Source organism: Arachis ipaensis, chromosome B4 (assembly GCF_059453495.1).
Source record: "Arachis ipaensis isolate K30076 ecotype BB chromosome B4, ASM5945349v1, whole genome shotgun sequence".
Lineage (NCBI taxonomy): Eukaryota > Viridiplantae > Streptophyta > Magnoliopsida > Fabales > Fabaceae > Arachis > Arachis ipaensis.
The window spans coordinates 3,372,059-3,491,552 of record NC_142439.1 but is presented as its reverse complement, the minus strand read 5'-3'; the positions used below and the strand labels follow the sequence as shown (position 1 = coordinate 3,491,552).

Sequence of the window (119,494 nt, the reverse complement as noted above, 5' to 3'; positions counted from 1 at the left end):
ATGACATACCTTGGGGGGAGAGCTGTCCTCTCCCCTTATATACTGTGCAGGGCGGGCCTATGGATGACCTAGCCCACTGGCCAAGGAGCTTCTATGAGCTGTCCTAGTCCACGTGGGAGGAACAGGTCGTTCCAGACTTCGGGTCGGGGACTCGGGGGGCGGCCCCAAAGATACCGACCCGACTGGTGACCTGGGTCGTACGGAGTGTAAACCGGGCGTGCCCCGGGTCAGGTGTTGGAAACCGACCCGTCGGACTCTTCCTTTCGTGAGGGATGGCTTGGGCCTAGGTTAGGGGTGGTGCCCCAACCCGACGATTAGTTGGGCTGGACTCTGGTCTGTAACAGTGCCCCCAACGCGCCAGCCTTGAGGTTTGGGGCTCGTGGCTAGACGCATTTGTCCTACTCACCGAGATGGGATGTGCTCTTCTTATCGGGAGCTCGTTGATAGCGTTTCATGTTTCTCACGCGTGGTCATCTCGTCTCTGACGCTGCCTCCTTGGCATCTGTTCTGGGCATTAAATGCCCATCATTTCGTGATTTGAAATTTGTGTGAAATGACAGGTATGCCCCTGCCTTTTGGCGCTTCTTCCTTGACGGTTACACTCTTCGCCCCCTTTTTTATTTTCACAACCTCCTCATTTCCCCATTCTTCTTTTTTCCCTCTTCTGTTTCCTTAAACTGCTGCTGTTTCTACTCTCTTCTTTTGCTGCTGATTCGATTCCGTTCGCGCTTCCAGATTTCTTTCTTTCTTTCGGATTCCTTCCTCAACTTCTGCATTTTTCTGGTACGTTGTTTATGGTTTTCATTGCTTTTTGGTTTTCTTTTGGTATTCCTTTTGTGCTTTTTCCGTGCGTTTTTCCCTATGCATGCCTGGGTTTTTATTTGCTTTTGCTGCTTCTTCTTTTAGAGGGGGCGCCACTGGGTTTTTCTTAGGTTTTGCTTGAGTTCTGGGTTAGTGTAGGGGTACCTAGGGGTGGTTTAGGGAGTTGTAGTTTGTTTATACTGCTTTTAGGGTTCTCGACCTCCCGTTCTAACTAAGTGGTGCCCCCGCTGTAGGTATGGCTGACCGCCCTGTGCTCCCGAACATGGCTCAGCAGCCGCAAGCCGATTTTGTCGATCACTACGCCTGGGTTACTTCCGATGTGAAGGACGCCCCTTCTAAGGTCACCCGTGAGAGCCTCCAGGATCTTCGCCAGGCCGGGCTATTGTGCGGAGGAGGACCCGAGGAGGCATTGTACCAGGTTTACGTTCCTGCTGATCGGGAGCGTGTTTGTCAAAAGAACTTGGCCTCCCCTCGAGTTGTTGATTGGTTGTGGGTTTATAAACCCATGTTCAAAACCTTGGGAGTTCGCCTTCCCTTCTCTTCCTTCGTCATGGGTTTGCTAAATCGGTGCGATGTTGCTCCGTCACAGCTGCACCCGAATAGCTGGGCTACTATTCGCTATTTTGAAATGGTTTGCGAATATCTGAAGATCTCGGTATCTACAACCTTGCGAGGTGGATCTATCGTAGTCTTCTTCGTGCTGCTGCTATCACTAAGAAGGTGGAGCATGTCTTGGGAAATATTCATTCTATGGAAGGGAAGCTTCGAAACTCCCAGAAGGATTTAACTGATTCGAGGTCCCGGGAGGAGTCTCTGAAGAAGAAGTTATCTGAGCAGGAGGAGAAAGCCAAGGAAGATGCCAAGGAAATCAATAGGTTCGTGGAGCGGGACATCACCTTGATGAAGGATTTGAACACTTCCCGTGGTGAGACCGCTGCTGTCGAGAAAAAGATCAAAGACTTGGAGGAAAAGCTGAAACTGGCGGAGAGCTCGGCAACGACTGCCCGTCAGGAAGCAGCCTCTCTGAAGAAGAAAAATAAGGAGATTGCTAAGGGGCCCGGGAGGCCGTGAAGCTGACTGAGGAGGGGATTAAGCTTCAGGTTGCTGTGCTATCTCCCGACCTCGACCTTTCTCAAGTGGGCACTATCAAGAATGTTGAGGATGGGAAGATTGTTAACATCCTCAAGCCTTGAGATGGATTCTTCTTCTTTTCAGCTTTTATACTCCTTGCCTCTATTCTTGTAATTTTGCTTTTTGCTTTTGGGCCTTTTAAGGCGCCTTTGGTTGTAATGAATATTTTGATACTTCGTTTTAATTGAGCCGTTTTATGATAATTGTTCGCTTGCTCGGGCCGTCGTAGCTTTTGCCTACTTTATTGATTTTGCTTATCCAGGCCGTCGTGGCCTTTTAATTAAGTCGTTTTATGATAATTGTTTGCTTGCTCGGGCCGTCGTGGCTTTTGCCTACTTTATTGATTTTGCTTATCCGGGCCGTCGTAGCCTTTTGGTTTATCGCTTTTATGGTATTTACCGTTTTAATCATTTGTTGCTTTTTTACCTTTGGGTCCCTTTGGTTCCCAGGGTGATCAGTCCCGGATTTTCGTTAGATCGACCGCTCGTAGTTTTTGTCGTTTCGTCGTATTTGGCGAAAATCTTGCAAAAGACAGAGTTGTTATATATGTATATGTAGAACTTAAAATAAAGGGGTAATGTGATACATAATTAAAGAAAATGGAAACGAAGGAAAATGGAAAAAATTAAAGTGGATGTGAAGGGGTCTTCAGCCCGTCAGGTCGCTTTTTCCTATGAGTAAAATCTTTTTAGGTTTGCCATGTTCCATGTCCTCGGCACCTCGCTTCCATCTAGCTTTTCTAGCTTATATGCACTCTTTCCGAGGACTTCTCTGACCCTGTAAGGTCTTTCCCAATTTGCGTCCAACTTGCCTTCTCCTAGGGTTGGCGGCCCTATGTCGTTACGTCGTAAGACTAGGTCGCCTTCCCCGAGGCTTCTCCTTAGCACTTTGCCGTTGTATCTTAGGGCTATCCTTTGCTTGATTGCTGTCTCTATCAGGTGTGCCATTTGTCTTGTTTCGTCAACTAGGTCTTTCTCGATTGCCTCGTTTCTTTCCCCCAAGAAGTAATCTTGGACTCGGCTCCCCTATTTCGACTGGGATGACCGCGTCGACCCCGTATGTGAGTCGGAATGGGGTTTCGCCGGTAGATGACTGGAGAGAGGTTCTGTAAGACCATAAGACTGAGGCTAGCTCGTCTGCCCATGAGCCCTTCTTCCCTTCGAGTCGCTTCTTTAGCCCTTTTAGGATAACTTTGTTGGCTGCTTCTACCTGTCCGTTGCTTTGAGGGTGCTCAACTGAGAAGAACATTTGCTTGATCCCTAGTCCTGAGAGGAATTCTTTAAATTTTTTGTCAGTGAATTGTGCCCCATTATCTGATATGACAAGACTCCGGGATTCCGAACCTGGTGACCACTTGCCTCCACATGAATTTTTGACAGTGGCTGAGGATATGCTGGCTAGTGATTATGCCTCTACCCATTTGGTGTAGTAGTCTATAGCTACTATCAAGTATTTCACTTGTCCTAGCCTGAGTGGGAATGGCCCCAAGATGTCGACTCCCCATTGGGCGAAAGGTCGGGGTGCCATCATCAAGCTAAGTTCCTCATGTGGAGCTTTGTGGAAGTTGGCATTTTCTTGGCATTTGTTGCATTTCCTGACGAACCCCTGAGCGTCCGACATCATCGTGGGCCAGTAATACCCTGCTCGGATGATCTTCCTTGCCGGCGACCTTCCTCCAATATGGTGACCACAACACCCCTCATGGACTTCGCTTAGGACGTAGTCCGTCTGGTCGGGGCGTAGGCATTTGAGCAAGGGTTGGTGGAGCCCTCGCTTGTACAACTGCCCTTGTATGATCACATATTTGGGGGCTTCCCTCCTGGTGGCTTGTGCTTCCTTCTCGTCTTGGGGTATTTCACCGTGTTCCAAGTATCAGAAGATATGGTCTATCCATCAGGTGGGGCTTGGGGTCTGGGTTGCACATAAGATGATTGCTGGTTCAGTTGCCAGTCCTTGGATTAGAGACCTGTTCCCTGTCCCAGGCTTGGTGCTCGCTAGCTTGGAGAGGAGGTCTGCTCGGGCGTTCCTTTCCCTAGGAACATGCTGGATTATGACTTCCTCGAAGTTTTTGCACAACTCTTTTACCTTTTCTAGGTATTTTTGTAGTAGTGTGTCTCTAGCCTGGTAGCTGCCGTTTATCTGGGATGTGACGATCTGGGAGTCACTACTAACTTCTACCCTAGATGCTCCAACTTCTTTAGCTAGGATTATCCCTCCTATCAGTGCTTCGTATTCTGCCTGGTTGTTGAAGACGGGAAAATCAAACTTGATCGACTACTCATAAGCTACCCCTGTCGAGTTCTCGAGAATGATCCCGGCCCCTCCGGACGTTTGGTTGGATGCTTCATCAACTTGGGGCTTCCACCGTGTGTTCGGTATGTCGGGTGCCTCTCCTGTGACCTCCATCAGGAAATTTACCATTGCTTGGGCTTTGATTGCTTGCCTGGACTCGTATTGCAAATCATATTGGGACAGCTCTACTGCCCATGCCATCATCCTCCCTGCGAGGTTGGGTTTCTGGAGAGCTTGTCGAATGGCCTGGTTGGTTCTTAGGATGATCTCATGCCCTTGGAAGTATTGTTTGAGTCTTCTTGATGAGGTTAGCAGGGCATAAGCCAGCTTTTCCAGCTTGGTGTACTTCAACTCCGCCCCTTGGAGTCCTTTGCTGATGATGTATATTGGGTGCTGGGTCTTATCTTCTTCTCGGACAAGAACCGCCGCCATGGCCTGTGTGGTCACTGCTAGGTATAGGTACAGAGGTTCTCCTTCTCTTGGTTTGCTGAGCACGGGTGATTCTGAAAGTATCTTTTTGAAATGGCTGAATGCTTCTTCGCATGCCGGGATCCACTCGAAGGCGATTCCTTTCTTCATTAGGTCGAAGAATGGGAGGGCCTTTTCCACCGAAGCTTCGAGGAACCGGGATAGAACTGTAAGCTTCCCGGTGAGTCGCTGCACATCTTTGACACACTCTGGGCTTGTCATTTTGAGGATGGCTTCACATTTGTTTGGGTTAGCTTCTACCCCCCTTGTGTTATCATGAAACCTAGGAACTTTTAGGCCTCCATAGCAAACGCGCACTTGAGTGGATTGAGCCTCATTTTGAATTTCCTTAGCGCTTCGAAGACAGCTTGGAGGTCGTCTATAAGGCTACTTGGCTCTGCTGTTTTTACCAAGATGTCATCGACGTAAACCTCTACTGTCTTGCCGATGAGGTCATGGAAGACTCTGCTCATTAGTCTTTGGTAGGTGGCCCCCGCGTTCTTCAATCCAAATGGCATTACCTTGTAACAATAAGTGCCTCCTGGTGTTATGAACGCCGTCTTATCCTCATCAGGCCGGTGCATCGGGATCTGATTATAGCCGGAGTACGCGTCCATGAAACTGAGAAAATGATATCCTGCCGCCGAGTCTACCAAGGTGTCGATGTTGGGGAGGGGGAAAGAGTCTTTAGGACATGCTTTGTTTAGGTCGGAATAGTCAACACACATTCTCCATCTTCCACTAGCTTTTTTGACCAGGACGACGTTGGATAGCCATGTCGAGTATTTGAGCTCTTTGATGAACTCGGCTTCAAGTAGCTCGGCTGTTTGTTTGGCGACCTCATGGGCCCTTTCTTGGGACATTTTCCTTCGTCGCTGTGCTACTAGCTTTGTGTCTGGTTTGACGGCTAGTCGGTGGGACATGACCTCGGGATCCAAGCCCGGCATGTCTGATGGCGTCCACGCAAAGAGGTCGCCGTTTGCCCTTACGACCTCCATGAGGGGGCCTTTGAGTTCATGGGGCAGATTTTTGTTTACGAAGGTAAACTGTTCTGCTGACTTCCCTATTTGGAACTTCTCCATGTCCCCCTCTGGTTTTGGTCTCGGCTTGTCTTCTATCCTTACATCCAGGTCTGCCAAAAACACGCCGGCTACCTTTTTAGACTCTTTTCTTAGGGAGAGACTGGCATTGTTGCAGGCAATCGCCGCTTCCAAGTCTCCCCTAATGGAGCCAACAGCTCCTTTGTCCGTCACGAACTTCATTGTTAGGAATTTAGTACATATCACAGCTGAAAATTCGTTGATAGTCTTTCTTCCTAGAATGATGTTGTAGGCCGTGGAGTCTCTGAGGACTACGAAGTCTGCCATAACTGACCTCCTAGTGTCACTGGCTCCGAGGCAGATTGGGAGAGAGATCGTCCCGTCGGGTTTTATATAGTTGTCGCCTAACCCCATGACCCCGTGTTGATGGCTCTTGAGGTCGGATTCCCTGAGTCCCATGGCGTCAAACACGTTCCTGAATAGGATGTTGGAGTCAACTCCAGTATCGACAAGGATTCGCCTGACTAACCCGGTCCCGACCATTGCCGTGATCACCATGGGGGTTTTCGGGGAGATTGTGAAACCACTGATCTTCTGGGCCGAAGGATATCACGGGAGGTCTTCCTCTTGAGGCGATGGGGTCTCCTGTCGAGATTGAAAGGATCCGGGTATCCTTTTTTACTGCCGACTTGGATTTGGGGGGGGGGGATATCACATCCGATCACAACGTTAACCATAAAAGTTGGGGTTGTCGGTGTTCCCTGTGGGCCTTGTCTAGCCTTGACGGTTCGGCTACGGTCTTCTTCTGAGCACTCACGTTCCCGTCTCCTTGGTTCTCGAATAAGTCGGGAGAACTCACTCAATTTTCCTTCCCGGATGGCCTACTCTAGAGCATCTTTGAGGTCAAAATAGTCTTGTGTCTTGTGACCAAAGCCCTTGTGATAATCGTAGTAGAGGCTTTTGTTACCCCCCATTTTCTCTTTTAGAGGTCTGGGTCTGGATAGGATTCTCTTGTCCACAATTTGCTGGTAGACTTCCACTATGGGCGCCGTGAGTGGCGTGTAGTTGGTGAATCTTCCTACCGATGGGGGTTGCTTGGCTAGGATGCCATCCCTGGGAGTTTTTCTGTATCTGTCGACCTGGGGGGCCTGCCGAGCTGGGGGGTTAGCGAGCTGCCGTTTATTAGCTGCTACAACCTGACTAACTTTCTCATCATTGATGTATTCCTTGGCCACTCTTTGAATTTTCTGCATGGTCCATACAGGCTTAGTTGTGAAGGTGCTTCCTAAAGTCCTCATTTAGCAGGCCGTTTGTTAGGCAAAGACTGGTGACCGAGTCCGTAAGGCCGTCGATCTTTAAGCATTCATCGTTGAATCTGTCCAGGAACTTCTTGGTCGGCTCTCCAGGTTTCTGGGTAACCCCTAATAGGTTAATCGGGTGCTTTGCTTTGGCTATGCGTGTCGTGAACCAAGCTAGAAAGCTTTGGGAGATGTCCGCGAAGGCTGCGATGGACCCCTGTGGGAGTGCGTTGAACCATCGGATCGCTGAGCCGGCCAGCGTCATAGGGAATGCTCGGCATCTGACCGCGTTGCCTACTCCTTCCAGATTCATTCTTGCTTCGAAAGCCGTGAGGTGCTCCTGGGGATCCTTGGTCCCGTCATACCTCATGTCCATTGGCTTGTCGAAATTCTTCGGAAGCCGGACCTTGAGGATCGAGGGGTGGAAGGGGGTGGCTCCCATGATGATGGGTTCCTACTGTCTCTTGGCCTTCCTTCTTTGGGACTCCCCGTGGCTCTCGGACCTGTCCTGGTGAGGTCAAGAGGTCGCCTGAGCACGTGTCTCATCGCGCTTTGTTGGGCTCCTTTCTCGGCTCTCATGTCTTCAGGACGTGGAGCGGGTGCGAGATCGGCTGGCGTCGCCGCGGGAGTGGCTGACGTCTCCGGGGGATCGGCTCCTCGGTGCTAGCTCCCGTTCAAGGTTTTGTACTCTGTGTCTGAGTTCCTGCATGATCTTGGCGCTATCGGCTCCCGTCCCCCCGAAGGGACGCCTTTTGGGGGTTTTGGTGTAGATCTGTTGGTTAGGCTGAACGGAGGACCGCGGGTGTTCGGTCGCACGAGCCGTCAAACTCGCCCTACTCAGGCGGGCCCCTCCTCCTTCGCGAAGCTCTTCTGACGTGGGAAGTCGCTCCATGTCTACTCCAGGGTCCCCACAGATGACGCCAATATTCGTTACCGTGGGATCTCGAGTGCTCGGTGGATCGGGTGGTGATGAAAAGGTTAGAGAGGGAAACCCCGGGTTGATCTGGAACGGGCGTTTGAGGTGTGCTCAGTAGGTTGATGGTGCCGGAGGAGAGGAGGACGAGGGGGTGGCTTCCTACAAGGGCACTCCGACGGTCAAGTTAGTGTCCGTACAAGGGGATAGCCAAATTAGGTAAGATGTGACGTACCTTGGGGAGAGAGCTGTCCTCTCCCCTTATATACTGTGCAGGGCGGGCCCATGGATAACCTAGCCCACTGGCCAAGGAGCTTCTATGAGCTGTCCTAGTCCACGTGGGAGGAACAGGTCGTTCCAGACTTTGGATCGGGGACTCGGGGGTGGCCCCAAGGATACCGACCCGACTGGTGACCTGGGTCGTACGGAGTGTAAGCCGAGCGTGCCCCCGGTTGGGTGTTGGAAACCGACCCGTCGGTGGGGTTGGACTCTGGTCCGTAACAATACTAATTTGGCATAAGGACAATCACGTAACACAGGAAGGACGTCCTCTATGAGGTAGTTGCAGTGTGGGCAGCTAGTAGAGGCAGATAAATGTCTTCTTCTACTGATTGACATTTGTTAAAATAGCATCATTGACGACTAACCAAAGGAAGGAGCGAATTCGCTCCGAACCGCTCCACTTCCAAAACAGTTTGAAGACTCGATCTGGCGTGCTTTGATCCTCCCGAAGCGAGTTGTTCGCTGATTTAAGGTTGAAGCCTTCTTTCTTTCTTTTTTTTTTTCTCTTCTTCCATCTACTGGAAAGTTTTGTTTAGTTTTTATTTTTTTAAGTATTATTGAAAGACTCTCCTTGTAAAGGTGTGACCAAAGTTTCTTAAAGCCCTAAAGATTAAAGAAACAAAGGCCTTCTTTTATTTGTTTGCCCACACTCCTATCTCTATAAGTGTATGTGTTTGTCAATGACAATGATAATGAAATAATGATCAATTGCCCTAATACCAAAAAAAATTATCAATTTCCTTCATTTTTCCTGATGTCATTTCTCTGATTTACTCCAACAATTAGTTACTAATCTTGTTCCTTGATTTTTTTGTGTGATAATATGAAATGAAACCAAAGCCATGATATTAAGATTCAATTAATTTGTTTGGCAGAATTTCAATTATTATTAATTAAGTTAAAGCTGAGTTGGGGTTGACCAAATACAAATGAACAATGAAAAAAAATAAAATGTTCATTAATTTAATTTGGGTTTGGGAAAAGAAGCACTAAAAAAAATGATGCGCATGTGAGTGGTTGACAGCACTTTCTCCTTTTTTTTCTTCCCTTTTTCCGTTCGTTTCTTCTTCCTATTCCTAATCTAAGTTGGAGATGGAGGTTATAAAGTTTATGTACTCACTAAGGCAGAGGATGTCATTGTACCTGATGGCTCTAACCTTCAAAGGAGTCGTCGCGGTGGAGCAACGCCAGCGGTGGTGGTCGGGTTATGTTTTATCCAAATTTTTATTTAATTTTTGAAAAATATACATGAGAATTAGGTTAGATTAAGTGATTAACTTTTTTGTCCAATCCTTAAATATCACATATCACAAAAATGTAAAAAGTGATGATTTTTATCTTATACTACAGGTCAGTAAAAGTCAACAGAAAGTTTAACTTTGTTAATATTTAAATATACCTTTAATTAGAGAAAAATTAAACATTAAATCTTTAAAAAATTAAGTTAAATTATGTGTGTTTAAAGACCACTTTAAATATTAATCTCTAAAAATATTAAGAGATCACATATATATATATATACATACATATTTTTCAAAAGATATATACGATTCATATAATACTGAGTTAAAGGTGTAAAGTATAATTTTTTTCTTTAAATATAATTTTTATTCATTGCTCTTCTTGTTAAACAAAACGGTTTTTTCAAATTATTTTTAATGCCTTTTATAATTATATAATGTATTTAAAATATTTTTTATTTTAATAAATAATAATATGTACTATTTTAAAATTCATTCCATATATATTAAAAATAAGACTGGCAGGACCTTTAATTATGGTGAACCTTCTTAATTTCGTCATTGAGCTTATTTCCGTAATGTTTGTGGGTCATGTCAGCGAGTTGGCTCTTTCTGGCATTTCCATGGCCACCTCCTTTTCTTCTGTCACTGGCATTGGTTTAGTGGTCAGTTCCTTTTATATCTCTTAACACTCTTTTTATGGTTTCACTAATCGGATTTTTCTCCTCTTCTTTTCTTTTATAATTTGAATTTATTAAAAAATATCAAATAAATATAATCCGAACTGAACCATCCCAATATTTTGTTCGGTGTTAGTTATGAAAATATTTCAACACCAAACCCGATTACTCCCCTCCATGGCATGGAAACTAGAAGCGATTACTAATTCATTGCCAACTGTTTCTATTGAATCGACTAACCTTGTGTTCAACGCCTTGTTGGTTTCATATGATGACAGATGGGAATGGCAAGTACCTTGGATACCTTTTGTGGCCAATCATATGGACTAGGACAGCATGGCATGTTAGGCGTACACGTTCAGAAAGCCATGCTTGTTCTTATCATCTTATGCGTACCATCTCTATTATTTGGGCAAACACAAAATCCATATTGATTTTATTTAGCCAAGATCACAAAATCTCCACAGAAGTAGGAAGATATGCTCAGTTAATCATTCCATACCTTTTTGCCTCTAGTGTTCTTCAGTGTCAGACTAGATTTCTTCAGACACAGAACATTGGAGTTTCAATGATGCTCAGCTCTGGAGTAGCTACTGCACTGCATGCTGCTTTGTGTTGAGCGTTAGTGTTAAAATATGACTTAGGGAGTAGAGGAGCTGCCATATCAAATTGTGTATCGTATTGGGTGAATGTGTTGATACTTGCGTTATATATTAAGTTTTCTCCAAAATGTTCACAAACTTGGACGGGTTTTCAGTGGAGGCATTCCATGACATTCCTTCTTTTTTGAAACTTGATATTCCTTCTGCTGTTATGGTTTGGTAAGTTTCTACTAACTGTTGCTTTTCTCACCGTTATACTGTTCGAGATCCTCTACTAATGAGTTTTTGTTTGGTTCCCATTGTGCTGAGCAGCTTGGAACTGTGGTCGTTTGAATTGATGGTACTCCTATCTGGTCGTCTTCCAAATCCAAAGTTGCAAACATCAATATTTTCTATTTGGTTAGTTCCACATTTGATGTAGTTCTCACAATTCTTAGCTACCAGCACTTTACATGTTATTGTGGATATTATTATTTGCACCTATATTAATTAATGTTGGAAATTACAGTGTGAATACATCATTAACTATTTGGATGATCCCGTTTGGATTAAGTGGAGCTATAAGGTAACTTAATTACTGCTACGTGCTTATGAATATTTAGAATTCTGTGACAACAAATGTTGAGATCAAAGTAACAATTGTAATTGCACAATTGTTTGTTTGTGTTACAGTACTCGTGTATCTAACGAACTTGGAGCTGGTAATCCTTGGTCTGCACGTTTAGCAGTGCTTGTAGTGGTAGTAGCAGCCATTATTGAGGGTATCCTGGTTGCAACACTGATGATAATTATACGCAATGTTTGGGGCCATGTTTACAGTAACAACGTACAAGTGGTTCGACAAGTTCACCTTTGGCATCAGCCACCAGAAGTGGTTTGTCCTCTCTTACTATTAAGAACCTGATTTCTTTTCTTTTTCTTTTCTGCTCTTTTATTTTTTTCTTTTGGTTGTTCACCAAAAAAAAAATATAATACAATGTAAGATCAAATACAAAAGAAATTACTTTAGATTTTTTTTTAGTTAGACATTTATTCATTTCAACTTCAGAAATAAATATAATGTTGAATTCGATTCATATTTGGACAACAAAAATAGAGAAAGGAATTTTTCACTGTGCCCTTATAGAGTTATAGCATTAATTGAAAAAACTTAAAGAAAAAAAGTGAACGGAAAGAAGAACGAGAAAGAAAGTGAACATTCATAAAAATTTGTCGCCTTGTGTTTGAGAATGGAATTCCAATGGCTGAGAGAGCATTATATCAGGGGAGTTTTTTTTTGCCTTCGAAGACCTTTAAATTTCTTTCTCTCCAGATCACCCAAAAATTGTTAGCTGCTATGGCTAAGTCGTTCTTCCTCTAAACCCGTTTTCGGGCATATGTCTAATCACAAGCCACACATATGCATTCGTAATAGTTAAGCTGCCATCGTATTGTTATTCAACTCTTTAGTTTTGTATTGTTCTAAAAACTTAAAAATGATTATTGCCCTGTTTAATCTACAATAGAATCACTACTACTAACTACTATTAATGCTGGCATCCCATGCATGCTCATTCTAAAATTGTCATGCCCATGCATAACTTACATTAGGATCATCTTAACTAAGTACTATTGAATGCAGCTTCCCATGTAGAGACATTCCATAAAATTGAAACATTTTGCTACAAATCAAATTAGAATTTTTTTTAAAAAAACACATAACTTTCATGTTATTTATGCTTTGGTTAGCTAAAATAAAGTTCAACAAAGAAATAAAACAAACATATGAAGCAAATAAATAGAAAAAAATACAGAAAAATTAGGGATTGAATGGAAGTTGTAGTTAGATTTAGAGATATATTTATATTAACAGGGACTGAATGTGTCTATAGTTGAAATAGATACCATATTATGGGTCATTGGTGACAAACATAAACGGTGAAGATAAGTACATAGAGTTTATTTTAGAATTTTATGAAGTTATGTGATTTAAGGTTGCCAACAAAGGCTTTAAATAACATTAAAAAAGGAAAACAAATAGAACTTGGAGGCTGGATAATGTTGTAAAGATGAGGACAAATGGCAAAAACCATGTGTGGTCCTTGAGAACATAAACAAGTATACACAAATAGAATAGGTGGAGCAATAGAACAAAACTCAGCTTCATCAGCCAGTATGAACAGGAAAAATATCATGGATGATTAGGAAATTGTAGAGGGATTCATAGTCCAAGGATCTGAGTACGGCACTGATCAGAAGACCTCTACAAGACACGACATTAAAATAGGGATATAGAGACACAAAATTGTGTTTGACAGATGAGACATAGACAAAGATATTGTGTATTCATTATGACACGAAAGACATAGAAATAATAATAAGAGATACAACCTATTTTTTATTTATTTTATTATTCTTATTAATTTTTTATAATTATATTTTTCGTTTTAAAATTTTTTAATAAAAAATAAAATAAATTGAACTTTTATAATTTGTTCTCTCTCACATCTCAAACAACAAATGAAGTTTCGCAGCAATTATTCATGTTATTGTATAAGACGGTAGTTTCAAGTGTTGAAAATGAAATTGTGGTACCTTGAATCTTAGTTATAAATAAAAGAGAATTAATATAAGCTTTTAACACTGAGGATAGTTATAGAATGTTAATGCATGAGGACTACATTCAAAAGTACTTATTAGTGGTGATTCTAATTTAAGTTATTCATTTGAATAATCTTTATTCTTCCTTTAAAACATTGTAGAACAAAATTTCAAACAACAAAAAGAAGAAGGAAGGTATCTAAGGTTTGTAGCAATATATGAGTTTCGAAGATGGTATATTTTTCAGCTATTGAGATAGGATTTGTTTGGGTGAGCTTAAAAAAAAAAAGCATTATATCACTTGAAAACTCATTTCCATCCAATCAGGTATGTTATATGTCCGTTGAAAAATAATTAACGATCATCTCATCACATTCCAAGATTGATACACTTGCATTTGCCAATTATATATTACGTACTCAATACACCTGAAATAAGCAACATATATTTTGACTCATAACTTGCTAAAATGCTTCTTTAAACTCAAGACTCTACCCTGACTACTCTCTACTGACAAAGAAAACTTCAACAGCTACTTATTCATGCGAAATAGATTATGAAACTACTCATAAAGATCCTAATTCATGCTTAACAACACCAATTATATTTCTTAAAAATACTTGGCAGAAATAACAAAAAATAGATGTTAAGTAGAGGAGGATAATTATGCGTTAATGATGATAAGTAAAAAGTTGGCCGTTTCAAAAATGATGGAGTAACCATTTTTTGTAACGGTAGGCTATTTGTTGAGTTATTCAAAGTGAAAGAAAATACTGAATTATTTGTTTTTGAAGGCTGGAATGAGTTGTTCTAAAATTTTGTTAATCAACAAGATTTGACTCTCGGCAAAAAATTAGAATTGAGAAAAAAACAGAATAAATATGTTTAGTGGTTTACCAAAAAAAAAAGTATTGTGTGATATTAAAAAAAACAATGTATTTAGTGTTTTGGTTTACACCCAAATAGATATTTTAGTATAAAAGTAATGTAAGTTATATTTATTAGTACCGAATATAATATGACAATGTTAATCTTTTGATGATTTCTCACGGTATTTTCCACTCCAATAGGTCAAAAACTAATACGTCGCAGTACTGATCTATATTTAAGGGTTTGTTACTGGCCAATGGATTGCTACATACACAAAGTGGGATTCGAACTCCTGATACTTGTTTAAGTGGGCTCTAAAATAATAAAATTGTAGTATTGTATTTTAGAATGATGTAGTGCCTTCAATGTTGGAAATGAATAAGCTGGAAAGTTATAAAAAGGGATTTGTGAATGTTTTAGATTTATTTAAAATGCAAGAATGAAAGTATAATAACGTAAAAGTTTTTAGTTAAATAAATGAGTAGTTTTTTGTAGTTTAGGGGAAAAGATCGATACATAAGGATTTACGTTTTAGGTTTTAGGCTTTAGGTTTTAGGATTTACGATTTATGATATACGATTTAGGCGGTGAATATTAGTTGTAGGGGGTTTAGTAATTAGTTGTGTTAGGGTTATTGATTAGGGTTTAAATTTGAGGGTTTATGATTTATTAGTTAGGTTTTATAATTTATGGTGAGGGTTTAGTGTTTAAGGTGTATGGTTTAGGATTTAGGGTAGAAGGTTGGTGATTATAAAAAGGTTTAGTGTTTAGAGTTAAGGTTTGTGCCTAAAAATTTACGATTTACGATTTATAGTTTAAAATTTATGGTTTAGTGATTTAGATTTAAAGTTTAGAGTGAATGTAATTATTTTTGAAATAATCTAAAATGAATCAAATTATTGTAAATATAAAATTTTTTAATTTAAAATTTAAATAGATATAAGTCAAATGAATGATATATTTTAATTTGATAACAACAAACTTACTCATGTTAAAAAACTTTTAATGGGAATATTTTAAATAACTTTAGTGATTTTTTTTATTTTTTAATTTAAATATTTTATTTTTCGATAAACACATGCAATGAAATAAGAAATTCAAACCTAAAAAATTGTTGTGCGAGCGATATTTATATCTTGTCTATTTTTGAAATATGTAGAAGTTGAATGAAAATTTGGATCCAAATATTTTAGAATTAATTTGGTGTGATTTCACCCAGTTTCGGATCGGGTAAGAATTTAAAAAATAGAATAAGTTATTATTTAGGGTCGGATCCGGATCAAAGCGAATTCAGTTTCATCCGACCCATGTGCATCGTAGGAGAACTTTAAATTAATTCTAATATTATGTTATATTAATTATAAGCTTATTATTCTGTTTTTAATCATATTTGTTGAATTAGGAAATAAATCAAAGAAGAATAAAATTAGAATTTATGAAAAAATTCAAGTTCAAATGTGGATATCAATTTCTCGATATACAAGTATGTTTTTTTTTTCTTTATAAATAAGTGCATTATAATTTTTGACATAAAATTTATTACGATTCAAACTTCACTTGATTCAGATTCGGTAGTGTGATTTCACCGGGTCTAAAATTGGATAAGAATTTCAAAAATAAATCTAGTCATTATTTAGAGTCGAGTTGGATCAAGACGAATCCTGTAACAACCGCCCCTTCTAGAAACAAAATTAAATTTAAAGTTTGAAAATCAGTTAGGAGATAAGTTTAGAATTTTGAAATTTTGGATAGGAACCTGGTAACCACCCTCAGTTTGAAATTTAAAATATCCCAACCACCCCATTCCCAAATGTATATAAATAGGGGAGCACCCATAGATAGAAAATCACTTCTCTCAAACACTTATCCTCTCCCTTCTCTCTCTACAAAGAAATAACATTCTGTGGGCAAACACAAGAGGCAAGCTCAATGAAGCGTTAGAAAAGAAGGTAGGGAATTATGCCTTTCTTACTTATGTCGGCATGTAGTATGTTTTATTTTATTTTCTTCCATCCATGCATGGCTATCACCTTTCATGTATTTTATGACGTGAATTATTCTTTGCATCTACATTGAGCATGATTATCTATTTTGTCAATTATACCCTCTTGAAATCCATTAATATGTATCCCATATCTTTTCTATGTGCATTTACATGACCCTTTAATCACTATTCCTTTTATGTTAAGAGTACATGTCCCTTTATAACATTTTATTAAATTATTTAACATTCCCTAATTTTACTATGTGCCTTTAATGACCTTTGATACCGTTACCTTATTATTATTCCTTTTATGTTAAGAGTACATGCCCCTTTATAACATTTTATTAAATTATTTAACATTCCCTAATTTTACTATGTGTCCTTACGTGACCTTTGATACCATTACCTTATTATTATTCCTTTTATGTTGAGAGTACATGCCCCTTTATAACGTTTTATTAAATTATTTAACATTCCCTAATTTTACTATGTGCCCTTATATGACCTTTGATATCGTTACCTTATTATTATTCCTTTTATGTTGAGAGTACATGCCCCTTTATAACATTTTATTAAATTAGTTAACATTCCCTAATTTTACTATGTGCCCTTACATGACCTTTGCTACCGTTACATTATTATTATTCCTTTAATATCGAGAGTACATGCTCCTTTTTATATCTTGTTCAAGGAATCCTATTTTATTATATGCAACTAAATGACCTCTTATATCATTATTGCTCCTTTATTTTAAAGATCAAGGGTACATACTTTTTAATATCTAATCCAAGTATTTCAAACATTCACTTTCTTACTATATGCACTTAGATTATACTTTTCACATTATATCATTAATATCCTCTTAGGGTCAAAAGTATATGTTTTCTTATAATTGTTTTATTCAGCTAATTAATATCCTATTTTTTTATAATGTACATCTATTTTATACCCCTCTAGGGACGAGAGTACCTACTTTCGTATAAAATCTTATTCAAACATGCTTATTTTATCATGATATATGCCTCTCCTCTCGCATGGTTCATTCTTGTATATGCCTAAATAACCGTACTTGTTAAAGAACTGAGGGAATGATCCTTCGGTAAGGGAAGGTGACCCCCAAAGACAAGATAATCGAGATGATCCTTCGGTAAGGGAAGGTGATCGAAAAACGTTTGGGATAAGAACCTTCGGTAAGGGAAGGGGACTATCCCATCAATTTTATATAATAAGATATCTTTTTATATGACTTAATTCTTGTGTATGTCTAAATAACCTTGATTGTAAATTAAACTGAGGGAATGATCCTTCGGTAAGGGAAGGTGACCCCCAAAGACATGATATCGATATGATCCTTCGGTAAGGGAAGGTGATCGCCAAAACGTTTGGGATAAGAACCTTCGGTAAGGGAAGGGGACTCCCACTTATACCGGTTTGAGCTCAATACCCTCCATATAAGTTATAAATTAAGAAAGAAAGAAGGCACGAATGAAAGCTTGAGTTCTATATTTTCCTTAGATTTAATTATGATTATGTTGATGTTATCCTTCTATTTTCCTATATGTTTCCCCTTTCTTTTACACACATGTTTTACAAAAAAAAAAGATGCATATTACATGCCATGTTATACGCTTGTTTTTAAAATCCCGCACGTGGGCTGGAGATGGATATGGAGGTGTTACATAGCACTCCTACTGAGACGTTAGGTTCTCACTCCCTTTCTTTTCCCATACTATCTCCAGAGGAACATGGCACAGCGGATAGAGACGACGCAGTGCCTCCTCGAGGGTAACTTCTGAGTATGACCCCTCGAAGCACGCGTGGGTAGTTGCGACCACTACTACCGTGCTTCAAACTATCTACTTAGGTCGAGAACTCGTGGAAGAAGAACCCCAGCTGCCCGTCATAACCTTCCTAGATAGGGACGCTTCAACATCTAGGAAGCGGTCATCCAAGGTGGTACACCTTGAGTCCGACCCCGAGACCGAAGAAGAGAAATCTGACAACCCTGGCCAGAAGGAAGACACCATGGAGGAGGACCCAGAGGAGAAGTTGAACCATTGTGGAAGCCCAAAGGTGGAATACGTGCCCTACTCCCCCATTTCGGCACCCCGTCGAGTTTTGGTTCATCCCACACAACGGAACCGGGTCTTCACTGCGCGAAAGGGTGTTGGAGGGAGACCCCTGGTACCTCGATTCATAAATAACTGAAGAGTCCTGATCAAGGATGGGATAGGATGCAAGTATGGGAGCCTCTTCGACGAGATTAGTTTAGGACGTATTAGTTTCCTTTCTTGTTTTAGTTTACTATAAGTATTTCATACTCACGGTTAAGATGCTATTTCATTTTTATTAAAATTCCAACGTTTTAGTGCTACCCATTTTCCGCTCTACGCGCATTTACTCCTTCCTTGCGTAACGATTTAGTCATTTCTTTGCTTAATCAAGTGTGGCACCTTATTTTAAAGACCCCCACGATAGTATAAAACTTAGGGTGTTACATTATTGGTATCAGAGCAAAGTCGATCCTAGGAGATATGACTAATGAAGCCTCTTCCTATGGTTATCCATAAAAAGGAAATGTCCAGCAGTTCCCCCACCCTCTGCCGATGCACCCCAACGTCAAGGACGAGTCTTTGCCCTCAGCAGGTCTGTCAGAGGGTGTGCATCCTCATTTCAGGTAGATCATACCTTGCTAACCTAGTGTGCCTCCTTTTAGTAGGATTAGACATCATCCTAGGAATGGACTGGCTCAACGAAAACCGAGTCTTGTTAGATTGTTTTGAGAGAAAAGTCATCTTCCCTTCTCAATCCATACGAGACACACGAGACCTTCCAAGATCCTCCGAAGACACCAGTACGAGGCAAGAATATGCCTTGCTAAATTCGGTAAAAGAAGACTCCCATCAGGAGTTCTGTGAGATACCAGTAGTACACGACTTTTCAGATGTCTTTCCCGAAGATATACCCTCGTTTCCCCCAACCCGAGAGGTTGAGTTCTCCATAGAATTGATACCTGGGACAGGGCCAATCTCCAGAGCCCCTTACCGAATGGCTCCAGTGGAGCTCACTGAACTGAAGAACCAACTAAGAGGAGCTGCTGCAAAAAGGATGCATCAGACCAAGCGTCTCTCCCTGGGGAGCTCCAGTATTGTTTGTGAAGAAAAAGGACGGCAGCATGCGTCTCTGCGTGGACTATAGGTAACTCAACAAAATCACGGTGAAGAACAAGTATCCCCTCCCAAGAATAGATGACTTAATGGACCAACTACAAGGTGCAACAGTGTTCTCAAAAACCGACCTGAGATCAGAGTATCATCAAATAAGGGTAAGAGAGGAAGACATTCCAAAGACAGCATTTTGAACGAGATACGGACACTACGAGTTCACAGTAATGTCTTTTGGGTTGACCAATGCCCCCGCCATCTTTATGGACTACATGAATAGAATTTTTTGACCTTACCTCGACAGTTTCGTGATGGTATTCATAGATGATATTTTGATTTTCTCCAAGACAGAAGAAGAACACAGGGAGCACTTGCGTGTAATACTGGGAACCCTTCGAGAGAAAAAGTTGTACGCAAAACTATCCAAGTGTAAGTTTTGGATGAAGGAGGTACAATTTCTTGGACACATGGTTTCCAGCGACGGAATATCAGTGGATCCCAGTAAGATAGACTCGGTACTAAACTGGGAAAGGCCGACGTCAGTCACAGAAATAAGGAGTTTTTTTAGGATTGGCGGGCTACTATAGAAGGTTCATAAGAGGGTTTTCTCAACTAGCCCTGCCGTTAACCCGTTTAACCAGGAAGGATACCCCGTTTGCTTGGACGCCAGACTGCGAAAGAAGCTTCCAAGAGTTAAAGTGTCGCTTGACATCCGCCCCAGTACTAGCCTTACCTAACCCCGACATGGCCTTCGAAGTTTACTGCGACGCCTCAGGACAAGGATTGGGTTGCGTACTAATGCAATACAAAAAGGTAGTGGCGTATGCGTCAAGACAACTGAAGACCCACGAAGCCAACTATCCAACTCACGACCTCGAACTAGCCGCGATAGTATTTGCGCTGAAGACATGGAGGCATCATTTGTACGGAGTTAGGGTTTCAAGTATTCTCCGATCATAAGAGCTTAAAGTACCTGTTCGACCAGAAGGAACTCAACATGCGACAAAGGAGGTGGATGGAGTTTCTTAAAGATTATGACTTTGTTCTAAATTACCACCCAGGAAAGGCTAACTTGGTGGCTGACGCTCTGAGTCGGAAGGTACTCAAGGCATCATGGCTGATGATAAAAGAGGCAGAGTTGATAAGGAATTTCAGAGACATGAACTTACAAGTCACCCTCGCTCCAAAAGGCATACGTCTGAACCACCTAACAGTGGCAAGTCAATTCAAAGAACAAATAACTAAGGCATAGAGTTTCGACCCCAACTTTCAAGAAACCCTGCGCCTTGTCAAAGAAGGAAGATTGAAGGGCTTCACCGAAGGAGAGGACAAGGTATGGAGATACCAAGGTTGAATCTGTGTCCCAAGGGAAGGAGACCTTCAAAGCAAGATTGCGGAAGAAGCCCACAAAGGAGATTTTACCATTCATCCTGGCATGACGAAGATGTACCATGATTTGAAGAAGATGTTCTGGTGGCCAGGGATGAAAAAGGATTTAGCCACGATCGTGAATAAATGCCTGGTTTGTCAGAAGGTAAAAATCGAACATCAGAAACCATCAGGGGTATTGCAACCCCTTGGCATCCCGAAGTGGAAATGGGAAGACATATCGATGGATTTCGTCATGGGACTACCCCGTACTCAAGCAGGGCGTGACGCTATATGGGTCATCGTGGACCGGCTTACAAAGACTGCCCATTTTCTACCAGTTAAGGCGACCGACTCATTGGAAAGACTAGCCACGCTATATATCAGAGAGATCGTGAGGTTACATGGGGTACCAACGACCATAGTCTCGGATAGAGACCCAAGATTCACCTCGAGGTTTTGGAACGCATTGCAGAAGGCATGCGGGACGAAATTGTGCCTAAGCACGTCATACCACCCCGCAAACAGATGGACAAACGGAAAGGACCATCCAGACGTTGGAAGACATGTTACGAGCTTGTGTCCTAGACAGACCAGGAAAGTGGGAGAGTCACCTACCACTGATCGAGTTTTCTTATAACAACAGTTACCATGGTAGCATTGGGATAGCACCATATGAGGCACTGTACGGGCAAAGATGCCAATCTCCTTTATGCTGGTACGGACCAGAAGAGAAAGGCTACTTAGGACCGGAGTTAGTAAGACCGACCACGGAAGATATCGAGAGGATAAGAGAAAGAATGCGCACCGCCCAAAGTCGACAAAAGAGTTATGCAGGTCAACGAAGGAAACCCCTCGAATTTCAGGAAGGCGATCACGTATTCCTAAAAATCACCCCACCACCGGGGTAGGGAGGGCTCTTAAGGTACAAAAACTAAGCCCCCGATACCTGGGTCCATTCCAAATCCTCCGGCGTATAGGAAAGTCGGCATACCATCTTGCCCTACCACCAAATCTATCAAGACTACATGACGTGTTCCATGTGTTCCAACTCCGAAAATACCAGCACGATCCAAGCCATGTGTTGCAGCAAGAGGATGTAACACTCAAGGACGACCTGACTTTTGAACTACCAGCCATAGAGATTGTAGACAGAAGTACGAAGCAACTAAGGAGCAAGACGATACGACTGGTAAAGGTGGCATGGGGTAGCGGCAATTCCAGAGACTACACATGGAAAAAAGAGGCAGACATGAGACAGAAGCTCCCGGCCTTATTTACAGGTAACAATCGTGGTGAGAATCTCCTTTTCTCCCCAACAGTAAGGAAATTTCAGTAGGACCCCTAAGTTAGTTAAACGACCCTTATCGACCAAGTTCAGACATGGAATTTGGGGACAAATTCTTTTCTTATGGGGGTGATAATGTAACAACCGCCCCTTCTAGAAACAAAATTAAATTTAAAGTTTGAAAATCAGCTAGGAGATAAGTTTAGAATTTTGAAATTTTGGATAGGAACCTGGTAACCACCCTCAGTTTGAAATTTAAAATATCCCAACCACCCCATTCCCAAATGTATATAAATAGGGGAGCACCCATAGGTAGAAAATCACTTCTCTCAAACACTTATCCTCTCCCTTCTCTCTCTACAAAGAAATAACATTCTGTGGGCAAACACAAGAGGCAAGCTCAAAGAAGCGTTAGAAAAGAAGGTAGGGAATTATGCCTTTCTTACTTATGTCGGCATGTAGTATGTTTTATTTTGTTTTCTTCCATCCATGCATGGCTATCACCTTTCATGTATTTTATGACGTGAATTATTCTTTGCAACTACATTGAGCATGATTATCTATTTTGTCAATTATACCCTCTTGAAATCCATTAATATGTATCCCATATCTTTTCTATGTGCATTTACATGACCCTTTAATCATTATTCCTTTTATGTTAAGAGTACATGTCCCTTTATAACATTTTATTAAATTATTTAACATTCCCTAATTTTACTATGTGCCCTTACATGACCTTTGATACCGTTACCTTATTATTATTCCTTTTATGTTAAGAGTACATGCCCCTTTATAACATTTTATTAAATTATTTAACATTCCCTAATTTTACTATGTGTCATTACGTGACCTTTGATACCATTACCTTATTATTATTCCTTTTATGTTGAGAGTACATGCCCCTTTATAACGTTTTATTAAATTATTTAACATTCCCTAATTTTACTATGTGCCCTTATATGACCTTTGATACCGTTACCTTATTATTATTCCTTTTATGTTGAGAGTACATGCCCCTTTATAACATTTTATTAAATTAGTTAACATTCCCTAATTTTACTATGTGCCCTTACATGACCTTTGCTACCGTTACATTATTATTATTCCTTTAATATCGAGAGTACATGCTCCTTTTTATATCTTGTTCAAGGAACCCTATTTTATTATATGCAACTAAATGACCCCTTATATCATTATTGCTCCTTTATTTTAAAGATCAAGGGTACATACTTTTTAATATCTAATCCAAGTATTTCAAACATTCACTTTCTTACTATATGCACTTAGATTATACTTTTCACATTATATCATTAATATCCTCTTAGGGTCAAAAGTATATGTTTTCTTATAATTGTTTTATTCAGCTAATTAATATCCTATTTTTTTATAATGTACATCTATTTTATACCCCTCTAGGGACGAGAGTACCTACTTTCGTATAAAATCTTATTCAAACATGCTTATTTTATCATGATATATGCCTCTCCTCTCGCATGGTTCATTCTTGTATATGCCTAAATAACCGTACTTGTTAAAGAACTGAGGGAATGATCCTTCGGTAAGGGAAGGTGACCCCCAAAGACAAGATAATCGAGATGATCCTTCGGTAAGGGAAGGTGATCGAAAAACGTTTGGGATAAGAACCTTCGGTAAGGGAAGGGGACTATCCCATCAATTTTATATAATAAGATATCTTTTTATATGACTCCATTCTTGTGTATGTCTAAATAACCTTGATTGTAAATTAAACTGAGGGAATGATCCTTCGGTAAGGGAAGGTGACCCCCAAAGACAAGATATCGATATGATCCTTCGGTAAGGGAAGGTGATCGATCGAGATGATCCTTCGGTAAGGGAAGGTGATCGCCAAAACGTTTGGGATAAGAACCTTCGGTAAGGGAAGGGGACTCCCACTTATACCGGTTTGAGCTCAATACCCTCCATATAAGTTATAAATTAAGAAAGAAAGAAGGCACGAATGAAAGCTTGAGTTCTATATTTTCCTTAGATTTAATTATGATTATGTTGATGTTATCCTTCTATTTTCCTATATGTTTCCCCTTTCTTTTACACACATGTTTTACAAAAAAAAAAGATGCATATTACATGCCATGTTATACGCTTGTTTTTAAAATCCCGCACGTGGGCTGGAGATGGATATGGAGGTGTTACATAGCACTCCTACTGAGACGTTAGGTTCTCACTCCCTTTCTTTTCCCATACTATCTCCAGAGGAACATGGCACAGCGGATAGAGACGACGCAGTGCCTCCTCGAGGGTAACTTCTGAGTATGACCCCTCGAAGCACGCGTGGGTAGTTGCGACCACTACTACCGTGCTTCAAACTATCTACTTAGGTCGAGAACTCGTGGAAGAAGAACCCCAGCTGCCCGTCATAACCTTCCTAGATAGGGAGGCTTCAACATCTAGGAAGCGGTCATCCAAGGTGGTACACCTTGAGTCCGACCCCGAGACCGAAGAAGAGAAATCTGACAACCCTGGCCAGAAGGAAGACACCATGGAGGAGGACCCAGAGGAGAAGTTGAACCATTGTGGAAGCCCAAAGGTGGAATACGTGCCCTACTCCCCCATTTCGGCACCCCATCGAGTTTTGGTTCATCCCACACAACGGAACCGGGTCTTCACTGCGCGAAAGGGTGTTGGAGGGAGACCCCTGGTACCTCGATTCATAAATAACTGAAGAGTCCTGATCAAGGATGGGATAGGATGCAAGTATGGGAGCCTCTTCGACGAGATTAGTTTAGGACGTATTAGTTTCCTTTCTTGTTTTAGTTTACTATAAGTATTTCATACTCACGGTTAAGATGCTATTTCATTTTTATTAAAATTCCAACGTTTTAGTGCTACCCATTTTCCGCTCTACGCGCATTTACTCCTTCCTTGCGTAACGATTTAGTCATTTCTTTGCTTAATCAAGTGTGGCACCTTATTTTAAAGACCCCCACGATAGTATAAAACTTAGGGTGTTACATTACTTCTTATACCCCGCATCTCCACCATACCATCTGTAACAGCCCAGACCACCCGCTAGCACAATATTATCCGCTTTGGCACACAAGGCCTCACGGTTTTGCCTTTGACGATACGGATGATCGGGGAACGAAGCATGCCTTATAAGGGTGTGGATACCTCTCCCTAGCATGACGCGTTTTGACGAGTGAGTGTGGGGGGTTTTGGCTAGCATCCCTATCGTCAAAGGCAAAACCGTGAGGCCTTGTGTGCCAAAGCGGACAATATCGTGCTAGCGGGTGGTCTGGGCTGTTACAGATGGTATCAGAGCAAGAACCCGGATCGATGTGCCAGCGAGGGCGCTGGGCTCCCTTAGGGGGTGGACTGTAAGGCCCACATCGGTTGGGGAGGGGAACGAAGCATGCCTTATAAGGGTGTGGATACCTCTCCCTAGCATGACGCGTTTTGACGAGTGAGTGTGGGGGGTTTTGGCTAGCATCCCTATCGTCAAAGGCAAAACCGTGAGGCCTTGTGTGCCAAAGCGGACAATATCGTGCTAGCGGGTGGTCTGGGCTGTTACAAATCCGATTTCATTCGACCCTATGCGCACTACTAATTTTTCATAGGATATATAATTTGGATATATTTTTCATTGGGTATATAATTGAGTAAAAATATGGGTGGATGAGAAGAGGAGTAATTGGGAGGTCATTTTGAACTAGTTTTAAAAAATTTTGACAAAAATTGGAGACCCGTTGGAGGTGTCTCCTTCACAAGGATGGTTATTATTGTTATGATTGTTTTTTTTTTTCGGTAATTTATTGTTATGATTGTTATTCTTTTTCTTCTTCTTCTGCTTCTTTAGGTCCATATTAGTTTTTGTTGGTATATAACATTGTTATCATATCTTATGGATCACAAAATATTCGGACCAAACCAAATAACAAAGCCCAAATAACATGTACCAAAAAAATAGTAGCTAATTAGTAATTACACATTTTTTCTCTACACTATCGACTAAAGACCAATCTTTGGACCTCATTGTAAGTACCAAAATGATTCCAATTCCTCTCAAATGAATTGTTGATAGTCCAACTATGCGATACTCCATCATTTTTGAGTAGAAACGGTGGCTCTTTTGGTCTTACCTTGTGCATATCGTGTTAGCATAACATAGTTATTAGCTAATTGCTTGTTATTTTCATGTACTAAAAGTTAAATGTCTCTTCATAATTTAGCTCAACAATATCATATTTAAAGAAAAAAAATTAGACTTTACACCTTTAACTCAGTTTTATATGAATCGTATATATCTTTTAAAAAATATGTACATATTATATATGTGATTTCTTAATATTTTTAGAGATTAATATTTAAAGTGGTCTTTAAACACACATAATTTAATTTAATTTTTTAAAGATTTAATGTTTAATTTTTCTCTAATTAAAGATATATTTAAATATTAACAAAGTTAAACTTTCTGTTAACTTTTACTGACCTGTAGTATAAGATAAAAATCATCACTTTTACATTTTTGTGATATATGATATTTAAGGATTAGACAATAAAATTAATCACTTAATCTAATCTAATTCTCATGTATATTTTTCAAAAATTAAATAAAAATTTGGATAAAACACATATATAAACCAAACCAATATCAATATTATATAAATTATCTAAATAGAAAAATGTTACATGAATATCTCAAACTATACTTTTATATAAATCGATTTAAATGAATTCAAATTATATAATATAGTAGTAAATCGAAATACGTTGATTTCAATTTCATGGTAATATTGTTTGAAGTGTAAATTGAATTGGTTAAATTCGAATTATACACTATAGTACTAAATCGAATCAGTTTTATTCGAATTAGTATGAAATAGTGTAAATCGAATCAGCTTGATTCGATTATTATTTCTATCAGATTATTGACATTTACTACTTTAAAGTTAATTATTTATTTATTCTATATTAATTTTAAAATATAAATGTCAATAAGGAAGTGCCTCATTTAGATTTAAATAAAATATCAAAAAAATCAAAACGAATAAGAATAGAAATCCAACTTTTGTGTTTTAGTTCAAATTTCAGAAAATCTATATTTTTATAAACTTATGAATTTAAAACCGAATATTAAACGATTTCTAAAAATTCATTAAAATTATCCTTTGACTTATTAGCATAGAAAAAACTATTACCGGGACTTTTGATATTAAAAAAAAAATTAATATAAAATATAGCCCTCCAAGATAGCATAGGAGTTAAAACTTGAAATTTTTTTTGAGAGCCAAAAGTAACAACTAGTTATACATTATAAAATGACCAACTATATTTATACAATATGTAATTTGACTAATTATATTTATACTGTATTTTATTTATTTCTCAAATTACATATTGTATAAATATAATTGGTCATTTTATAATTTATAACTATTTGTTACTTCTGACTCCGAAAAAAATTCAAGTTTTAACTCCTATGCTATCTTAGAGGGCTATACTTTATATTAACTTTTTCAATATCAAAAGTCCCGGTAATGATTTTTTATATGCTAATAAGTCAAAGGATAATTTTTAATGAATTTTTAGAAATCGTTTAATGTTTCGTTTAAATTCACAAGTTTATAAAAATGTAGATTTTCTAAAATTTGAACTAAAATACACAAGTTGGATTTCTATTATTTGTTTTAATTTTTTTGATATTTTATTTGAATCCAAATGGGGTACTTCTTTATTGACATTTATGTCAATAATCTGATACAAGTAGTAAATCGAATCAAGTTGATTCGATTTATACTATTCCATACTAATTCGAATTACACTAATTCGATTTAGTACTATAGTGTATAATTCAAATTTAACCAATTCGATTTATACTTCAAACATTGTTCCATGTAATTTAAATTAAAGTGTTTTGATTTACTATTATATTGTATAATTTGAATTAATTTAATTTGATTTATATAAAAATATGGTTTGAGATATTCATTTAACATTTTTTTATTTGAGTGATTTATGTAATATTAGTATTGATTTGGTTTATATAAGTGTTTTACTCTAAAAATATTAAATTTTTAAAAGAAAGAAAAAACAAATTAAAGTGTATATATTCTCTCAAGATCAAAATCAACATACATTATTCTTATTATAAACTATGCAAAAATTGACCCTTATTAAATAAGGGAGAATAATATCGTTACTAAAATTAATAGATAAAGTACATATACACTATAATTCAGGAGGAGTAATAAATTACAAAATTTTTTATGAATACCAATAATAATGCAAGTATTCTGGTCCTGCTCGAAAAATTATGTCATGGACAACATAGTTGACAACATGGACACATTATCACTCTCAATATATCTTTATTTAATTATGTTGATCTACAATTAGTATCTATTAAATGCTCATAATTTTGATAATTTGATCGGTTGCTTAAATTTTAAATATGACAGAAATTTTATTTAACACAATTTTATTTCAAACTCTAGAATCTATACACAGTTTTTCACAGTAATAAAACATTGATAGGGAGAATCCGCTAATTACCCATGTGAAAGTCTTATTAAATTTTTTGGTTAAAAAAATCTTTAATATCTGCAAATATAAGAAAAATATTATTAAAATTTTTTTTATACATATTATGAATTTCACTTAAAATACTTTATATACACCAAACTATATATTAATTAGGGACGGACCTACATTTAATAAAGAGGAAACATTTGCCTCTATGTCTCTGTTGAGCCTAATGTATCCAAGCAAAATAAGTTAAGATCAGTAGTTAAAGAAGTGAGAAAGCAAATATGTTTGGCAGGACCTTTAATTATGGTGAATCTTCTTAATTTTGCCATTGAGCTTATTTCCATAATGTTTGTGGGTCATGTCAGCGAGTTGGCTCTCTTCGGCGTTTCCATGGCCACCTCCTTTTCTTTTGTCACTGGCATTGGTTTAATGGTCAATTCTTTTTATATTTCTTAACACTCTTTTTACGGTTTCACTAATCAGATTTTTCTCTTTTTTTTCCTTTATAATTTGAATTTATTAAAAAATATCAAATAAATATAATCCGAACTGAGCTATCCCTATATTTTATTCGGTGTTAGTTATGAAAATATTTCAACACCAATTTGATTACCCCCCTCCATGGCATGAAAACTAGAAGCGATTACTAATTCATTGCTAACTGTTTCTATTGAATCGACTAACCTTGTGTTCAACTCCTTGTTGGTTTCATATAATGATGGGAATGGCAAGTGCTTTGGATACCTTTTGTGGCCAATCATATGGAGCAGAACATCATGGCATGTTAGGTATACACATTCAGAAAGCCATGCTTAATAAAATTTCTTAATGGTCACGTTAAAATATTTTAATTTTAATACAAAAATTTTTTAATTTTGTTATTGAAATTTTTTAAGATTCTGAATTTGATGACTGTTTTTATACTTAATAGTTGAATTTTTAATTAATAAAATTTAATTAATTCTTTCTTAAAATAATTAAATTGTCATTTATTTCATTTTGGTTTGTTTATTTCTTTGAAAAAAATTACATAAAATTAAAATTGCTGAAACTGAAAATTAATGTATTATGTTTAAATATATGCTAACGCTCTTTTTAATTAGTGTTTTTTTTGTTGTAATTATCAGTATAAAAATAATTGAAATCAAATTAGTAAAAGAAAATTTGCCAATAATAGTAATGCTTTATTTTTTTATTTATCTTTTTTTTAATTTTATTTATCACAACTCTTTCACTTTATTAGTATTCTTAAAAACTAATTTTCTTTTTTATTATGCAATTTCAATTTAAATATTGTGATTTCATTTCAATATTATATTTAAAATAGACTATTATTGATATTTATACTTTTATAGGCACTAAAACAAATAAAACTCTCAAACTTTAAATTCCGCACAAAAAATACAACAAAATACTAAATAAAAATATTTCTACAAATATAATTGAGTCAAAAGAATAAAAATTTTTAAATATTATAAAATTCAATAATTATAGAAAATTTTTTTATTTAACAATAATAAAAAAATCCAAAAGAAATTCAAATTTTAAAACACAATATGTATATATAATTTTAATTTAATTCGAGTCTCAATCCTATCTTTGATAAAAAAAAAAAAGTAGATTTTGAAAAAAAAAAATTTTTAAACAGGGAATTAACCTAATGTCATCCTTAGCCACCATTTTTTATGCTTCTATAAAACTCAACTAAATATAAACCTAATCTATTGTGTTACAACAGACTCTTCATAAGTTTTATCATCTGAGAGTAACTTGTTCTTCTTTATAAACTTCTTCATTCCACAACTTATGTAAGAATATATAAATTAGTCCATGGAGGGAGAATACAAGAATAATACCGGTGTCTCTGTTGAACCTAGTGTATCCAAGCAAAATAAGTTAAGATCAGTGGTTAAAGAAGTGAGAAAGCAAATATGTCTGGCAGGACCTTTAATTATGGTGAATCTTCTTAATTTCGCCATTGAGCTTATTTCCATAATGTTTGTGGGTTATGTCAGCGAGTTGGCTCTCTCTGCCGTTTCCATGGCCACCTCCTTTTCTTCTGTCACTGGCATTGGTTTAGTGGTCAGTTCCTTTTATATCTTTTAACACTCTTTTTACGGTTTCACTAATCAGATTTTTCTCCTCTTCTTTTTCTTTGTAATTTGAATTTATTAAAAAATATCAAATAAATATAATCCGAACCGAACCATCCCAATATTTTGTTCGGTGTTAGTTAAGAAAATATTTCAACACCAAACCCAATTACTCCCCTAGAACCGATTACTAATTATTGTCAACTGTTTCTATTGAATCGACTAACCTTGTGTTTAACTCCTTGTTGGTTTCATACAATGACAGATGGGAATGGCAAGTGCCTTGGATACCTTTTGTGGCCAATCATATGGAACAGGATAGCATAACATGTTAGGTGTACATATTTAAAAAGGCATGCTTAATAAAATTTCTTAATAGTGACGTTAAAATATTTTAATTTTAATACAAAAATTTCTTAATTTTGCTTTTGAAATTTTTTAAGATTCTGAATTTGATGACCGTTTTTATACTTAATAGTTAAATTTTTAATTAATAAAATTTAATTAATGCTTTCTTAAAATAATTGAATTGTCATTTATTTTATTTTGTTTTGTTTATTTTTTTGAAAGATATTACATAAAATTAAAATTGCTGGGACTAAAAATTAATGCATTATGTTTAAATATATGTTAACGTGCTTCTTAATTCGTTTTTTTTTTTGGTAATTATTAGTATAAAAATAATTGAAATCAAATTAGTAAGAGAAAATTTGTCAATAATAATAATAATGCTTTACTTTCTCTATTTATCTTTTTTTTTTAATTTTATTTGTCACAACTCTTTCACTTTATTAGTATTCTTAAAAACTAATTTTCTTTTTTATTATGCAATTTCAATCTAAATATTGTGATTTCATTTCAATATTATATTTAAAATAGACTATTATTGATATTTATACTTTTTATACTTTCATAGGCACTAAAACACATAAAATTCTTGAACTTTAAATTCCACACAAAAAATTCAACAAAATACTAAATAAAAATATTTCTACAAATATAATTGGGTCAAAGGAATAAAATTTTTTAAATATTATAAAATTCACTAATTACAGAAAATTTTTTATTTAACAATAATAAAAAAAATCAAATGAAATTCAAATTTTAAAACACCATATGTATATATAATTTTAATTTAATTCGAGTCTCAATCCTATCTTTGATAAAAAAAAAAAGAGAGAGAGTAGATTTTGAAAAAAAATTATTTCAAACAGGGGATTAATCTAATGTTATCCTTAGCCACCATTTTTTATGCCTCCATAAAACTCAACTAAATATAAATCTAATCTACTGTGTTACAACACACTCTTCATAAGTTCTATCATCTGAGACTAACTTGTTCTTTCTTATAAACTTCTTCATTCAACAACTTATGTAAGAATATATAAATTAGTCCATGAAGAGAGAATACAAGAATAATATCGGTATCTTTGTTGAGCCTAATGTATCCAAGCAAAATAAGTTAAGATCAGTGGTTAAAGAAGTGAGAAAGCAAATATGTCTGGTAGGATTTATGGTGAATCTTCTTAATTTTGCCATTGAGCTTATTTCCATAATGTTTGTGGGTCATGTCAGCGAGTTGGCTCTCTCCGACGTTTTCATGGCCACCTTTTTTTCTTCTATCACTGGCATTGATTTAGTAGTCAGTTCCTTTTATATCTCTTAACATTCTTTTTATGGTTTCACTAATCGGATTTTTCTCCACTTCTTTTCCTTTATAATTTGAATTTATTAAAAAATATCAAATAAATATAATCCGAACTGAACCATCCCAATATTTTGTTCGGTGTTAGTTATGAAAATATTTCAACACCAAACCCGATTACTCCCCTCCATGGCAAGGAAACTAGAAGCGATTACTAATTCATTGCCAACTGTTTCTATTGAATTGACTAACATTGTGTTCAACTCTTTGTTGGTTTCATATAATGACAGATGGGAATGGCAAGTGGCTTGGATACTTTTTATGGCCAATCGTATGGAGCAGGACAGCATGGCATGTTAGGCGTACACGTTCAGAAAGTCATGCTTAATAAAATTTCTTAATTTTGCTATTGAAATTTTTTATGATTCTGAATTTAATAACCATTTTTATACTTAATAGTTAAATTTTTAATTAATAAAATTTAATTAATGCTTTCTTAAAATAATTGAATTGTCAATTATTTCATTTTGGGTTGTTTATTTCTTTGAAAAAAAATTACATAAAATAAAAATTGCTGAGACTGAAAATTAATGTATCATGTTTAAGTATATGCTAATGTACTTCTTAATTCGTTTTTTTGGTAATTATCAGTGTAAAAACAATTGAAATCTAATTAGTAAGAGAAAATTTGTCAATAATGGTAATACTTTATTCTTTTTATTTATTTTTTTTAAGTTTATTTGTCACAACTCTTTCACTTTATTTGTATTCTTAAAAACTAATTTTCTTTTTTATTATGCAATTTCAATCTAAAAATTGTGATTTCATTTCAATATTATATTTAAAACAGACTATTATTGATATTTATACTTTTATGGGCACTAAAACACATAAAACCCTCGAACTTTAAATTCCATACAAAAAATTCAACAAAATACTAAATAAAAATATTTCTACAAATATAATTGGGTCAAAAGAATAAATTTTTTAAATATTATAAAATTCAATAATTACAGAAACTTTTTTATTTAACAATAATAAAAAAACATCCAAATGAAATTGAAATTTTAAAACACAATATGTATATATAATTTTAATTTAATTCGAGTCTCAATCCTATCTTTGATAAAAAAAAAAAAGAGTAGATTTTGAAAAAAATTATTTTAAATAGGGAATTAACCTAATGTCATCCTTAGCCACTATTTTTTATGCCTCCATAAAACTCAACTAAATATAAACCTAATTTATTGTGTTACAACACACTCTTCATAAGTTCTATCATCTGAGACTAACTTGTTCTTCCTTATAAATTTCTTAATTTCACAACTTATGCAAAAATATATAAATTATTCCATGGAGGGAGAATACAAGAATAATACCCATTTCTCTATTGAGCCTAATGTATCCAAGCAAAATAAATTAAGATCTGTCGTTAAAGAAGTGAGAAAGCAAATATGTCTGGCAGAACCTTTAATCATGGTGAATCTTCTTAATTTCGCCATTGAGCTTATTTCCATAATGTTTGTGGGTCATGTCAACGAGTTAGTTCTCTCTGAAGTTTTCATGGCCAACTCCTTTTCTTCTGTCATTGGCATTAGTTTAGTGGCCAGTTCCTTTTATATCTCTTAACACTCTTTTTACGGTTTCACTAATCGAATTTTTCTCCTCTTCTTTTCCTTTATAATTTGAATTTATTAAAAAATATCAAATAAATATAATTCAAACTGAACCATCCCAATAATTTGTTTGGTGATGGTCATGAAAATATTTCAACACCAAACCCGATTACTCCCCTCCATGACATGGAAACTACAAGCGATTACTAATTCATTGCCAACTGTTTCTATTGAATCGACTAATCTTGTGTTCAACTTCTTGTTGGTTTCATATAATGATAGATGAGAATGGCAGGTGTCTTGGATACCTTTTATGACCAATCATATGGAGTAGGACAGTATGGCATGCTTAATAAAATTTCTTAATGGTGACGCTAAAATATTTTAATTTTAATACAAAAATTTTTTAATTTTGCTATTGAAATTTTTTAAGATTCTGAATTTGATGAGCATTTTTATACTTAATAGTTGAATTTTTAATTAATAAAATTTAATTAATACTTTCTTAAAATAATTGAATTGTCATTTATTTTATTTTGTTTTGTTTATTTCTTTTAAAAAAAATTACATAAAATTAAAATTGCTGTGACTGAAAATTAATGTATTATGTTTAAATATATGCTAACGTGCTTCTTAATTCGTTTTTTTTGTAATTATCAGTGTAAAAATAATTGAAATCAAATTAGTAAGAAAAAATTTACCAATAATAGTAATACTTTATTTGTTTTCTATTTATCTTTTTTTTTTAATTTTATTTGTCACAACTCTTTCACTTTATTAGTATTCTTAAAAACTAATTTTCTTTTTTATTATGCAATTTCAATCTAAATATTGTGATTACATTTTAATATTATATTTAAAATAGACTATTATTGATATTTATACTTTTATAGACACTAAAACACATAAAACTCTCGAACTTTAAATTCTGCACAAAAAATTCAACAAAATACTAAATAAAAATATTTCTACAAATATAATTGGGTCAAAAGAATAAAATTTTTTAAATATTATAAAATTCAATAATTACAGAAACCTTTTTATTTAACAATAATAAAAAAAATCCAAATGAAATTCAAATTTTAAAACACAATATGTATATATAATTTTAATTTAATTCGAGTCTCAATCCTATCTTTTGATAAAAAAAAAGAGAAGAAGAAGATAGTAGATTTTGAAAAAAATTTATTTCAAACAGGGGATTAACCTAATGTCATCCTTAGCTACTATTTTTTATGCCTCCATAAAACTCAACTAAATATAAACTTAATCTCTTGTGTTACAACACACTCTTCATAAGCTCTATCATCTGAGACTAACTTGTTCTTCTTTATAAATTTCTTAATTCCACAATCTATGTAAGAATATATAAATTAGTCCATGGTGGGAGAATACAAGACTAATACCCGTGTCTCTCTTGAGCCTAATGTATCCAAGAAAAATAAGTTAAGATCAGTGGTTAAAGAAGTGAGAAAGCAAATATGTCTGGCAGTACCTTTAATTATGGTGAATCTTCTTAATTTCGCCATTGAGCTGTTTGTGGATCATGTCAGTGAGTTGGCTCTCTCCGGCATTTCCATGGCCACCTCCTTTTCTTCTGTCACTGGCATTAGTTTAGTAGTCAGTTCCTTTTATATCTGTTAACACTCTTTTTACGGTTTCACTAATCAGATTTTTCTCCTCTTCTTTTTCTTTATATTTTGAATTTATTAAAAAATATCAAATAAATGTAATCCGAATTGAACCATCTTAATATTTTGTTCGGTGTTAGTTATGAAAATATTTCAACACCAAATCCGATTACTCTCTTCCATGGCATAGAAACTAGAAGCGATTACTAATTCATTGCCAACTGTTTCTATTGAATCGACTAACCTTGTGTTCAACTCTTTGTTGGACGGGCTGCAGGGTGTTGTTTCAGGAATTGTCAGACGATGCAGTTGGCAAAAAATGAGTACTTTTATTAACTTAGGATCATATTATGTAGTTAGAGTTTCGTTAGCTATTGTGTTAATTTTCGCCTTACATCTGTTAGCTATTGTGTTAGCACATCTGTTAGCTATTGTGTTAGCTTTCGCCTTACATCTTGAAGTAAAGGTATGTAAATACCAAATTGAAATCTATTGTTTTTATTTGTGAACGGTCTTAATTATTTTAGATTGAGATATGTCCTATACACAAAAAGGTAAATTAATTATATTATATAGTGTATTTTAATAAGTATTATATTATTTAAAAATTAATTAAATAATATATAAATTAATGTTAAATTTAAATTATTTTATATTAAAAATATTTTATAGAATATTTATTTAATAATTTGTATATAATTTTTTATAATTATTCAATTAAAATATAATATAAATTAAAATATAATTTATTATTTAAAAAATTTGAATATCTATTTTTAAAAAAAAACAGACTTTTTATATTAGAATTATGCAAAATTATATCTTCATTTGTTGCTTCTATTTTTATATTTATTTTAGTTGTCATAGTTTGTCTTTTCATATGGTGTTTTTTGAGTTGTAAACAATTAAAAAATATTTTAAAAATAAATGAGAATAAAAATACCAAAAGTATAAATTAGTTTTATAATTATGATAGATTTGAATATATAACACCCTAACTATCAAAAGTCACACTTCCGGCTGCGCCACTCTGATAGCTTGGGTATTACAACGACTCTTGAAATATTTAGTACTATATGAGCCTGTTTAAAATTTTCCCGAATATTCGAAACATACATCCATAGGTTACAATACTTACAAATAATTCATATACATACATATATATACACATCATATCAATATAAAAACTTCACACATCAAAACTCTTATCCCTCTTGCAAAATGCGCTAGAAATAAAGGCGAGGGAAAAAATAAATAAAAACTAAGATCATACAAAATAATGTCGAATAAACAGAAAACGAATATAACTCTTCTGAAGCTTCGTCGTCCATATCCTGAAAAGGGAAAAACCTGTAGGGGGTGAGAACCTAACCACACGGTCTCACCACGGAGTTTTAAAGTTGTCATAAAAAGATATTTAATAAGAAAACTGTTTTCAAATTCGGTGATTATCATGCCTTATGAATCTTTTAAAAACCAATAAGTAAACGTTCAAAACCTTTTCAAAGAAACAAAGTTTAATCTTTCAGAAATCTGAAACCTTTCCTTAAAAGAAAATCTCAATCAGAAACCAACCACACAATCAACAACACAATCATTAATTCAGCACCAAAATTCATTCTCAAATGTAGCACATCAGGACAAACACAGGCAAGACAGACAAGGAAAGCACAAGTAGGTAGCAGTTACAACAAATAGTTCAAGTAGCAGTTAAGAACAGTTTAGCAATTAGACAAACCCAAACAAGTTCAAACCCAAACAGAGCATACAAATGCATATGATGCATGCCTGTCCTATGGCTGATGAGGCTCTTCTGTCGGTTATCCAGCCAACCCAACAAGTCTGAATTGTCCTTAGACTGTCCCCCGTCGCGCATCCCCATGAGTCTATGCATAGATTTTACATTCATACATCATTCAAATCACTCACTAGGGGCTATCCATACCCGGGAATTTATACGTGTCCGGTCACCCTTACGACGTAGGGTCAACAGAGTATCGAGATCCAACCTGGAACACGTGATGGCAAGCCACGGTTCTTTACCCAGAGAACTCGTATCTCAGATAAACGTGCGGAAGCCACATATGTTTATTCATAATCATTCGTCCATCATCATTTCCGCATTTCATTAACATTTCATACCAAACCAATCATCATTCAAGCCATAAGTCACTTTTTATTTCTCAAATCTCTTCAAACTCATAATTCAACTTTCCTCAAAATCAATTTCCTTTTCAAGTCTTAGTCGCTTAATATAACATTTTACAAAACTTCCAAGAGACTTTCAATCATAACCGTAAAACGGAACTTTCTTTGAGAAGACACAAGACTTTAGGGAAGAATAACCTGCCTCACTTCTCAAACTCTTTAGAAATCCTCGGAATCATAATTACTCAAACTAAAATCATTTAAAATGGAGACTCAAAACCAAAACCAATGCATATAGGCCAAAAGTTCCGAACCAGTTTCAAAACCAACATTATTTAAGTCCAAAAAACCCAATTTCTTTTCATTCTTAAATCAGAAACTTTCCCAAAGGCTCGGATTTGTTTAGTTAAAATTTAAAGAATACTTCAAAAGTAATACGAAATTAAGTAATCAGAGCTCAATTTCCTTTAAAATCTGCTAAAACTCCTCCAAAGGTATTTCTTTGACCAAACCTCAAAACATAAGTCCCCTCATGTTTAACTCAAACTTAAAACATAAGCATTCCTTAAAAGATTAAACTTGAATCTCCTGTTTCTTAATAAATCAAGAACCAAACAACAGAACCTCTCAAATCCAGTCCTTTTCTAAATCATATCTTAAAACAAAATCTTAAATTTCATAAAATTTCGACAACATCTCCCCTAAAACTTGGACTTTGCCACCCGTTTCGGGTCCCAACCAAACCAGTATACAACCCCTTCCACGGGTTCAAAACCAAATCAGTTTAAAATCAGACTAATTTCGAAAATTCATATCCTTCTCATAATTCAAGAAATCAAATCCAAACTCAATCCATTTTCAATGAACCAAACTCGTTTTCCAAAATTGTAATGGAATATTTCAGCAACCAACCATGTAACCAAATCAAACAACAATCCAATATAACCACAAATACGTTCATCACAAAACAGCTCAGCAATATATAAGGCTTATATAACAACAAAAGCACATTTATCACATTAATATCCATTTATAACAACTCCAAATCATAAAACTAAGTTCTTTGAAAAAGCCCCTACCTCGACACGTTCAAACCACAATCCAAATGCCTAAAGAAATTCCTTTCCTCTCGACCCGAAATCAATGCAACTGAAACCTCAGCTCTGCTCGCTTCCTCAAAAGCAGAACAGCCTCAAACGTGACATGCGGCCCGGTTTCTAATTCCTAAAACATCAATATCGTGGAAACCTCAAAACACATATCAAAAAACCAAAGGCGAGGATCCCGGGGTAGAGACACTTACTGGAATAAAAGAACGACACGCCAACCACCCCAAACTTAACCGGCAGCAGCTCCGACAGCGGCCAGGGGCTTCAGTGGCTCAGCAACAACCTTAATTTTTGACATGCAAACCCATAAAGTTAACCCTACAACATCTATACATCAGAATCCTTAACCACAGGTAGCTAGAATAATTACAGAAGGAGCTTCAAGGCGCGGCAACTCACCGGAAAAAGAAGAATGACAGAAGTGGAGCAGCGGCTCCGATGGCGACCTCCGGCAGCGGCGATGGAGACAGCCTCACGGACGGCGGCGTGGTTTGGCGGTGGGCGGACCGGCGGCGACAGATTCGACGCGCGTCTCCTCTCTCCGTGGCTGAGCACCCTCGCGATTCTGTTTCCTCCCTCGCACATCCTTCTCTTGTGACAGAACAGTGGCGGTGACGGCATGGAGCACGGCACGGCGGTGGTGACAGAACCGGCCTTTCCTCTTTCGCGCATCTCTTCTTCGCGACGGGTTGACGGCGGCGCGAGCTTCTCCTTCTCTTCGCGGTTCTAGAGGCGGCCCGTGGACGAACCGGCAACCCGCGGCCTCCTCCTTCGCCGGCGCTCTCCCTCTCTCTCTTGGATCCACCCTCTTCTCTCGCAACCCTCACTCCATTTTCTTTCTTTTTCCTTCTTTCTGTTCTTTACTGTGTGTGTGGGTGAGTTGTGTGTGTGCACCGTGGGTGTGGGGTGAGTGGGGTGAGTGGGGTGAGGTTAGTGTATTGTTAGGGTTTGAGGTGGTGTGGGGTAGATTAGGAAATTTAAATAAAAATAGGGATAATAATGTAATTTTATAAAATAAATAAAAATAGAATAATAATTGAAAATCAAATTAAATATAGAGTATTTATCTCAAAAATACCTTTTAAATATAATTTTTAAATTATTTTCATTCAAATACTAAATTAACAAAAATTGGAGATAAGTAATTTAATTCTTCTTTATTTATAAAGTAAGGTTAGAAATCTAAATATTTAAAAGTAAGATATATAAAATATTTACTATTTATTTATTTTATTTTATAAGAATTCTAAATAATAAATAAGAATTTACTCAATTGATGTATAAAAATCTCTAAAAATATGATTTTAAATAAATATAATAGACCATAAATATTTAATTAATAATTTTTTAAAATTAGGAGTCTTACAGAATATACCTATTAAAAAGATGTGTCAAATTTAAATTTATTTGGGTTTAAAAAAATGAACGAGAATAAAAATATTTAAAATATAAATATAAAATTATAAATTAATTTTATAATCATAATATATTTAAATGTATTTAGTAAGAAAATACGACAAATTTAAATTTATTTGAAGAAATTTTTACTAATTAGTACGAGAGATTAAGAAAGAAAGAGTAGCATAGTCTTATAGTATGCATAAAAAAAATTAAATAATATAGTAGTAAAACTATTAATATGTTTAAGTTGTCAAATTTTAATATTTGTAACTAAAATTTTTTATAAGTATTATTATAATACTTTTAATATATATTTATTGTATTTTATTAATATTTTATGCTTTAATTAAATAATTATAGTTAAGATTTTTTTAATTTTTTCTTAAAAGATAATTAGTTAATTTTTAGGTAAGTAAAATTACTAATATAAAATTATTAAAAAAATATAATTTAAATATAATATAAAAAAATTTAAATATTAATTTTTATATAATAAGAATAAATATTCTGCAGGAACTTTGGCTTGGAATTATATGTGTCCTTGTCGTTCAAGTACTTGGTCTGATAATCATAACTGTACGGATTGATTGGAAGAAAGAGGTGTCTACTCTTTTGTCTTTTTAGTTTTTCTTTCAAATTTTAGTTTTGCGTATTAATTACTGAAATGGTTAAATTTATTTCTTTTTGTAGGCAAGGATAACTAGCGAAAGAGTTAATAATTTAGGACAGACAAATATTGAAAGATTTAATAATTCATTTATCTAAAAGTTTGAGTTTATAGTATGTTACTTGTTTTTTTAGTTTTTTCATGTAATCAATTTTGTGTAAGTGATAATTTTGAACATACATTTATTTATTTATTTATATAAAAATTGAGTTTATAGCATATTATTTTTTTTATTTATATAAGGCGAGATTCAAATTCTCGACATTTGTTTAAGTAAATTAGTGATCTAACTACTAGATTAATACAACTTGATTGCAATATAAAAATAATAAAATTCACATAAAATTTTTTTTTTATCATGTTAGTCAATTAAATTTAATATCTATTATTACTCAATTAAATTAAAAAATAACGGTTATATATAATTAACTTTTACATAAAATTATAATAATAACAATTTTTTAGTTACAAATACTCAAAATATATATTATTAGACCTACTTAATCATATTATTAATTTTTTTAAGAAAAGAGGGTTAATATGAATACCCCAAACAGAACAAACAAAACAAGACTAATCAGCTCTTCTTAGGTTTGGTTTGATAAAATTTTTTGAAAAGGTGGTTGTGTTTTTTAAAAACTCAAGTTTTTCATTTTATATTTGGTAAATAAAAAAGATCATATGCTTGTGTTTGCAGATTTTAAAAGATTAGGGTATTTTGAAAGTACCTAAGATAAAACTTTTTTAAAATTGGCTTGTACTTTTCAAAATTTAAAAGTCTAATATAACCTCATATGTTAACTAATTTTTAAATTTAATGCTTACATTTATGTTTATTATAATATTTTTAAATTCTAAAAACTATTTTACCAAATGCAATTATTATTACTTGTGTTTATTAAAACTAGTTTTAATTTGATTTACCAAATATAAATATTACGATTTTTAAAAAATTATTTTTTAAAAATTAACTTTACTCTTAGAAAATAAAAATTTTAGTGAGCCTTATTCTAAGAGTTCCACGAGAATAAGAAAGTAGAGCATGTGTCAGAAGGTGGCCTCTTAAACAAATGAAGACCTATGGGGAGCTCCTGACCATTTTTAGCCAAGGTGTCGGCTACAACATTAGCTTCTCTAAGAATATGGATCCACTCCACCTTCTGAAAACGTCTCTCCAAGATTGCTGTGTCTTCCAACAGTGGTTTGCACAGATGAGAGGCTGGACACCCATCTTTAATAAACTTAATGGAAAGACCAAGAATCAGATTCAACAATAAGGTGTTGGAAATTATGTGTATTAGCAATCTGAAGGCCTTCAACAATCTCCCAAAGCTCGGCATGAGTGATGGAACAACTTTTCAAATTACACAAAAATCTAACAATATATCTGCCCAAGTGATTTCGGAACACCCCCACAGGCCGTACTATTATTGGAGGAGAGGAAAGAACCATCCACATTAAGCTTCACACAATCTTGGTGGAAAGACCTAACATATGAGCTGTCCGGAGCTTCTTGTAGCAGAATTTCGTTTGAAGTTATTCTTCAATGCAGTTTGAATGTCTTCAAACCGAGCTTGAATAGTACTAACAGTTGCAACGGGGAGAAAACTCTTTCCTTCAAAGATGAGGAGATTTCTATATATATAGTACCACAAAGAAGAAGCTGCAACACCAAGTCGGCAATTCCAATCACTCTTCGCTGAGAGATTACTAATGAGTCAATCTCTAGCATTAAGGTTGTAAAAGTTTTGAACAAACTGATGCGAATGAAGTAGATTCCATACTTGTTCGTTACTGTGGGATCTCGAGTGCTCGGTGGATCGGATGGTGATGAGGTTAGAGAGGGAAACCCCGGTTGATCTGGAGCGGGCGTTTGAGGTGTGCTTAGTGAGTTGATGGTGCCGGAGGAAAGAAGGACGAGGGGGGTGGCCTCCTGCAAGGACACTCCGATGGTCAAGTTAATGTCCGTATGAGGGGATGGCCAAATTAGGTAAGATATGACATACCTTGGGGGGAGAGCTGTCCTCTCCCCTTATATACTGTGCAGGGCGGGCCTATGGATGACCTAGCCCACTGGCCAAGGAGCTTCTATGAGCTGTCCTAGTCCACGTGGGAGGAACAGGTCGTTCCAGACTTCGGGTCGGGGACTCGGGGGCGGCCCCAAAGATACCGACCCGACTGGTGACCTGGGTCGTACGGAGTGTAAACCGGGCGTGCCCCGGGTCAGGTGTTGGAAACCGACCCGTCGGACTCTTCCTTTCGTGAGGGATGGCTTGGGCCTAGGTCAGGGGTGGTGCCCCAACCCGACGACTAGTTGGGCTGGACTCTGGTCTGTAACAGTGCCCCCAACGCGCCAGCCTTGAGGTTTGGGGCTCGTGGCTGGACGCATTTGTCCTACTCACCGAGATGGGATGTGCTCTTCTTATCGGGAGCTCGTTGATAGCGTTTCATGTTTCTCACGCGTGGTCATCTCGTCTCTGACGCTGCCTCCTTGGCATCTGTTCTGGGCATTAAATGCCCATCATTTCGTGATTTGAAATTTGTGTGAAATGACAGGTATGCCCCTGCCTTTTGGCGCTTCTTCCTTGACGGTTACACTCTTCGCCCCCTTTTTTATTTTCACAACCTCCTCATTTCCCCATTCTTCTTTTTTCCCTCTTCTGTTTCCTTAAACTGCTGCTGTTTCTACTCTCTTCTTTTGCTGCTGATTCGATTCCGTTCGCGCTTCCAGATTTCTTTCTTTCTTTCGGATTCCTTCCTCAACTTCTGCATTTTTCTGGTACGTTGTTTATGGTTTTCATTGCTTTTTGGTTTTCTTTTGGTATTCCTTTTGTGCTTTTTCCGTGCGTTTTTCCCTATGCATGCCTGGGTTTTTATTTGCTTTTGCTGCTTCTTCTTTTAGAGGGGGCGCCACTGGGTTTTTCTTAGGTTTTGCTTGAGTTCTGGGTTAGTGTAGGGGTACCTAGGGGTGGTTTAGGGAGTTGTAGTTTGTTTATACTGCTTTTAGGGTTCTCGACCTCCCGTTCTAACTAAGTGGTGCCCCCGCTGTAGGTATGGCTGACCGCCCTGTGCTCCCGAACATGGCTCAGCAGCCGCAAGCCGATTTTGTCGATCACTACGCCTGGGTTACTTCCGATGTGAAGGACGCCCCTTCTAAGGTCACCCGTGAGAGCCTCCAGGATCTTCGCCAGGCCGGGCTATTGTGCGGAGGAGGACCCGAGGAGGCATTGTACCAGGTTTACGTTCCTGCTGATCGGGAGCGTGTTTGTCAAAAGAACTTGGCCTCCCCTCGAGTTGTTGATTGGTTGTGGGTTTATAAACCCATGTTCAAAACCTTGGGAGTTCGCCTTCCCTTCTCTTCCTTCATCATGGGTTTGCTAAATCGGTGCGATGTTGCTCCGTCACAGCTGCACCCGAATAGCTGGGCTACTATTCGCTATTTTGAAATGGTTTGCGAATATCTGAAGATCTCGGTATCTACAACCTTGCGAGGTGGATCTATCGTAGTCTTCTTCGTGCTGCTGCTATCACTAAGAAGGTGGAGCCTGTCTTGGGAAATATTCATTCTATGGAAGGGAAGCTTCGAAACTCCCAGAAGGATTTAACTGATTCGAGGTCCCGGGAGGAGTCTCTGAAGAAGAAGTTATCTGAGCAGGAGGAGAAAGCCAAGGAAGATGCCAAGGAAATCAATAGGTTCGTGGAGCGGGACATCACCTTGATGAAGGATTTGAACACTTCCCGTGGTGAGACCGCTGCTGTCGAGAAAAAGATCAAAGACTTGGAGGAAAAGCTGAAACTGGCGGAGAGCTCGGCAACGACTGCCCGTCAGGAAGCAGCCTCTCTGAAGAAGAAAAATAAGGAGATTGCTAAGGGGCCCGGGAGGCCGTGAAGCTGACTGAGGAGGGGATTAAGCTTCAGGTTGCTGTGCTATCTCCCGACCTCGACCTTTCTCAAGTGGGCACTATCAAGAATGTTGAGGACGGGAAGATTGTTAACATCCTCAAGCCTTGAGATGGATTCTTCTTCTTTTCAGCTTTTATACTCCTTGCCTCTATTCTTGTAATTTTGCTTTTTGCTTTTGGGCCTTTTAAGGCGCCTTTGGTTGTAATGAATATTTTGATACTTTGTTTTAATTGAGCCGTTTTATGATAATTGTTCGCTTGCTCGGGCCGTCGTAGCTTTTGCCTACTTTATTGATTTTGCTTATCCAGGCCGTCGTGGCCTTTTAATTAAGTCGTTTTATGATAATTGTTTGCTTGCTCGGGCCGTCGTGGCTTTTGCCTACTTTATTGATTTTGCTTATCCGGGCCGTCGTAGCCTTTTGGTTTATCGCTTTTATGGTATTTACCGTTTTAATCATTTGTTGCTTTTTTACCTTTGGGTCCCTTTGGTTCCCAGGGTGATCAGTCCCGGATTTTCGTTAGATCGACCGCTCGTAGTTTTTGTCGTTTCGTCGTATTTGGCGAAAATCTTGCAAAAGACAGAGTTGTTATATATGTATATGTAGAACTTAAAATAAAGGGGTAATGTGATACATAATTAAAGAAAATGGAAACGAAGGAAAATGGAAAAAATTAAAGTGGATGTGAAGGGGTCTTCAGCCCGTCAGGTCGCTTTTTCCTATGAGTAAAATCTTTTTAGGTTTGCCATGTTCCATGTCCTCGGCACCTCGCTTCCATCTAGCTTTTCTAGCTTATATGCACTCTTTCCGAGGACTTCTCTGACCCTGTAAGGTCTTTCCCAATTTGCGTCCAACTTGCCTTCTCCTAGGGTTGGCGGCCCTATGTCGTTACGTCGTAAGACTAGGTCGCCTTCCCCGAGGCTTCTCCTTAGCACTTTGCCGTTGTATCTTAGGGCTATCCTTTGCTTGATTGCTGTCTCTATCAGGTGTGCCATTTGTCTTGTTTCGTCAACTAGGTCTTTCTCAATTGCCTCGTTTCCTTCCCCCAAGAAGTAATCTTGGACTCGGCTCCCCTATTTCGACTGGGATGACCGCGTCGACCCCGTATGTGAGTCGGAATGGGGTTTCGCCGGTAGATGACTGGAGAGAGGTTCTGTAAGACCATAAGACTGAGGCTAGCTCGTCTGCCCATGAGCCCTTCTTCCCTTCGAGTCGCTTCTTTAGCCCTTTTAGGATAACTTTGTTGGCTGCTTCTACCTGTCCGTTGCTTTGAGGGTGCTCAACTGAGAAGAACATTTGCTTGATCCCTAGTCCTGAGAGGAATTCTTTAAATTTTTTGTCAGTGAATTGTGCCCCATTATCTGATATGACAAGACTCCGGGATTCCGAACCTGGTGACCACTTGCCTCCACATGAATTTTTGACAGTGGCTGAGGATATGCTGGCTAGTGATTATGCCTCTACCCATTTGGTGTAGTAGTCTATAGCTACTATCAAGTATTTCACTTGTCCTAGCCTGAGTGGGAATGGCCCCAAGATGTCGACTCCCCATTGGGCGAAAGGTCGGGGTGCCATCATCAAGCTAAGTTCCTCATGTGGAGCTTTGTGGAAGTTGGCATTTTCTTGGCATTTGTTGCATTTCCTGACGAACCCCTGAGCGTCCGACATCATCGTGGGCCAGTAATACCCTGCTCGGATGATCTTCCTTGCCGGCGACCTTCCTCCAATATGGTGACCACAACACCCCTCATGGACTTCGCTTAGGACGTAGTCTGTCTGGTCGGGGCGTAGGCATTTGAGCAAGGGTTGGTGGAGCCCTCGCTTGTACAACTGCCCTTGTATGATCACATATTTGGGGGCTTCCCTCCTGGTGGCTTGGGCTTCCTTCTCGTCTTGGGGTATTTCACCGTGTTCCAAGTATCAGAAGATATGGTCTATCCATCAGGTGGGGCTTGGGGTCTGGGTTGCACATAAGATGATTGCTGGTTCAGTTGCCAGTCCTTGGATTAGAGACCTGTTCCCTGTCCCAGGCTTGGTGCTCGCTAGCTTGGAGAGGAGGTCTGCTCGGGCGTTCCTTTCCCTAGGAACATGCTGGATTATGACTTCCTCGAAGTTTTTGCACAACTCTTTTACCTTTTCTAGGTATTTTTGTAGTAGTGTGTCCCTGGCCTGGTAGCTGCCGTTTATCTGGGATGTGACGATCTGGGAGTCACTACTAACTTCTACCCTAGATGCTCCAACTTCTTTAGCTAGGATTATCCCTCCTATCAGTGCTTCGTATTCTGCCTGGTTGTTGAAGACGGGAAAATCAAACTTGATCGACTACTCATAAGCTACCCCTGTCGAGTTCTCGAGAATGATCCCGGCCCCTCCGGACGTTTGGTTGGATGCTCCATCAACTTGGGGCTTCCACCGTGTGTTCGGTATGTCGGGTGCCTCTCCTGTGACCTCCATCAGGAAATTTACCATTGCTTGGGCTTTGATTGCTTGCCTGGACTCGTATTGCAAATCATATTGGGACAGCTCTACTGCCCATGCCATCATCCTCCCTGCGAGGTTGGGTTTCTGGAGAGCTTGTCGAATGGCCTGGTTGGTTCTTAGGATGATCTCATGCCCTTGGAAGTATTGTTTGAGTCTTCTTGATGAGGTTAGCAGGGCATAAGCCAGCTTTTCCAGCTTGGTGTACTTCAACTCCGCCCCTTGGAGTCCTTTGCTGATGATGTATATTGGGTGCTGGGTCTTATCTTCTTCTCGGACAAGAACCGCCGCCATGGCCTGTGTGGTCACTGCTAGGTATAGGTACAGAGGTTCTCCTTCTCTTGGTTTGCTGAGCACGGGTGATTCTGAAAGTATCTTTTTGAAATGGCTGAATGCTTCTTCGCATGCCGGGATCCACTCGAAGGCGATTCCTTTCTTCATTAGGTCGAAGAATGGGAGGGCCTTTTCCACCGAAGCTTCGAGGAACCGGGATAGAACTGTAAGCTTCCCGGTGAGTCGCTGCACATCTTTGACACACTCTGGGCTTGTCATTTTGAGGATGGCTTCACATTTGTTTGGGTTAGCTTCTACCCCCCGTTGTGTTATCATGAAACCTAGGAACTTTTAGGCCTCCATAGCAAATGCGCACTTGAGTGGATTGAGCCTCATTTTGAATTTCCTTAGCGCTTCGAAGACAGCTTGGAGGTCGTCTATAAGGCTACTTGGCTCTGCTGTTTTTACCAAGATGTCATCGACGTAAACCTCTACTGTCTTGCCGATGAGGTCATGGAAGACTCTGCTCATTAGTCTTTGGTAGGTGGCCCCCGCGTTCTTCAATCCAAATGGCATTACCTTGTAACAATAAGTGCCTCCTGGTGTTATGAACGCCGTCTTCTCCTCATCAGGCCGGTGCATCGGGATCTGATTATAGCCGGAGTACGCGTCCATGAAACTGAGAAAATGATATCCTGCCGCCGAGTCTACCAAGGTGTCGATGTTGGGGAGGGGGAAAGAGTCTTTAGGACATGCTTTGTTTAGGTCGGAATAGTCAACACACATTCTCCATCTTCCACTAGCTTTTTTGACCAGGACGACGTTGGATAGCCATGTCGAGTATTTGAGCTCTTTGATGAACTCGGCTTCAAGTAGCTCGGCTGTTTGTTTGGCGACCTCATGGGCCCTTTCTTGGGACATTTTCCTTCGTCGCTGTGCTACTAGCTTTGTGTCTGGTTTGACGGCTAGTCGGTGGGACATGACCTCGGGATCCAAGCCCGGCATGTCTGATGGCGTCCACGCAAAGAGGTTGCCGTTTGCCCTTACGACCTCCATGAGGGGGCCTTTGAGTTCATGGGGCAGATTTTTGTTTACGAAGGTAAACTGTTCTGCCGACTTCCCTATTTGGAACTTCTCCATGTCCCCCTCTGGTTTTGGTCTCGGCTTGTCTTCTATCCTTACATCCAGGTCTGCCAAAAACACGCCGGCTACCTTTTTAGACTCTTTTCTTAGGGAGAGACTGGCATTGTTGCAGGCAATCGCCGCTTCCAAGTCTCCCCTAATGGAGCCAACAGCTCCTTTGTCCGTCACGAACTTCATTGTTAGGAATTTAGTACATATCACAGCTGAAAATTCGTTGATAGTCTTTCTTCCTAGAATGATGTTGTAGGCCGTGGAGTCTCTGAGGACTACGAAGTCTGCCATAACTGACCTCCTAGTGTCACTGGCTCCGAGGCAGATTGGGAGAGAGATCGTCCCGTCGGATTTTATATAGTTGTCGCCTAACCCCATGACCCCGTGTTGATGGCTCTTGAGGTCGGATTCCCTGAGTCCCATGGCGTCAAACACGTTCCTGAATAGGATGTTGGAGTCAACTCCAGTATCGACAAGGATTCGCCTGACTAACCCGGTCCCGACCATTGCCGTGATCACCATGGGGGTTTTCGGGGAGATTGTGAAACCACTGATCTTCTGGGCCGAAGGATATCACGGGAGGTCTTCCTCTTGAGGCGATGGGGTCTCCTGTCGAGATTGAAAGGATCCGGGTATCCTTTTTTACTGCCGACTTGGATTTGGGGGGGGGGGATATCACATCCGATCACAACGTTAACCATAAAAGTTGGGGTTGTCGGTGTTCCCTGTGGGCCTTGTCTAGCCTTGACGGTTCGGCTACGGTCTTCTTCTGAGCACTCACGTTCCCGTCTCCTTGGTTCTCGAATAAGTCGGGAGAACTCACTCAATTTTCCTTTCCGGATGGCCTACTCTAGAGCATCTTTGAGGTCAAAATAGTCTTGTGTCTTGTGACCAAAGCCCTTGTGATAATCGTAGTAGAGGCTTTTGTTACCCCCCATTTTCTCTTTTAGAGGTCTGGGTCTGGATAGGATTCTCTTGTCCACAATTTGCTGGTAGACTTCCACTATGGGCGCCGTGAGTGGCGTGTAGTTGGTGAATCTTCCTACCCATGGGGGTTGCTTGGCTAGGATGCTATCCCTGGGAGTTTTTCTGTATCTGTCGACCTGGGGGGCCTGCCGAGCTGGGGGGTTAGCGAGCTGCCGTTTATTAGCTGCTACAACCTGACTAACTTTCTCATCATTGATGTATTCCTTGGCCACTCTTTGAATTTTCTGCATGGTCCATACAGGCTTAGTTGTGAAGGTGCTTCCTAAAGTCCTCGTTTAGCAGGCCGTTTGTTAGGCAAAGACTGGTGACCGAGTCCGTAAGGCCGTCGATCTTTAAGCATTCATCGTTGAATCTGTCCAGGAACTTCTTGGTCGGCTCTCCAGGTTTCTGGGTAACCCCTAATAGGTTAATCGGGTGCTTTGCTTTGGCTATGCGTGTCGTGAACCAAGCTAGAAAGCTTTGGGAGATGTCCGCGAAGGCTGCGATGGACCCCTGTGGGAGTGCGTTGAACCATCGGATCGCTGAGCCGGCCAGCGTCATAGGGAATGCTCGGCATCTGACCGCGTTGCCTACTCCTTCCAGATTCATTCTTGCTTCGAAAGCCGTGAGGTGTTCCTGGGGATCCTTGGTCCCGTCATACCTCATGTCCATTGGCTTGTCGAAATTCTTCGGAAGCCGGACCTTGAGGATCGAGGGGTGGAAGGGGGTGGCTCCCATGATGATGGGTTCCTACTGTCTCTTGGCCTTCCTTCTTTGGGACTCCCCGTGGCTCTCGGACCTGTCCTGGTGAGGTCAAGAGGTCGCCTGAGCACGTGTCTCATCGCGCTTTGTTGGGCTCCTTTCTCGGCTCTCATGTCTTCAGGACGTGGAGCGGGTGCGAGATCGGCTGGCGTCGCCGCGGGAGTGGCTGACGTCTCCGGGGGATCGGCTCCTCGGTGCTAGCTCCCGTTCAAGGTTTTGTACTCTGTGTCTGAGTTCCTGCATGATCTTGGCGCTATCGGCTCCCGTCCCCCCGAAGGGACGCCTTTTGGGGGTTTTGGTGTAGATCTGTTGGTTAGGCTGAACGGAGGACCGCGGGTGTTCGGTCGCACGAGCCGTCAAACTCGCCCTACTCAGGCGGGCCCCTCCTCCTTCGCGAAGCTCTTCTGACGTGGGAAGTCGCTCCATGTCTACTCCAGGGTCCCCACAGATGACGCCAATGTTCGTTACCGTGGGATCTCGAGTGCTCGGTGGATCGGGTGGTGATGAAAAGGTTAGAGAGGGAAACCCCGGGTTGATCTGAAACGGGCGTTTGAGGTGTGCTCAGTGGGTTGATGGTGCCGGAGGAGAGGAGGACGAGGGGGTGGCTTCCTACAAGGGCACTCCGACGGTCAAGTTAGTGTCCGTACAAGGGGATAGCCAAATTAGGTAAGATGTGACGTACCTTGGGGAGAGAGCTGTCCTCTCCCCTTATATACTGTGCAGGGCGGGCCCATGGATAACCTAGCCCACTGGCCAAGGAGCTTCTATGAGCTGTCCTAGTCCACGTGGGAGGAACAGGTCGTTCCAGACTTTGGATCGGGGACTCGGGGGTGGCCCCAAGGATACCGACCCGACTGGTGACCTGGGTCGTACGGAGTGTAAGCCGAGCGTGCCCCCGGTTGGGTGTTGGAAACCGACCCGTCGGTGGGGTTGGACTCTGGTCCGTAACAATACTAATTTGGCATAAGGACAATCACGTAACACAGGAAGGACGTCCTCTATGAGGTAGTTGCAGCGTGGGCAGCTAGTAGAGGCAGATAAATGTCTTCTTCTACTGATTGACATTTGTTAAAATAGCATCATTGACGACTAACCAAAGGAAGGAGCGAATTCGCTCCGAACCGCTCCACTTCCAAAACAGTTTGAAGACTCGATCTGGCGTGCTTTGATCCTCCCGAAGCGAGTTGTTCGCTGATTTAAGGTTGAAGCCTTCTTTCTTTCTTTTTTTTTTCTCTTCTTCCATCTACTGGAAAGTTTTGTTTAGTTTTTATTTTTTTAAGTATTATTGAAAGACTCTCCTTGTAAAGGTGTGACCAAAGTTTCTTAAAGCCCTAAAGATTAAAGAAACAAAGGCCTTCTTTTATTTGTTTGCCCACACTCCTATCTCTATAAGTGTATGTGTTTGTCAATGACAATGATAATGAAATAATGATCAATTGCCCTAATACCAAAAAAAATTATCAATTTCCTTCATTTTTCCTGATGTCATTTCTCTGATTTACTCCAACAATTAGTTACTAATCTTGTTCCTTGATTTTTTTGTGTGATAATATGAAATGAAACCAAAGCCATGATATTAAGATTCAATTAATTTGTTTGGCAGAATTTCAATTATTATTAATTAAGTTAAAGCTGAGTTGGGGTTGACCAAATACAAATGAACAATGAAAAAAAATAAAATGTTCATTAATTTAATTTGGGTTTGGGAAAAGAAGCACTAAAAAAAATGATGCGCATGTGAGTGGTTGACAGCACTTTCTCCTTTTTTTTCTTCCCTTTTTCCGTTCGTTTCTTCTTCCTATTCCTAATCTAAGTTGGAGATGGAGGTTATAAATTTTATGTACTCACTAAGGCAGAGGATGTCATTGTACCTGATGGCTCTAACCTTCAAAGGAGTCGTCGCGGTGGAGCAACGCCAGCGGTGGTGGTCGGGTTATGTTTTATCCAAATTTTTATTTAATTTTTGAAAAATATACATGAGAATTAGGTTAGATTAAGTGATTAACTTTTTTGTCCAATCCTTAAATATCACATATCACAAAAATGTAAAAGTGATGATTTTTATCTTATACTACAGGTCAGTAAAAGTCAACAGAAAGTTTAACTTTGTTAATATTTAAATATACCTTTAATTAGAGAAAAATTAAACATTAAATCTTTAAAAAATTAAGTTAAATTATGTGTGTTTAAAGACCACTTTAAATATTAATCTCTAAAAATATTAAGAGATCACATATATATATATATACATACATATTTTTCAAAAGATATATACGATTCATATAATACTGAGTTAAAGGTGTAAAGTATAATTTTTTTCTTTAAAAATAATTTTTATTCATTGCTCTTCTTGTTAAACAAAACGGTTTTTTCAAATTATTTTTAATGCCTTTTATAATTATATAATGTATTTAAAATATTTTTTATTTTAATAAATAATAATATGTACTATTTTAAAATTCATTCCATATATATTAAAAATAAGACTGGCAGGACCTTTAATTATGGTGAACCTTCTTAATTTCGTCATTGAGCTTATTTCCGTAATGTTTGTGGGTCATGTCAGCGAGTTGGCTCTTTCTGGCATTTCCATGGCCACCTCCTTTTCTTCTGTCACTGGCATTGGTTTAGTGGTCAGTTCCTTTTATATCTCTTAACACTCTTTTTATGGTTTCACTAATCGGATTTTTCTCCTCTTCTTTTCTTTTATAATTTGAATTTATTAAAAAATATCAAATAAATATAATCCGAACTGAACCATCCCAATATTTTGTTCGGTGTTAGTTATGAAAATATTTCAACACCAAACCCGATTACTCCCCTCCATGGCATGGAAACTAGAAGCGATTACTAATTCATTGCCAACTGTTTCTATTGAATCGACTAACCTTGTGTTCAACGCCTTGTTGGTTTCATATGATGACAGATGGGAATGGCAAGTACCTTGGATACCTTTTGTGGCCAATCATATGGACTAGGACAGCATGGCATGTTAGGCGTACACGTTCAGAAAGCCATGCTTGTTCTTATCATCTTATGCGTACCATCTCTATTATTTGGGCAAACACAAAATCCATATTGATTTTATTTAGCCAAGATCACAAAATCTCCACAGAAGTAGGAAGATATGCTCAGTTAATCATTCCATACCTTTTTGCCTCTAGTGTTCTTCAGTGTCAGACTAGATTTCTTCAGACACAGAACATTGGAGTTTCAATGATACTCAGCTCTGGAGTAGCTACTGCACTGCATGCTGCTTTGTGTTGAGCGTTAGTGTTAAAATATGACTTAGGGAGTAGAGGAGCTGCCATATCAAATTGTGTATCGTATTGGGTGAATGTGTTGATACTTGCGTTATATATTAAGTTTTCTCCAAAATGTTCATAAACTTGGACGGGTTTTCAGTGGAGGCATTCCATGACATTCCTTCTTTTTTGAAACTTGATATTCCTTCTGCTGTTATGGTTTGGTAAGTTTCTACTAACTGTTGCTTTTCTCACCGTTATACTGTTCGAGATCCTCTACTAATGAGTTTTTGTTTGGTTCCCATTGTGCTGAGCAGCTTGGAACTGTGGTCGTTTGAATTGATGGTACTCCTATCTGGTCGTCTTCCAAATCCAAAGTTGCAAACATCAATATTTTCTATTTGGTTAGTTCCACATTTGATGTAGTTCTCACAATTCTTAGCTACCAGCACTTTACATGTTATTGTGGATATTATTATTTGCACCTATATTAATTAATGTTGGAAATTACAGTGTGAATACATCATTAACTATTTGGATGATCCCGTTTGGATTAAGTGGAGCTATAAGGTAACTTAATTACTGCTACGTGCTTATGAATATTTAGAATTCTGTGACAACAAATGTTGAGATCAAAGTAACAATTGTAATTGCACAATTGTTTGTTTGTGTTACAGTACTCGTGTATCTAACGAACTTGGAGCTGGTAATCCTTGGTCTGCACGTTTAGCAGTGCTTGTAGTGGTAGTAGCAGCCATTATTGAGGGTATCCTGGTTGCAACACTGATGATAATTATACGCAATGTTTGGGGCCATGTTTACAGTAACAACGTACAAGTGGTTCGACAAGTTCACCTTTGGCATCAGCCACCAGAAGTGGTTTGTCCTCTCTTACTATTAAGAACCTGATTTCTTTTCTTTTTCTTTTCTGCTCTTTTATTTTTTTCTTTTGGTTGTTCACCAAAAAAAAAATATAATACAATGTAAGATCAAATACAAAAGAAATTACTTTAGATTTTTTTTTAGTTAGACATTTATTCATTTCAACTTCAGAAATAAATATAATGTTGAATTCGATTCATATTTGGACAACAAAAATAGAGAAAGGAATTTTTCACAGTGCCCTTATAGAGTTATAGCATTAATTGAAAAAACTTAAAGAAAAAAAGTGAACGGAAAGAAGAACGAGAAAGAAAGTGAACATTCATAAAAATTTGTCGCCTTGTGTTTGAGAATGGAATTCCAATGGCTGAGAGAGCATTATATCAGGGGAGTTTTTTTTTGCCTTCGAAGACCTTTAAATTTCTTTCTCTCCAGATCACCCAAAAATTGTTAGCTGCTATGGCTAAGTCGTTCTTCCTCTAAACCCGTTTTCGGGCATATGTCTAATCACAAGCCACACATATGCATTCGTAATAGTTAAGCTGCCATCGTATTGTTATTCAACTCTTTAGTTTTGTATTGTTCTAAAAACTTAAAAATGATTATTGCCCTGTTTAATCTACAATAGAATCACTACTACTAACTACTATTAATGCTGGCATCCCATGCATGCTCATTCTAAAATTGTCATGCCCATGCATAACTTACATTAGGATCATCTTAACTAAGTACTATTGAATGCAGCTTCCCATGTAGAGACATTCCATAAAATTGAAACATTTTGCTACAAATCAAATTAGAATTTTTTTTAAAAAAACACATAACTTTCATGTTATTTATGCTTTGGTTAGCTAAAATAAAGTTCAACAAAGAAATAAAACAAACATATGAAGCAAATAAATAGAAAAAAATACAGAAAAATTAGGGATTGAATGGAAGTTGTAGTTAGATTTAGAGATATATTTATATTAACAGGGACTGAATGTGTCTATAGTTGAAATAGATACCATATTATGGGTCATTGGTGACAAACATAAACGGTGAAGATAAGTACATAGAGTTTATTTTAGAATTTTATGAAGTTATGTGATTTAAGGTTGCCAACAAAGGCTTTAAATAACATTAAAAAAGGAAAACAAATAGAACTTGGAGGCTGGATAATGTTGTAAAGATGAGGACAAATGGCAAAAACCATGTGTGGTCCTTGAGAACATAAACAAGTATACACAAATAGAATAGGTGGAGCAATAGAACAAAACTCAGCTTCATCAGCCAGTATGAACAGGAAAAATATCATGGATGATTAGGAAATTGTAGAGGGATTCATAGTCCAAGGATCTGAGTACGGCACTGATCAGAAGACCTCTACAAGACACGACATTAAAATAGGGATATAGAGACACAAAATTGTGTTTGACAGATGAGACATAGACAAAGATATTGTGTATTCATTATGACACGAAAGACATAGAAATAATAATAAGAGATACAACCTATTTTTTATTTATTTTATTATTCTTATTAATTTTTTATAATTATATTTTTCGTTTTAAAATTTTTTAATAAAAAATAAAATAAATTGAACTTTTATAATTTGTTCTCTCTCACATCTCAAACAACAAATGAAGTTTCGCAGCAATTATTCATGTTATTGTATAAGACGGTAGTTTCAAGTGTTGAAAATGAAATTGTGGTACCTTGAATCTTAGTTATAAATAAAAGAGAATTAATATAAGCTTTTAACACTGAGGATAGTTATAGAATGTCAATGCATGAGGACTACATTCAAAAGTACTTATTAGTGGTGATTCTAATTTAAGTTATTCATTTGAATAATCTTTATTCTTCCTTTAAAACATTGTAGAACAAAATTTCAAACAACAAAAAGAAGAAGGAAGGTATCTAAGGTTTGTAGCAATATATGAGTTTCGAAGATGGTATATTTTTCAGCTATTGAGATAGGATTTGTTTGGGTGAGCTTAAAAAAAAAAAGCATTATATCACTTGAAAACTCATTTCCATCCAATCAGGTATGTTATATGTCCGTTGAAAAATAATTAACGATCATCTCATCACATTCCAAGATTGATACACTTGCATTTGCCAATTATATATTACGTACTCAATACACCTGAAATAAGCAACATATATTTTGACTCATAACTTGCTAAAATGCTTCTTTAAACTCAAGACTCTACCCTGACTACTCTCTACTGACAAAGAAAACTTCAACAGCTACTTATTCATGCGAAATAGATTATGAAACTACTCATAAAGATCCTAATTCATGCTTAACAACACCAATTATATTTCTTAAAAATACTTGGCAGAAATAACAAAAAATAGATGTTAAGTAGAGGAGGATAATTATGCGTTAATGATGATAAGTAAAAAGTTGGCCGTTTCAAAAATGATGGAGTAACCATTTTTTGTAACGGTAGGCTATTTGTTGAGTTATTCAAAGTGAAAGAAAATACTGAATTATTTGTTTTTGAAGGCTGGAATGAGTTGTTCTAAAATTTTGTTAATCAACAAGATTTGACTCTCGGCAAAAAATTAGAATTGAGAAAAAAACAGAATAAATATGTTTAGTGGTTTACCAAAAAAAAAAGTATTGTGTGATATTAAAAAAAACAATGTATTTAGTGTTTTGGTTTACACCCAAATAGATATTTTAGTATAAAAGTAATGTAAGTTATATTTATTAGTACCGAATATAATATGACAATGTTAATCTTTTGATGATTTCTCACGGTATTTTCCACTCCAATAGGTCAAAAACTAATACGTCGCAGTACTGATCTATATTTAAGGGTTTGTTACTGGCCAATGGATTGCTACATACACAAAGTGGGATTCGAACTCCTGATACTTGTTTAAGTGGGCTCTAAAATAATAAAATTGTAGTATTGTATTTTAGAATGATGTAGTGCCTTCAATGTTGGAAATGAATAAGCTGGAAAGTTATAAAAAGGGATTTGTGAATGTTTTAGATTTATTTAAAATGCAAGAATGAAAGTATAATAACGTAAAAGTTTTTAGTTAAATAAATGAGTAGTTTTTTGTAGTTTAGGGGAAAAGATCGATACATAAGGATTTACGTTTTAGGTTTTAGGCTTTAGGTTTTAGGATTTACGATTTATGATATACGATTTAGGCGGTGAATATTAGTTGTAGGGGGTTTAGTAATTAGTTGTGTTAGGGTTATTGATTAGGGTTTAAATTTGAGGGTTTATGATTTATTAGTTAGGTTTTATAATTTATGGTGAGGGTTTAGTGTTTAAGGTGTATGGTTTAGGATTTAGGGTAGAAGGTTGGTGATTATAAAAAGGTTTAGTGTTTAGAGTTAAGGTTTGTGCCTAAAAATTTACGATTTACGATTTATAGTTTAAAATTTATGGTTTAGTGATTTAGATTTAAAGTTTAGAGTGAATGTAATTATTTTTGAAATAATCTAAAATGAATCAAATTATTGTAAATATAAAATTTTTTAATTTAAAATTTAAATAGATATAAGTCAAATGAATGATATATTTTAATTTGATAACAACAAACTTACTCATGTTAAAAAACTTTTAATGGGAATATTTTAAATAACTTTAGTGATTTTTTTTATTTTTTAATTTAAATATTTTATTTTTCGATAAACACATGCAATGAAATAAGAAATTCAAACCTAAAAAATTGTTGTGCGAGCGATATTTATATCTTGTCTATTTTTGAAATATGTAGAAGTTGAATGAAAATTTGGATCCAAATATTTTAGAATTAATTTGGTGTGATTTCACCCAGTTTCGGATCGGGTAAGAATTTAAAAAATAGAATAAGTTATTATTTAGGGTCGGATCCGGATCAAAGCGAATTCAGTTTCATCCGACCCATGTGCATCGTAGGAGAACTTTAAATTAATTCTAATATTATGTTATATTCATTATAAGCTTATTATTCTGTTTTTAATCATATTTGTTGAATTAGGAAATAAATCAAAGAAGAATAAAATTAGAATTTATGAAAAAATTCAAGTTCAAATGTGGATATCAATTTCTCGATATACAAGTATGTTTTTTTTTCTTTATAAATAAGTGCATTATAATTTTTGACATAAAATTTATTACGATTCAAACTTCACTTGATTCAGATTCGGTAGTGTGATTTCACCGGGTCTAAAATTGGATAAGAATTTCAAAAATAAATCTAGTCATTATTTAGAGTCAAGTTGGATCAAGACGAATCCTGTAACAACCGCCCCTTCTAGAAACAAAATTAAATTTAAAGTTTGAAAATCAGTTAGGAGATAAGTTTAGAATTTTGAAATTTTGGATAGGAACCTGGTAACCACCCTCAGTTTGAAATTTAAAATATCCCAACCACCCCATTCCCAAATGTATATAAATAGGGGAGCACCCATAGATAGAAAATCACTTCTCTCAAACACTTATCCTCTCCCTTCTCTCTCTACAAAGAAATAACATTCTGTGGGCAAACACAAGAGGCAAGCTCAATGAAGCGTTAGAAAAGAAGGTAGGGAATTATGCCTTTCTTACTTATGTCGGCATGTAGTATGTTTTATTTTATTTTCTTCCATCCATGCATGGCTATCACCTTTCATGTATTTTATGACGTGAATTATTCTTTGCATCTACATTGAGCATGATTATCTATTTTGTCAATTATACCCTCTTGAAATCCATTAATATGTATCCCATATCTTTTCTATGTGCATTTACATGACCCTTTAATCACTATTCCTTTTATGTTAAGAGTACATGTCCCTTTATAACATTTTATTAAATTATTTAACATTCCCTAATTTTACTATGTGCCCTTACATGACCTTTGATACCGTTACCTTATTATTATTCCTTTTATGTTAAGAGTACATGCCCCTTTATAACATTTTATTAAATTATTTAACATTCCCTAATTTTACTATGTGTCCTTACGTGACCTTTGATACCATTACCTTATTATTATTCCTTTTATGTTGAGAGTACATGCCCCTTTATAACGTTTTATTAAATTATTTAACATTCCCTAATTTTACTATGTGCCCTTATATGACCTTTGATATCGTTACCTTATTATTATTCCTTTTATGTTGAGAGTACATGCCCCTTTATAACATTTTATTAAATTAGTTAACATTCCCTAATTTTACTATGTGCCCTTACATGACCTTTGCTACCGTTACATTATTATTATTCCTTTAATATCGAGAGTACATGCTCCTTTTTATATCTTGTTCAAGGAACCCTATTTTATTATATGCAACTAAATGACCCCTTATATCATTATTGCTCCTTTATTTTAAAGATCAAGGGTACATACTTTTTAATATCTAATCCAAGTATTTCAAACATTCACTTTCTTACTATATGCACTTAGATTATACTTTTCACATTATATCATTAATATCCTCTTAGGGTCAAAAGTATATGTTTTCTTATAATTGTTTTATTCAGCTAATTAATATCCTATTTTTTTATAATGTACATCTATTTTATACCCCTCTAGGGACGAGAGTACCTACTTTCGTATAAAATCTTATTCAAACATGCTTATTTTATCATGATATATGCCTCTCCTCTCGCATGGTTCATTCTTGTATATGCCTAAATAACCGTACTTGTTAAAGAACTGAGGGAATGATCCTTCGGTAAGGGAAGGTGACCCCCAAAGACAAGATAATCGAGATGATCCTTCGGTAAGGGAAGGTGATCGAAAAACGTTTGGGATAAGAACCTTCGGTAAGGGAAGGGGACTATCCCATCAATTTTATATAATAAGATATCTTTTTATATGACTCCATTCTTGTGTATGTCTAAATAACCTTGATTGTAAATTAAACTGAGGGAATGATCCTTCGGTAAGGGAAGGTGACCCCCAAAGACAAGATATCGATATGATCCTTCGGTAAGGGAAGGTGATCGATCGAGATGATCCTTCGGTAAGGGAAGGTGATCGCCAAAACGTTTGGGATAAGAACCTTCGGTAAGGGAAGGGGACTCCCACTTATACCGGTTTGAGCTCAATACCCTCCATATAAGTTATAAATTAAGAAAGAAAGAAGGCACGAATGAAAGCTTGAGTTCTATATTTTCCTTAGATTTAATTATGATTATGTTGATGTTATCCTTCTATTTTCCTATATGTTTCCCCTTTCTTTTACACACATGTTTTACAAAAAAAAAAGATGCATATTACATGCCATGTTATACGCTTGTTTTTAAAATCCCGCACGTGGGCTGGAGATGGATATGGAGGTGTTACATAGCACTCCTACTGAGACGTTAGGTTCTCACTCCCTTTCTTTTCCCATACTATCTCCAGAGGAACATGGCACAGCGGATAGAGACGACGCAGTGCCTCCTCGAGGGTAACTTCTGAGTATGACCCCTCGAAGCACGCGTGGGTAGTTGCGACCACTACTACCGTGCTTCAAACTATCTACTTAGGTCGAGAACTCGTGGAAGAAGAACCCCAGCTGCCCGTCATAACCTTCCTAGATAGGGACGCTTCAACATCTAGGAAGCGGTCATCCAAGGTGGTACACCTTGAGTCCGACCCCGAGACCGAAGAAGAGAAATCTGACAACCCTGGCCAGAAGGAAGACACCATGGAGGAGGACCCAGAGGAGAAGTTGAACCATTGTGGAAGCCCAAAGGTGGAATACGTGCCCTACTCCCCCATTTCGGCACCCCGTCGAGTTTTGGTTCATCCCACACAACGGAACCGGGTCTTCACTGCGCGAAAGGGTGTTGGAGGGAGACCCCTGGTACCTCGATTCATAAATAACTGAAGAGTCCTGATCAAGGATGGGATAGGATGCAAGTATGGGAGCCTCTTCGACGAGATTAGTTTAGGACGTATTAGTTTCCTTTCTTGTTTTAGTTTACTATAAGTATTTCATACTCACGGTTAAGATGCTATTTCATTTTTATTAAAATTCCAACGTTTTAGTGCTACCCATTTTCCGCTCTACGCGCATTTACTCCTTCCTTGCGTAACGATTTAGTCATTTCTTTGCTTAATCAAGTGTGGCACCTTATTTTAAAGACCCCCACGATAGTATAAAACTTAGGGTGTTACATTATTGGTATCAGAGCAAAGTCGATCCTAGGAGATATGACTAATGAAGCCTCTTCCTATGGTTATCCATAAAAAGGAAATGTCCAGCAGTTCCCCCACCCTCTGCCGATGCACCCCAACGTCAAGGACGAGTCTTTGCCCTCAGCAGGTCTGTCAGAGGGTGTGCATCCTCATTTCAGGTAGATCATACCTTGCTAACCTAGTGTGCCTCCTTTTAGTAGGATTAGACATCATCCTAGGAATGGACTGGCTCAACGAAAACCGAGTCTTGTTAGATTGTTTTGAGAGAAAAGTCATCTTCCCTTCTCAATCCATACGAGACACACGAGACCTTCCAAGATCCTCCGAAGACACCAGTACGAGGCAAGAATATGCCTTGCTAAATTCGGTAAAAGAAGACTCCCATCAGGAGTTCTGTGAGATACCAGTAGTACACGACTTTTCAGATGTCTTTCCCGAAGATATACCCTCGTTTCCCCCAACCCGAGAGGTTGAGTTCTCCATAGAATTGATACCTGGGACAGGGCCAATCTCCAGAGCCCCTTACCGAATGGCTCCAGTGGAGCTCACTGAACTGAAGAACCAACTAAGAGGAGCTGCTGCAAAAAGGATGCATCAGACCAAGCGTCTCTCCCTGGGGAGCTCCAGTATTGTTTGTGAAGAAAAAGGACGGCAGCATGCGTCTCTGCGTGGACTATAGGCAACTCAACAAAATCACGGTGAAGAACAAGTATCCCCTCCCAAGAATAGATGACTTAATGGACCAACTACAAGGTGCAACAGTGTTCTCAAAAACCGACCTGAGATCAGAGTATCATCAAATAAGGGTAAGAGAGGAAGACATTCCAAAGACAGCATTTTGAACGAGATACGGACACTACGAGTTCACAGTAATGTCTTTTGGGTTGATCAATGCCCCCGCCATCTTTATGGACTACATGAATAGAATTTTTTGACCTTACCTCGACAGTTTCGTGATGGTATTCATAGATGATATTTTGATTTTCTCCAAGACAGAAGAAGAACACAGGGAGCACTTGCGTGTAATACTGGGAACCCTTCGAGAGAAAAAGTTGTACGCAAAACTATCCAAGTATAAGTTTTGGATGAAGGAGGTACAATTTCTTGGACACATGGTTTCCAGCGACGGAATATCAGTGGATCCCAGTAAGATAGACTCGGTACTAAACTGGGAAAGACCGACGTCAGTCACAGAAATAAGGAGTTTTTTTAGGATTGGCGGGCTACTATAGAAGGTTCATAAGAGGGTTTTCTCAACTAGCCCTGCCGTTAACCCGTTTAACCAGGAAGGATACCCCGTTTGCTTGGACGCCAGACTGCGAAAGAAGCTTCCAAGAGTTAAAGTGTCGCTTGACATCCGCCCCAGTACTAGCCTTACCTAACCCCGACATGGCCTTCGAAGTTTACTGCGACGCCTCAGGACAAGGATTGGGTTGCGTACTAATGCAATACAAAAAGGTAGTGGCGTATGCGTCAAGACAACTGAAGACCCACGAAGCCAACTATCCAACTCACGACCTCGAACTAGCCGCGATAGTATTTGCGCTGAAGACATGGAGGCATCATTTGTACGGAGTTAGGGTTTCAAGTATTCTCCGATCATAAGAGCTTAAAGTACCTGTTCGACCAGAAGGAACTCAACATGCGACAAAGGAGGTGGATGGAGTTTCTTAAAGATTATGACTTTGTTCTAAATTACCACCCAGGAAAGGCTAACTTGGTGGCTGACGCTCTGAGTCGGAAGGTACTCAAGGCATCATGGCTGATGATAAAAGAGGCAGAGTTGATAAGGAATTTCAGAGACATGAACTTACAAGTCACCCTCGCTCCAAAAGGCATACGTCTGAACCACCTAACAGTGGCAAGTCAATTCAAAGAACAAATAACTAAGGCATAGAGTTTCGACCCCAACTTTCAAGAAACCCTGCGCTTTGTCAAAGAAGGAAGATTGAAGGGCTTCACCGAAGGAGAGGACAAGGTATGGAGATACCAAGGTTGAATCTGTGTCCCAAGGGAAGGAGACCTTCAAAGCAAGATTGCGGAAGAAGCCCACAAAGGAGATTTTACCATTCATCCTGGCATGACGAAGATGTACCATGATTTGAAGAAGATGTTCTGGTGGCCAGGGATGAAAAAGGATTTAGCCACGATCGTGAATAAATGCCTGGTTTGTCAGAAGGTAAAAATCGAACATCAGAAACCATCAGGGGTATTGCAACCCCTTGGCATCCCGAAGTGGAAATGGGAAGACATATCGATGGATTTCGTCATGGGACTACCCCGTACTCAAGCAGGGCGTGACGCTATATGGGTCATCGTGGACCGGCTTACAAAGACTGCCCATTTTCTACCAGTTAAGGCGACCGACTCATTGGAAAGACTAGCCACGCTATATATCAGAGAGATCGTGAGGTTACATGGGGTACCAACGACCATAGTCTCGGATAGAGACCCAAGATTCACCTCGAGGTTTTGGAACGCATTGCAGAAGGCATGCGGGACGAAATTGTGCCTAAGCACGTCATACCACCCCGCAAACAGATGGACAAACGGAAAGGACCATCCAGACGTTGGAAGACATGTTACGAGCTTGTGTCCTAGACAGACCAGGAAAGTGGGAGAGTCACCTACCACTGATCGAGTTTTCTTATAACAACAGTTACCATGGTAGCATTGGGATAGCACCATATGAGGCACTGTACGGGCAAAGATGCCAATCTCCTTTATGCTGGTACGGACCAGAAGAGAAAGGCTACTTAGGACCGGAGTTAGTAAGACCGACCACGGAAGATATCGAGAGGATAAGAGAAAGAATGCGCACCGCCCAAAGTCGACAAAAGAGTTATGCAGGTCAACGAAGGAAACCCCTCGAATTTCAGGAAGGCGATCACGTATTCCTAAAAATCACCCCACCACCGGGGTAGGGAGGGCTCTTAAGGTACAAAAACTAAGCCCCCGGTACCTGGGTCCATTCCAAATCCTCCGGCGTATAGGAAAGTCGGCATACCATCTTGCCCTACCACCAAATCTATCAAGACTACATGACGTGTTCCATGTGTTCCAACTCCGAAAATACCAGCACGATCCAAGCCATGTGTTGCAGCAAGAGGATGTAACACTCAAGGACGACCTGACTTTTGAACTACCAGCCATAGAGATTGTAGACAGAAGTACGAAGCAACTAAGGAGCAAGACGATACGACTGGTAAAGGTGGCATGGGGTAGCGGCAATTCCAGAGACTACACATGGAAAAAAGAGGCAGACATGAGACAGAAGCTCCCGGCCTTATTTACAGGTAACAATCGTGGTGAGAATCTCCTTTTCTCCCCAACAGTAAGGAAATTTCAGTAGGACCCCTAAGTTAGTTAAACGACCCTTATCGACCAAGTTCAGACATGGAATTTGGGGACAAATTCTTTTCTTATGGGGGTGATAATGTAACAACCGCCCCTTCTAGAAACAAAATTAAATTTAAAGTTTGAAAATCAGTTAGGAGATAAGTTTAGAATTTTGAAATTTTGGATAGGAACCTGGTAACCACCCTCAGTTTGAAATTTAAAATATCCCAACCACCCCATTCCCAAATGTATATAAATAGGGGAGCACCCATAGGTAGAAAATCACTTCTCTCAAACACTTATCCTCTCCCTTCTCTCTCTACAAAGAAATAACATTCTGTGGGCAAACACAAGAGGCAAGCTCAAAGAAGCGTTAGAAAAGAAGGTAGGGAATTATGCCTTTCTTACTTATGTCGGCATGTAGTATGTTTTATTTTGTTTTCTTCCATCCATGCATGGCTATCACCTTTCATGTATTTTATGACGTGAATTATTCTTTGCATCTACATTGAGCATGATTATCTATTTTGTCAATTATACCCTCTTGAAATCCATTAATATGTATCCCATATCTTTTCTATGTGCATTTACATGACCCTTTAATCATTATTCTTTTTATGTTAAGAGTACATGTCCCTTTATAACATTTTATTAAATTATTTAACATTCCCTAATTTTACTATGTGCCCTTACATGACCTTTGATAACGTTACCTTATTATTATTCCTTTTATGTTAAGAGTACATGCCCCTTTATAACATTTTATTAAATTATTTAACATTCCCTAATTTTACTATGTGTCCTTACGTGACCTTTGATACCATTACCTTATTATTATTCCTTTTATGTTGAGAGTACATGCCCCTTTATAACGTTTTATTAAATTATTTAACATTCCCTAATTTTACTATGTGCCCTTATATGACCTTTGATACCGTTACCTTATTATTATTCCTTTTATGTTGAGAGTACATGCCCCTTTATAACATTTTATTAAATTAGTTAACATTCCCTAATTTTACTATGTGCCCTTACATGACCTTTGCTACCGTTACATTATTATTATTCCTTTAATATCGAGAGTACATGCTCCTTTTTATATCTTGTTCAAGGAACCCTATTTTATTATATGCAACTAAATGACCCCTTATATCATTATTGCTCCTTTATTTTAAAGATCAAGGGTACATACTTTTTAATATCTAATCCAAGTATTTCAAACATTCACTTTCTTACTATATGCACTTAGATTATACTTTTCACATTATATCATTAATATCCTCTTAGGGTCAAAAGTATATGTTTTCTTATAATTGTTTTATTCAGCTAATTAATATCCTATTTTTTTATAATGTACATCTATTTTATACCCCTCTAGGGACGAGAGTACCTACTTTCGTATAAAATCTTATTCAAACATGCTTATTTTATCATGATATATGCCTCTCCTCTCGCATGGTTCATTCTTGTATATGCCTAAATAACCGTACTTGTTAAAGAACTGAGGGAATGATCCTTCGGTAAGGGAAGGTGACCCCCAAAGACAAGATAATCGAGATGATCCTTCGGTAAGGGAAGGTGATCGAAAAACGTTTGGGATAAGAACCTTCGGTAAGGGAAGGGAACTATCCCATCAATTTTATATAATAAGATATCTTTTTATATGACTCCATTCTTGTGTATGTCTAAATAACCTTGATTGTAAATTAAACTGAGGGAATGATCCTTCGGTAAGGGAAGGTGACCCCCAAAGACAAGATATCGATATGATCCTTCGGTAAGGGAAGGTGATCGATCGAGATGATCCTTCGGTAAGGGAAGGTGATCGCCAAAACGTTTGGGATAAGAACCTTCGGTAAGGGAAGGGGACTCCCACTTATACCGGTTTGAGCTCAATACCCTCCATATAAGTTATAAATTAAGAAAGAAAGAAGGCACGAATGAAAGCTTGAGTTCTATATTTTCCTTAGATTTAATTATGATTATGTTGATGTTATCCTTCTATTTTCCTATATGTTTCCCCTTTCTTTTACACACATGTTTTACAAAAAAAAAAGATGCATATTACATGCCCTGTTATACGCTTGTTTTTAAAATCCCGCACGTGGGCTGGAGATGGATATGGAGGTGTTACATAGCACTCCTACTGAGACGTTAGGTTCTCACTCCCTTTCTTTTCCCATACTATCTCCAGAGGAACATGGCACAGCGGATAGAGACGACGCAGTGCCTCCTCGAGGGTAACTTCTGAGTATGACCCCTCGAAGCACGCGTGGGTAGTTGCGACCACTACTACCGTGCTTCAAACTATCTACTTAGGTCGAGAACTCGTGGAAGAAGAACCCCAGCTGCCCGTCATAACCTTCCTAGATAGGGACGCTTCAACATCTAGGAAGCGGTCATCCAAGGTGGTACACCTTGAGTCCGACCCCGAGACCGAAGAAGAGAAATCTGACAACCCTGGCCAGAAGGAAGACACCATGGAGGAGGACCCAGAGGAGAAGTTGAACCATTGTGGAAGCCCAAAGGTGGAATACGTGCCCTACTCCCCCATTTCGGCACCCCGTCGAGTTTTGGTTCATCCCACACAACGGAACCGGGTCTTCACTGCGCGAAAGGGTGTTGGAGGGAGACCCCTGGTACCTCGATTCATAAATAACTGAAGAGTCCTGATCAAGGATGGGATAGGATGCAAGTATGGGAGCCTCTTCGACGAGATTAGTTTAGGACGTATTAGTTTCCTTTCTTGTTTTAGTTTACTATAAGTATTTCATACTCACGGTTAAGATGCTATTTCATTTTTATTAAAATTCCAACGTTTTAGTGCTACCCATTTTCCGCTCTACGCGCATTTACTCCTTCCTTGCGTAACGATTTAGTCATTTCTTTGCTTAATCAAGTGTGGCACCTTATTTTAAAGACCCCCACGATAGTATAAAACTTAGGGTGTTACATTACTTCTTATACCCCGCATCTCCACCATACCATCTGTAACAGCCCAGACCACCCGCTAGCACAATATTATCCGCTTTGGCACACAAGGCCTCACGGTTTTGCCTTTGACGATAGGGATGATCGGGGAACGAAGCATGCCTTATAAGGGTGTGGATACCTCTCCCTAGCATGACGCGTTTTGACGAGTGAGTGTGGGGGGTTTTGGCTAGCATCCCTATCGTCAAAGGCAAAACCGTGAGGCCTTGTGTGCCAAAGCGGACAATATCGTGCTAGCGGGTGGTCTGGGCTGTTACAGATGGTATCAGAGCCAGAACCCGGATCGATGTGCCAGCGAGGGCGCTGGGCTCCCTTAGGGGGTGGACTGTAAGGCCCACATCGGTTGGGGAGGGGAACGAAGCATGCCTTATAAGGGTGTGGATACCTCTCCCTAGCATGACGCGTTTTGACGAGTGAGTGTGGGGGGTTTTGGCTAGCATCCCTATCGTCAAAGGCAAAACCGTGAGGCCTTGTGTGCCAAAGCGGACAATATCGTACTAGCGGGTGGTCTGGGCTGTTACAAATCCGATTTCATTCGACCCTATGCGCACTACTAATTTTTCATAGGATATATAATTTGGATATATTTTTCATTGGGTATATAATTGAGTAAAAATATGGGTGGATGAGAAGAGGAGTAATTGGGAGGTCATTTTGAATTAGTTTTAAAAAATTTTGACAAAAATTGGAGACCCGTTGGAGGTGTCTCCTTCACAAGGATGGTTATTATTGTTATGATTGTTTTTTTTTTTCGGTAATTTATTGTTATGATTGTTATTCTTTTTCTTCTTCTTCTGCTTCTTTAGGTCCATATTAGTTTTTGTTGGTATATAACATTGTTATCATATCTTATGGATCACAAAATATTCGGACCAAACCAAATAACAAAGCCCAAATAACATGTACCAAAAAAATTGTAGCTAATTAGTAATTACACATTTTTTCTCTACACTATCGACTAAAGACCAATCTTTGGACCTCATTGTAAGTACCAAAATGATTCCAATTCCTCTCAAATGAATTGTTGATAGTCCAACTATGCGATACTCCATCATTTTTGAGTAGAAACGGTGGCTCTTTTGGTCTTACCTTGTGCATATCGTGTTAGCATAACATAGTTATTAGCTAATTGCTTGTTATTTTCATGTACTAAAAGTTAAATGTCTCTTCATAATTTAGCTCAACAATATCATATTTAAAGAAAAAAAATTAGACTTTACACCTTTAACTCAGTTTTATATGAATCGTATATATCTTTTAAAAAATATGTACATATTATATATGTGATTTCTTAATATTTTTAGAGATTAATATTTAAAGTGGTCTTTAAACACACATAATTTAATTTAATTTTTTAAAGATTTAATGTTTAATTTTTCTCTAATTAAAGATATATTTAAATATTAACAAAGTTAAACTTTCTGTTAACTTTTACTGACCTGTAGTATAAGATAAAAATCATCACTTTTACATTTTTGTGATATATGATATTTAAGGATTAGACAATAAAATTAATCACTTAATCTAATCTAATTCTCATGTATATTTTTCAAAAATTAAATAAAAATTTGGATAAAACACATATATAAACCAAACCAATATCAATATTATATAAATTATCTAAATAGAAAAATGTTACATGAATATCTCAAACTATACTTTTATATAAATCGATTTAAATGAATTCAAATTATATAATATAGTAGTAAATCGAAATACGTTGATTTCAATTACATGGTAATATTGTTTGAAGTGTAAATTGAATTGGTTAAATTCGAATTATACACTATAGTACTAAATCGAATCAGTTTTATTCGAATTAGTATGAAATAGTGTAAATCGAATCAGCTTGATTCGATTATTACTTCTATCAGATTATTGACATTTACTACTTTAAAGTTAATTATTTATTTATTCTATATTAATTTTAAAATATAAATGTCAATAAGGAAGTGCCTCATTTAGATTTAAATAAAATATCAAAAAAATCAAAACGAATAAGAATAGAAATCCAACTTTTGTGTTTTAGTTCAAATTTCAGAAAATCTACATTTTTATAAACTTATGAATTTAAAACCGAATATTAAACGATTTCTAAAAATTCATTAAAATTATCCTTTGACTTATTAGCATAAAAAAAACTATTACCGGGACTTTTGATATTAAAAAAAAAATTAATATAAAATATAGCCCTCCAAGATAGCATAGGAGTTAAAACTTGAAATTTTTTTTGAGAGCCAAAAGTAACAACTAGTTATACATTATAAAATGACCAACTATATTTATACAATATGTAATTTGACCAATTATATTTATACTGTATTTTATTTATTTCTCAAATTACATATTGTATAAATATAATTGGTCATTTTATAATTTATAACTATTTGTTACTTCTGACTCCGAAAAAAATTCAAGTTTTAACTCCTATGCTATCTTAGAGGGCTATACTTTATATTAACTTTTTCAATATCAAAAGTCCCGATAATGATTTTTTATATGCTAATAAGTCAAAGGATAATTTTTAATGAATTTTTAGAAATCGTTTAATGTTTCGTTTAAATTCACAAGTTTATAAAAATGTAGATTTTCTAAAATTTGAACTAAAATACACAAGTTGGATTTCTATTATTTGTTTTAATTTTTTTGATATTTTATTTGAATCCAAATGGGGTACTTCTTTATTGACATTTATGTCAATAATCTGATACAAGTAGTAAATCGAATCAAGTTGATTCGATTTATACTATTCCATACTAATTCGAATTACACTAATTCGATTTAGTACTATAGTGTATAATTCAAATTTAACCAATTCGATTTATACTTCAAACATTGTTCCATGTAATTTAAATTAAAGTGTTTTGATTTACTATTATATTGTATAATTTGAATTAATTTAATTTGATTTATATAAAAATATGGTTTGAGATATTCATTTAACATTTTTTTATTTGAGTGATTTATGTAATATTAGTATTGATTTGGTTTATATAAGTGTTTTACTCTAAAAATATTAAATTTTTAAAAGAAAGAAAAAACAAATTAAAGTGTATATATTCTTTCAAGATCAAAATCAACATACATTATTCTTATTATAAACTATGCAAAAATTGACCCTTATTAAATAAGGGAGAATAATATCGTTACTAAAATTAATAGATAAAGTACATATACACTATAATTCAGGAGGAGTAATAAATTACAAAATTTTTTATGAATACCAATAATAATGCAAGTATTCTGGTCCTGCTCGAAAAATTATGTCATGGACAACATAGTTGACAACATGGACACATTATCACTCTCAATATATCTTTATTTAATTATGTTGATCTACAATTAGTATCTATTAAATGCTCATAATTTTGATAATTTGATCGGTTGCTTAAATTTTAAATATGACAGAAATTTTATTTAACACAATTTTATTTCAAACTCTAGAATCTATACACAGTTTTTCACAGTAATAAAACATTGATAGGGAGAATCCGCTAATTACCCATGTGAAAGTCTTATTAAATTTTTTGGTTAAAAAAATCTTTAATATCTGCAAATATAAGAAAAATATTATTAAAATTTTTTTTATACATATTATGAATTTCACTTAAAATACTTTATATACACCAAACTATATATTAATTAGGGACGGACCTACATTTAATAAAGAGGAAACATTTGCCTCTATGTCTCTGTTGAGCCTAATGTATCCAAGCAAAATAAGTTAAGATCAGTAGTTAAAGAAGTGAGAAAGCAAATATGTTTGGCAGGACCTTTAATTATGGTGAATCTTCTTAATTTTGCCATTGAGCTTATTTCCATAATGTTTGTGGGTCATGTCAGCGAGTTGGCTCTCTTCGGCGTTTCCATGGCCACCTCCTTTTCTTTTGTCACTGGCATTGGTTTAATGGTCAATTCTTTTTATATTTCTTAACACTCTTTTTACGGTTTCACTAATCAGATTTTTCTCTTTTTTTTTCCTTTATAATTTGAATTTATTAAAAAATATCAAATAAATATAATCCGAACTGAGCTATCCCTATATTTTATTCGGTGTTAGTTATGAAAATATTTCAACACCAATTTGATTACTCCCCTCCATGGCATGAAAACTAGAAGCGATTACTAATTCATTGCTAACTGTTTCTATTGAATCGACTAACCTTGTGTTCAACTCCTTGTTGGTTTCATATAATGATGGGAATGGCAAGTGCTTTGGATACCTTTTGTGGCCAATCATATGGAGCAGAACATCATGGCATGTTAGGTATACACATTCAGAAAGCCATGCTTAATAAAATTTCTTAATGGTCACGTTAAAATATTTTAATTTTAATACAAAAATTTTTTAATTTTGTTATTGAAATTTTTTAAGATTCTGAATTTGATGACTGTTTTTATACTTAATAGTTGAATTTTTAATTAATAAAATTTAATTAATTCTTTCTTAAAATAATTAAATTGTCATTTATTTCATTTTGGTTTGTTTATTTCTTTGAAAAAAATTACATAAAATTAAAATTGCTGAAACTGAAAATTAATGTATTATGTTTAAATATATGCTAACGCTCTTTTTAATTAGTGTTTTTTTTGTTGTAATTATCAGTATAAAAATAATTGAAATCAAATTAGTAAGAGAAAATTTGCCAATAATAGTAATGCTTTATTTTTTTATTTATCTTTTTTTTAATTTTATTTATCACAACTCTTTCACTTTATTAGTATTCTTAAAAACTAATTTTCTTTTTTATTATGCAATTTCAATTTAAATATTATGATTTCATTTCAATATTATATTTAAAATAGACTATTATTGATATTTATACTTTTATAGGCACTAAAACAAATAAAACTCTCAAACTTTAAATTCCGCACAAAAAATACAACAAAATACTAAATAAAAATATTTCTACAAATATAATTGAGTCAAAAGAATAAAAATTTTTAAATATTATAAAATTCAATAATTATAGAAAATTTTTTTATTTAACAATAATAAAAAAATCCAAAAGAAATTCAAATTTTAAAACACAATATGTATATATAATTTTAATTTAATTCGAGTCTCAATCCTATCTTTGATAAAAAAAAAGTAGATTTTGAAAAAAAAAATTTTAAACAGGGAATTAACCTAATGTCATCCTTAGCCACCATTTTTTATGCTTCTATAAAACTCAACTAAATATAAACCTAATCTATTGTGTTACAACAGACTCTTCATAAGTTTTATCATCTGAGAGTAACTTGTTCTTCTTTATAAACTTCTTCATTCCACAACTTATGTAAGAATATATAAATTAGTCCATGGAGGGAGAATACAAGAATAATACCGGTGTCTCTGTTGAACCTAGTGTATCCAAGCAAAATAAGTTAAGATCAGTGGTTAAAGAAGTGAGAAAGCAAATATGTCTGGCAGGACCTTTAATTATGGTGAATCTTCTTAATTTCGCCATTGAGCTTATTTCCATAATGTTTGTGGGTTATGTCAGCGAGTTGGCTCTCTCTGCCGTTTCCATGGCCACCTCCTTTTCTTCTGTCACTGGCATTGGTTTAGTGATCAGTTCCTTTTATATCTTTTAACACTCTTTTTACGGTTTCACTAATCAGATTTTTCTCCTCTTCTTTTTCTTTGTAATTTGAATTTATTAAAAAATATCAAATAAATATAATCCGAACCGAACCATCCCAATATTTTGTTCGGTGTTAGTTAAGAAAATATTTCAACACCAAACCCAATTACTCCCCTAGAACCGATTACTAATTATTGTCAACTGTTTCTATTGAATCGACTAACCTTGTGTTTAACTCCTTGTTGGTTTCATACAATGACAGATGGGAATGGCAAGTGCCTTGGATACCTTTTGTGGCCAATCATATGGAACAGGATAGCATGACATGTTAGGTGTACATATTTAAAAAGCCATGCTTAATAAAATTTCTTAATAGTGACGCTAAAATATTTTAATTTTAATACAAAAATTTCTTAATTTTGCTTTTGAAATTTTTTAAGATTCTGAATTTGATGACCGTTTTTATACTTAATAGTTAAATTTTTAATTAATAAAATTTAATTAATGCTTTCTTAAAATAATTGAATTGTCATTTATTTTATTTTGTTTTGTTTATTTTTTTGAAAGATATTACATAAAATTAAAATTGCTGGGACTAAAAATTAATGCATTATGTTTAAATATATGTTAACGTGCTTCTTAATTCGTTTTTTTTTTTTTTGGTAATTATTAGTGTAAAAATAATTGAAATCAAATTAGTAAGAGAAAATTTGTCAATAATAATAATAATGCTTTACTTTCTCTATTTATCTTTTTTTTTTTAATTTTATTTGTCACAACTCTTTCACTTTATTAGTATTCTTAAAAACTAATTTTCTTTTTTATTATGCAATTTCAATCTAAATATTGTGATTTCATTTCAATATTATATTTAAAATAGACTATTATTGATATTTATACTTTTTATACTTTCATAGGCACTAAAACACATAAAATTCTTGAACTTTAAATTCCGCACAAAAAATTCAACAAAATACTAAATAAAAATATTTCTACAAATATAATTGGGTCAAAGGAATAAAATTTTTTAAATATTATAAAATTCACTAATTACAGAAAATTTTTTATTTAACAATAATAAAAAAAATCAAATGAAATTCAAATTTTAAAACACCATATGTATATATAATTTTAATTTAATTCGAGTCTCAATCCTATCTTTGATAAAAAAAAAAAAAGAGAGAGAGTAGATTTTGAAAAAAAATTATTTCAAACAGGGGATTAATCTAATGTTATCCTTAGCCACCATTTTTTATGCCTCCATAAAACTCAACTAAATATAAATCTAATCTACTGTGTTACAACACACTCTTCATAAGTTCTATCATCTGAGACTAACTTGTTCTTTCTTATAAACTTCTTCATTCAACAACTTATGTAAGAATATATAAATTAGTCCATGGAGAGAGAATACAAGAATAATATCGGTATCTCTGTTGAGCCTAATGTATCCAAGCAAAATAAGTTAAGATCAGTGGTTAAAGAAGTGAGAAAGCAAATATGTCTGGTAGGATTTATGGTGAATCTTCTTAATTTTGCCATTGAGCTTATTTCCATAATGTTTGTGGGTCATGTCAGCGAGTTGGCTCTCTCCGACGTTTTCATGGCCACCTTTTTTTCTTCTATCACTAGCATTGATTTAGTAGTCAGTTCCTTTTATATCTCTTAACATTCTTTTTATGGTTTCACTAATCGGATTTTTCTCCACTTCTTTTCCTTTATAATTTGAATTTATTAAAAAATATCAAATAAATATAATCCGAACTGAACCATCCCAATATTTTGTTCGGTGTTAGTTATGAAAATATTTCAACACCAAACCCGATTACTCCCCTCCATGGCAAGGAAACTAGAAGCGATTACTAATTCATTGCCAACTGTTTCTATTGAATTGACTAACATTGTGTTCAACTCTTTGTTGGTTTCATATAATGACAGATGGGAATGGCAAGTGGCTTGGATACTTTTTATGGCCAATCGTATGGAGTAGGACAGCATGGCATGTTAGGCGTACACGTTCAGAAAGTCATGCTTAATAAAATTTCTTAATTTTGCTATTGAAATTTTTTATGATTCTGAATTTAATAACCATTTTTATACTTAATAGTTAAATTTTTAATTAATAAAATTTAATTAATGCTTTCTTAAAATAATTGAATTGTCAATTATTTCATTTGGGGTTGTTTATTTCTTTGAAAAAAAATTACATAAAATAAAAATTGCTGAGACTGAAAATTAATGTATCATGTTTAAGTATATGCTAATGTACTTCTTAATTCGTTTTTTTTGTAATTATCAGTGTAAAAACAATTGAAATCAAATTAGTAAGAGAAAATTTGTCAATAATGGTAATACTTTATTCTTTTTATTTATTTTTTTTAAGTTTATTTTACACAACTCTTTCATTTTATTTGTATTCTTAAAAACTAATTTTCTTTTTTATTATGCAATTTCAATCTAAAAATTGTGATTTCATTTCAATATTATATTTAAAACAGACTATTATTGATATTTATACTTTTATGGGCACTAAAACACATAAAACCCTCGAACTTTAAATTCCATACAAAAAATTCAACAAAATACTAAATAAAAATATTTCTACAAATATAATTGGGTCAAAAGAATAAATTTTTTAAATATTATAAAATTCAATAATTACAGAAACTTTTTTATTTAACAATAATAAAAAAACATCCAAATGAAATTGAAATTTTAAAACACAATATGTATATATAATTTTAATTTAATTCGAGTCTCAATCCTATCTTTGATAAAAAAAAAAAAAAAAGAGTAGATTTTGAAAAAAATTATTTTAAATAGGGAATTAACCTAATGTCATTCTTAGCCACTATTTTTTATGCCTCCATAAAACTCAACTAAATATAAACCTAATCTATTGTGTTACAACACACTCTTCATAAGTTCTATCATCTGAGACTAACTTGTTCTTCCTTATAAATTTCTTAATTTCACAACTTATGCAAAAATATATAAATTATTCCATGGAGGGAGAATACAAGAATAATACCCATTTCTCTATTGAGCCTAATGTATCCAAGCAAAATAAATTAAGATCTGTCGTTAAAGAAGTGAGAAAGCAAATATGTCTGGCAGAATCTTTAATCATGGTGAATCTTCTTAATTTCGCCATTGAGCTTATTTCCATAATGTTTGTGGGTCATGTCAACGAGTTAGTTCTCTCTGGAGTTTTCATGGCCAACTCCTTTTCTTCTGTCACTGGCATTGGTTTAGTGGCCAGTTCCTTTTATATCTCTTAACACTCTTTTTACGGTTTCACTAATCGAATTTTTCTCCTCTTCTTTTCCTTTATAATTTGAATTTATTAAAAAATATCAAATAAATATAATTCAAACTGAACCATCCCAATAATTTGTTTGGTGATGGTCATGAAAATATTTCAACACCAAACCCGATTACTCCCCTCCATGACATGGAAACTACAAGCGATTACTAATTCATTGCCAACTGTTTCTATTGAATCGACTAATCTTGTGTTCAACTTCTTGTTGGTTTCATATAATGATAGATGAGAATGGCAGGTGTCTTGGATACCTTTTATGACCAATCATATGGAGTAGGACAGTATGGCATGCTTAATAAAATTTCTTAATGGTGACGCTAAAATATTTTAATTTTAATACAAAAATTTTTTAATTTTGCTATTGAAATTTTTTAAGATTCTGAATTTGATGAGCATTTTTATACTTAATAGTTGAATTTTTAATTAATAAAATTTAATTAATACTTTCTTAAAATAATTGAATTGTCATTTATTTTATTTTGTTTTGTTTATTTCTTTTAAAGAAAATTACATAAAATTAAAATTGCTGTGACTGAAAATTAATGTATTATGTTTAAATATATGCTAACGTGCTTCTTAATTCGTTTTTTTTTGTAATTATCAATGTAAAAATAATTGAAATCAAATTAGTAAGAAAAAATTTACCAATAATAGTAATACTTTATTTGTTTTCTATTTATCTTTTTTTTTTTAATTTTATTTGTCACAACTCTTTCACTTTATTAGTATTCTTAAAAACTAATTTTCTTTTTTATTATGCAATTTCAATCTAAATATTGTAATTATATTTTAATATTATATTTAAAATAGACTATTATTGATATTTATACTTTTATAGACACTAAAACACATAAAACTCTCGAACTTTAAATTCTGCACAAAAAATTCAACAAAATACTAAATAAAAATATTTCTACAAATATAATTGGGTCAAAAGAATAAAATTTTTTAAATATTATAAAATTTAATAATTACAGAAACCTTTTTATTTAACAATAATAAAAAAAATCCAAATGAAATTCAAATTTTAAAACACAATATGTATATATAATTTTAATTTAATTCGAGTCTCAATCCTATCTTTTGATAAAAAAAAAGAGAAGAAGAAGAGAGTAGATTTTGAAAAAAATTTATTTCAAACAGGGGATTAACCTAATGTCATCCTTAGCTACTATTTTTTATGCCTCCATAAAACTCAACTAAATATAAACTTAATCTCTTGTGTTACAACACACTCTTCATAAGCTCTATCATCTGAGACTAACTTGTTCTTCTTTATAAATTTCTTAATTCCACAATCTATGTAAGAATATATAAATTAGTCCATGGTGGGAGAATACAAGACTAATACCCGTGTCTCTCTTGAGCCTAATGTATCCAAGAAAAATAAGTTAAGATCAGTGGTTAAAGAAGTGAGAAAGCAAATATGTCTGGCAGTACCTTTAATTATGGTGAATCTTCTTAATTTCGCCATTGAGCTGTTTGTGAATCATGTCAGTGAGTTGGCTCTCTCCGGCATTTCCATGGCCACCTCCTTTTCTTCTGTCACTGGCATTGGTTTAGTAGTCAGTTCCTTTTATATCTGTTAACACTCTTTTTACGGTTTCACTAATCAGATTTTTCTCCTCTTCTTTTTCTTTATATTTTGAATTTATTAAAAAATATCAAATAAATGTAATCCGAATTGAACCATCTTAATATTTTGTTCGGTGTTAGTTATGAAAATATTTCAACACCAAATCCGATTACTCTCTTCCATGGCATAGAAACTAGAAGCGATTACTAATTCATTGCCAACTGTTTCTATTGAATCGACTAACCTTGTGTTCAACTCTTTGTTGGACGGGCTGCAGGGTGTTGTTTTAGGAATTGTCAGACGATGCAGTTGGCAAAAAATGAGTACTTTTATTAACTTAGGGTCATATTATGTAGTTAGAGTTTCGTTAGCTATTGTGTTAATTTTCGCCTTACATCTGTTAGCTATTGTGTTAGCTTTCGCCTTACATCTTGAAGTAAAGGTATGTAAATACCAAATTGAAATCTATTGTTTTTATTTGTGAACGGTCTTAATTATTTTAGATTGAGATATGTCCGATACACAAAAAGGTAAATTAATTATATTATATAGTGTATTTTAATAAGTATTATATTATTTAAAAATTAATTAAATAATATATAAATTAATGTTAAATTTAAATTATTTTATATTAAAAATATTTTATAGAATATTTATTTAATAATTTGTATATAATTTTTTATAATTATTCAATTAAAATATAATATAAATTAAAATATAATTTATTATTTAAAAAATTTGAATATCTATTTTTAAAAAAAAACATAGACTTTTTATATTAGAATTATGCAAAATTATATCTTCATTTGTTGCTTTTATTTTTATATTTATTTTAGTTGTCATAGTTTGTCTTTTCATATGGTGTTTTTTGAGTTGTAAACAATTAAAAAATATTTTAAAAATAAATGAGAATAAAAATACCAAAAGTATAAATTAGTTTTATAATTATGATAGATTTGAATATATAACACCCTAACTATCAAAAGTCACACTTCCGGCTGCGCCACTCTGATAGCTTGGGTATTACAACGACTCTTGAAATATTTAGTACTATATGAGCCTGTTTAAAATTTTCCCGAATATTCGAAACATACATCCATAGGTTACAATACTTACAAATAATTCATATACATACATATATATACACATCATATCAATATAAAAACTTCACACATCAAAACTCTTATCCCTCTTGCAAAATGCGCTAGAAATAAAGGCGAGGGAAAAAATAAATAAAAACTAAGATCATACAAAATAATGTCGAATAAACAGAAAACGAATATAACTCTTCTGAAGCTTCGTCGTCCATATCCTGAAAAGGGAAAAACCTGTAGGGGGTGAGAACCTAACCACACGGTCTCACCACGGAGTTTTAAAGTTGTCATAAAAAGATATTTAATAAGAAAACTGTTTTCAAATTCGGTGATTATCATGCCTTATGAATCTTTTAAAAACCAATAAGTAAACGTTCAAAACCTTTTCAAAGAAACAAAGTTTAATCTTTCAGAAATCTGAAACCTTTCCTTAAAAGAAAATCTCAATCAGAAACCAACCACACAATCAACAACACAATCATTAATTCAGCACCAAAGTTCATTCTCAAATGTAGCACATCAGGACAAACACAGGCAAGACAGACAAGGAAAGCACAAGTAGGTAGCAGTTACAACAAATAGTTCAAGTAGCAGTTAAGAACAGTTTAGCAATTAGACAAACCCAAACAAGTTCAAACCCAAACAGAGCATACAAATGCATATGATGCATGCCTGTCCTATGGCTGATGAGGCTCTTCTGTCGGTTATCCAGCCAACCCAACAAGTCTGAATTGTCCTTAGACTGTCCCCCGTCGCGCATCCCCATGAGTCTATGCATAGATTTTACATTCATACATCATTCAAATCACTCACTAGGGGCTATCCATACCCGGGAATTTATACGTGTCCGGTCACCCTTACGACGTAGAGTCAACAGAGTATCGAGATCCAACCTGGAACACGTGATGGCAAGCCACGGTTCTTTACCCAGAGAACTCGTATCTCAGATAAACGTGCGGAAGCCACATATGTTTATTCATAATCATTCGTCCATCATCATTTCCGCATTTCATTAACATTTCATACCAAACCAATCATCATTCAAGCCATAAGTCACTTTTTATTTCTCAAATCTCTTCAAACTCATAATTCAACTTTCCTCAAAATCAATTTCCTTTTCAAGTCTTAGTCGCTTAATATAACATTTTACAAAACTTCCAAGAGACTTTCAATCATAACCGTAAAACGGAACTTTCTTTGAGAAGACACAAGACTTTAGGGAAGAATAACCTGCCTCACTTCTCAAACTCTTTAGAAATCCTCGGAATCAGAATTACTCAAACTAAAATCATTTAAAATGGAGACTCAAAACCAAAACCAATGCATATAGGCCAAAAGTTCCGAACCAGTTTCAAAACCAACATTATTTAAGTCCAAAAAACCCAATTTCTTTTCATTCTTAAATCAGAAACTTTCCCAAAGGCTCGGATTTGTTTAGTTAAAATTTAAAGAATACTTCAAAAGTAATACGAAATTAAGTAATCAGAGCTCAATTTCCTTTAAAATCTGCTAAAACTCCTCCAAAGGTATTTCTTTGACCAAACCTCAAAACATAAGTCCCCTCATGTTTAACTCAAACTTAAAACATAAGCATTCCTTAAAAGATTAAACTTGAATCTCCTGTTTCTTAATAAATCAAGAACCAAACAACAGAACCTCTCAAATCCAGTCCTTTTCTAAATCATATCTTAAAACAAAATCTTAAATTTCATAAAATTTCGACAACATCTCCCCTAAAACTTGGACTTTGCCACCCGTTTCGGGTCCCAACCAAACCAGTATACAACCCCTTCCACGGGTTCAAAACCAAATCAGTTTAAAATCAGACTAATTTCGAAAATTCATATCCTTCTCATAATTCAAGAAATCAAATCCAAACTCAATCCATTTTCAATGAACCAAACTCGTTTTCCAAAATTGTAATGGAATATTTCAGCAACCAACCATATAACCAAATCAAACAACAATCCAATATAACCACAAATACGTTCATCACAAAACAGCTCAGCAATATATAAGGCTTATATAACAACAAAAGCACATTTATCACATTAATATCCATTTATAACAACTCCAAATCATAAAACTAAGTTCTTTGAAAAAGCCCCTACCTCGACACGTTCAAACCACAATCCAAATGCCTAAAGAAATTCCTTTCCTCTCGACCCGAAATCAATGCAACTGAAACCTCAGCTCTGCTCGCTTCCTCAAAAGCAGAACAGCCTCAAAAGTGACATGCGGCCCGGTTTCTAATTCCTAAAACATCAATATCGTGGAAACCTCAAAACACATATCAAAAAACCAAAGGCGAGGATCCCGGGGTAGAGACACTTACTGGAATAAAAGAACGACATGCCAACCACCCCAAACTTAACCGGCAGCAGCTCCGACAGCGGCCAGGGGCTTCAGTGGCTCAGCAACAACCTTAATTTTTGACATGCAAACCCATAAAGTTAACCCTACAACATCTATACATCAGAATCCTTAACCACAGGTAGCTAGAATAATTACAGAAGGAGCTTCAAGGCGCGGCAACTCACCGGAAAAAGAAGAATGACAGAAGTGGAGCAGCGGCTCCGATGGCGACCTCCGGCAGCGGCGATGGAGACAGCCTCACGGACGGCGGCGTGGTTTGGCGGTGGGCGGACCAGCGGCGACAGATTCGACGCGCGTCTCCTCTCTCCGTGGCTGAGCACCCTCGCGATTCTGTTTCCTCCCTCGCACATCCTTCTCTTGTGACAGAACAGTGGCGGTGACGGCATGGAGCACGGCACGGCGGTGGTGACAGAACCGGCCTTTCCTCTTTCGCGCATCTCTTCTTCGCGACGGCGCAGCTGGCGGCGGCAAGGACGAACAGCGGCGACGGGTTGACGGCGGCGCGAGCTTCTCCTTCTCTTCGCGGTTCTAGAGGCGGCCCGTGGACGAACCGGCAACCCGCGGCCTCCTCCTTCGCCGGCGCTCTCCCTCTCTCTCTTGGATCCACCCTCTTCTCTCGCAACCCTCACTCCATTTTCTTTCTTTTTCCTTCTTTCTGCTCTTTACTGTGTGTGTGGGTGAGTTGTGTGTGTGCACCGTGGGTGTGGGGTGAGTGGGGTGAGTGGGGTGAGGTTAGTGTATTGTTAGGGTTTGAGGTGGTGTGGGGTAGATTAGGAAATTTAAATAAAAATAGGGATAATAATATAATTTTATAAAATAAATAAAAATAAAATAATAATTGAAAACCAAATTAAATATAGAGTATTTATCTCAAAAATATCTTTTAAATATAATTTTTAAATTATTTTCATTCAAATACTAAATTAACAAAAATTGGAGATAAGTAATTTAATTCTTCTTTATTTATAAAGTAAGGTTAGAAATTTAAATATTTAAAAGTAAGATATATAAAATATTTATTATTTATTTATTTTATTTTATAAGAATTCTAAATAATAAATAAGAATTTACTCAATTGATGTATAAAAATCTCTAAAAATATGATTTTAAATAAATATAATAGACCATAAATATTTAATTAATAATTTTTTAAAATTAGGAGTCTTACAGAATATACCTATTAAAAAGATGTGTCAAATTTAAACTTATTTGGGTTTAAAAAAATGAACGAGAATAAAAATATTTAAATGTATTTAGTAAGAAAATACGACAAATTTAAATTTATTTGAAGAAATTTTTACTAATTAGTACGAGAGATTAAGAAAGAAAGAGTAACATAGTCTTATAGTATGCATAAAAAGATTAAATAATATAGTAGTAAAACTATTAATATGTTTAAGTTGTCAAATTTTAATATTAGTAACTAAAAACTTTTATAATTATTATTATAATACTTTTAATATATATTTATTGTATTTTATTAATATTTTATGTTTTAATTAAATAATTATAGTTAAGATTTTTTTTAATTTTTTCTTAAAAGATAATTAGTTAATTTTTAGGTAAGTAAAATTACTAATATAAAATTATTAAAAAAATATAATTTAAATATAATATAAAAAAATTTAAATATTAATTTTTATAAAATAAGAATAAATATTCTGCAGGAACTTTGGCTTGGAATTATATGTGTCCTTGTCGTTCAAGTACTTGGTCTGATAATCATAACTGTACGGATTGATTGGAAGAAAGAGGTGTCTACTCTTTTGTCTTTTTAGTTTTTCTTTCAAATTTTAGTTTTGCGTATTAATTACTGAAATGGTTAAATTTGTTTTTTTTTTTGTAGGCAAGGATAACTAGCGAAAGAGTTAATAATTTAGGACAGACAAATATTGAAAGATTTAATAATTCATTTATCTAAAAGTTTGAGTTTATAGTATGTTACTTGTTTTTTTAGTTTTTTCATGTAATTAATTTTGTGTAAGTGATAATTTTGAACATACATTTATTTATCTATTTATATAAAAATTGAGTTTATAGCATATTATTTTTTTTATTTATATAAGGCGAGATTCAAATTCTCGACATTTGTTTAAGTAAATTAGTGATCTAACTACTAGATTAATACAACTTGATTGCAATATAAAAATAATAAAATTCACATAAAAAATTTTTTTTATCATGTTAGTCAATTAAATTTAATATCTATTATTACTCAATTAAATTAAAAAATAACGGTTATATATAATTAACTTTTACATAAAATTATAATAATAACAATTTTTTAGTTACAAATACTCAAAATATATATTATTAGACCTACTTAATCATATTATTAATTTTTTTTAGAAAAGAGGGTTAATATGAATACCCCAAACAGAACAAACAAAACAAGACTAATCAGCTCTTCTTAGGTTTGGTTTGATAAAATTTTTTGAAAAGGTGGTTGTGTTTTTTAAAAACTCAAGTTTTTCATTTTATATTTGGTAAATAAAAAAGATCATATGCTTGTGTTTGCAGATTTTAAAAGATTAGGGTATTTTGAAAGTACCTAAGATAAAACTTTTTTAAAATTGGCTTGTACTTTTCAAAATTTAAAAGTCTAATATAACCTCATATGTTAACTAATTTTTAAATTTAATGCTTGCATTTATGTTTATTATAATATTTTTAAATTCTAAAAACTATTTTACCAAATGCAATTATTATTACTTGTGTTTATTAAAACTAGTTTTAATTTGATTTACCAAATATAAATATTACGATTTTTAAAAAATTATTTTTTAAAAATTAACTTTACTCTTAGAAAATAAAAATTTTAGTGAGCCTTATTCTAAGAGTTCCACGAGAATAAGAAAGTAGAGCATGTGTCAGAAGGTGGCCTCTTAAACAAATGAAGACCTATGGGGAGCTCCTGACCATTTTTAGCCAAGGTGTCGGCTACAACATTAGCTTCTCTAAGAATATGGATCCACTCCACCTTCTGAAAACGTCTCTCCAAGATTGCTGTGTCTTCCAACAGTGGTTTGCACAGATGAGAGGCTGGACACCCATCTTTAATAAACTTAATGGAAAGACCAAGAATCAGATTCAACAATAAGGTGTTGGAAATTATGTGTATTAGCAATCTGAAGGCCTTCAACAATCTCCCAAAGCTCGGCATGAGTGATGGAACAACTTTTCAAATTACACAAAAATCTAACAATATATCTGCCCAAGTGATTTCGGAACACCCCCACAGGCCGTACTATTATTGGAGGAGAGGAAAGAACCATCCACATTAAGCTTCACACAATCTTGGTGGAAAGACCTAACATATGAGCTGTCCGGAGCTTCTTGTAGCAGAATTTCGTTTGAAGTTATTCTTCAATGCAGTTTGAATGTCTTCAAACCGAGCTTGAATAGTACTAACAGTTGCAACGGGGAGAAAACTCTTTCCTTCAAAGATGAGGAGATTTCTATATATATAGTACCACAAAGAAGAAGCTGCAACACCAAGTCGGCAATTCCAATCACTCTTCGCTGAGAGATTACTAATGAGTCAATCTCTAGCATTAAGGTTGTAAAAGTTTTGAACAAACTGATGCGGATGAAGTAGATTCCATACTTGTTCGTTACTGTGGGATCTCGAGTGCTCGGTGGATCGGATGGTGATGAGAAGGTTAGAGAGGGAAACCCCGGGTTGATCTGGAGCGGGCGTTTGAGGTGTGCTTAGTGAGTTGATGGTGCCGGAGGAAAGAAGGACGAGGGGGGTGGCCTCTTGCAAGGACACTCCGACGGTCAAGTTAGTGTCCGTATGAGGGGATGGCCAAATTAGGTAAGATATGACATACCTTGGGGGGAGAGCTGTCCTCTCCCCTTATATACTGTGCAAGGCGGGCCTATGGATGACCTAGCCCACTGGCCAAGGAGCTTCTATGAGCTGTCCTAGTCCACGTGGGAGGAACAGGTCGTTCCAGACTTCGGGTCGAGGACTCGGGGGCGGCCCCAAGGATACCGACCCGACTGGTGACCTGGGTCGTACGGAGTGTAAACCGGGCGTGCCCCGAGTCGGGTGTTGAAAACCGACCCGTCGGACTCTTCCTTTCGTGAGGGATGGCTTGGGCCTGGGTAAGGGGTGGCGCCCCAACCCGACGACTAGTTGGGCTGGACTCTGGTCTGTAACAGTGCCCTCAACGTGTCAGCCTTGAGGTTTGGGGCTCGTGGCTGGACGCATTTGTCCTACTCACCGAGATGGGATGTGCTCTTCTTATCGGGAGCTCGTTGATAGCGTTTCATGTTTCTCACGCGTGGTCATCTCGTCTCTGACGCTGCCTCCTTGGCGTCTGTGCTGGGCATTAAATGCCCATCATTTCGTGATTTGAAATTTGTGTGAAATGACAGGTATGCCCCTGCCTTTTGGCACTTCTTCCTTGACGGTTACACTCTTCGCCCCCTTTTTTATTTTCACAACCTCCTCATTTCCCCATTCTTCTTTTTTCCCTCTTCTGTTTCCTTAAACTGCTGCTGTTTCTACTCTCTTCTTTTGCTGCTGATTCGATTCCGTTCGCGCTTCCAGATTTCTTTCTTTCTTTCGGATTCCTTCCTCAACTTCTGCATTTTTCTGGTACGTTGTTTATGGTTTTCATTGCTTTTTGGTTTTCTTTTGGTATTCCTTTTGTGCTTTTTCCATGCGTTTTTCCCTATGCATGCCTGGGTTTTTGTTTGCTTTTGCTGCTTCTTCTTTTAGAGGGGGCGCCACTGGGTTTTTCTTAGGTTTTGCTTGAGTTCTGGGTTAGTGTAGGGGTACCTAGGGGGTGGTTTAGGGAGTTGTAGTTTGTTTATAATGCTTTTAGGGTTCTCGACCTCCCGTTCTAACTAAGTGGTGCCCCCGCTGTAGGTATGGCTGACCGCCCTGTGCTCCCGAACATGGCTCAGCAGCCGCAAGCCGATTTTGTCGATCACTACGCCTGGGTTACTTCCGATGTGAAGGACGCCCCTTCTAAGGTCACCCGTGAGAGCCTCCAGGATCTTCGCCAGGCCGGGCTATTGTGCGGAGGAGGACCCGAGGAGGCATTGTACCAGGTTTACGTTCCTGCTGATCGGGAGCGTGTTTGTCAAAAGAACTTGGCCTCCCCTCGAGTTGTTGATTGGTTGTGGGTTTATAAACCCATGTTCAAAACCTTGGGAGTTCGCCTTCCCTTCTCTTCCTTCGTCATGGGTTTGCTAAATCGGTGCGATGTTGCTCCGTCACAGCTGCACCCGAATAGCTGGGCTACTATTCGCTATTTTGAAATGGTCTGCGAATATCTGAAGATCTCGGTATCTACAACCTTGCGAGGTGGATCTATCGTAGTCTTCTCCGTGCTGCTGCTATCACTAAGAAGGTGGAGCCTGTCTTGGGAAATATTCATTCTATGGAAGGGAAGCTTCGAAACTCCCAGAAGGATTTAACTGATTCGAGGTCCCGGGAGGAGTCTCTGAAGAAGAAGTTATCTGAGCAGGAGGAGAAAGCCAAGGAAGATGCCAAGGAAATCAATAGGTTCGTGGAGCGGGACATCACCTTGATGAAGGATTTGAACACTTCCCGTGGTGAGACCGCTGCTGTCGAGAAAAAGATCAAAGACTTGGAGGAAAAGCTGAAACTGGCGGAGAGCTCGGCAACGGCTGCCCGTCAGGAAGCAGCCTCTCTGAAGAAGAAAAATAAGGAGATTGCTAAGGGGCCCGGGAGGCCGTGAAGCTGACTGAGGAGGGGATTAAGCTTCAGGTTGCTGTGCTAGCTCCCGACCTCGACCTTTCTCAAGTGGGCACTATCAAGACTGTTGAGGATGGGAAGATTGTTAACATCCTCAAGCATTGAGATGGATTCTTTTTCTTTTCAGCTTTTATACTCCTTGCCTCTGTTCTTGTAATTTTGCTTTTTGCTTTTGGGCCTTTTAAGGCGCCTTTGGTTGTAATGAATATTTTGATACTTCGTTTTAATTGAGCCGTTTTATGATAATTGTTCGCTTGCTCGGGCCGTCGTGGCTTTTGCCTACTTTATTGATTTTGCTTATCTAGGCCGTCGTGGCCTTTTAATTAAGCCGTTTTATGATAATTGTTTGCTTGCTCGGGCCGTCGTGGCTTTTGCCTACTTTATTGATTTTGCTTATCCGGGCCGTCGTAGCCTTTTGGTTTATCGCTTTTATGGTATTTACCGTTTTAATCATTTGTTGCTTTTTTACCTTTGGGTCCCTTTGGTTCCCAGGGTGATCAGTCCCGGATTTTCGTTAGATCGACCGCTCGTAGTTTTTGTCGTTTCGTCGTATTTGGCGAAAATCTTGCAAAAGACAGAGTTGTTATATATGTATATGTAGAACTTAAAATAAAGGGGTAATGTGATACATAATTAAAGAAAATGGAAACGAAGGAAAATGGAAAAAATTAAAGTGGATGTGAAGGGGTCTTCAGCCCGTCAGGTCGCTTTTTCCTATGAGTAAAATCTTTTTAGGTTTGCCATGTTCCATGTCCTCGGCACCTCGCTTCCATCTAGCTTTTCTAGCTTATATGCACTCTTTCCGAGGACTTCTCTGACCCTGTAAGGTCTTTCCCAATTTGCGTCCAACTTGCCTTCTCCTAGGGTTGGCGGCCCTATGTCGTTACGTCGTAAGACCAGGTCGCCTTCCCCGAGGCTTCTCCTTAGCACTTTGCCGTTGTATCTTAGGGCTATCCTTTGCTTGATTGCTGTCTCTATCAGGTGTACCATTTGTCTTGTTTCGTCAACTAGGTCTTTCTCGATTGCCTCGTTTCCTTTCCCCAAGAAGTAATCTTGGACTCGGCTCCCCTATTTCGACTGGGATGACCGCGTCGACCCCGTATGTGAGTCGGAATGGGGTTTCGCCAGTAGATGACTGGAGAGAGGTTCTGTAAGACCATAAGACTGAGGCTAGCTCGTCTACCCATGAGCCCTTCTTCCCTTCGAGTCGCTTCTTTAGCCCTTTTAGGATAACTTTGTTGGCTGCTTCTACCTATCCGTTGCTTTGAGGGTGCTCAACTGAGGAGAACATTTGCTTGATCCCTAGTCCTGAGAGGAATTCTTTAAATTTTTTGTCAGTGAATTGTGCCCCATTATCTGATATGACAAGACTCCGGGATTTCGAACCTGGTGACCACTTGCCTCCACATGAATTTTTGACAGTGGCTGAGGATATGCTGGCTAGTTATTATGCCTCTACCCATTTGGTGTAGTAGTCTATAGCTACTATCAAGTATTTCACTTGTCCTAGCCTGAGTGGGAATGGTCCCAAGATGTCGACTCCCCATTGGGCGAAAGGTTGGGGTGCCATCATCAAGCTAAGTTCCTCATGTGGAGCTTTGTGGAAGTTGGCATTTTCTTGGCATTTGTTGCATTTCCTGACGAACCCCTGAGCGTCCGACATCATCGTGGGCCAGTAATACCCTGCTCGGATGATCTTCCTTGCCAGCGACCTTCCTCCAATATGGTGACCACAACACCCCTCATGGACTTCGCTTAGGACGTAGTCCGTCTGGTCGGGGCGTAGGCATTTGAGCAAGGGTTGGTGGAGCCCTCGCTTGTACAACTGCCCTTGTATGATCACATATTTGGGGGCTTCCCTCCTGGTGGCTTGTGCTTCCTTCTCGTCTTGGGGTATTTCGCTGTGTTCCAAGTATCGGAAGATATGGTCTATCCATCAGGTGGGGCTTGGGGTCTGGGTTGCACATAAGATGATTGCTGGTTCAGTTACCAGTCCTTGGATTAGAGACCTGTTCCCTGTCCCAGGCTTGGTGCTCGCTAGCTTGGAGAGGAGGTCTGCTCGGGCGTTCCTTTCCCTAGGAACATGCTGGATTATGACTTCCTCGAAGTTTTTGCACAACTCTTTTACCTTTTCTAGGTACTTTTTGTAGTAGTGTGTCCCTGGCCTGGTAGCTGCCGTTTATCTGGGATGTGACGATCTGGGAGTCACTACTAACTTCTACCCTAGATGCTCCGACTTCTTTAGCTAGGATTATCCCTCCTATCAGTGCTTCGTATTCTGCCTGGTTGTTGAAGACGGAAAAATCAAACTTGATCGACTGCTCATAAGCTACCCCTGCCGAGTTCTCGAGAATGATCCCGGCCCCTCCGGACGTTTGGTTGGATGCTCCATCAACGTGGGGCTTCCACCGTGTGTTCGGTATGTCGGGTGCCTCTCCTGTGACCTCCACCAGGAAATTTACCATTGCTTGGGCTTTGATTGCTTGCCTGGGCTCGTATTGCAAATCATATTGGGACAGCTCTACTGCCCATGCCATCATCCTCCCTGCGAGGTTGGGTTTTGGAGAGCTTGTCGAATTGCCTGGTTGGTTCTTAGGATGATCTCATGCCCTTGGAAGTATTGTTTGAGTCTTCTTGATGAGGTTAGCAGGGCATAAGCCAGCTTTTTCAGCTTGGTGTACTTCAACTCCGCCCCTTGGAGTCCTTTACTGATGATGTATATTGGGTGCTGGGTCTTATCTTCTTCTCGGACAAGAACCGCCGCCATGGCCTGTGTGGTCACTGCTAGGTATAGGTACAGAGGTTCTCCTTCTCTTGGTTTGCTAAGCACGGGTGATTCTGAAAGTATCTTTTTGAAATGGCTGAATGCTTCTTCGCATGCCGGGGTCCACTCGAAGGCGATTCTTTTCTTCATTAGGTCGAAGAATGGGAGGGCCTTTTCCGCCGAAGCTTCGAGGAACCGGGATAGAGCTGTAAGCTTCCCGGTGAGTCGCTGCACATCTTTGACACACCCTGGGCTTGTCATTTTGAGGATGGCTTCACATTTGTTTGGGTTAGCTTCTACCCCCCGTTGTGTTATCATGAAACCTAGGAACTTTTAGGCCTCCATAGCAAACGCGCACTTGAGTGGATTGAGCCTCATTTTGAATTTCCTTAGCGCTTCGAAGACAGCTTGGAGGTCGTCTATAAGGCTACTTGGCTCTGCTGTTTTTACCAAGATGTCGTCGACGTAAACCTCTACTGTCTTGCCGATGAGGTCATGGAAGACTCTGCTCATTAGTCTTTGGTAGGTGGCCCCCGCGTTCTTCAATCCAAATGGCATTACCTTGTAACAATAAGTGCCTCCTGGTGTTATGAACGCCGTCTTCTCCTCATCAGGCCGGTGCATCGGGATCTGATTATAGCCGGAGTACGCGTCCATGAAACTGAGAAAATGATATCCTGCCGCCGAGTCTACCAAGGTGTCGATGTTGGGGAGGGGGAAAGAGTCTTTAGGACATGCTTTGTTTAGGTCGGAATAGTCAACACACATTCTCCATTTTCCACTAGCTTTTTTGATCAGGACGACGTTGGATAGCCATGTCGAGTATTTGAGCTCTTTGATGAACTCGGCTTCAAGTAGCTCAGCTGTTTGTTTGGCGACCTCATGGGCCCTTTCTTGGGACATTTTCCTTCGTCGCTGTGCTACTAGCTTTGTGTCTGGTTTGACGGCTAGTCGGTGGGACATGACCTCGGGATCCAAGCCCGGCATGTTTGATGGCGTCCATGCGAAGAGGTCGCCGTTTGCCCTTACGACCTCCATGAGGGGGCCTTTGAGTTCATGGGGCAGATTTTTGTTTACGAAGGTAAACTATTCTGCCGACTTCTCTATTTGGAACTTCTCCATGTCCCCCTCTGGTTTTGGTCTCGGCTTGTCTTCTATCCTTACATCCAGGTCTACCAAAAACACGCCGGCTACCTTTTTAGACTCTTTTCTTAGGGAGAGATTGGCATTGTTGCAGGCAATCCCCCCTTTCAAGTCTCCCCTAATGGAGCCAACAGCTCCTTTGTCCGTCACGAACTTCATTGTTAGGAATTTAGTACATATCACAGCTGAAAATTCGTTGATAGTCTTTCTTCCTAGAATGATGTTGTAGGCCGTGGAGTCTCTGAGGACTACGAAGTCTGCCATAACTGACCTCCTAGTGTCACTGGCTCTGAGGCAGATTGGGAGAGAAATCGTCCCATCGGGTTTTATATAGTTGTCGCCTAACCCCATGACCCCGTGTTGATGGCTCTTGAGGTCGGATTCCCTGAGTCCTATGGCGTCAAACACGTTCCTGAATAGGATGTTGGAGTCAACTCCAGTATCGACAAGGATTCGCCTGACTAACCCGGTCCCGACCATTGCCGTGATCACCATGGGGGTTTTCGGGGAGATTGTGAAACCACTGATCTTCTGGGCCGAAGGATATCACGGGAGGTCTTCCTCTTGAGGCGATGGGGTCTCCTGTCGAGATTGAAAGGATCCGGGTATCCTTTTTTACTGCCGACTTGGATTTGGGGGGGGATATCACATCCAATCACAACGTTAACCATAAAAGTTGGGGGTTGTCGGTGTTCCCTGTGGGCCTTGTCTAGCCTTGACGGTTCGGCTACGGTCTTCTTCTGAGCACTCACGTTCCCGTCTCCTTGGTTCTCGAATAAGTTGGGAGAACTCACTCAATTTTCCTTCCCGGATGGCCTACTCTAGAGCATCTTTGAGGTCAAAATAGTCTTGTGTCTTGTGACCAAAGCCCTTGTGATAATCGTAGTAGAGGCTTTTGTTACCCCCCATTTTCTCTTTTAGAGGTCTGGGTCTGGATAGGATTCTCTTGTCCACAATTTGCTGGTAGACTTCCACTATGGGCGCCGTGAGTGGCGTGTAGTTGGTGAATCTTCCTACCCATGGGGGTTGCTTGGCTAGGATGCCATCCCTGGGAGTTTTTCTGTATCTGTCGACCTGGGGGGCCTGCCGAGCTGGGGGGTTAGCGAGCTGCCGTTTATTAGCTGCTACAACCTGACTAACTTTCTCATCATTGATGTATTCCTTGGCCACTCTTTGAATTTTCTGCATGGTCCATACAGGCTTAGTTGTGAAGGTGCTTCCTAAAGTCCTCGTTTAGCAGGCCGTTTGTTAGGCAAAGACTGGTGACCGAGTCCGTAAGGCCGTCGATCTTTAAGCATTCATCGTTGAATCTGTCCAGGAACTTCTTGGTCGGCTCTCCAGGTTTCTGGGTAACCCCTAATAGGTTAATCAGGTGCTTTGCCTTGGCTATGCGTGTCGTGAACCAAGCTAGAAAGCTTTGGGAGATGTCCGCGAAGGCTGCGATGGACCCCTGTGGGAGTGCGTTGAACCATCGGATCGCTGAGCCGGCCAGCGTCATAGGGAATGCTCGGCATCTGACCGCGTTGCCTACTCCTTCCAGATTCATTCTTGCTTCGAAAGCCGTGAGGTGCTCCTGGGGATCCTTGGTCCCGTCATACCTCATGTCCATTGGCTTGTCGAAATTCTTCGGAAGCCGGACCTTGAGGATCGAGGGGTGGAAGGGGGTGGCTCCCATGATGATCGGTTCCTACTGTCTCTTGGCCTTCCTTCTTTGGGACTCCCCGTGGCTCTCGGACCTGTCCTGGTGAGGTCAAGAGGTCGCCTGAGCACGTGTCTCATCGCGCTTTGTTGGGCTCCTTTCTCGGCTCTCATGTCTTCGGGACGTGGAGCGGGTGCGAGATCGGCTGGCGTCGCCGCGGGAGTGGCTGACGTCTCCGGGGGATCGGCTCCTCAGTGCTAGCTCCCGTTCAAGGTTTTGTACTCTGTGTCTGAGTTCCTGCATGATCTTGGCGTTATCGGCTCCCGTCCCCCCGAAGGGACGCCTTTTGGGGGTTTTGGTGTAGATCTGTTGGTTAGGCTGAACAGAGGACCGCGGGTGTTCGGTCGCACGAGCCGTCAAACTCGCCCTACTCAGGCGGGCCCCTCCTCCTTCGCGAAGCTCTTCTGACGTGGGAAGTCGCTCCATGTCTACTCCAGGGTCCCCACAGATGGCGCCAATGTTCGTTACCGTGGGATCTCGAGTGCTCGGTGGATCGGGTGGTGATGAAAAGGTTAGAGAGAGAAACCCCGGGTTGATCTGGAACGAGCGTTTGAGGTGTGCTCAGTGGGTTGATGGTGCCGGAGGAGAGGAGGACGAGGGGGTGGCTTCCTACAAGGGCACTCCGACGGTCAAGTTAGTGTCCGTACAAGGGGATAGCCAAATTAGGTAAGATGTGACGTACCTTGGGGAGAGAGCTGTCCTCTCCCCTTATATACTGTGCAGGGCGGGCCCATGGATAACCTAGCCCACTGGCCAAGGAGCTTCTATGAGCTGTCCTAGTCCACGTGGGAGGAACAGGTCGTTCCAGACTTTGGATCGGGGACTCGGGGGCGGCCCCAAGGATACCGACCCGACTGGTGACCTGGGTCGTACGGAGTGTAAGCCGAGCGTGCCCCCGGTCGGGTGTTGGAAACCGACCCGTCGGTGGGGTTGGACTCTGGTCCGTAACAATACTAATTTGGCATAAGGACAATCACGTAACACAGGAAGGACGTCCTCTATGAGGTAGTTGCAGCGTGGGCAGCTAGTAGAGGCAGATAAATGTCTTCTTCTACTGATTGACATTTGTTAAAATAGCATCATTGACGACTAACCAAAGGAAGGAGCGAATTCGCTCCGAACCGCTCCACTTCCAAAACAGTTTGAAGACTCGATCTGGCGTGCTTTGATCCTCCCGAAGCGAGTTGTTCGCTGATTTAAGGTTGAAGCCTTCTTTCTTTCTTTTTTTTTTCTCTTCTTCCATCTACTGGAAAGTTTTGTTTAGTTTTTTTTTTTTTTTAAGTATTATTGAAAGACTCTCCTTGTAAAGGTGTGACCAAAGTTTCTTAAAGCCCTAAAAATTAAAGAAACAAAGGCCTTCTTTTATTTGTTTGCCCACACTCCTATCTCTATAAGTGTATGTGTTTGTCAATGACAATGATAATGAAATAATGATCAATTGCCCTAATACCAAAAAAAAATTATCAATTTCCTTCATTTTTCCTGATGTCATTTCTCTGATTTACTCCAACAATTAGTTACTAATCTTGTTCCTTGATTTTTTTGTGTGATAATATGAAATGAAACCAAAGCCATGATATTAAGATTCAATTAATTTGTTTGGCAGAATTTCAATTATTATTAATTAAGTTAAAGCTGAGTTGGGGCTGACCAAATGCAAATGAACAATGAAAAAAAATAAAATGTTCATTAATTTAATTTGGGTTTGGGAAAAGAAGCACTAAAAAAAACGATGCGCATGTGAGTGGTTGACAGCACTTTCTCCTTTTTTTTCTTCCCTTTTTCCGTTCGTTTCTTTTTCCTATTCCTAATCTAAGTTTGAGATGGAGGTTATAAAGTTTATGTACTCACTAAGGCAGAGGATGTCATTGTACCTGATGGCTCTAACCTTCAAGGGAGTCGTCGCGGTGGAGCAACGCCAGCGGTGGTGGTCGGGTTATGTTTTATCCAAATTTTTATTTAATTTTTGAAAAATATACATGAGAATTAGGTTAGATTAAGTGATTAACTTTTTTGTCCAATCCTTAAATATCACATATCACAAAAATGTAAAAGTGATGATTTTTATCTTATACTACAGGTCAGTAAAAGTCAACAGAAAGTTTAACTTTGTTAATATTTAAATATATCTTTAATTAGAGAAAAATTAAACATTAAATCTTTAAAAAATTAAGTTAAATTATGTGTGTTTAAAGACAACTTTAAATATTAATCTCTAAAAATATTAAGAGATCACATATATATATATATATATATATATATATATATATATATATATATATATTGCTCTTCTTGTTAAACAAAACGGTTTTTTCAAATTATTTTTAATGCCTTTTATAATTATATAATGTATTTAAAATATTTTTTGTTTTAATAAATAATAATATGTACTATTTTAAAATTCATTCCATATATATTAAAAATAAGACTGGCAGGACCTTTAATTATGGTGAACCTTCTTAATTTCGTCATTGAGCTTATTTCCGTAATGTTTGTGGGTCATGTCAGCGAGTTGGCTCTTTCTGGCGTTTCCATGGCCACCTCCTTTTCTTCTGTCACTGGCATTGGTTTAGTGGTCAGTTCCTTTTATATCTCTTAACACTCTTTTTATGGTTTCACTAATCGGATTTTCTCCTCTTCTTTTCTTTTATAATTTGAATTTATTAAAAAATATCAAATAAATATAATCCGAACTGAACCATCTCAATATTTTGTTCGGTGTTAGTCATGAAAATATTTCAACACCAAACCCGATTACTCCCCTCCATGGCATGGAAACTAGAAGCGATTACTAATTCATTGCCAACTGTTTCTATTGAATCGACTAACCTTGTGTTCAACGCCTTGTTGGTTTCATATGATGACAGATGGGAATGGCAAGTGCCTTGGATACCTTTTGTGGCCAATCATATGGACCAGGACAGCATGGCATGTTAGGCGTACACGTTCAGAAAGCCATGCTTGTTCTTATCATCTTATGCGTACCATCTCTATTATTTGGGCAAACACAAAATCCATATTGATTTTATTTAGCCAAGATCACGAAATCTCCACAGAAGTAGGAAGATATGCTCAGTTAATCATTCCATACCTTTTTGCCTCTAGTGTTCTTCAGTGTCAGACTAGATTTCTTCAGACACAGAACATTGGAGTTTCAATGATGCTCAGCTCTGGAGTAGCTACTGCACTGCATGCTGCTTTGTGTTGGGCGTTAGTGTTAAAATATGACTTAGGGAGTAGATGAGCTGCCATATCAAATTGTATATCGTATTGGGTGAATGTGTTGATACTTGCGTTATATATTAAGTTTTCTCCAAAATGTTCACAAACTTGGACGGGTTTTCAGTGGAGGCATTCCATGACATTCCTTCTTTTTTGAAACTTGCTATTCCTTCTGCTGTTATGGTTTGGTAAGTTTCTACTAACTGTTGCTTTTCTCACCGTTATACTGTTCGAGATCCTCTACTAATGAGTTTTTGTTTGGTTCCCATTGTGCTGAGCAGCTTGGAACTGTGGTCGTTTGAATTGATGGTACTCCTATCTGGTCGTCTTCCAAATCCAAAGTTGCAAACATCAATATTTTCTATTTGGTTAGTTCCACATTTGATGTAGTTCTCACAATTCTTAGCTACCAGCACTTTACATGTTATTGTGGATATTATTATTTGCACCTATATTAATTAATGTTGGAAATTACAGTGTGAATACATCATTAACTATTTGGATGATCCCGTTTGGATTAAGTGGAGCTATAAGGTAACTTAATTACTGCTACGTGCTTATGAATATTTAGAATTCTGTGACAACAAATGTTGAGATCAAAGTAACAATTGTAATTGCACAATTGTTTGTTTGTGTTACAGTACTCGTGTATCTAACGAACTTGGAGCTGGTAATCCTTGGTCTGCACGTTTAGCAGTGCATGTAGTGGTAGTAGCAGCCATTATTGAGGGTATCCTGGTTGCAACACTGATGATAATTATACGCAATGTTTGGGGCCATGTTTACAGTAACAACGTACAAGTGGTTCGACAAGTTCACCTTTGGCATCAACCACCAGAAGTGGTTTGTCCTCTCTTACTATTAAGAACCTGATTTCTTTTCTTTTTCTTTTCTGCTCTTTTATTTTTTTCTTTTGGTTGTTCACCAAAAAAAAAAATATAATACAATGTAAGATCAAATACAAAAGAAATTACTTTAGATTTTTTTTTTAGTTAGACATTTATTCATTTCAACTTCAGAAATAAATATAATGTTGAATTCGATTCATATTTGGACAACAAAAATAGAGAAAGGAATTTTTTACTGTGCCCTTATAGAGTTATAGCATTAATTGAAAAAACTTAAAGAAAAAAAGTGAACGGAAAGAAGAACGAGAAAGAAAGTGAACATTCATAAAAATTTGTCGACTTGTGTTTGAGAATGGAGTTCCAATGGCTGAGAGAGCATTATATCAGAGGAGTTTTTTTTTGCCTTCGAAGACCTTTAAATTTCTTTCTCTCCAGATCACCTAAAAACTGTTAGCTGCTATGGCTAAGTCGTTCTTCCTCTAAACCCGTTTTCGGGCATATGTCTAATCACAAGCCACACATATGCATTCGTAATAGTTAAGCTGCCATCGTATTGTTATTCAACTCTTTAGTTTTGTATTGTTCTAAAAACTTAAAAATGATTATTGCCCTGTTTAATCTACAATAGAATCACTACAACTAACTACTATTAATGCTGGCATCCCATGTATGCTCATTCTAAAATTGTCATGCCCATGCATAACTTACATTAGGATCATCTTAACTAAGTACTATTGAATGCAGCTTCCCATGTAGAGACATTCCATAAAATTGAAACATTTTGCTACAAATCAAATTAGAATTTTTTTTAAAAAAACACATAACTTTCATGTTAGTTATGCTTTGGTTAGCTAAAATAAAGTTCAACAAAGAAATAAAACAAACATATGAAGCAAATAAATAGAAAAAAATACAGAAAAATTAGGGATTGAATGGAAGTTGTAGTTAGATTTAGAGATATATTTATATTAACAGGGACTGAATGTGTCTATAGTTGAAATAGATACCATATTATGGGTCATTGGTGACAAACATAAACGGTGAAGATAAGTACATAGAGTTTATTTTAGAATTTTACGAAGTTATGTGATTTAAGGTTGCCAACAAAGGCTTTAAATAACATTAAAAAAGGAAAACAAATAGAACTTGGAGGCTGGATAATGTTGTAAAGATGAGGACAAATGGCAAAAACCATGTGTGGTCCTTGAGAACATAAACAAGTATACACAAATAGAATAGGTGGAGCAATAGAACAAAACTCAGCTTCATCAGCCAGTATGAACAGGAAAAATATCATGGATGATTAGGAAATTGTAGAGGGATTCATAGTCCAAGGATCTGAGTACGGCACTGATCAGAAGACCTCTACAAGACATGACATTAAAATAGGGATATAGAGACACAAAATTGTGTTTGACAGATGAGACATAGACAAAGATATTGTGTATTCATTATGACATGAAAGACATAGAAATAATAATAAGAGATACAACCTATTTTTTATTTATTTTATTATTCTTATTAATTTTTTATAATTATATTTTTCGTTTTAAAATTTTTTAATAAAAAATAAAATAAATTGAACTTTTATAATTTGTTCTCTCTCACATCTCAAACAACAAATGAAGTTTCGCAGCAATTATTCATGTTATTGTATAAGACGGTAGTTTCAAGTGTTGAAAATGAAATTGTGGTACCTTAAATCTTAGTTATAAATAAAAGAGAATTAATATAAGCTTTTAACACTGAGGATAGTTATAGAATGTCAATGCATGAGGACTACATTCAAAAGTACTTATTAGTGGTGATTCTAATTTAAGTTATTCATTTGAATAATCTTTATTCTTCCTTTAAAACATTGTAAAACAAAATTTCAAACAACAAAAAGAAGAAGGAAGGTATCTAAGGTTTGTAGCAATATATGAGTTTCGAAGATGGTATATTTTTCAGCTATTGAGATAGGATTTGTTTGGGTGAGCTTAAAAAAAAAAAAGCATTATATCACTTGAAAACTCATTTCCATCCAATCAGGTATGTTATATGTCCGTTGAAAAATAATTAACGATCATCTCATCACATTCCAAGATTGATACACTTGCATTTGCCAATTATATATTACATACTCAATACACCTGAAATAAGCAACATATATTTTGACTCATAACTTGCTAAAATGCTTCTTTAAACTCAAGACTCTACCCTGACCACTCTCTACTAACAAAGAAAACTTCAACAACTACTTATTCATGCGAAATAGATTATGAAACTACTCATATAGATCCTAATTCATGCTTAATAACACCAATTATATTTCTTAAAAATACTTGGCAGAAATAACAAAAAATAGATATTAAGTAGAGGAGGATAATTATGCGTTAATGATGATAAGTAAAAAGTTGGCCGTTTCAAAAATGATGGAGTAACCATTTTTTGTAACGGTAGGCTATTTGTTGAGTTATTCAAAGTGAAAGAAAATACTGAATTATTTGTTTTTGAAGGCTGGAATGAGTTCTAAAATTTTGTTAATCAACAAGATTTGACTCTCGGCAAAAAATTAGAATTGAGAAAAAAACAGAATAAATATGTTTAGTGGTTTACCAAAAAAAAAAGTATTGTGTGATATTAAAAAAAAATGTATTTAGTGTTTTGGTTTACACCCAAATAGATATTTTAGTATAAAAGTAATGTAAGTTATATTTATTAGTACCGAATATAATATGACAATGTTAATCTTTTGATGATTTCTCACGGTATTTTCCACTCCAATAGGTCAAAAACTAATACGTCGCAGTACTAATCTATATTTAAGGGTTTGTTACTGGCCAATGGATTGCTACATACACAAAGTTGGATTCGAACTCCTTATACTTGTTTAAGTTGGCTCTAAAATAATAAAATTGTAGTATTGTATTTTAGAATGATGTAGTGCCTTCAATGTTGGAAATGAATAAGCTGGAAAGTTATAAAAAGGGATTTGTGAATGTTTTAGATTTATTTAAAATGCAAGAATGAAAGTATAATAACGTAAAAGTTTTTAGTTAAATAAATGAGTAGTTTTTTGTAGTTTAGGGGAAAAATCGATACATAAGGATTTACGTTTTAGGTTTTAGGCTTTAGGTTTTAGGATTTACGATTTATGATATACGATTTAGGCGGTGAATATTAGTTGTAGGGGGTTTAGTAATTAGTTGTGTTAGGGTTATTGATTAGGGTTTAAATTTGAGGGTTTAAGATTTATTAGTTAGGTTTTATAATTTATGGTGAGGGTTTAGTGTTTAAGGTGTATGGTTTAGGATTTAGGGTAGAAGGTTGGTGATTATAAAAAGGTTTAGTATTTAAAGTTAAGGTTTGTGCGTAAGAATTTACGATTTACGATTTATAGTTTAAAATTTATGGTTTAGTGATTTAGATTTAAAGTTTAGAGTGAATGTAATTATTTTTTGAAATAATCTAAAATGAATCAAATTATTGTAAATATAAAATTTTTTAATTTAAAATTTAAATAGATATAAGTCAAATGAATGATATATTTTAATTTGATAACAACAAATTTACTCATGTTAAAAAACTTTTAATGGTTTTAAATAACTTTAGTGATTTTTTTTATTTTTTAATTTAAAAATTTTATTTTTCGATAAACACATGCAATAAAATAAGAAATTCAAACCTAAAAAATTGTTGTGCGAGCGATATTTATATCTTCTCTATTTTTGAAATATGTAGAAGTTGAATGAAAATTTGGATCCAAATATTTTAGAATTAATTTGGTGTGATTTCACCCGGTTTCGGATCGGGTAAGAATTTAAAAAATAGAATAAGTTATTATTTAGGGTCGGATCCGGATCAAAGCGAATTCAGTTTCATCCGACCCATGTGCATCGTAGGAGAACTTTAAATTAATTCTAATATTATGTTATATTATTTATAAGCTTATTATTCTGTTTTTAATCATATTTGTTGAATTAGGAAATAAATCAAAGAAGAATAAAATTAGAATTTATGAAAAAATTCAAGTTCAAATGTGGATATCAGTTTCTCGATATACAAGTATGTTTTTTTTTTCTTTATAAATAAGTGCATTATAATTTTTGACATAAAATTTATTACGATTCAAACTTCACTTGATTCAGATTCGGTAGTGTGATTTCACTGGGTCTAAAATTGGATAAGAATTTTAAAAATAAATCTAGTCATTATTTAGAGTCGAGTTGGATCAAGACGAATCCGATTTCATTCGACTCTATGTGCACTACTAATTTTTCATAGGATATATAATTTGGATATATTTTTCATTGGGTATATAATTGAGTAAAAATATGGGTGGATGAGAAGAGGAGTAATTGGGAGGTCATTTTGAACTAGTTTTAAAAAATTTTGACAAAAATTGGAGACCCGTTGGAGGTGTCTCCTTCACAAGGATGGTTATTATTGTTATGATTGTTTTTTTTTTTCGGTAATTTATTGTTATGATTGTTATTCTTTTTCTTCTTCTTCTGCTTCTTTAGGTCCATATTAGTTTTTGTTGGTATATAACATTGTTATCATATCTTATGGATCACAAAATATTCGGACCAAACCAAATAACAAAGCCCAAATAACATGTACCAAAAAAATAGTAGCTAATTAGTAATTACACATTTTTTCTCTACACTATCGACTAAAGACCAATCTTTGGACCTCATTGTAAGTACCAAAATGATTCCAATTCCTCTCAAATGAATTGTTGATAGTCCAACTATGCGATACTCCATCATTTTTTAGTAGAAACGGTGGCTCTTTTGGTCTTACCTTGTGCATATCGTGTTAGCATAACATAGTTATTAGCTAATTGCTTGTTATTTTCATGTACTAAAAGTTAAATGTCTCTTCATAATTTAGCTCAACAATATCATATTTAAAGAAAAAAAATTAGACTTTACACCTTTAACTCAGTTTTATATGAATCGTATATATCTTTTAAAAAATATGTACATATTATATATGTGATTTCTTAATATTTTTAGAGATTAATATTTAAAGTGGTCTTTAAACACACATAATTTAATTTAATTTTTTAAAGATTTAATGTTTAATTTTTTCTCTAATTAAAGATATATTTAAATATTAACAAAGTTAAACTTTCTGTTAACTTTTACTGACCTGTAGTATAAAATAAAAATCATCACTTTTACATTTTTGTGATATATGATATTTAAGGATTGGACAACAAAGTTAATCACTTAATTTAATCTAATTCTCATGTATATTTTTCAAAAATTAAATAAAAATTTGGATAAAACACATATATAAACCAAACCAATACCAATATTATATAAATTATCTAAATAGAAAAATGTTACATGAATATCTCAAACTATACTTTTATATAAATCAATTTAAATTAATTCAAATTATATAATATAGTAGTAAATCGAAATACGTTGATTCTAATTACATGGTAATATTGTTTGAAGTGTAAATTGAATTGGTTAAATTCAAATTATACACTATAGTACTAAATCGAATCAGTTTTATTCGAATTAGTATGAAATAGTGTAAATCGAATCAGCTTGATTCGATTATTACTTCTATCAGATTATTGACATTTACTACTTTAAAGTTAATTATTTATTTATTCTATATTAATTTTAAAATATAAATGTCAATAAGAAAGTACCTCATTTAGATTTAAATAAAATATCAAAAAAATCAAAACAAATAAGAATAGAAATCCAACTTTTGTGTTTTAGTTCAAATTTCAGAAAATCTACATTTTTATAAACTTATGAATTTAAAACAGAATATTAAACGAATTCTAAAAATTCATTAAAATTATCCTTTGACTTATTAGCATAGAAAAAACTATTACAGAGACTTTTGATATTAAAAAAAATTTAATATAAAATATAGCCCTCCAAAATAGCATAGGAGTTAAAACTTGAATTTTTTTTTGAGAGTCAAAAGTAACAACTAGTTATACATTATAAAATGACCAACTATATTTATATAATATGTAATTTGACCAATTATATTTATACTGTATTTTATTTATTTCTCAAATTACATATTGTATAAATATAATTGGTCATTTTATAATTTATAACTATTTGTTACTTCTGACTCCGAAAAAAATTCAAGTTTTAACTCCTATGCTATCTTAGAGGGCTATACTTTATATTAACTTTTTCAATATCAAAAGTCCCGGTAATGATTTTTTATATGCTAATAAGTCAAAGGATAATTTTTAATGAATTTTTAGAAATCGTTTAATGTTTCGTTTAAATTCACAAGTTTATAAAAATGTAGATTTTCTAAAATTTGAACTAAAACACACAAGTTGGATTTCTATTATTTGTTTTAATTTTTTTGATATTTTATTTGCATCCAAATGGGATACTTCTTTATTGACATTTATGTCAATAATCTGATACAAGTAGTAAATCGAATCAAGCTTATTCGATTTACACTATTCCATACTAATTCGAATCACACTAATTCGATTTAGTACTATAGTGTATAATTCGAATTTAACCAATTCGATTTATACTTCAAACATTGTTCCATGTAATTCAAATTAAAGTGTTTTGATTTACTATTATATTGTATAATTCGAATTAATTTAATTTGATTTATATAAAAATATAGTTTGAGACATTCATTTAACATTTTTTTATTTGAGTGATTTATGTAATATTAGTATTGATTTGGTTTATATAAGTGTTTTACTCTAAAAATATTAAATTTTTAAAAGAAAGAAAAAACAAATTAAATTGTATATATTCTTTCAAGATCAAAATCAACATACATTATTTTTATTATAAACTATGCAAAAATTGACCCTTATTAAATAAGGGAGAATAATATCGGTACTAAAATTAATAGATAAAGTACATATACACTATAATTCAGGAGGAGTAATAAATTACAAAATTTTCTATGAATACCAATAATAATGCAAGTATCCTGGTCCTGCTCGAAAAATTATGTCATGGACAACATATTTGACAACATGGACACATTATCACTTTCAATATATCTTTATTTAATTATGTTGATCTATAATTAGTATCTATTAAATGCTCATAATTTTGATAATTTGATCGGTTGCTTAAATTTTAAATATGACAGAAATTTTATTTAACACAATTTTATTTCAAACTCTAGAATCTATACACATTTTTTCACAGTAATAAAACATTGATAGGGAGAATCCGCTAATTACCCATGTGAAATTCTTATTAAATTTTTTGGTTAAAAAAAATCTTTAATATCTGAAAATATAAGAAAAATATTATTAAAATTTTTTTTATACATATTATGAATTTCACTGAAAATACTTTATATACACCAAACTATATATTAATTAGGGACGGATCTACATTTAATAAAGAGGAAACATTTGCCTCTACAAAATCTAAAAAAAAACTAATATATATATATATATATATATATATATATATATATATATATATATATATATATATTATTGTTCCAAAATAAAATATAAATATTTTTTGTGTGTTTTACGTTAAAAAAATATTTTGTTAAACTCAACATTTAATAATAATTGTATTGATAAATTTGATTTAGTATAAAAATAAATAAATAAATAAATAACCTTAAAAATAATGATAATTAATTTTATTATATTAGTTAATTAGTTGATAATTAAATTCAAACTTAATTTTTTAATTAAATACAACTTAAATTATTAGTGACTTTTAAAAAATATTTAAGATATAAAAAAACATGTTATCTATATATTAATATACTCTATTAGTATTTATTATTAAAATGGTCTTGATTATAGTAATTATTTTGGTTAAAAAATTTATTTATACCATAAAGACTATAATAAGTAGATTTTATAATTAAATATGAGATAATAAAAAATAAAATAATAATTTAAAAATATATATAGAAAAATAATATTTAGTCATGATAAAATAAAAAGAAATTCATTATAAATTATTTTTTTATTATTTTAAATATTATACTGTGTGAAATTATCTTTTGATTATTTTAAATACTATAATAAGTGATTGTGTGTATATTTCTAGTTCTTATTGATATGTATAAATAATTCTAATTTAAAATTTAAATATATCTAAACAAATTTTGATTGGCCGAGTGATTATTTATTAATTGTCTGCTTAAGTAAAAGTTGAAAGTTTGAATTCCATCTTGTATGTATAGCAACTTATTAATTCTCTTAAATGAAACTCAAATTCAGAATAGATTAATCTTTAACTTGTTAGATATCATAAAAAACAAAAAAAAATATCAATACCTAAATTTTATTATATTTTTGCCTTCACAGCTAAATTTTTTTGAATCCTACACTGATATATATTAGTCATTATAATCAATCATTTACGGTAGCTGGTGATAGTTCATTGTGTGGTATACGTGTAGCTTTTATTCTTGATAATCAAACACAAAATTTTTATATCAATAATTATATAAATAAATAGGTGATTAGTATCAGCTGGTATATTTTAAAACAAAAATACATGTATATACTAAAAATAAATCATCAAATAAGATATTATATATATATATATATATATATATATTTTGTTTAACTTATTTTTAATGTGTAATTTTTATTTTTTAATATATATTTTATATTAATAACTGATTTAATAACTATTTTATACACATAATATAATTGATTTTAAAATAATATTATATTAAAATAAAATATATGATGAAATAAAAAATAGCTTCTAAATTCTAAATAATTGATTTATTCAGACAAACAATAATGTTATAGATCTCGATACCATTAGTAATAAGGTTATTATTATTGATAATATAAATTATAAAATTTAATACACATTTAAATGAATAATTAGATCATTGCATAAAAGGAAAAAAATATCATCACAAAATCATTTATTCTAAAAATTTAAAATAATAATATATTTAAATAGTTATATATGTAATATGTTGTTGTCTCATATAAGAAATTAAGTGTTCATTTGATTTGTATTTTTTAAATATTTTCTATATGAAAAATAAAAAAGATAAAAATAAAAAATAAAAACAGTTATGAAAATATCAAATAAATATAATCCGAACCGAACTATCCTATATTTTATTCGGTGTTAGTTATGAAAATATTTCAACACCAATCTGATTACTCCCCTTCATGGCATGGAAACTAGAAGCGATTACTAATTCATTGTCAACTGTTTCTATTGAATCGACTAACCTTGTGTTCAACTCCTTATTGGTTTCATATAATGATGGGAATGGCAAGTGCCTTGTATACCTTTTGTGGCCAATCATATGGAGCAGGACAGCATGGCATGTTAGGCATACACGTTCAGAAAGCCATGCTTAATAAAATTTCTTAATGGTCACGCTAAAATATTTTAATTTTAATACAAAAATTTCTTAATTTTGTTATTGAAATTTTTTAAGATTCTGAATTTGATGACTATTTTTATACTTAATAGTTGAATTTTTAATTAATAAAATTTAATTAATTCTTTCTTAAAATAATTAAATTGTCATTTATTTCATTTTGGTTTGTTTATTTCTTTGAAAAAAATTACATAAAATTAAAAATACTGAAACTGAAAATTAATGTATTATGTTTAAATATATGCTAACGCTCTTTTTAATTCGTTTTTTTTTGTTGTAATTATCAGTATAAAAATAATTGAAATCAAATTAGTAAGAGAAAATTTGCCAATAATAGTAATGCTTTATTTTTTTATTTATTTTTTTTTAATTTTATTTATCACAACTCTTTCACTTTATTAGTATTCTTAAAAACTAATTTTTTTTTATTATGCAATTTCAATCTAAATATTGTGATTTCATTTCAATATTATATTTAAAATAGACTATTATTGATATTTATACTTTTATAGGCACTAAAACAAATAAAACTCTCAAACTTTAAATTCTGCACAAAAAATACAACAAAATACTAAATAAAAATATTTCTACAAATATAATTGGGTCAAAAGAATAAAAGTTTTTAAATATTATAAAATTTAATAATTATAGAAAATTTTTTATTTAACAATAATAAAAAACATCCAAAAGAAATTCAAATTTTAAAACACAATATGTATATATAATTTTAATTTAATTCGAATCTCAATCCTATCTTTGATTAAAAAAAAAAAAAGTAGATTTTGAAAAAAAAAATTTTAACAGGGGATTAACCTAATGTCATCTTTAGCCACCATTTTTTATGCCTCTATAAAACTCAACTAAATATAAACCTAATCTATTATGTTACAACACACTCTTCATAAGTTCTATCATCTGAGAGTAACTTGTTCTTCTTTATAAACTTCTTCATTCCACAACTTATGTAAGAATATATAAATTAGTCCATGGAGGGAGAATACAAGAATAATACCGGTGTCTCTGTTGAGCCTAATGTATCCAAGCAAAATAAGTTAAGATCAGTGGTTAAAGAAGTGAGAAAGCAAATATACCTGGCAGGACCTTTAATTATGGTGAATCTTCTTAATTTCGCCATTGAGCTTATTTTCACAATGTTTGTGGGTCATGTCAGCGAGTTGGCTCTCTCTGGAGTTTTCATGGCAACTCCTTTTCTTCTGTCACTGGCATTGGTTTAGTGGTCAGTTCCTTTTATATCTCTTAACACTCTTTTTACGGTTTCACTAATCGGATTTTTCTCCACTTCTTTTCTTTTATAATTTGAATTTATTAAAAAATATCAAATAAATATAATCCGAACTGAACCATCCCAATATTTTGTTCGGTGTTAGTTATGAAAATATTTCAACACCAAATCCGATTACTCCCCTCCATAGCATGGAAACTAGAAGCGATTACTAATTCATTGCCAACTGTTTCTATCGAATCGACTAACATTGTGTTCAACTCTTTGTTGGTTTCATATAATGACAGATGAGAATGGCAAGTGGCTTGGATACCTTTTATGGTCAATCGTATGGAGCAGGACAGCATGGCATGTTAGGCGTACACGTTCAGAAAGCCATGCTTAATAAAATTTCTTAATGGTGAGGATAAAATATTTTAATTTTAATACAAAAATTTCTTAATTTTGATATTGAAATTTTTTAAGATTCTGAATTTAATAACCGTTTTTATACTTAATAGTTAAATATTTAATTAATAAAATTTAATTAATGCTTTCTTAAAATAATTGAATTGTCAATTATTTCATTTTGGGTTGTTTATTTATTTAAAAAAATTACGTAAAATCAAAATTACTGAGACTGAAAATTAATGTATCATGTTTAAATATATGCTAATGTGCTTCTTAATTCGTTTTTTTTTGTAATTATCAGTGTAAAAATAATTGAAATCAAATTAGTAAGAGAAAATTTGTCAATAATAATAATGCTTTACTTTCTCTATTTATCTTTTTTTTTTTAATTTTATTTGTCATAACTCTTTCACTTTATTAGTATTCTTAAAAACTAATTTTCTTTTTTATTATGCAATTTTAATCTAAATATTGTGATTTCATTTCAATATTATATTTAAAATAGACTATTATTGATATTTATACTTTCATAGGCACTAAAACACATAAAATTCTTGAACTTTAAATTCCGTACAAAAAATTCAACAAAATACTAAATAAAAATATTTCTACAAATATAATTGGGTCAAAGGAATAAAATTTTTTAAATATTATAAAATTTAATAATTACAAAAAATTTTTTATTTAACAATAATAAAAAAAATCCAAATGAAATTCAAATTTTAAAACACCATATGTATATATAATTTTAATTTAATTTGAATCTCAATCCTATCTTTGATAAAAAAAAAAAAGAGAGAGAACCTTCCATCTTTCTTCAAAGAGTGGCTAATTCCCTTCTTCCGTTTTGGTTGGTTTATCCTATCCCTTTAGTACATCTCGGGCGATGAGAGAACCTTCCATACTTGTTTCTTAAGTAAGGACAGATATTCAGTAACAACTTCTTACCAAACAAAGGACTTGGGTTCGATCGGACTATTTGGTTAGTTTGAGGATTCTCACTTCCCTTCTTCGAGCATAGCATGAAGCTACCGAAGGAGTGAAACGACTCTTTTCACTCGACTAATCATCCATCAGACATCAAGAACAAGGTACGTAAGTCACTGTCCTGTTAAGGAGTGAAACCAGGTACGTTAAATTATTTTAAACAGGGGATTAATCTAATGTCATCCTTAGCCACCATTTTTTATGCCTCCATAAAACTCAACTAAATATAAATCTAATCTACTGTGTTACAACACACTCTTCATAAGCTCTATCATCTGAGACTAACTTGTTCTTCTTTATAAACTTCTTAATTCCACAACCTATGTAAGAATATATAAATTAGTCCATGGTGGGAGAATACAAGACTAATACCCGTGTCTCTGTTGAGCCTAATGTATCCAAGAAAAATAAGTTAAGATCAGTGGTTAAAGAAGTGAGAAAGCAAATATGTCTGGCAGTACCTTTAATTATGGTGAATCTTCTTAATTTCGCCATTGAGCTTATTTCCATAATGTTTGTGGATCATGTCAGTGAGTTGGCTCTCTCTGGCGTTTCCATGGCCACCTCCTTTTCTTCTGTCACTGGCATTGGTTTAGTAGTCAGTTTCTTTTATATCTGTTAACACTCTTTTTACGGTTTCACTAATCAGATTTTTCTCCTCTTCTTTTTCTTTATAATTTGAATTTATTAAAAAATATCAAATAAATGTAATCCGAACTGAACCATCCAATATTTTGTTCGGTATTAGTTATGAAAATATTTCAACACCAAATCCGATTACTCTCCTTCATGGCATGGAAACTAGAAGCGATTACTAATTCATTGCCAACTGTTTCTATTTAATCGACTAACCTTGTGTTCAACTCCTTGTTGGACGAGCTGCAGGGTGTTATTTCAGGAATTGTCAGAGGATGCAGTTGGCAAAAAATGAGTACTTTTATTAACTTAGGGTCATATTATGTAGTTGGAGTTTCGTTAGCTATTGTGTTAGCTTTCGCCTTACATCTTGAAGTAAAGGTATGTAAATGCCAAATTGAAATCTATTGTTTTTATTTGTGAACGGTCTTAATTATTTTAGATTGAGATATGTCCGATATACAAAAAGGTAAATTAATTATATTATATAGTGTGTTTTAATAAGTATTATATTATTTAAAAATTAATTAAATAATATATAAATTAATGTTAAATTTAAATTATTTTATATTAAAAATATTTTAAAGAATATTTATTTAATAATTTGTATATAATTTTTTATAATTATTCAATTAAAATATAATATAAATTAAAATATAATTTATTATTTAAAAAATTTGAATATCTATTTTTAAAAAAAGACATAGACTTTTTATATTAGAGTTATGCAAAATTATATCTTCATTTGTTGCTTTTATTTTTATATTTATTTTAGTTGTCATAATTTGTCTTTTCATATGGTATTTTTTGAGTTGTAAACAATTAAAAAATATTTTAAAAATAAATGAGAATAAAAATACCAAAAGTATAAATTAGTTTTATAATTATGATAGATTTGAATATACCTATTAAAAAAATGTGTCAAATTTAAACTTATTTGGGTTTAAAAAAATAAACGAGAATAAAATATTTAAAATATAAATATAAAATTATAAATTAATTTTATAATCATAATATATTTAAATGTATTTAGTAAGAAAATACGACAAATTTAAATTTATTTGAAGAAATTTTTACTAATTAGTACGAGAGATTAAGAAAGAAAGAGTAGCATAGTCTTATAGTATGCATAAAAAGATTAAATAATATAGTAGTAAGACTATTAATATGTTTAAGTTGTCAAATTTTAATATTTGTAACTAAAAATTTTTATAATTATTATTATAATATTTTTAATATATATTTATTATATTTTATTAATATTTTATGTTTTAATTAAATAATTGTAGTTAAGATTTTTTTTAATTTTTTCTTAAAAGATAATTAGTTAATTTTTAGGTAAGTAAAATTACTAATATAAAATTATTAAAAAATATAATTTAAATATAATATAAAAAATTTAAATATCAATTTTTATATAATAAGAATAAATATTCTGCAGGACTTTGGCTTGGAATTATATGTGCCCTTGTCGTTCAAGTACTTGGTCTAATAATTATAACTGTACGGATTGATTGGAAGAAAGAGGTGTCTACTCTTTTGTCTTTTTAGTTTTTCTTTCAAATTTTAGTTTTGCGTATTAATTACTGAAATAGTTAAATTTATTTCTTTTTGTAGGCAAGGATAACTAACGAAAGAGTTAATAATTTAGGACAGACAAATATTGAAAGATTTAATAATTCATTTATCTAAAAGTTTGAGTTTATAGTATGTTACTTTTTTTTTTTTAGTTTTTTCATGTAAGTAATTTTGTGTAAGTGATAATTTTGAACATACATTTATTTATCTATTTATATAAAAATTGAGTTTATAGCATATTAATTTTTTTTTATTTATATAAGACGAAATTCAAACTCTCGACATTGGTTTAAGTAAATTAGTGATCTAACTACTAGATTAATACAACTTGATTGCAATATAAAAATAATAAAATTCACATAAAAAAACAAAAATTTTTATCATGTTAGTCAATTAAATTTAATATTTATTATTACTCAATTAAATTAAAAAATAACGGTTATATATAATTAACTTTTACATAAAATTATAATAATAACAATTTTTTAGTTACAAATACTCAAAATATATATTATTAGACCTACTTAATCATATTATTAATTTTTTTTTAGAAAAGGGGGTTAATATGAATACCCCAAACAGAACAAACAAAACAAGGCTAATCAGCTCTTCTTAGGTTTGGTTTGATAAAATTTTTGAAGAGGTGGTTGTGTTTTTTAAAAACTCAAGTTTTTCATTTTATATTTGGTAAATAAAAAAAAACCATATGCTTATGTTTGCAGATTTTAAAAGATTAGGGTATTTTGAAAGCACCTAAGATAAAACTTTTTAAAATTGGCTTGTACTTTTCAAAATTTAAAAGTCTAATATAACCTCATATGTTAACTAATTTTTAAATTCTAAAAACTATTTTACCAAATGCAATTATTATTACTTGTGTTTATTAAAAACTAGTTTTAATTTGATTTACCAAATATAAATATTACGATTTTTAAAAAATTATTTTTTAAAAATTATTTTTTTAAAATTAACTTTACTCTTAGAAAATAAAAATTTTAGCGAGCCATATTCTAAGAGTTCCACGAAAATCAGAAAGTAGAGCATGTGTCAGAAGGTGACCTCTTAAACAAATGAAGACCTATGGGGAGCTCCTGACCTTTTTTAGCCAAGGTGTCGGCTACAACATTAGCTTCTCTAAGAATATGGATCCACTCCACCTTCTGAAAACGTCTCTCCAAGATTGTTATGTCTTCCAACAGTGGTTTGCACAGATGAGAAGCTGGACACCCATCTTTAATAAACTTAATAGAAAGACCAAGAATCAGATTCAACAATAAGGTGTTAGAAATTATGTGTATTAGCAATCTGAAGGCCTTCAACAATCTCCCAAAACTCGGCATGAGTGATGGAACAACTTTTCAAATTACACAAAAATCCAACAATATATCTCCCCAAGTGATTTCGGAACACCCCCCACAGGCCGCACTATTATTGGAGGAGAGGAAAGAACCATCCACATTAAGCTTCACACAATCTTGGTGGAAAGACCTAACATATGAGCTGCCCGGAGCTTCTTGTAGCAGAATTTCGTTTGAAGTTATTCTTCAATGCAGTTTGAATGTCTTCAAACCGAGCTTGAATAGTACTAACAGTTGCAACGGGGAGAAAACTCTTTCCTTTAAAGATGAGGAGATTTCTATATATATATAGTACCACAAAGAAGAAGATGCAACACCAAGTCGGCAATTCCAATCACTCTTCGCTGAGAGATTACTAATGAGTCAATCTCTAGCATTAAGGTTGTAAAAGTTTTGAACAAACTGATGCGGATGAAGTAGATTCCATACTTGTTCGTTACTGTGGGATCTCGAGTGCTCGGTGGATCGGATGGTGATGAGAAGATTAGAGAGGAAAACCCCGGGTTGATCTGGAGTGGGCGTTTGAGGTGTGCTTAGTGAGTTGATAGTGCCGAAGGAGAGGAGGACGAGGGGGTGGCCTCCTGCAAGGACACTCCGACGGTCAAGTTAGTGTCCGTACGAGGGGATGGCCAAATTAGGTAAGATATGACGTACCTTGGGGGGAGAGCTGTCCTCTCCCCTTATATACTGTGCAGGGTGGGCCTAGGGATGACCTAGCCCACTGGCCAAGGAGCTTCTATGAGCTGTCCTAGTCCACGTGGGAGGAACAGGTCGTTCCAGACTTCGGGTCAGGGACTCGGGGGCGGCCCCAAGGATACCGACCCGACTGGTGACCTGGGTCGTACGGAGTGTAAACCGGGCGTGCCCCGGGTCGGGTGTTGGAAACCGACCCGTCGGACTCTTCCTTTCGTGAGGGATGGCTTGGGCCTGGGTCAGGGGTGGCGCCCCGACCCGACGACTAGTTGGGCTGGACTCTGGTCCGTAATAGTGCCCCCAACGCGCCAGCCTTGAGGTTTGGGGCTCGTGGCTGGGCGCATTTGTCCTACTCGCCGAGATGGGATGTGCTCTTCTTCTCAGGAGCTCGTTGATAGCGTTTCATGTTTCTCACGCATGGTCATCTCGTCTCTGACGCTGCCTCCTTGGCATATGTGCTGGGCATTAAATGCCCATCATTTCGTGATTTGAAATTTGCGTGAAATGACAGGTATGCCCCTGCCTTTTGGCGCTTCTTCCTTGACGGTTACATTCTTCGCCCCCTTTTTTATTTTCACAACCTCCTCATTTCCCCATTCTTCTTTTTTCCCTCTTCTGTTTCCTTGAACTGCTGCTGTTTCTACTCTCTTCTTTTGCTGCTGATTCGATTCCGTTCGCGCTTCTAGATTTCTTTCTTTCTTTCGGATTCCTTCCTCAACTTCTGCATTTTTCTGGTACGTTGTTTATGGTTTTCTTTTGGTATTCCTTTTGTGCTTTTTCCGTGCGTTTTTCCCTATGCATGCCTGGGTTTTTGTTTGCTTTTGCTGCTTCTTCTTTTAGAGGGGGCGCCACTGGGTTTTTCTTAGGTTTTGCTTGAGTTCTGGGTTAGTGTAGGGGTACCTAGGGGGTGGTTTAGGGAGTTGTAGTTTTTTTATACTGCTTTTAGGGTTTCCGACCTCCCGTTCTAACTAAGTGGTGCCCCCGCTGTAGGTATGGCTGACCGCCCTGTGCTCCCGAACATGGCTCAGCGGCCGCTAGCTGATTTTGTCGATCACTACGCCTGGGTTACTTCCGATGTGAAGGACGCCCCTTCTAAGGTCACCCGTGAGAGCCTCCAGGATCTTCGCCAGGCCGGGCTCTTGTGCGGAGAAGGACCCGAGGAGGCATTGTACCAGGTTTACGTTCCTGCTGATCGGGAGCGTGTTTATCAAAAGAACCTGGCCTCCCCTCGAGTTGTTGATTGGTTGTGGGTTTATAAACCCATGTTCAAAACCTTGGGAGTTTGCCTTCCCTTCTCTTCCTTCGTCATGGGTTTGCTAAATCGGTGCGATGTTGCTCCGTCGCAGCTGCACCCGAATAGCTGGGCTACTATTCGCTGTTTTGAAATGGTCTGCGAATATCTGAAGATCTCGGTATCTGCAACCTTGCGAGGTGGATCTACCGTAGTCTTCTCTGTGATGCTGCTATCGCTAAGAAGGTGGAGCCTATCTTGGGAAATATTCATTCTATGGAAGGGAAGCTTCGAAACTCCCAGAAGGATTTGACTGATTCGAGGTCCCAGGAGGAGTCTCTGAAGAAGAAGTTATCTGAGCAGGAGGAGAAAGCCAAGGAAGATGCCAAGGAAATCAATAGGTTGGTGGAACGGGACATCACCTTGATGAAGGATTTGAACACTTCCCGTGGTGAGACCGCTGCTGCCGAGAAGAAGATCAAAGACTTGGAGGAAAAGCTAAAACTGGCAGAGAGCTCGGCAACGGCTGCCCGTCAGGAAGCAGCCGCTCTGAAGAAGAAAAATAAGGAGATTGCTAAGGGGCCCGGGAGAACATGAAGCTGACTGAGGAGGGGATTAAGCTTCAGGTTGCTGTGCTAGCTCCCGACCTCGACCTTTCTCAAGTGGGCGCTATCAAGACTATTGAGGACGGGAAGATTGTTAACATCCTCAAGCCTTGAGATGGATTCTTCTTCTTTTCAGCTTTTATACTCCTTGCCTTTGTTCTTGTAATTTTGCTTTTTGCTTTTGGGCCTTTTAAGGTGCCTTTGGTTGTAATGAGTATTTTGATACTTCGTTTTAATTAAGCCGTTTTATGATAATTGTTCGCTTGCTCGGGCCGTCGTGGCTTTTGCCTACTTTATTGATTTTGCTTATCCGGGCCGTCGTGGCCTTTTAATTAAGCCGTTTTATGATAATTATTCGCTTGCTCGGGCCGTCGTGGCTTTTGCCTACTTTATTGATTTTGCTTATCCGGGCCGTCGTGGCCTTTTGGTTTATCGCTTTTATGGTATTTACCGTTTTAATCGTTTGTTGCTTTTTTACCTTTGGGTCCCTTTGGTTCCCAGGGTGATCAGTCCCGGGTTTCCGTTAGCTCGACCGCTCGTAGTTTTTATCGTTTCGTCGTATTTGGCAAAAATCTTGCAAAAGACAGAGTTGTTATATATGTATATGTAGAACTTAAAATAAAGGGGTAATGTGATACATAATTAAAGAAAATGAAAACGAAGGAAAATGGAAAAAATTAAAGTGGATGTGAAGGGGTCTTTAACCCGTCAGGTCGCTTTTTCCTATGAGTAAAATCATTTTAGGTTTGCCATGTTCCATGCCCTCTGCACCTCGCTTCCATCTAGCTTTTCTAGCTTATATGCACCCTTTTTGAGGACTTCTCTGACCCTGTAAGGTCTTTCCCAATTTGCGTCCAACTTGCCTTCTCCTAGGGTTGGCGGCCCTATGTCGTTACGTCGTAAGACCAGGTCGCCTTCCCCGAGGCTTCTCCTTAGCACTTTTCCGTTGTATCTTAGGGCTATCCTTTGCTTGATTGCTGTCTCTATCAGGTGTGCCATTTGTCTTGTTTCGTCAACTAGGTCTTTCTCGATTGCCTCGTTTCCTTTCCCCAAGAAGTAATCTTGGACTCGGCTCTCCTATTTCGACTGGGATGACCGCGTCAACCCCGTATGTGAGTTGGAATGGGGTTTCGCCGGTAGATGACTGGAGAGAGGTTCTGTAAGACCATAAGACTGAGGCTAGCTCATCTGCCCATGAGCCCTTCTTCCCTTCGAGTCGCTTCTTTAGCCCTTTTAGGATAACTTTGTTGGCTGCTTCTACCTGTCCGTTGCTTTGAGGGTGCTCAACTGAGGAGAACCTTTGCTTGATCCCTAGTCCTGAGAGGAATTCTTTAAAATTTTTGTCAGTGAATTGTGCCCCATTATCTGATATGACAAGACTCCGGGATTCCGAACCTGGTGACCACTTGCCTCCACATGAATTTTTGACAGTGGTTGAGGATATGCTGGCTAGTGATTATGCCTCTACCCATTTGGTGTAGTAGTCTATAGCTACTATCAAGTATTTCACTTGTCCTAGCCCGGGTGGGAATGGCCCCAAGATGTCGACTCCCCATTGGGCGAAAGGTCGGGGTGCCATCATCAAACTAAGTTCCTCAGGTGGAGCTTTGTGGAAGTTGGCATTTTCTTGGCATTTCTTGCATTTCCTGACGAACCCCTGAGCGTCCGACATCATCGTGGGCCAGTAATACCCTGCTCGGATGATCTTCCTTGCCGGCGACCTTCCTCCAATATGGTGACCACTACACCCCTCATGGACTTCGCTTAGGACGTAGTCCGTCTGGTCGGGGCGTAGGCATTTGAGCAAGGGTTAGTGGAGCCCTCGCTTGTACAACTGCCCTTGTATGATCACATATTTGTGGGCTTCCCTCTTGGTGGCTTGTGCTTCCTTCTCGTCTTGGGGTATTTTGCCGTGTTCCAAGTATCGGAAGATAGGGTCTATCCATCAGGTGGGGCTTGGGGTCTGGGTTGCACATAAGATGATTGCTGGTTCAGTTGCCAGTCCTTGGATTAGATACCTGTTCCCTGTCCCAGGCTTGGTGCTCGCTAGCTTGGAGAGGAGGTCTGCTCGGGCGTTCCTTTCCCTAGGAACATGCTGGATTATGACTTCCTCGAAGTTTTTGCACAACTCTTTTACCTTTTATAGGTATTTTTGTAGTAGTGTGTCCCTGGCCTGGTAGTTGCCGTTTATTTGGGATGTGACGATCTGGGAGTCACTACTAACTTCTACCCTAGATGCTCCGACTTCTTTAGCTAGGATTATCCCTCCTATCAGTGCTTCGTATTCTGCCTGGTTGTTGAAGACGGAAAAATCAAACTTGATCGACTGCTCGTAAGCTACCCCTGCCGAGTTCTCAAGAATGATCCCGGCCCCTCCGAACATTTGGTTGGATGCTCCATCAACGTGGGGCTTCCACCGTGTGTTCGGTATATCGGGTGCCTCTCCTGTGACCTCTACCAGGAAATTTACCATTGCTTGGATTTTGATTGCTTGCCTGGGCTCGTATTGCAAATCATATTGGGACAGCTCTACTGCCCATGCCATCATCCTCCCTGCGAGGTTGGGTTTCTGGAGAGCTTGTCGAATGGCCTGGTTGGTTCTTAGGATGATCACATGCCCTTGGAAGTATTGTTTGAGTCTTCTTGATGAAGTTAGCAAGGCATAAGCCAGATTTTCCAGCTTGGTGTACTTCAACTCCGCCCCTTGGAGTCCTTTGCTGATGAAGTATATTGGACGCTGGGTCTTATCTTCTTCTCTGACAAGAACCGCCGCCATGGCCTGTGTGGTCACTGCTAGGTATAGGTACAGAGGTTCTCCTTCTCTTGGTTTGCTGAGCATGGGTGGTTCTGAAAGTATCTTTTTGAAATGGATGAATGCTTCTTCGCATGCCGGGGTCCACTCGAAGGCGATTCCTTTCTTCATTAGGTTGAAGAATGGGAGGGCCTTTTCCGCCGAAGCTCCGAGGAACCGGGATAGAGCCATAAGCTTCCCGGTGAGTCGCTGCACATCTTTGACACACCCTGGGCTTGTCATTTTGAGGACGGCTTCGCATTTGTTTGGGTTAGCTTCTACCCCCCGTTATGTTATCATAAAACCTAGGAACTTTTCGGCCTCCATAGCAAACGCGCACTTGAGTGGATTGAGCCTCATTTTGAATTTCCTTAGCGTTTCGAAGACAGCTTGGAGGTCGTCTATAAGGCTGCTTGGCTCTGCTGTTTTTACCAAGATGTCGTTGACGTAAACCTCTACTGTCTTACCGATGAGGTCATGGAAGACTCTGCTCATTAGTCTTTGGTAGGTGGCCCCCGCGTTCTTCAATCCAAATGGCATTACCTTGTAACAATAAGTGCCTCCTGGTGTTATGAACGCAGTCTTCTCCTCATCAGGCCGGTGCATCGGGATCTGATTATAGCCGGAGTACGCGTCCATGAAGCTGAGAAAACGATATCCTGCCACCGAGTCTACCAAGGTGTCGATGTTGGGGAGGGGGAAAGAGTCTTTAGGACATGCTTTGTTTAGGTCGGAATAGTCGACACACATTCTCCATCTTCCACTAGCTTTTTTGACCAGGACGACGTTGGATAGCCATGTCGAGTATTCGAGCTCTTTGATGAACTCGGCTTCAAGTAGCCCGGCTGTTTGTTTGGCGACCTCATGGGCCCTTTCTTGGGACATTTTCCTTCGTCGCTGTGCTACTAGCTTTGCGTCTGGTTTGACGGCTAGTCGGTGGGACATGACCTCGGGATCCAAGCCCGGCATGTCTGATGGCGTCCACGCGAAGAGGTTGCCGTTTGCCCTTACGACCTCCATGAGGGGCCTTTGAGTTCATGGGGCAGATTTTTGTTTACAAAGGTTAACTGTTCTGCCGACTTCCCTATCTGGAACTTCTCCATGTCCCCCTCTGGTTTTGGTCTTGGCTTGTCTTCTATCCTTACATCCAGGTCTGCCAAAAACATGCTGGCTGCCTTTTTAGACTCTTTTCTTAGGGAGAGATTGGCGTTGTCGCAGGCAATCGCCGCTTCCAAATCTCCTCTAATGGAGCCAACAGCTCCTTTGTCCGTCACGAAATTCATTGTTAGGAATTTAGTACATATCACAGCTGAAAATTCGTTGATAGTCTTTCTTCCTAGAATGATGTTGTAGGCCGTG

At 36.0% G+C, this 119,494-nt stretch overlaps 5 protein-coding genes, 1 long non-coding RNA gene and 3 pseudogenes across 6 annotated transcripts; 3 read left to right on the top strand and 6 right to left on the bottom strand.

Moving 5' to 3' along the window:
- Positions 1 to 7,019: 7,019 nt before the first annotated feature.
- LOC148566498 (uncharacterized) lies at positions 7,020 to 7,493 on the bottom strand. The gene has a single exon (XM_088484277.1). The coding sequence runs from the start codon at positions 7,491 to 7,493 to the stop codon at positions 7,020 to 7,022; it is 474 nt and encodes a 157-aa protein (XP_088340403.1).
- A 472-nt stretch (positions 7,494 to 7,965) lies between these two features.
- LOC107635849 (protein DETOXIFICATION 16-like) lies at positions 7,966 to 40,938 on the top strand (annotated as a pseudogene).
- LOC148566497 (uncharacterized) lies at positions 36,608 to 39,309 on the bottom strand. The gene is made up of 4 exons (XR_015880690.1): positions 39,172 to 39,309; positions 38,967 to 39,090; positions 38,743 to 38,887; positions 36,608 to 36,849 (listed from the first exon to the last, which is right to left on the bottom strand). It is a non-coding gene; the product is annotated as an uncharacterized LOC148566497 (long non-coding RNA).
- An 8,918-nt stretch (positions 40,939 to 49,856) lies between the features above and the next one.
- Positions 49,857 to 50,330, bottom strand: LOC148566496 (uncharacterized). Its single transcript, XM_088484276.1, has one exon. The coding sequence runs from the start codon at positions 50,328 to 50,330 to the stop codon at positions 49,857 to 49,859; it is 474 nt and encodes a 157-aa protein (XP_088340402.1).
- A 472-nt stretch (positions 50,331 to 50,802) lies between these two features.
- On the top strand, positions 50,803 to 83,783 carry LOC148566495 (protein DETOXIFICATION 16-like; annotated as a pseudogene).
- Positions 81,842 to 82,492, bottom strand: LOC107648281 (uncharacterized). Its single transcript, XM_021104631.2, has 2 exons — positions 82,027 to 82,492; positions 81,842 to 81,910 (listed from the first exon to the last, which is right to left on the bottom strand). The coding sequence occupies exons 1-2, from the start codon at positions 82,297 to 82,299 to the stop codon at positions 81,857 to 81,859; spliced, it is 327 nt and encodes a 108-aa protein (XP_020960290.2). The 5' UTR covers positions 82,300 to 82,492; the 3' UTR covers positions 81,842 to 81,856.
- Positions 83,784 to 92,704: 8,921 nt separating the features above from the next.
- LOC148566494 (uncharacterized) lies at positions 92,705 to 93,178 on the bottom strand. Its single transcript, XM_088484274.1, has one exon. It carries the CDS (start codon positions 93,176 to 93,178, stop codon positions 92,705 to 92,707), a length of 474 nt encoding a protein of 157 aa, XP_088340400.1.
- Positions 93,179 to 93,650: 472 nt separating this feature from the next.
- LOC148566493 (protein DETOXIFICATION 16-like) lies at positions 93,651 to 111,430 on the top strand (annotated as a pseudogene).
- Positions 111,431 to 116,356: 4,926 nt separating this feature from the next.
- LOC148566492 (uncharacterized) lies at positions 116,357 to 118,378 on the bottom strand. Its single transcript, XM_088484273.1, has 2 exons — positions 117,529 to 118,378; positions 116,357 to 116,739 (listed from the first exon to the last, which is right to left on the bottom strand). The coding sequence occupies exons 1-2, from the start codon at positions 118,376 to 118,378 to the stop codon at positions 116,357 to 116,359; spliced, it is 1,233 nt and encodes a 410-aa protein (XP_088340399.1).
- Positions 118,379 to 119,494: the final 1,116 nt, after the last annotated feature.

Coding starts and splice junctions, on each gene's coding strand:
- LOC148566496 (XM_088484276.1), bottom strand. CDS start 50,330: ATGGGAGCCACCCCCTTCCACCCCTCGATCCTCAAGGTCCGGCTTCCG.
- LOC148566494 (XM_088484274.1), bottom strand. CDS start 93,178: ATGGGAGCCACCCCCTTCCACCCCTCGATCCTCAAGGTCCGGCTTCCG.
- LOC148566498 (XM_088484277.1), bottom strand. CDS start 7,493: ATGGGAGCCACCCCCTTCCACCCCTCGATCCTCAAGGTCCGGCTTCCG.
- LOC148566492 (XM_088484273.1), bottom strand. CDS start 118,378: ATGACAAGCCCAGGGTGTGTCAAAGATGTGCAGCGACTCACCGGGAAG. Junction 116,740..117,528: donor CGTCACATCCCAAATAAACG/GCAACTACCAGG, acceptor AGTGGTCACCAG/GTTCGGAATCCCGGAGTCTT.
- LOC107648281 (XM_021104631.2), bottom strand. CDS start 82,299: ATGCGCGAAAGAGGAAAGGCCGGTTCTGTCACCACCGCCGTGCCGTGC. Junction 81,911..82,026: donor CTGTCATTCTTCTTTTTCCG/GTGAGTTGCCGC, acceptor TCAAAAATTAAG/GTTGTTGCTGAGCCACTGAA.